The sequence below is a fragment of the Pongo abelii genome, chromosome 12, assembly GCF_028885655.2.
Source record: "Pongo abelii isolate AG06213 chromosome 12, NHGRI_mPonAbe1-v2.0_pri, whole genome shotgun sequence".
Lineage (NCBI taxonomy): Eukaryota > Metazoa > Chordata > Mammalia > Primates > Hominidae > Pongo > Pongo abelii.
The window spans coordinates 62022331-62160117 of NC_071997.2; the positions used below are offsets into that span (position 1 = coordinate 62022331).

At 42.4% G+C, this 137787-nt stretch overlaps 4 protein-coding genes, 1 non-coding gene and 1 pseudogene across 24 annotated transcripts; 5 read left to right on the plus strand and 1 right to left on the minus strand.

Moving 5' to 3' along the window:
• The first annotated feature begins 30430 nt into the window (after window positions 1-30430).
• FAM136A (family with sequence similarity 136 member A) lies at window positions 30431-37151 on the plus strand. The gene is made up of 3 exons (XM_054548078.2): window positions 30431-30609; window positions 31550-31690; window positions 35653-37151. The coding sequence occupies exons 1-3, from the start codon at window positions 30523-30525 to the stop codon at window positions 35839-35841; spliced, it is 417 nt and encodes a 138-aa protein (XP_054404053.1). The 5' UTR covers window positions 30431-30522; the 3' UTR covers window positions 35842-37151.
• A 2171-nt stretch (window positions 37152-39322) lies between these two features.
• SNRPG (small nuclear ribonucleoprotein polypeptide G) lies at window positions 39323-50788 on the plus strand. 3 transcript variants are annotated; one of them, XM_063713614.1, is made up of 4 exons: window positions 39323-39496; window positions 43722-43744; window positions 44901-45025; window positions 46862-47151. In XM_063713614.1, the coding sequence occupies exons 1-4, from the start codon at window positions 39465-39467 to the stop codon at window positions 46922-46924; spliced, it is 243 nt and encodes an 80-aa protein (XP_063569684.1). In that variant the 5' UTR covers window positions 39323-39464; the 3' UTR covers window positions 46925-47151. The 3 variants fall into 3 exon arrangements, with proteins under 3 accessions (XP_063569684.1, XP_002811973.1, XP_024097880.1); XM_002811927.5 differs by lacking the exon at window positions 46862-47151 and adding an exon at window positions 50469-50788 and having other exon boundaries at window positions 39334-39496; XM_024242112.3 differs by lacking the exons at window positions 43722-43744; window positions 46862-47151 and adding an exon at window positions 50469-50788 and having other exon boundaries at window positions 39349-39496.
• A 3102-nt stretch (window positions 50789-53890) lies between these two features.
• PCYOX1 (prenylcysteine oxidase 1) lies at window positions 53891-71758 on the minus strand. Its single transcript, NM_001132950.1, has 6 exons — window positions 71593-71758; window positions 70291-70497; window positions 68473-68647; window positions 56981-57192; window positions 56487-56639; window positions 53891-55467 (listed from the first exon to the last, which is right to left on the minus strand). The coding sequence occupies exons 1-6, from the start codon at window positions 71702-71704 to the stop codon at window positions 54809-54811; spliced, it is 1518 nt and encodes a 505-aa protein (NP_001126422.1). The 5' UTR covers window positions 71705-71758; the 3' UTR covers window positions 53891-54808.
• A 3700-nt stretch (window positions 71759-75458) lies between these two features.
• Window positions 75459-75741, plus strand: LOC112132114 (large ribosomal subunit protein eL39-like; annotated as a pseudogene).
• Window positions 75742-80435: 4694 nt separating this feature from the next.
• On the plus strand, window positions 80436-80506 carry TRNAG-CCC (transfer RNA glycine (anticodon CCC)). The gene has a single exon. It is a non-coding gene; the product is annotated as a tRNA-Gly (tRNA).
• Window positions 80507-80748: 242 nt separating this feature from the next.
• TIA1 (TIA1 cytotoxic granule associated RNA binding protein) lies at window positions 80749-119216 on the plus strand. 18 transcript variants are annotated; one of them, XM_009237204.4, is made up of 13 exons: window positions 80749-81093; window positions 93312-93408; window positions 98648-98746; window positions 100177-100231; window positions 100404-100436; window positions 101673-101760; window positions 104867-104942; window positions 112462-112570; window positions 112957-113052; window positions 113165-113249; window positions 113960-114083; window positions 114946-115091; window positions 116584-119216. In XM_009237204.4, exons 1-13 carry the CDS (start codon window positions 81068-81070, stop codon window positions 116708-116710), a joined length of 1161 nt encoding a protein of 386 aa, XP_009235479.2. In that variant the 5' UTR covers window positions 80749-81067; the 3' UTR covers window positions 116711-119216. The 18 variants fall into 18 exon arrangements, 14 of the variants coding, with proteins under 14 accessions (XP_009235479.2, XP_024097909.1, XP_024097912.1 ...); XM_024242141.3 differs by having other exon boundaries at window positions 80753-81093; window positions 114949-115091; XR_008522370.1 differs by lacking the exon at window positions 116584-119216 and adding an exon at window positions 114221-114329 and having other exon boundaries at window positions 80800-81093; window positions 93312-93414; window positions 114946-115069.
• Window positions 119217-137787: the final 18571 nt, after the last annotated feature.

Consider the following 137787-nt stretch of genomic DNA (forward strand, 5'->3'; position numbering starts at 1 on the left):
CTCACCTGTTTTCCCAAAGTTACAGACAGAGGACAGACAACATTGTTAAAACTCTAGAGTGATTCCCATGGGCAGGGCAGCAGGAGTGAGTAGGAGGGTGTTTTCTTCAAGTTGAAGGAGAGGAAAGAAAAAATATCCAGCTGTAGCAATCAGATTGTCGGCACCAAAGATAGGGTGACTCAGGGCAGGTCCTTGGCAAGCAGGCACTGAGCCAGGCTGGGCCCACACCCTGGAGAATAAGAATAGCATTCTGTGATGAAAGTGGGAAGGAATGCATCCATTCCGGAAACCAGGTGAGGCAGGGCTGTCATTAAGACAATCTGGGCAGAGCTATGATTACAGAGCAAGCAAGCTGACGGGATGAAAACGGAAATCCACAGCGCCTGCTCCCTGCTGAGCAGCCCAGCTTGCCCATGCTGCCCTTTGGTCCAGCTAATGTCTCTGGGCAGTGATAAGGCCTTAAGTATCTGTGGATAAAGCACCTGATAGTTACTAAAAATAATAATAATTTAAAAGTTTTGTTGAGTGAGCTTTAGTATTATATGAAATATCAGTCCTCGTTCTTTTTCTCATTAATTAGGATGGAGGTCCTAACAAGAGAAATTTTATGTAACTAAAGAAGACACTTTTTTTTTTTTTTGAGATGGAGCCTCTGTCGCCCAGGCTGGAGTGCAATGGCGCGATCTTGGCTCACTGCAACCTCTGCCTCCCAGGTTCAAGCGATTCTCCTGGCTCAGCCTCCCAAATAGCTGGGACTACAGGCATGCGCCACCACACCCAGCTAATTTATTTATTTTTTTTTTTTTTGAGACTGAGTCTCGCTCTGTCGCCCAGGCTAGAGTGCAGTGGCGCAATCTCGGCTCACTGCAAGCTCCGCCTCCTGGGTTCACGCCATTCTCCTGCCTCAGCCTCCTGAGTAGCTGGGACTACAGGTGCCTGCCACCACGCCCAGCTAATTTTTTTGTATTTTTAGTAGAGATAGGTTTCACCGTGTTAGCCAGGATGGTCTCGATCTCCTGACCTCGTGATCCGCCCGCCTCGGCCTCCCAATGTGCTGGGATTACAGGCATGAGCCACCGCGCCCGGACTAATTTTTGTATTTTTAATAGGGACCAGGTTTCACTATGTTGGCCAGGCTGGTCTCAAACTCCTGACCTCAAATGATCTGAGCACCTCGGCCTCCCAAAGTGCTGGGATTACAGCTGTGAGTGAGAAGACACATTTATTAAAGAAAACTTAGAAACCCCATGTAAACATTCAGAAGAAAATTATACTCATTTCTAATCCAATCACTCATATGTGATGACCCTTAACAGTTGTGCTGTGATTCTTCAGATTTTCTGCTAGGCATGTATATATAACATTCGTTTCTTATTTTTAAAAAATCATGATGCATAAACTATTTTGTTATTTGAGTTTTTTCACTTAATCAAATGTAACATACTTCTTTCATACCAAAAAAAATACTCCTACCAGTGTGATTCTTTATGTCTGCGGGGTACTTCACTGCACGGTCCTTTTGTTAGTTATTTAATCTGTTTCCTGTTCTTACACGTTTAGCTGCTTCCAAATGTGGAATATTATAAATGCTGTATTATACATCCTAGTTCACATATCTTTCCAAACATGTCTGCTTATCTCCCTCCTTCAAGATGAATTGTTGGGTCAAGGAGTTTTCACGTATTTGTGGCTTGTGATATTCACTGCTAAAAGACCTTGCTCTACAGGCTAGTCGTACCATTTACATCACCACCGTGTAAATGGTTCTTTTTCCTCTCATCCTTGCCTGCAAAAGGTTTTGCCCTGCTAGCCAATGAGTTGAACTGTGTGATAGGAAGAACCGTGATTTGTTTTCTTTTTGATTTCTTAAATACTGAATATGATTTCACACATGCATTAGTTTCCTCAGGCTGCTCTAACAAAGTATGACAAGCTGGGTGGCCTAAAACAACAGACATTGATGGTCTCACCTCTGAAGATGGTAGGGAAGGATCTGCTCCCGCCTCTCTCCTGGCTGCAGGTAGCCTCAGCTGTCCCTTGGCTTGCAGGGCTGTCTTCTCTCTGTGCCTCTTCATGTGTCTTCCCTCTGTGCATGTCTGCCTCTGTCCAAATGTCCCCACTCTATAAGGACACCCAGTCACAATGGATTAGAGACCACTCTATGACCTCAGTTTAACTAGAATATAAATTAATCCAAGTGTACAGGCCCTATTTCCAAATAAGGTCACAGTCTGAAGTACTGGGGGTTGGGACTTCAACATATCTTTTTAGGAGGACAAAGCCTTCTCCAACGATATGCTTATTAGCCATTCCTATTTCTTTTTCCTTTGGTGAATTGCCCACTTCTCTTTTTTTTTTTTTTTCTTTGAGACTGAGCCTTGCTCTGTCACCAGGCTGGAGTGCAGTGGCTTGATCTCTGTTCACTGCAACCCTGCAACCTCCACCTCCAGGTTCAAGTAATTCTCCTGCCTTGGCCTCTTGAGTAGCTGGGACTATAGGCCCATGCCACCAGGCCCAGCTAATTTTTTTTTTTTTTTTTTTTTTTTTTTTTTTTGTATTTTTAGTAGAGACGGGGTTTCACCATGTTAGCCAGGATGGTCTCAATCTCTTGACTTGGTGATCCGCCCGCCTCGGCCTTCCAAAGTGCTGGGATTACAGGCGTGAGCCACCTTGCCCGGCCAAATTGCCCACTTTTCTATTGAGTTTTTTGCCTTTTTCTTTAATTGGTAGAAACACTTTGTTATCATTCTTTTATCAGACACATATGTTATAAATGTTTTCCCAGTTTGTGAAGAACAAGGGTTTTTTAATTTTTGCATATCCATATTTTTCTGTTTTATTTCTCTCCTTTATGTCCTACTTAGAATCATCCTGCCTCAAGATTATAAGAACAGTTTTGCCTGTGTTTCCCCTAGCACTTTTTTGTTATGTTTCTAAATTTCAAATCTGGAGTTTATTTTGACATGAGACTTAGATCACTTTTTTCCCAAATGGCCAGCCAGTTGTTCTAATATGTTGATTGAGTGACTCCTCTTTTTCCTTGGTGATTTGAAACCATCTTTATCTTTTATTAAATCCCTATATATATTTGAATCCATTGTGAGCTCTTTATTCATTTTTAAATATTTTTCTCTATGTCTATTGCCATACTATATAATACATTTTAATATTCAAGGTAGATATTCTTTATCATATTCAAGGAAAACTTTCCATCCTTAATTTATTAGGTAATTTCACCAAAACACATTTGTATCAAATGCCTTCTTACTATATCTCTAGATAATGACATCATTTTTCTCATTTATTTATTCAACAAATATGTCTTGAACACCAACTATGTACCAGTACGCTGAGTACTAAATATGACAGTGAGCAAAACAGACATGGTCCCTGCCTTCATGATGCTTATTACAATCTAGTGGAGGACACAGATGTTAATCAAATAATCCCATAAAAAAGGTAAAAGTACGGCCAGGCATGGTGGCTCACGCCTGTAATCCCAGCACTTTGGGAGGCCAAGGCAGGTGGATCACCTGAGGTCAGGAGTTCAAGACCAGCCTGACAACATGGAGAAACCCCATCTTTACTAAAAATATAAAATCAGCCGGGCTTGGTGGCTCACACCTGTAATCCCAGCACTTTGGGCAGCGAGGCAGGCAGATCACTAAGTCAACAGATCAAGACCATCCTGGCCAACATGGTGAAACCCTGTCTCTACTAAAAATAGAAAAATTAGCTGGGCATGGTGGTATGCGCCTGTAGTCGCTACTCGGGAGGCTGAGGCAGGAAAATTGGTTGAACCCAGGAGGCAGAGGTTGCAGTGAGCCGAGATCATGCCACTGCAATCCAGCCTGGCGACAGAGTGAGACTCCATCAAAAAAAAAATATATATATATATATATATATATCAGGAGAATCGCTTGAACCCAGGAGGCGGAGGTTGCGGTAAGCCGAGATCGTGCCATTGCATTCCAGCCCAGGCAACAAAAGGGAAACTCCATCTCAAAAAAATAAATAAATAAAAAATAAAAGTACAACCACAACTGGTGCTGGGAAGAAAAGGATTACAATACTTAATTTGTGGTCCATGCACCAGCAGCCTGGGCTCCACCTGGGAGCTTGTTAGAAACACAGCATCTCCAGACCTTCTGAACCAGAATCTGCACCTTACCAGGATGCTTCATAGTTTGAGAAGCCCAGGAGTAGTGAGGATTTGACTGATTACAGAGGTAAGGAAAGGTTCCTGAAGGAAGCAATGAGTAAACTTAGATCTGAAAGGAGAGAAGGCACTAAGTCAAAAAGGGAGGGAAGAGTGGCAGGTGGAGGAAAGAGCGTATGCAAAGCCTTTGTGGTGCTGGTAGCCTGGTGCACATGAAGAAATAAAAAGGCCAGTGCGCATGTTTAACACAGAGCGCCAGGCAGAGCATGGGGGAGGTAAACCCAGAGACAGAGGAGGGCCCAACATACAGGGCTTTGTGTACTAAGGCGTTTTGCCTTTATATAGGAAACCATGTTGTGTTTTCAACATAGGCATCACTGAATTATACCTGAACAATGAAGTGATTGCTTTTGCTGCCTTTGACCTGTTGATGAAATGTATGGTTTATACTGATATATCACTTTATATTGAACTATATCAACATTCCTGGAATAAACCCTACCTGAGTGTGATGTTTATTCGTTGGATTTTATTTGGAAGTACATTATCATTTTGCATCCACATTCATTCATTAAATCAGTCTACATGTTTTGTATGCTTGTCAGGGGGATGTTTTTGGGTTTTTTGGTTTTCTTCAGACAGACTCTCATTCTGTCACCCAGGCTGGAGTACAGTGGTGCAACCTTGGCTTACTGCAACCTCCACCTCCCAGGTTCAAGCAATTCTCCTGCCTCAACCTCCTGAGTAGCTGAGATTACAGGTGTGCACTACCGCACTGGCTAATTTTGGTATATTTTGTAGAGACGGGGTTTCGTCACATTGCCCAGGCTGTTCTTGAACTCCTGAGCTCAAGCAATCCTCCTGCCTCAGCCTCCCAAAGTGCTGGGATTACAGGCATGAGCCACCATGCCCAGCCTGTTGAGGGGATGTTTTGTTCTCTTTTTGTTTCATGCTAGCTTTGTAAAATAAAATTCTCTACTATCCAATAATTTATGTATCACAGGAATTCTTTTCCTTTTTTTCTTTTTTTGAGACAGAGACTCACTCTTGTCACCCAGTCTGGAATGCAATGGCACAATATCGGCTCACTGCAACCTCCGCCTCCCAGGTTCAAGTGATTCTCCTGCCTCAGCCTCCTGAGTAGCTAGGATTACAGGTGCCTGCCACCACGTCCGGCTAATTTTTGTACTTTTAGTAGAGATGGGGTTTTGCCATGTTGGCCAGGCCGGTCTCGAACTCCTGACCTCAAGTGATCCGCCTGCCTTGGCCTCCCAAAGTGCTGAGATTACAGGCGTGAGCCACCACTCCCAGCCAGGAATTCTTTCCTTTGAAGACTTGAAAAAACTCAGTATGCAAGAAGCCTCTTGAACATATATTGATAATTTATATTATCTTTAAAAAGAATTCCATCAGGTCTAAAAACATATTAGCATAGCATTATGCATTACATTCTTCTAATAATTTTTGTTCACCATGGTATCTGTGTTCCTTTTCTGATTACTCATTCTGTCTTTATTAGATTAGATGTGGTATCCATTTTATAGTTGCTTTGTTTTTAATAACAATGTGTTGAATCTGCTTATATACTTATGGTAGTGGCTATATTTTGCAAAGCTATCTGTTAATCCTCTCCCCAACCCCTTCTCCATTAAGAGACCCTGCAGCCTTGACCTCAGGAGTACACACATGTGAGGTTGAGCCAATCAGGTACCAATCAGGTACCTCATAATTGCTGTTTCCAGGGTATATATGGGACCCAAGCCAGGCCAATCAGAGCTCTTTCCCAGGCTTTTTCTTGTAAAAGCTAGCAGTAAGAGCTGCCTTCTTTTCCTCTCTGGGTACAAGCTGAAAGGATGTGACCCTCAAGCTGCCAAGATCCATGTTCTTCTCCATGTGAAGGATAAAACAGAACCAACACACAGAGAAATGCAGAAATGAAAAATCAAAAACCACTCAAATTGCCCTGGAGTCCTTTGGTTTGGCCAAAGCCAGCTCTGTCTCTGCTCTTTCTTTGATTTGATGACTTAAACCAATAAATTCCTTTATTAATTTCAGTTAGTAGGTGCTGGATTTATTAAACCTGGGACTCATCTTTTTCCTTGAAGGCCTAAAAGAACTTCAGTGTGTTTTTATCTTGGATTCATTTATCCTGATACTGATGCTGCAATCCCTGATTTCTTTGGGTCTGCCTTTGCAAGGCTGCCCTCTTATTTGTAGCCTTTCTGGGTTGCTTTTGTTTTGAGTGTCTCTTAACAATGGCTGTACTTTGCTGCACACACACCAGCGGGATATGTTCCTGGTGAAAGGTGCATGTGTACTTCCAGAGCCTTAACTGGTTTGTGTCCTACCCTGAGTAGCCAATTAAACTCACCCTGCCCCACACCCATGACTCCGTAACACAAGGCTCTCTGGCCGTCTACCACCTCTGGTATTTTCATCATCATAGCACTCAGAGTTTCCATGCCCTGACTCAACTTCCTTCTGTTTCTTTCTCAAGCTTTTCCACCATGCCCACCAGAATTAGAGTATAATAAATGCCCCCATACTGCCAACCTTTCTGCTAAGGTTTCCTTCACCTCCTTGTCTTAACTGAAACCTAGATTTTCCCATAAGATCCCCACTTCTAAAACATGTTTAAGTTCTATGGAAACCACTAGCACATTTCATTTCAAAGTGTTCTTTCCTTTTTATTTCATCTTCCTTCCTCTTTATGTACTCCATTAGGCAGATCCATCTTCATTTCTATTATCTCATTATCTTTTTTTTCCATTTCCTAGAAACTATGTTTTCTTGACTTTTATCTAAAGAACAAGGCAAGCCTCCTCACACCTGTGATCCCACCACTTTGGGAGGCCAAGGTGGGTGGATCACCCAAAGTCAGGAGTTCAAGACCAGCCTGGCCAACATGGCAAAACCCCATCTCTACTGAAAATAACAAAAATTAGCCAGGCGTGGTGGCACACACCTATAATCCCAGCTACTTGGGAGGTTGAGGCCAGATAATCGCTTGAACCTGGAAGGTGGAGGTTGCAGTGAGCAGAGATGGTGCCACTGCTCTCCAGCCTGGGTGACAGAACAAGACTCTGTCTCAAAAAAAAAAAGAAAAAAAAAAGAACCATGCAATGCAAGCCTGGACAACATGGTGAGACCCTGTCTCTACAAAAAATTTAAAAACTAGCTAAGCATAGTGGCATGTGCCTGTAGTCCTAGCTACTAGGGAGGCTGTGCCTGGAGGATCACTTGAGCCCGGGAGTTCAAGGCTATCGTGAGCTTTTTTTTTTTTTAAGAGACAGGGTCTCACTCTGTTGCCCAGGCTTCAGTGCAGTGGCACAATCATAGCTCACTGCAGCCTCAAGCTCCTGGGCTCAAGTGATCCTTCTGCCTCAACCTCCCAAAGTGCTGGGGATTACAGGGATGAGCCACTGAACCCGGCCTACAGTGAGCTATGATCACCTGGTGGCTCTTTAGCCCTTCATAACATCCATAACAAATCTCGCAACCTCCACTGTGTCTGCTGCCACAGTCAAGATATTACACAAGCAGCCCTCAGCCACCCACCACCTCTTCCCTTCCTCTCTGTCTCCCCCATCCAGCCAGATTACATCAGCTAACACCTCTTGGATCTGTGAAGAACTTTGCTGACACTCTAAACTGCTCCTCAAAAACTACTAAGAGATGGGGCATGGTGGCTCACGCTTGTAATCCCAGCACTTGGCAGGCTGAGGCAGGCAGATCACTTGAGGACGGGAGTTCGAAACCAGCCTAGCCAACATGGTGAAACCCCGTCTCTACTAAAAATACAAAAATTGGCTGGGAGCGGTGGCTCACGCCTGTAATCCCAGCACTTTGGGAGGCCGAGGCGGGCGGATCACGAGGTCAGGAGATTGAGACCATCCTGGCTAACACAGTGAAACCCCGTCTCTACTAAAAATACAAAAAAGTAGCTGGGCGTGGTGGCGGGCGCCTGTAGTCCCAGCTACTCAGGAGGCTGAGGCAGGAGAATGGCGTGAACCCGGGAGGCAGAGCTTGCAGTGAGCCGAGATCGCGCCACTCTACTCCAGCCTGGGCGACAGAGTGAGACCCCATCTCAAAAAACAAAACAAAACAAAACAAAAAATTAGCCGGACATGGTGGCAGGTGCCTGTAATCCCTGCTACTAGGGAGGCTGAGGCATGAGAATCGCTTGAACCCGGGAGGTGGAGGTTGCAGTGAGCCTAGATCGTGCCACTGCACTCCAGCCTCAGTGACAGAGTGTGCCCTGTCTCAAAAAAAAAAACCAAAAAAACACTACTAAGAGCTTGCTGCTTTGTTACCGCCCCCTGAGTCCCCACTGCCCTTGAATCCCACTGGCCTACAAGGGACTCTTGTCAAGAAGTAGGAAGGCATGGTGGTTACGGGTATGGCCTCTGGAGCCAGACAGCCTGGGTGTGAATCCTGGCTTTACTACTTGCAAACACATGACCTTGTGTAAGGTGCTTAACTTCTCTGTTTCCCCATCTGTAAAATGCAGACAATAATAATAATACCATAGGATTAGAATGAGGATTTGAAGACATATTTCCAAAGCACCTAGAATAATGCCCGGCACATCGTAAGCCAGACGTTTGTAAATAAATAAATGAGACTCTCTGTACCAACGGAGCTATTTCCCCATGTCCAGCATTGATCATGACGTCCCCAGTCTTCTCCATTCATTTTCCTTTTCCTTTTAATTTTTTGATTTGAAATATTTTTGAGCACACAGGAAAGTAAACACAGAGACTAATACAGCCAATGCCTATGTGCTTATCAGGCAGACTAATTTTTAAAACATTTGTGTAGCAGAGAGAGAAATATGTGTATTTGTGTGTATGTGTGTATTATTCTAAGATATAGAGACACAGTTCTGCCTGAGGAGAAATGAGTTCTTTTACTTAACTTGAATATAAAAGTGAAGCTTCTAGGACTTGGGCTGGACAGGTGAAAGGAAAACACACAAAGAAGCCTGGGAGACTGGATCCAGCAAGGAAGATATGATAAGGGTGGAGGAAAGAAAGGCCAAACCTCACAGTGAGTAGAATGTTCTTCTCCACAGAAGCAGGAATGGCTGAGGCCTTTCTGAACCACACGATCCTATGTTCAAGTTAAAGCTGTTTGCTCTGCCGTGATGCTGTATGACTTCTCTTGTTGCCTCAAACTTTCCGTCAACAACCACCGCTCACACTCGCTCCATTGTGTGTGTGGTACTGAGAGGGCATGTAGCAATCAGGGAAGTACCTAGTGTAGGATGACAAGGTCCAAAAATGGAATAGCACATATGGGAGATGAGATGCCGCCCTGCAACCGGCAGCAGCCCACTGGGAAACCAACCCCTTCATCCACAATAAACAAGCTGGGAGACCAGACCACTACAAATCAGACTTGCAGCAAGCCTGCCTGCTGTCTCTAGTGACAATCCAGGATGCAGCTTCCCTCATTTTTGTCCCCACATCCAATTTATTTAATTTTTTTATTTATTATTTTTTAGATGGAGTCTCACTCTGTTGACCAGGCCGGAGTGCAGTGGCACGATCCCGGCTCACCGCAACCACCGCCTCCCAGGTTCAAGTGATTCTCCTGCCTCAGCCACCCTAACAGCTGAGATTACAGGTGCCTGCCACCACACCTGGCTAATTTTTGCATTTTTAGTAGAGACAGGTTTTCACAATGTTGTCCAGTCTGGTCTCAAACTCCTGGACTCAAGCAATCCACCGGCCTCAGCCTCCCAAAGTGCTGGGATTACAGGCATAAGCCACCATGCCCAGCCCCCACATCCAATTTAAAACAAACCAGAGAAAGCCAAATATGCCCCTCTAATGAATCACAGAGGATTAATCACATTCGCTTCACCTTCGTGGTCCCTACAGCTTCCCCATGCTAACTGCCTCGCACCAGAGCACACCTGATGCCTTCGCTTTCTTCCACTGTGAAGCTTTCCCACTCTGCTTGCCTTTGAGCCTTCACTAAATACAAGTGATGGTGGCTGACTCCTTTGCTATAGCAAGTTGACAATAAATAGCCTTTGCTTTTCTCATTCAGCTGGTCTTTGTTTATTTCCACTGTCCCAAGGGATGACCACTCCACATACTGTCCACCTTTCCAGGTTGCAGAGGCCCAGGGTGCCCTCAGGAGATGGCAGCTTCAGTGGAGTAGTGATGCGGACAACCAGGTATGAAGAATCTGGTGCTAAAATATACTTGAGGTTCATGTACATACAACCTGCCTGCACTCCAGGCAACTCTCTGGATACCAACTCGCTGGTTCCTTCCTTTTCCCACACCTCCCACCCACAGCTCACCCCTTTGCAGTTGTCCAGATACAGTATCTTGTTTCCTTCGTATCTGCCTGTTGAATACATTTAAGCATTATTATTCATGTGCACAAATGATGCAGAAACCCAACCTTGGCCATGCCCTGTGCCTCGCTCCTCTGAAGAACACACTTCTGTCCTGGGTGGCTTGAGGTCTTCCCATGTAGGGGTTCCACTAGCACACGTAGACCAAGGGCATTTACTCCTTCCCTCTGCCCTTCCATTAAGAATGTGCTCAGCTGGCCCTCTGCTAAGCTACTCTCCATGCTTCTAACAGGGAAGAGGGAAAATCCCACTAATGTTCTTTCTGGTCATGGCCAGCATAACTCAAGTCAGGAGAAGAAATGCATCCCACCTCTCTTGGTGTTTGGTGGAGCCACCCCGCGTGTCTGCTAAAAGTTCAGCTGGAACCTGATGGTCTTGCCTCTCTTGGGTTCCTGACCAGGAGCCACAAGCCATGGCTATAGGTCCCAAGCCCAGTGGTGCTGCTGGTACAATGATAGCCCCTCCCTCATTCCCTGAAGCATCTCTCACCCCCTCTCAGCACAGACCACCTAAATGGCAACTATCCCTTCTCAGCCCACCATCACCCTCCCCACACCCCACTAAGTTTCATTGACTTAATGACAATAGCAAGTGTACAGATCTTGTCTTTAAAGTTTGAAGGCAAGCTGGGGCTGGTAGCTCATGCCTGTAATCCCAGCACTTTGGTGGGGCCAAAGTGGAAGGATTGCTTGACCTTAGGAGTTCGAGATCAGCCTAGGCAACACAGTAAGACCCCATCTCTACAGAAAATAAAATATTAGCCGGGCATGGTGGAGCACACCTGTAGTCCCAGCTACTTAGGAGGCTGAGGTGAAAGGATCACTTGAGCTGTGATCGTGCCACTGCACTCCAGCCTAACTAAGACCCTGCAAAAAAAAAAAAAAAAAAAAAAAAAAAAAAAAAAAAAAGTTGATGGCAACCTTTTCATTTCTCCAGGATTAAATGACCCACAGTGGTCCTGGGCTAGATGCTTGTCCTGTCAGAACTGAGATGTCTGACTTTATGTGAAGTGCCACTGATGTTCTAATATCACCAAAATAACCTATGTCCAGCCATTAGTATCATTCTTCTTGTTGAGCTTGGATATATTTTGAATATTTGTGTGGCATGGTGTTTACATGGGTAAAGTATTCATTATTTACAGTAGATGAAATAAGTCCTTGGCAACTCTGGATCCCCTCTTAAAACTTCTGTCCTAATCCCTGGTCCTTTCAGGAGACCAGTGTCCACATTCAGCCCTCTAACTGTCCACAACTTTGACAATATCTCCTCAAGTCCCACCACCCCACCCAGTCTTGGCAACACCTCAGAATAGATCTCTCCTCTCTTCTTACTCTTCACAATTTGGAGCCAGGGATGTTGCCTGATTAAGAAGGGACTCTTGGCCTCTTTGGTAAGGAACCAGAGAGAAGTTTTAATCCAGTCAAGCTCATTTTACAGATAAAGAAATTGAATCCCAGAGAAAGGAATGCCTAGGACCCACTCAGATCCAAAGATTTCAACCAAAGTTCCCTGAATGGACCTTTACTGTAAGGAGAAGCAGAGCCCTTTGGGTTGAGTGTGTGTGACAGGCCTGAGGTCACCTCCTCTGGTGGAACAGAGCCCAGACCCACAAAAGACCTTCCTTAAGGGGCTCCTCAGCACTTCTGCTCCCAAGGCCTGGCCCACAACAGGTTCCACAAATTATTATTATTATCACCATTGTTGTTTTGCTATAACAATCACAGTAATAAGAGGGGGAGAAAGGGAAATACAGGATTCCCAGGAACAATAATAATTATTTACCTCATACCTCAGAGACACTAACTCACTGCCTGCCACCACACCCCTGAGAGTTAATAGTATTGTCCACAATTTATAAAAGGGAGAAGGAAGGAAGAGAAAAGGGAGTGGCTCTATCACTGAGTTAGCTGAAGGACAAATTGGCAGAAGTAGGCTAAGAACACAGAAGAGTTTGATGCTCAACCCAAGATTGAATCTGTAAACCGGTGTTTTCAACAGAAACTAGATCTGCAATCTACACAGTACTTCAGCTCAGGACTTTACAAACTCTTTTGATCATTATCCACAGTTGGAAATATGATTTCACATTTACACTCATGCATATAGCACTTTAAGAGGCAAAGGTGGGCAGATTGCTTGAGCCCAGGAGTTCCAAGACCAACCTGGGTAACATAGCAAGACCTTGTCTCTAAAAAAAATACGAAACTTAGCTGGGCATGATGGCGCGTGCCTGTGGTCCCAGTTACTTGGGAGGCTGAGGTGGGAGGTTGCAGTAAGCCATGATTGTGCCACTGCACTCTAGCCTTGGCAACAGAGCAAGACCCTATCTCAAAAAAAAAAAAAAAAAAAAAAAAAGATATAATAGCTATGAACCAACCCACACATTCTCACATTCTCACCCTACCCTCACCACCCTGGAAAAATGGGACAGTTCAACTCAATAAGTATTTACCAGGTACATCTGACCAGCACTCCACCAGATGCTGTGAGAAATGCTCTGATTGACAATACAATTTTAGACTTGTGAGGTCAGCAGGAGCAGGGGAGAGGATGTGAGTTTTGGAGTCCATCAGATCTCATTTGAGTCCCTTTTCCACTGTGTCTTAGCAGTGTGACCTTAAACAATGTACTTGACCTCTAAAAGCACTTCCTCCTCACAATGTTGAATTTTACCTGAGCCCAGTGATTCTGAAGAACAGTGATGGTTAAGAAATCCCCAACTCTTTGTGTTCTGGAAAACGCTTACTGCAAGCACCCACACTTGTCCATATGACTTAGAGAAAACTCACAGATGCCTCCCTTGTTTACTTATGACCAGGCCAGACACAGATTCCAAATTCCCATTCTTTACCTTATAAATAATTACCTGAATTGCTTGCTCCCATTGATCAATAGGAACAAGATGTCGGTTAACCAAATTTTGGGTTGAGAGCTTTCCTCCTCTCTCCAGACCTCTGAGGTTTGGCCACCCTCAGCGTGAGCCAGCACAACACTCCTGAGAGGTTCCTCCCAGAAAATATGCTAGCCTCACCGTAAAACATTCTCTGATCTACTATCCTGTTGGTCACATCATCCTCTTCTCCTGCTTCCCAACACCTGGTTCTTTTCTAGCTTTTTTACTCCTCTAAAAAACTCTTGACCAGGCACAGTGGCTCACATTTGTAATCCCAGTACTTTGGGAGGCTGAGGAGGGCAGATCACTCGAGGTCAGGAGGTCACCTGAGGTCTCAACCAACCTGGCCAACATGGCAAAACCCCATCTCTACTAAAAATAAAAAACGTAGATGGGCGTGGTGGCACATACCTGTAATCCCAGCTACTCAGGAGGCTGAGATATGAGAATCACTTGAACCTGGGAGGCAGAGGTTGCAGTGAGCAGAGATCACACTGCTGCACTCCAACCTGGGTAACAAAGTAAGACTCTGTCTCAAAAAAAAAAAAGAAAAAAGAAAAGAAAAAGAAAAATATTTTCTTCTCTTCTTTGTCTAACTCTCAAGATCTTTGCAGATGTTACAGTCACAAGGTGCTCCCTACTGACGTAGTCCCTTCCCACACTGCATTAGTCCCCTCCACTATTACAATATTCTCTCTCCCCCATTGCAATAGTCCCCTACCCCAGTGCGATACTCCCCTCCTCCTACTCAATTGTACCCTCCCCCAAATGCAACAGTCCTTCTCCTTCTATTGCAATAGTCCCCTCCCCTATTGCAGCAATCTTCTTTTTTTAAAGATGGGATCCGGCTGTGTTGTCCAAGCTGAACTAGAATTCCTGAGCTCAAGTAATCCTCCTGCTTCCCAAATAGCCCTCCAGAGTAGCTGACCCTGCAGTTGTACAGCACCATGTCTGGCTACAACAATCCTTTTGAATTAAAGTGTCTCCTTACTAAGTCTGAATGTGGTTTTGACACTTGTCTGTCAAATAAGGATAACAGTAACATCTGCAAAGCTGTGGAGAGGGTTAGAAGTCCTATCTTTAAGTGCCTGGTATATCTGGTGCACAGTGGGTGCTCAGTAAACAGAAGCTACTGTTATTATCATTGAAGGTAAAATCCCAGATGAGAAAAGTGAGGCCCCATTCAGCCCCCACTTGCACTCAGCTCCACGGCCTACCTTGCAATGAGGAGTGTTATCATGAAGTGGCTTCAAGAGAATGTGACCCAGAGGATGAGGAGGACAGAGGCCGGGGTATTCAAGCCATGTCATTTCAGAGGTGTATAGAAAGCACACTGGGATGATAGTCAGAGATATCCATGTGTATTCTAATTTCTGACACTCACTGTGTGATGACATGAAACCCATGTCTTTCTAGGGCCCAGTTTCATGAGAAGGTTGATTTGGATCAAGAATTTTCAAACTCGGGACTGGCACGGTGGCTCACGCCTATAATCTTGTTAACAGTGGAGGGTGTCCAGGTTCTTGGCGTCTTGAACAAAGAATTGGACAAAGCACGCAAACAAAACAAGGAAGGAATGAAGGGATTTATTGAAAATAAAATACCCTCCACAGTGTAGGAGCAGACCCGAGCATAGGGACTCAAGGGTCCTGTTACAGAGTTTTTGTGAGTTTAAATACCCTCTACTTGGGGTACTCCAGATGTGAATGAAGAGGATGAAGTAAAGTTACAAAGTCATTTACTCGGTGTACGCCCTACGTAGAGAATATTTCTTCTCATAGCTGAAGTCTGAATCAGCCTTATGTTCCCAGCCTCCAGACCCTATTTTCCTGCCTCAATCTCAGCACTTTGGGAGATCAAGGCAAGAGGATCTCTTGAGGCCAGGAGCCTAAGGCCAAGATGGGCAGCATAGGAAGACCTTGTTTCTACTAAAAATAAATATTTTCTTTTTTTTTTTTTTTTTTGAGGCAGAGCCTCACTCTGTCACCCAGGCTGGAGTGCAGTGGCACGATCTCAGCTCACCGCAACCTCCGCCGCCCAGGTTCAAGCGATTCTCCTGCCTCAGCCTCCCAAGTAACTGGGATTATAGGTACCCGCCACTACGCCCAGCTAATTTTTTGTAATTTTAGTAGAGATGGGTTTTCACCATGTTGGCTAGGCTGGTCTCGAACTCCTAACCTCATGATTTGCTAGCCTCAGCCTCCCAAAGTGCTAGGATGACAGGCATGAGCCACCGCACCCAGCCAAAATAAGTATTTTCTATTTTATTTATTTATTTATTTTGAGACAGAGTCTCACTCTGTCACCCAGGCTGGAGTGCAATGGCGCCATCATGGCTCACTGCAACCTCCACCTCCCAGGTTCAAGCAATTCTCCTGCCTCAGCCTCCCAAGTAGCTAGGATTACCATGTGCCACCATGCCTGTTAATTTTTTCCCCCCGAGATGGAGTCTTGCTCTGTCGCCCAGGCTGGAGTGCAGTGGGGAGATCTCGGCTCACTGAAACTTCTGCCTCTCAGGTTTTTTAAGCAATTATCTTGCCTCATCCACCAGAGTAGCTGGGATTACAAGCATGTGACACCACACCCAGCTAATTTTTGTATTTTTAGTAGAGATGGGGTTTTACCATGTTGTCCAGGCTGGTCTCGAACTCCTGACCTCCTGATCCGCCTGCCTTGTCCTCCCAAAGTGCTGGGATTACAGGCATGAGCCACTGCGCCCGGCCCTAATTTGTTTGTATTTTTAGTAAAGACGGAGTTTTATCATGTTGGTCAGGCTGGTCTCAAACTCTTGACCTCGTGATCTGCCCTCCATGGCCTCCCAAAGTGCTCGGATTACAGGCGTGAGCCACCACACCCAGCAAATTATTTTTTTAAAGAGTTTTCAAGCTGTGCCCCACATCACTCTGGGGCTCCATAGAGATGCATTCAGGGTTCCACAAGATATCTGAGAATTTTAATTTTTTAAATGTTTTAAAATTATTTTTTATCTGCCCTTCAAAAAACACCTGCTCAAGTATATTATATGCCATGTTTTAGCCTAGGAGACATCATTGGGGAATTTTCTTGTGCTACCAGGTTAACTTGCTTTATTCCAGGCTTAGACTGAAGCTTCTCCTGCCACTTCTGCTTCATAAAGAGTATCTCAAGACTGAAAAATGAAGTGGTGGGAAGAGGCCACCATATGTAACTACTCACCTGGTAAAATCAAGGTTGTCTTGATTCTGTGTAAATAAAGCAAAACTGAGATGTACAATGGAAGCTGAGACTGTCCTAGAACTGATATGTCATTCATAACCCAATTTCAATTTTTTTGTGTTGATTGAAACAACCTTGTTGTTCTAGAGCTATACTGGCGAATAGAACTTTCTGCAATGATGGAAATGCTGTGTATCTACATATAGTAGCCACATGCCACATATCCTAGTTAGCATTTAAAATGTAGCTAGTGTGACTAAGCTGAATTCTTTAATTTTATTATATTAAATATTTTATTTTATTTTATTTTATGAGATGGAATCTCACTCTGTCACCAAGGCTGGAGTGCAATAGCGCGATCTCAGCTCACTGCAACCTCCGCCTCCCGGATTCAAGCGATTCTTCTGCCCCAGCCTCCTGAGTAGCTGGGACCACAGGCATGCACCACCACGCCTGGCCAATTTTTGTATTTTTAGAGAGACGGGGTTTCGCCATATTGGCCAGGCTGGTCTCGAACTCCTGACTTCATGATCTGCCCACCTCGGCCTCCCAAAATGCTGGGATAACATCCGTGAGCCATTGTGCCCAGCCCCCCTTTTTTTTTTTTTTTTTTTTTTTGAGATGGAGTCTTGCTCTGTCACCCAGGCTGGAGTGCAGTGGTGCAATCTCAGTTCACTACAACCTCCACCTCCTGGTTTCCAGCAATTCTCCTGCCTCAGCCTCCTGAATAGCTGGGTTTACAGGCAAGCACCACCATGCCTGGCTAATTTTTGTATTTTTAGTAGAAACAGGGTTTCACCATGTTGGCCAGGCTGGTCTCGAACTCCTGACCTCAAGTGATCCACCCACCTCAGCCTCCCAAAGTGCTGGAATTACAGTCATAAGCCATTGCGCCCAGCCAAAAACTTTTTATATTTAAAATACAGATGGGGTCTCACTGTGTTGCCCAGGCTGGTCTCAAACTCCCAAGCTCAATGGATCCTCTCACTTCAGCTTGCCAAAGTGCTATGATTATAGGCATGAGCCGCCATGTCTACCTTTACTTTTTCATTTAAATTTAAGTAACAGCATGTAGCTAAGTGGCTGCCATCCTGGATGGCACAGTAGATAGTCTATCTACAATAAACAAATCTTTGAAATGTAAACTTACAAAATTAATCGAGATTGTTAAAATAGCATCATCCATTCTTTATATTGGAGTTGCCCCCGCCACCCCCCTGCACACCTAGTTGTTAAGTTTGAAAACTAACCAAAAAGGAGGGAAAGAATTTCTAATGTGAGCTCCCTTCTGCTGGGTGGCAAGGACATAATCTCAATCAATTTGGGAGTTCATCCTCAAGTTTCATCTGGTGGGAAGGTGGGTAGGATCATCTGTCCACACTGGCATCTGCGAGGGAAAAGATCTCCATTCTTGGCTCACACCAGCTGCCTCAGAGTCATTCCTCTTCCCAATGACAAGATTTCTCCAGATCCAGTTCTCTCAGATACTTCTGGGCTCTGGGCTCCTCTCAGCTGCCTGGAGATCATAGGCAGTTCCCATTCTGGGCCATGGGAAAGAGATACCGTCGGGCTGTCTGTGGCCCTATCTAGTTTCATGCTACTCTAGGGCAGCTCCTACTCACACTGAGCCTTGGAGAACCCTGTGGACTGCCTAAGGCCCCCTCTGCCTAGACCCACCATGCAGCCATCACCCCTCTGGAGCCTAGCCAACTCCCTGGGACTCTACAAAGGCAGACATGACCCCTTTGCTCCTGGATTGCTCAGCCTACCTGGGGGATTCTATCAACCGCCATCCCAGGACTTACTCAAATCTTTACACTTGAATTATAATTTCAGTCCTTTTCTGCTTAACATTGGTCACTGGCTGTATGCGATGTTTCCTCTTATTTGTATATGACATGGAAACATTTGTAATATAATTGTAAAAGCAAGATACCAGAGTATATATATTTTATTACTACAATTTTTATTTATTTACTTATTTATTGAGATGGAGTCTTGCCCTGTCACCAGGCTGGAGTGCAATGGTGCGATCTCGGCTCACTGCAACCTCCACCTCCCAGGTTCAAGCAATTCCTCTGCCTTAACCTCCCGAGTAGCTGGGACTACAAGCACGTGCCACCATGCCCGACTAATTTTCTGTATTTTAGTAGAGATGGGGTTTCACCATGTTGGCCAGGATGGTCTCGATCTCCTGACCTCATGATCCACCCACCTCAGCCTCCCAAAGTGCTGGGATTACAGGCGTGAGCCACCGTGCCTGGCAGGACAACAATGTTTTTAAAAACCCATATAGAAAAAAAAAAAGACAGGAAAGAAATAAATCAAGACCATATAGATGAAAGTGTGACCCTGGAGATGACAGAACACCTAGAAAAAAGAGACATGGAGCTGCCATATGAGCTCTAGAATGCTTACCTTCAGATGATATATGAGAAACAAACATTTATCATGTTTCAACAAAAGAAAGAAATCAAAAATTTAACAGTGGTATTTGAAGTAGTAGGATAGCTGGGTATGGTGGCGCATGCCTGTAATCCCAGCTACTAGGGAAGCTGAGGCAGGAGAATTGCTTGAACCCAGGAGATGGAGGATCAGTGAGCCAAGATCACGCCACTGCACTACAGCCAGGACAGCAGAGTGAGGCTCCGTATAAAAAAATCAATCAGTCAATCAATCAAAATACATAAATAAATAAAGTTGTAGGGTAGTATTATGGATTTTTGCATTTTTATCTATTCATTGTTGCTTTTCTCTGGTTTCCAAATATTTCTAGTAATCTGATTACCTGTATAATGAAATTAATAAGGGGTTAGTACGTGCCAGACACTAGGCAAAGAATTGGTGAAAAGCAATGAACAAAACAGACGTGGTCTCTCTCCTCATAGAGTTTTTAATCTAGCAAAGAAAATAAACGTGGGACAAGTAATGAACAATAGTGATGGGCACCATCACAGACAAGTACAGAGAGCCAAGAAAATGACAGAGGAGCATACAGAGTGGGAAGGGGGCAATCAGAGAAGTCTTTTTTAAAAAAACATTTTGCCGGCCGGGCATGGTGGCTCACACCTATAATCCCAGCACTTTGGGAGGCAGAGGCGGACAGATCACGAGGTTAGGAGTTAGAGACCAACCTGACCAACATAGTGAAACCCCATCTCTACTAAAAATACAAAAATTAGCTGAGCATGGTGGTGCACACCTGTAGTCCCAGCTACTCAGCAGGCTGAGGCAGGAGAAGTGCTTAAACCAGGGAGGCAGAGGTTGTGGTGAGATGAGATCGCTCCACTGCACTCCAGCCTGGGCAACAGAGTGAGACTCCATCTCAAAAAAAAAAAAAAAATTATGCCATAAGAAAAGTCTTTTTGATTCTATATAGCAAGTTCCCACTAATCAAAAGATTGAAATTATAGAGTGTGTTTACTGACCATAATGCAATCACGCCTGCAATTGATAAAAAGTTACCTAAAAATACCCATATGTTTAGAAATTAAGAAATATATTTTGGTCTGGCGCAATAGCTCGTGCCTGTAATTCCAGCACTTTGGGAGGCCAAGGTGGGAGGATCACGTGAGCCCAGGAAGAGACCAGCCAGGACAACATGGCAAGACCCCGTCTCTACCAAAAGAAATACAAAAATTAGCCAACCGTGGTGGCATGTGCCTGTAGTCCCAACTACTTGGGAGGCTGGGGTGGGAGGATCGCTTGAGCCCAGGAGGCAGAGGCTGCAGTGAGCTGAGATTGTGCCAGTACACCTCAGCCTGGGAGAAAAGCCAGACCCTACCTCAAAAAATATATGTGTGTATGTGTGTGTGTGTATGTGTGTGTGTGTATTTCTAAAAAATCCCATGGGTCAAATAATTCATATGGAAATTAGAAAACATTTGAACTAAAAAACTACATGTCAAAACTTGTGGCAGTGTAAAGCTAAAGCAGTACTAAAAGAAACACTTATAACCATAAAATGCAAATAACTAGAAGAAAGGCTGAATAAAAATAAATATAATTTTTGTTTGTTTGTTTGTGTTTTGTTTTTTTGAGATGGAGTCTTGCTCTGTTGCCCAGGCTGGAGTGCAGTGGCACAATCTCGGCTCACTGCAACCTCCACCTCCCAGGTTCAAGAGATTCGCCTGCCTCAGCCTCCCAAGTAGCTGGGATTACAGGCGCCAGCCACCATGCCTGGCTAATTTTTGTATTTTAGTAGAGATGGGGTTTCACCATATTAGCCAGGTTGGTCTCGAACTCTAAACATCAGGTGATCCACCCACCTCAGCCTCCCAAAGTGCTGGGATTACAGGCATGAGCCACCGCGCCCAGCCAGTTTTTTGTTGTTGTTGTTTTGTTTTGTTTTGTTTTGTTTTTGAGACAGAGTCTCACTCCATCACCCAGGCTGGAGTGCAATGCGCAATCTCAGCTCACTGCAACCTCCACCTCCCGGGTTCAAGCAATTCTCCTGCCTCAGCCTCTCAAGTAGCTGGGATTACAGACACCTGCCACCATGCCCAGCTAATTTTTGCATTTTTACTAGAGACGGGGTTTCGCCTTGTTGGTCAGGCTAGTCTCGAACTCCTAAACTCAGGTAATCTGCCCACCTCGGCCTCCCAGAGTGCTGAGATTACAGGCGTGAGCCACCACACCCAGCCAAATATAATTTTTTAACATCTCAAGAATACTTTCAAATCTTAGAGCTAAGAAACTTGTATTTTGTTTTTTGAGACAGGGTCTCACTTTGTCACCCAGGCTGGAGTGCTGGGGCACAATCATAGCTCACTGGAGCCTCCATGTCCTGGGCTCAAGCAATCGTCCCACCTCAGCCTCCTGAGTAGCTGAGACAACAGATATGCACCACCATGCCCGGCTAATTTTTTTATTTTTTGTTCAGGCAGGATCTCCCTATATTGCCCAGGTTGGTCTCAAACTCCTGGCCTCAAGTGATCCTCCCTCCTCGGCCTCCCAAAGTGCTAGGATTGCAGCTATGAGCCATCCTGCCCAGCCAGAACGATTTTTTTTAAAACAAAACACAAAAAGAATTAACCATAAAGGGAAAAAATATAAATAGGATTACGTTTAAATTAAGGACTTATTAATACTGTTTAAAAACTGAAAAGTCCATGAAGTAGGAGAAAATATTGTAACACATATAACTGACAAAGAGCCATTACAAGACTATATAAATATATTCGACAGGCCAGGCTTGGTGGTGCAGGCCTGTAATCCCAGCACTTTGGGAGGCCAAGGCAGGTGGAACACAAGGTCAGGAGTTCAAGACCAGCCTGGCCAAGATGGTGAAACCCAGTCTCTACTAAAAATACAAAAAATTAGCCAGGCAGGTGGTGCGCACCTGTGATCCCAGCTACTTCGGAGGCTGGGGCAGAGAATTGCTTGAACCTGGGAGGTGGAGGTTGCAGTGAGCCAAGATCACGCCACTGTGCTCCAGACTGGGCAAAAGAGCGAGACTCTATTTCAAAAAAATAAAATAAAACATATAGAATATATATATATAGAATATATATATAGAATATATATAGAATATATATATAGAATATATATAGAATATATATATAGAATATATATAGAATATATATATAGAATATATATATAGGATATATATAGAGAGAGAATATATATATATATATTCAACAAGCCAACAAGTAAATGACCACTCCATAGGAAGATTTATTTTTTATTTTTTGAGATGGAATTTTGCTCTGCCACCCAGGCTGGAGTGCAGTGGAGCAATCTCAGCTCACTGCAACCTCTGCCTCCCAGGTTTAAGCGATTCTCCTGCCTCAGCCTCCTGAGTAGTTGGGATTACAGTCCCGTGCCACCATGCCTGGCTAATTTTTGTATTTTTAGTAGAGACAGGGTTACACCATGTTGGTCAGGCCAGTCTCAAAATCCTGGCTTCAAGTGATCCGTCTGGCTTCAAGTGATCAATCTGCCTCGGCCTCCCAGAGTTCTGGGATTATAGGCTTGAGCCACCAACCTAGCCACAATAGGAAGATTTAAACAGGATCAACTGTAGTAGGCCAGGCAATAACAATAATAATAGTGGCTTTAGGGTGATAACAGTAAGCTAGAGAGATGTGAACAGATTCAAGAGATATTTACATAATTGGATATTTATAATCATAAAACATTTGCTTTACTTTATATTTAATAATGTACGTATATAAAATAATTATTCAACCAAAGTTTTGAATATATATGTTTTTTTTGGCAGAGAGCTCTGAAGCAATTGTGTGTGTGTGTGTGTGTATATATATATTTATATATTTTTATATATTTATATATATATTTATATATATTTTTATATTTTTATATATATTTATATATTTATATATATTTTATATATTTATATATATATTTATTTCTATTTATTTATATATATTTATATATATTTATATATATTTAAATATATTTATATATATATTTATATATATTTATATATATATTTATATATATTTTTATATATATTTATATATATTTATATATATATTTATATATATTTATATATATTTATATATTTATATATATTTATATATATTTATATATATTTATATATATTTATATATATTTATATATATTTTTATATATTTATATATTTATATACATATTTATATATATTTATATATATTTATATATATTTATATATTTATATATATTTATATATTTATATATTTATATATTTATTTATATATTTATATATTTATATATTTATATATTTATAAATATTTATATATATTTATATATTTTTTTATTTTTTTATATATTTATATATATTTATATATATTTATATTTTTTTATATATTTATATATGTTTATATATATTTATATATTTATATATTTATATATATTTATATATATTATATATTTATAAATATATTTATATATATTATATATTTATAAATATATTTATATATATTTATATATATTTATATTTATATATATTTATATATAAAAATATTTATAAATATTTATATATATAAATATTTATAAATATTTATATATTTTTTATATATTTATAAATATTTATATATTTATGTATATTTATATATAGTTATAAATATTTATATATTTATATATATTTATATATATTTATAAACATTTATTTATATATATATTTTTATATATTTATAAATATTTATATATATTTATGTATATATTTTTATATATTTATAAATATTTATATTTTTTTATATATTTATAGATTTATAAAGATTTATATATATTTTTATATATTATATATTATAAATATATTTTTATATATTTATATATTTATATATTATATATTTATATTTTTATATATTTATATATTTATATGTTATATATTTATATATTTATATATTATATATTTATATATATTATATATTTATAAACATATTTTTATATTTTTATATATTTATATATATTTATATATGTTTATATATTTATATATGTTTATATATATTTGTATATTTATATATGTTTATATATATTTATAGATATTTATATATTTATATATGTTTATATATAGTAATATATATTTATACATATATTTATATATTTATATATTTACATATATTTACATATATTTTTATATATTTACATATATTTATATATATTTTTATATATTTACATATATTTACATATATTTATATATTTATATATTATATTAATATATATTCACATATAGATGTATATATATATTTATATTTTTTATATATATTTATATATATTTATATATATTTATTTATTTGTATATTTATATATTTATATATTTATATATATTTTTATATATTTAAATATTTTTATATATTTATGTATATTTATATGTATGTATATTTATATATTTATATATTTATATATCTTTTTTTTATATTTTTATATATTTATATTGTTTATATATTTATATATGTTTATATATTTATATATGTTTATATATGTATAGATATTTATATATGTTTATATATATTATATATGTTTAGATATATAATATATAGATATATATTTATATATATTTATATATAATTTATATATATGTATATATATTTATATATAATTTATATATATGTATATATATTTATATATAATTAATATATATTTATATATATTTATATATAATTTATATATACATTTATATATATTTATATATACATTTATATATATTTATATATTTATATGTATTTATATATTTATATATTTATATATATTTCTATGTATTTATATATTTATGTATTTATATATTTATATATTTATATATTTATATATATTTATATATATTTATATATATTTATATATTTATATATATTTATATATATTTATATATATTTATATATTTATATATTTATATATTTTTATATATTGATATATATTTATATATTTTTATATATTTATATATTTATATATAGTCATATTTATATATTTATATATATTTATATGTATTTATATATTTATATATTTATATATTTATATGTATTTATATATGTATTTATATATTTATATATATTTATATATATTTATATGTATTTATATATTTATATATTTATATATTTATATATATTTATATGTATTCATATATTTATATATATTTATATGTATTCATATATTTATATATATTTATATGTATATATTTATATATTTATATGTATTTATATATTTATATATATTTATATGTATTTATATATTCATATGTATTTATATGTATTTATATATTTATATATATTTGTATGTATTTATATATTTATATATTTATATATTATATATTTATATTTATATTTATTTATATTTTTGTATTTATATATTCATATATTTTTATATATTTATATATATTTATATATTTATATTCATATATATTTATACATTTATATATTTATATATATTTATATGTTTATATATTTATATATTCATATATATTTATATATTTATATGTTTATATATTTATATATATTCATATATATTTATATATTTATATATTTATATATATTTTTATATTAATATATTTATATATATTTATATATTTATATATTTATATATTTATATATTTATATATTTATGTATATTTATATATTTATAGATTTATAGATTTATAGATTTATATATATTTTTATATATTTATTTTTATATATATTCATATATTTATATTTATATACATTTGTATATATTTATATATTTATATTTATATACATTTATATATATTTATATTTATATACATTTATATATTTATATATTTATATTTATATACATATATATTTATATTTATATACATTTATATATATTCATATATTTATATTTATATACATTTATATATTTATATTTATATATATTTATATATTTATATTTATATATATTTATATATTTTATATATTTATATATGTATTTATATATTTATATATTTATATACAATATACAATATACAATATATATTTATATATTTTATATAGAGAGAGAGATAGATTTTTTTTAACCTGAGACAAGGTCTCTGTCGCACAGGCTGGAGTGCAGTGGCGTGATCTCGGTTCACTGCAATCTCTGCCTCTCGGTTTCAAGTGATTCTCATGTCTCAGCCTCCCGAATATCTGGTATTACAGGCATTCGCCGCCATGCCCAGCTAATTTTTGTATTTTTAGTAGAGGCGGGGTTTCGCCGTGTTGGCCAGGCTGGTCTCGAACTCCTGGCCTCAAGTGATCCACCCGCCTTGGCCTCCCAAAGTGCTGGGAATACAGGCGTGAGCCATCATGCCCGGCCAGCAATTGAATATATTTTTAAAAAGTACTTGTGACTTCCAAAATGTTGACTGAATTCTTCATTCTGCAGAAGACAGTGTTCTTTGCTTGTAAGTTTTCTTTTCCCCAGCAAGGCATCATAATCGACCAGGGAGTATCATGACTAGAGAGTGATAACACTTCAAGCTCATTCTTGTTGGCATTAATTTAAAAAAAAGTGATAACATGAGAATTGCTTTCTAAATTATCCGTTTGATTGATAAAGGTTCATCTGGAAGTCTTTAACCAAGATTGTCCATAGCTGGGTTTCTGGCTATCACCCATAGCTAACCTGAGGGTTAGAAAAGGTAGCAGCATCTAGCAAAATTCACTTCCTCCCCTCATCCCGGGCCTCCTGGCCCCCATTTATCTCACCCACATCCTGAACATGAGCAAATAGGAAAGAGCCCTAGTGCTTCTTGTGCCATCATTTGTCTCTGGCAGAGAGGCTGAGAGTACTTCTACCACTGCGGGGCCTGCGTTCACAGGATGGCATGCAGGAGGGGTGGGAAAGGAATCAAGATGACAGAACTGACTACCCAGGATTCTGAAAGAGCTGTGACTTGTTTCCAGTGAGTCAGCCCAGGCTTGAGCCAGATAATCCTAAAACCTCATTTCCCACCCTTAAAGCACCAGGGTAATAGCACAGACAGGTATCTGAGCTTCCTAACATGAGATTAAACTCCGCTTCCACCATGATTCCCATGGGATTTCCACAGCCAACTAACTGGAAGTCGGGAATCATTTTTCTTTTTTTTTTTCTTTTTTTTTTTTTTTTTGAGGCAGAGTCTCGCTCTGTCACCCATGCTGGAGTGCAGTGGCACCATCTCAGCTCACTGCAACCTCCACCTCCTGAGTTCAAGTGATTCTCCCACCTCAGCCTCTGAGTAGCTGTGATTGCAGGTGTGTGCCACTATGCCCAGCTAATGTTTTTATATTTTTAGTAGAGATGGGGTTTCACCACATTGGCCAGGCTGGTCTCAAGCTCCCGGCCTCAAGTGACTGCCTGCCTCGGCCTCCCAATGTGCTGGAATTACAGATGTGAGCCACTGCCCCAGCCAAGAATCATTTTTCATAAATACTAAAATACCATTCAATTTGTGTATACAAACTAACAAGGCTGCATTACTCAAGGACTTTTAAACTCATTTTAGCGTGATTAACTTGGCTCCTACAAGTAGGAGCTGTTGGAGAGGTTCTGTCTGGCATTTTAGGAATGAAGGAAAAGTGAGTAGTTTCAGATTGTGCTATAAAGAAGAAAGAAAGAACTTTCTGTGGAATATGGGACATAAGTATAAACATTAAGTCAGTCACAAGAGAGATTTCCTACTTTTTCTAGTCTGGAGTTAGCCCATCAGGATTGGAATTCTAGCTCCACCAGTTTATAAATGTGCAATCTCTGGCAAGTGGTTTCATCTCCCTAGGCCTCAGTTTTCTGCCCTGAGTGAGAGAAAAGAGGAAAGTACCCCCCTCATAGGGTGCTTTGTCATGGAAATTAAATGAGATCATCCCATGGAAGGCACTTCCATGGCACATTATTTAATAGTTGGCGTCACCCTGATTCCAGCTGCTGCTGGGAGCCACCTGTAGTCGAGCTTGAAGTGAACAGGCTGTCTCAAGACCCTGGACTGTGATTTATGGGGAGATACTCACACTTGTACTCACTAGAGAGGGCCTGGCGCTGGAAGAACACAGCTTGCTTGCTTGCTTGCTTGCTTTTTTTTTTTTTTTTCAGACAAAGTCTCACTTTGTTGCCCAGGCTGGAGTGCAGTGACGTGATCTCAGCTCACTGCAACCTCTACCTCCCGGATTCAAGCGATTCTCCTGTCTCAGCCTCCCAAAGTAGCCAGGACTACAAGTGCCTGCCACCATGCCCGACTAATTTTTGTGTTTTTAGTAGAGACGGGGTTTCACCATGTTGGCCAGGCTGGTCTCAAACTCCTGACCTCAAGTGATCCACCTGCCTCAGCTCCCCAAAGTGCTGGGATTACAGGCGTGAGCCACCACGCCCAGTCAGAACACAGCTTTCTTCAAAGAAGCTTAAGTTGAGTCAAACTCCCCACTGCCCTCAAACTAGAGTTCTCCTGCCATCTAGCGCCCAATGGCAGAAAATGGTTAAATTCCAATGACGGCCCCATTCCTTTGTTCCACCCCCACCCCCACCTTGCACCCCCATGCCTAACATGGCTTTCTCTTCAGCCTCATATGCCAAGCAAACACCCACTCATTTCAATTCAATTCAAAGCCTCAATTCAAGCCTTATCTCCTCTAAGAAAACTTTCCTGAGGAACCCGGATGGCTCACTCCCTCCTTGCCAGCCTGGGCCACCTCCTCCAGCACACCTCTTCCAACGCTGCCCCTTCCCCTTCTCCACGGAGTGTGCGTTTCCCTTCTCCACTGCTCCCCTCTGGACCCGCAACCCTAGCTAATGTATTCGATAAATGAATGCACACGACAGTACTGTTATGGGTGGGACAGTGAGGCATTCCAAAAAAAACTGCTCCAGGAATTCAGAAACAGTTTCATGTTGCTGGCATATAAGTGCTTCATTGATGACTGCTTCATTGATGATCAGTAGCCCCTGCTTTGTCTCTGAAGTTCATTTTTTATTAGAAATAAATGCATAAACATACAGCTACCCCGTGATCCAACAATCCCATTTCTAGATATTTACCCAAAAGAAAAGAAAATCTGTGTCTACAAAAGACCTGGTCCAGGACTAGGTGGTGGTGCATGCCCATAATCTCTTTGATAGGCAGAGGCAGGAGGATAGCTTGAGGCCTGGAGTTTGAGACCAGCCTGGACAACATAGCAAGATCTCATCTCCAAAAGAAAAAAAAATGGTCAAGGATGTTCATAGTCACCACTTTATTCATAATAGCTACTAACTGGAAAAGACCCAAACACCCATCAGCAGGGGAATGGATCAACAAATGTGGGCCGGGCCCAGTGCCTCATGCCTGCAATCTCAGCACTTTGGGAGGCCGAGGTGTGTGGATCCCTTGAGCTCAGGAGTTGGAGACCAGCTTGGCTAACATGGTGAAACCCCGTGTCTACAAAAAAAAAAAAAAAAAATTAGCCAGGCATGGTGGCACATGCCTGTAATCCCAGCTACTCGGGAGGCTGAGGCATGAGAATCACTTGAACCAGGGAGGTGGAGGCTGCAATGAGCCGAGACCACATCACTGCACTCCAGCCTGGGTGACAGAATGAGACCCGGTCTCAAAAAACAACAACGACAAATGTGGTATATCCATTCAATAGAATACTACTCAGTAGCAAAAAAGAACGAACAACACAGCTCAATCTCGAAAGCATTAGGCTAAGCACTTTTTAGTAATATGCTAAAAAAGCCAGACAGAAAAGGCATACTTACTGGATAATAACATACATATGACATTCTAGAAAGAGAAAATGTAATCTACAGTGACAGAAGCAGACCAGTTAGGGCAGGGGTGGGGAGATGGGGTAGAAAGAACGGAGATTGGGACAAGACAGAGTTTGGGTTTTTGTTGTTGTTTAGAGACAGAGTCTCACTCTGTCGCCCAGGCTGGAATGCAATGGCGTGATTTCGGCTCACTGCAACCTCTCCCTCCCGGGTTCAAGCAATTCTCCTGCCTCAGCCTACCAAATAGCTGGGACTACAGGCATGTGCCACCACACCCGGCTAATTTTTGTATTTTTATTAGAGACGGGGTTTCGCCAGGTTGGCCAGGTTGGTCTCAAACTCCTGAGCTCAGGTGATCCACCTGCCTCAGCCTCCCAAAGTGCTGGGATTACAGGCGTAAGCCACCGCACCCGGTGGACAAGGTTTGTTAAAACTCATCAAGCAGCACGCCTAAGATCTGGGCATTTATCTGTATGTAAATTACATTAAATAATTTTAAAGAAAGTAAAGGGAGGGATCAAGGGAGGGGAGGAGGAAAGGCAGGTAGCAGCCGCTGGGCAGGTGTCCCGGTGACCGGTTCTCAAGAGGGAGGAGGGCGGTGGGCTCGCGGACACCAGCATGCAGTGGCTCCGTTCGGCCGCCAGGGGGGGGCGTGGGCCCTGGAAGGGCGGGCGGCGAAGGGCGGCGAAGGGCGGTGAGGGGGCGGGCCCGTACGCCGATTCCATATGGGCGCCGGCGCGGAGCGCCGCGGGGCAGCGCGGGGTCGCCATGGCGGAGCTGCAGCAGCTCCGGGTGCAGGAGGCGGTGGACTCCATGGTGAAGAGTCTGGAAAGAGAGAACATCCGGAAGATGCAGGTAGCGGGGCTGGGGCCGAACCGGGACCCCCTTCTCAGCGGGTGGGTTCCGGGCCCTTCCCTCAGCCACCACGCGACGCCTGGCACTGCAGCCCGCGTCCCCGCAGACCGGGTGTGGGCGGCCCTGGGGTCGCCGCGGCGGCCTCGTACAGGACTTTGGAAGCTTTGGCGGATCGGATGAAATCCGTGTGCCCTCGCCATGCCCGTGGCTGTTTTCCGCCCCTTCCAGCCCGGGGCAGGAGCGTCCCCGGCAGCAAGTGGGAAGCCCCTAGTGGCAGGCGCTCGCCCCACCACCTTCCCCTCTTACGCGGCCCCTTCCGCAGGTGAGCGGCCCGAGGCCCAGCAGAGGCGCTGCCAACGTGAAAGACCAAAGGCGAGGGCTTCCGGCCTCCCCGATGGCCAGGTCATGCCCGCTTCTCTTGCGCCCAACCTCGCTTCACATAGCGCGGGTTTTTACACTGTTCTCTGAGCCCCGCAATGCCTCTGTGTGTCGGTCCTGCTTCTCTCGCGGAGTATGCGTTTCCCAGATAGTGCCCCTTGAGTCATTGATTAGTGGGTCGGCTGCCCTCTGGTGGAATTTGTATTACTAGGTTGCTGACCTGTGAACCCCGTGCAAGAGGCACCTGGTTTTCAGAATTTGGCTTCGTCAGACCACCCTACCCTCACCCACTCGGGCGAACCTCTGTTCACCCAACCATCGGTGCAACAGGTGCCGATGAGCTAGCAGCAAGGAGACCATGAAACACTACACTAGACATTGAGAATAATTTTTCCCAGTGGTGGTTTTAAGGTCCTGGTGTCTATTCTCAGGGAAGGTGAAAGCAGAAGGTGGAGAGGGAGATGCAAATATCCACGTGGCCTTCTAACTCCTGTAGTGCTCCATAGTCATCTCTGTCCCCAGAGGCTTTCCTACCTAACCTCTCTCTGCCCTTTCTCCCCAGGGTCTCATGTTCCGGTGCAGCGCCAGCTGTTGTGAGGACAGCCAGGCCTCCATGAAGCAGGTGCACCAGTGCATCGAACGTTGCCATGTGCCTCTGGCTCAAGCCCAGGCTTTGGTCACCAGTGAGTTGGAGAAGTTCCAGGTGAGAAATATCCTAGACAGAGCACTCTAGTCCTTGATACAGACTTTTCCAGGAGATGACAAGCATTTGTTCAAAACTCTTGGCTTTAGTGTTTTGGTTCTGTTAACACTTGTGATAGTGATGGCTAACCAGTTTTCACAGGGTTTGAAATTTTGGAAAAAGCCTTGGCGGTCGAGTGTCTTAAGTTGAACATCATTTCCTATAGAAATGATGTAGGCCGAGCGCGGAGGCTCACGCCTGTAATCCCAGCACTTTGGGAGACTGAGGCAGGTGGATCATGAGAGCAGGAGATCAAGACCATCCTGGCCAACATGGTGAAACCCCATCTCTACTAAAATACAAAAAATTAGCCGGGTGTGGTGGCACGCACCTGTAGTCCCAGATACTAGGGAGGCTGAGGCAGGGGAATCTCTTGAACCCGGGAGGTGGAGTTGCAGTGAGCCAAGATGACGCCACTGCACTTCAGCCTGGCAACAGAGCGAGACTCTGTCTCAAAAAAAAAAAAAAAGAAATGATGTAATGGGGAGTTACCAGAGGAGTTCATGACCAAGAGCCCTTATGCAGTTTGTTGGGGAGGAGGCGTTTGTTTGTTCCTTTTGCCATAACCACCAAATACAGTATGTATACTGTGTAGTATAAAGTTTCCTGGCTGGACGCGTAGCTCACTCCTGTAATCCCAACATTTTGGGAGGCCAAAGCGGGTGGATCACGAGGTCAGGAGTTCGAGATCATCCTGGCCAACATGGTGAAACCCCATCTCTACTAAAAATACAGAAATGATCTGGGCATGGTGGCAGGTGCCTGTAATCCCAGCTACTCGGGAGGCTGAGGCGGGAGAATCGCTTGAAACCGGAAGGCACAGGTTGCAGTGAGCCAAGATCACATGCCATTGCACTCCAGCCTGGACAACAAGAGCAAAACTCCGTCTCAAAAAAGAAATAAATAATGTTCGGGCACGGTGGCTCACACCTGTAATCCCAGCACTTTGGGAAGCCGAGGCAGGCAGATGACAAGGTCAGGAGATCCAGACCATCCTGGCTAACACGGTGAAACCCCGTCTCTACCAAAAATACAAAAAATTGGCCGGGTGTGGTGGTGGGTGCCTGTAGTCCCAGCTACTCGGGAGGTTGAGGCAGGAGAATGGCATGAACCCAGGAGGCAGAGCTTACAGTGAGCCGAGATCGCACCACTGCACTCCAGCCTGGGCGACAGAGTGAGACTCCGTCTCAAAAAATAAATTAAATAAAAAAATAAAGTTTCCTAAAACATATATTATTTTTAAAACAGCAGAATCTCTAGAAAGGTAGGATAGCCTTGAAAAGGTACAGATTAGAGGAACACCCTTCCACCATTTTGTGGACTTACACACCCACCCAGGACTGCCCCTACTTGCTATACCTAGAGGGCAGCCCCTCTGTCACTAAGGAGTAGTCATTTATGTTAATCATTATTACTGTTGACTCACTGATTCCTGGCTCACAAGCCCCTCTGAGGTTACCAAAAGAGCTCCCTGTTTCCTTCTCTGGAGCAAAGAGTATCTACAACTTCATTTTACTCCCATCTTCTAAGTATATTTTTCTGGAACCTGGGGGAAGCAAGCCTACTTCCAAGCCAGCCTTTCATAGCCTGAGGTTCCATCCACATGGAAAACTTATACCTAATGTGATACATCTTTACATTCTTCCATTCAAAACACTTCAAAGTTACTGCCATTATGAAGGAATAACTTCTTCAAGAACATGGAACCCCAAAGGGTTTCTTTTTTTTTTTTTTGAGACGGAGTCTCACACTGTTGCCCAGGCTGGACTGCAGTGGCACGATCTCGGCTCACTGCAAGCTCCGCCTCCCAGGTTCACGCCATTCTCCTGCCTCAGCCTCCCGAGTAGCTGGGACTACACGCGCCTGCCACCACGCCCGGCTATTTTTTTGTATTTTTAGTAGAGACGGGGTTTCACCGTGTTAGCCAGGATGGTCTCGATCTCCTGACCTAGTGATCCGCCCGTCTCAGCCTCCCAAAGTGCTGGGATTACAGGCGTAAGCCACCGTGCCCGGCCCCCAAAGGGTTTCTTTGTGTTCTTTTTGACAGCTAATTTTATAGATGGGGTCTTTGAAAATGTGATTCTTGGATTGCTCTATAACTCCCCTTGCATTATCTTTTTAGTCCTTTCCAAGTGGATTTTCACTCTTCACTGGGCCAGAACCACTCCTGCCACTCACCTCCGTGGGGCCGAATCCAGGGGGTCATTTCTCAGTCTTCATCTTACTCTGTCTGCATCATTGACACAGTGGATCCCTCTCCTTCTTTTTTTTTTTTTTGAGACGGAGTCTTGCTCTGTCGCCCAGGCTGGAGAGCAGTGGCGCGATCTCAGCTCACTGCAACCTCCGCCTCCCAGGTTCATGCCATTCTCCTGCCTCAGCCTCCCGAGCAGCTGGGACTACAGGCGCCCACCACCACGCTCAGCTACTTTTTTGTATTTTTAGTAGAGACGGGGTTTCACCGTGTTAGCCAGGATGGCTTCGATCTCCTGACCTCGTGATCCACCCGCCTCGGCCTCCCAAAGTGCTGGGATTACAGGCGTGAGCCACCGCGCCCGGCCCCCTCTCCTTCTTAAAGCACTTTATTCAGTTGGTCACCAGGACATCTCACTCTCCTGGTTTTCTGCCTCCTTCCTTGGCCTCCTTTGCTATCTCTTCCCCACTCCAGCCTCTGAGCATCAGAGTGCCTGGGGCTGTCCTTGTTTCTTTTCTCCTTTCTGCCTACTTCTCTAGTCTCCTCTAGCCTCATAGCTGTAAATATAATCTCTATGCTGACAGCTCCTGCATTTATATCTGTAGGCCAGAGCTCACTCATAAACTCCACATTCACATATCCAACTAATTCCTCAACATCTCCATTTACTTTGTTTGTCTCTTTCCTCTCACTGGAATGTAAGTTCTGTAAGGGTGAGAACTTTGTTTTACTCATTGCTATATTCCCTAACATTAAAAGAGTGCCTGGCACATAGTAGATGCTCAATAAATATTTGTTGAATTGAATGTTTTCCTGTAGAAAGAACAGACTTTAAAGAATCAATGGCTCACACCTATAATCCCAGCACTTTGGGCGGCTGAGGCGGGTGGATCACCTGAGGTTGGGAGTTTGAGACCAGCCTGACCAACATGGAGAAACCCCATCTCTACTAAAAATACAAAGAAAGTTAGCCGGGCATGGTGGCGCATGCCTGTAATCCCAGCTACTCAGGAGGCTGAGGCAAGAGAATTGCTTGAACCCAGGAGGCGGAGGTTATGGTGAGCCGAGATTGTGTCATTGCACTCCAGCTCAGGCAACAAGAGCAAAACTCCATCTCAAAAAAAAAAGAATCAAGATGTTTGTACATCTTACAGTAACCTCTAGGGACCTCTCATTTCCTGGAAGAATGTTCTGCACAATTTATTCTGTCATTCACCCGCTTTCTAGTAATAGATTGAGCCCTCCTGGTGCCATCTTCTGCTTGAGTCAAGACAGTCTTGGAAAGCCAAACACAGTGGCTCACACCTATAATCCCAACACTTTGGGAGGCCAAGGAGGGAGGATCACTTGAGCCCAGGACTTCAAGACCAGCCTGGGCAACATAGGGAGACCCCATCTCTACAAAAATAAGAAAATGTTAGCCAAGAGTGGTGGCATGTGCCTGTGGTCCTAGCTACTTGAGAGCGGAGGTAGAAAGATAGCATGAGCCTGGGACATTGAGGCTGCAGTAAGCCATAATTGTGCCACCGCAGCGCAGCGCTCCAACCTGGGCAACAGAGTGAGACTCTGTCTCAAAAAAAAAAAAAAAATTGGCCAATCACACTACCATGTCCCTTTAATTGACCAAGATAATACACATTAAACCTGTAGCACAGGGCCTAACACATAATGAGCACGCAGTAAATGGAGGCCTTACTCTCAGCTTTTTCTACCTTCTTCCTTCTTGCCACAGGACCGCCTGGCCCGGTGCACCATGCATTGCAACGACAAAGCCAAAGATTCAATAGATGCTGGGAGTAAGGAGCTTCAGGTGAAGCAGCAGCTGGACAGTTGTGTGACCAAGTGTGTGGATGACCACATGCACCTCATCCCAACTATGACCAAGAAGATGAAGGAGGCTCTCTTATCCATTGGGAAATAAAAGTCTTTGCCAGTGGCCATCAGGGCTGAGGGCAAGAATATATTTTTTATAAGGAATTGGGAATTTTAGTCTTTTAAGCAAAGTTTACGAATGAAGAAATGAAGGATGGCCACAAGTGTAAGGCATATGTCACTTGCCTCTGGACACTGGTTATTTTATGTTTCAGTCCCTAAAAAATGAAATGGAAAAAAGTGGTGCTAAATCGGGTCAGAGATATTACAGGAGAGTTTTAGAGCTTATTATTTCCTGTGGTCAGTGCTTGTCCTGGCAGTAAGGCTCTCCCCTGTAACAAGCCAGAGCCCTCCAAGGTACTGGACCCTTCTTACTACACAGGTACTAACAGGCTGGCAGGTTAGAGTTGGTGGAGTCTGAGGAGAGATATTTTCTCTTTGTTGCCAACATCCTGTTTACCAGAAGTGTCACCACACCATCTTCCATAAGCTGTGAAACAAAATCAATGAGGTCACTAACTTAGAAGGGAAAGAAAGTTTTCTGGGTCTTTGTTTTCTTGATTTTGGGTAATTTATACAAGGGCATACAAGTTGATTTTAAGATGTGGAACTGGGAGGTAGACTAGTTTGGATAAGAACTTTGAAATGTTCCTTGTGGATCCCCATTTCTGGTCATCAAGATGTGGATGTACATTTCTTAAAATTATTACATGCTGCATCTTTCAGCCTGGAGACCGTGCAGAAGCATGAGGTGATGACACACTAATTATGGGAAGCAGAATTACTGGCTGATGGCCCCTGAGGCTGTGTGTAGCAAAATGACAGGACAATCTTGCAGTAACACTTTCCCCTTGAAGAGAAGGGGGTTTTGATTGTGATATATACTAGTATCTAGGAATGAACAGTAAAAAAGGAGCAGTTGGCTACTTGATTACAACAGAGTAATGAAGTACTGGATTTGGAAAAACCTGGTTTTATTACAACAGATGGAATGAAAGCCTACACCTAGCATTGCCTACTTAGCCCCCTGAATTAACAGAGCCCAATTGAGACAAACCCCTGGCAACAGGAAATTCAAGGGAGAAAAAGTAAGCAACTTGGGCTAGGATGAGCTGACTCCCTTAGAGCAAAGGAGAGGCAGCCCCCATTACCAAATACCATTTTTGCCTGGGGCTTGTGCAGCTGGCAGTGTACCTGCCCCAGCATGGCACCTTATTGTTTTGATAGCAACTTTGTTGTATTTTCACCAACTTATTACTTGAAATTATAATATAGCCTGTCCATTTGCTGTTTCCAGGCTGTGATATATTTTCCTAGTGGTTTGGTTTTAAAAATAAATAAGGTTTAATTTTCTCCCCACTATTGTGTTTTCTTTCCTTATATCTGGGTGGTGAATATATAACTTTCTCAGGATGCTTCTCCTTTTAACAGGTTAAATGAGTTTAAAATGTCCAGAAGAGTAGAAATTAGTATGGTTCAGATGCAGAACTGGTTCATTGTAAATGGGAAAAACTTTGAGAGGAGACTAGGACATTGTGACTTGAAGTTCATTAATGTAGAAAAGAAACTGTCTATGAGGCTAAAAAGAGAAATTCATTATCTATGTCAGGTCTCTAGCTTCAACTAAACACTAATAGCAAGTGGTAGTAAAGGTACAAAGCTATGACCCTGCTAGAAAAAATTCAGTGTCTAGGATTTTGAGTACTAAGAGAGTGCAAAATATGTGATGAGTTTAAGTCTTTACTATCATTGATATTTATATAGAGCCATTCCAGAATATCAGGAATTAACTGAATTTTTGAGAACTATCCCCTATTTAAAATCAACAAGGCATTCTATTTTGGTTTAGTCTTCTATAATTTTGGGGTAACAACTGGGAACAAGTCCGAGACCACTTTTTACACATCTTGACATGAAAAAAGAACACCTTATATTAGAAAATGTTTGTGTGCTGCACTTCACGTTTTATATACAGGGGCAATGGCACATCAGTGAGTTCTGGAGGTAGTGTTTGAAAAATTTCAGAACTGCCAGGCATGCTGGCTCACCCCTGTAATCTCAGCACTTTGGGAGCCGGAGGCAGGCAGATCTCTTGAGGCCAGGAATTTGAGAACAGCCTGGGCAACAAAGTGAGACCTCGTCTCTACAAAAAAAATTAGCTGGGTGCAGTGGCGTGTGCCTGTAGTCTCAACAACTCAGGAGGCTGAGGTGGGAGGATTGCTTGAGGCCAGGAGTTCGAGGTTGCAGTGAGCCATGATCACACCATGCTCCCCAGCCTAGGTGATAGAGCAAGACCTCATCTCAAAAAAAAATTTTTTTTGCAAGACCCCTCAGTCGGAAATAGATTGAAATTCTTGGAGACAGGCCCAGTCACCTTACTCTACAATGGTTCAGAGGCTGCTAATTTACATGTTACCGGAACCCTACTTGGTCTGACAGTATGCTGTAGGGATGCCTGCCAAAGAAATATAGAGGCCCGGCCGGGAGCGGGGGCTCACGCCTGTAATGCCAACACTTTGGGAGGCCGAGGCGGGCAGATCACGAGGTCAGGAGATCAAGACCATCCTGGCTAACAGTGAAATACGGTCTCTACTAAAAATACAAAAAATTAGCCCGGCGTGGTGGCGGGCACCTGTAGTCCCAGCTACTCGGGAGGCTGAGGCAGGAGAATGGCGTGAACCCGGGAGGCAGAGCTTGCAGTGAGCCGAGATCGCGCCACTGCACTCCAGCCTGGGCGACAGAACAAGATTCCGTCTCAAAAAAATATATATATATAGAGAGAGAGAGGCCCATTCCTCCTGGGATCATTATCATTTGGTATATTGGTATATATGAAGAAAATAAGCGATACGATCCACAGACATGCGGGATTGGCCGGGTTTGCCCAGAAGCTAGAGACGGGACTGTTATCTCAACATCTCAATTTTATTTTTTAAATAGAGAAGGGGTCTCGCTATGTTGCCCAGGCTGGTCTCGAACTCCTGGGCTCAAGAGATCCAAAGTTCTGGGATTTAAGGCGCCTGGCTTTCTTTTTTTTTTTTTTTTGGCTGTTCCATAGACAAGAGCAGGGATACCCGGCTGGGCGCGGTAGCTCACGCCTGTAATCCTAGCACTTTGGCAGGCCAAGGCGGGCGGATAACGAGGTCAGGAGATCGAGACCATCCTGGCTAACATGATGAAACCCCGTCTCTACTAAAAAATACAAAAAATTAGCCGGGCGTGGTGGCGGGCGCCTGTAGTCCCAGCTATTCGGGTGGCTGAGGCAGGAGAATGGCGTGAGCCCGGGAGGCGGAGCTTGCAGTGAGCCGAGATCGCGCCACTGCACTCCAGCCTGAGCGACAGAGCGAGACTCCGTCTCAAAAAAAAAAAAAAAAAGCAGGGAAACCCACCGGCGGAATACCCGTTATCTCAATTTTGCGCAAGGAAAACGGAATTCAGAAAGGTGCCCAGAGGACGCACCCCTCCGTCCTGGCCAATCGCTGAGGACGTAACCGGAAGCTCAACGATGACCGAGACGCTCAGATATCGCGAGGTGCAATGTAAAAACTGCCAACAATCCATTGGCTAACGAGGTCGACAACGCCAGACGCAAGACGCCGGGCCTACCGCGGGAGCGTGAGGGAAACCGTGCGTTCCGTTCCAAGGCATCTGTGAGCCCGCGGAGTATACACCATGAGCAAAGCTCACCCTCCCGAGTTGAAAAAGTAAGTATGTATGAGAGCCAAAGCGAAGTGGTCAGTTATTTGCGTCCCGCGAGTTCCTTGGTTCCCTCTCCATTAGCCGAATGTCTTGAGCCGCTTCACCTCATTTCTTCTTCCGGTCCGAGGTCGCCGGGATCCCGGCCAGGCTCCCGCGCATGAGACGTGAAGCCCGCGCAGAGCTCGCGCGTCGGTGTGGTTACAGCCGGCAGCCACCGCACCTCCTTCCGGCCGACTAGTCTCCAGGTCCCGCGGTCAGGCCCGTGGTCACCCGGCGCTCTCCCTCGTTCCTTGAAGATCTCCAATGCCACCTTTTGTTGAACATCCCGAATAGTACCATGTTCTAGATAGACGGCTAGAGGGGGAAATTCTCTAAAGGAACTAAGGAGGGGCTGGAAGGGAAGTGTTTTTAAAACTACGTGAGGCATCAGAATCCAAAAGCCACTTTAGTCTTAGCAAATGTGTTTGTAGGTGTTTGAGCTTTTACTTAGAAACCTCATTCCTTTTTCTTGCCTTCTTTTACGTTAAGCTTGAATGTCATGTGTTATCTTGCTCTGATGTTGAAACTATGTAAGAACATTCATTTTTCTTTTTTTTTAAGAACATTAATTTCTTCTAGTCAAAAGAAGGCTAATTTTTTGAAGTTTTTTCTACACACCCAGTAAAAAACAACTTTAAGTAGGAGAGCCTTACTTTAGGTAGGAGTCAACGTAAAGCTTTGAATTCCTCAAATACTTTTTGAGTGGACTTAACAGGTTATGTGTTTCCTGAGTACTTTTCTGTTTTGCTTATACTCTCTGATGCTGGAATTCTACATGTATTCGTTGGATTGCACAAAGGATGCAAAATTTTTACAGGGATCAGTTTTTTCTGGCGTAGCATGTGGTTGGCTTTGTGTATAGTTCATTTATTACCAGGCCCATGGAAGTCAGACATAAGGAAAAGTTCCTATTTAATAATTTTGCGGCCGGGCACAGTGGCTCATGCCTGTAATCCCAGCACTTTGGGAGGCGGAGGCGAGTGGATCACCTGAGGTCAGGAGTTCGAGACCAGCCTGGCCAACATGGTGAAACCCCGTCTCTACTAAAAATAAAAAAATTAGCCAGGCAGGTGGTGCGCGCCTGTAGTCTCAGCTACTCGGGAGGCTGAGGCAGGAGAATCGCTTGAACCCGGGAAGCGGAGGTTGCAGTGAGTCAAGATCGCGCCATTGCCCTCCAGCCTGGGCAATAAGAGCGAAACTCTGTTTCAAAAAATAATAATATTTTTGCATTTAAAGGTGCATTTGTATCAAAGCCATCTTTTGTATGAAAACTACTTCAGCGTATATTTTAGTTAGGTCTGTTAAGGAATTAATTATTAAAACATAAGCCCAACGGGGTGGCTCAAGCCTGTAATCCCAGCACTTTGGGAGGCCGAGGCGGGCGGATCACGAGGTCAGGAGATCGAGACCATCCTGGCTAACACGGTGAAACCCCGTCTCCACTAAAAATAAAAAAAATCAGGTGGGCGTGGTGGTGGGCGCCTGTAGTCCCAGCTACTCGGGAGGCTGAGGCAGGAGAATGGCGTGAACCCGGGAGGCGGAGCTTGCAGTGAGCCGAGATGGTGTCACTGCACTCCAGCCTGGGCGACAGAGCGAGACTCCGTCTCAAAAAAAAAAAAAAAATAGAAGTTACTCAGAAATTATTGTGAAAATTACCTTTTTATCTGAAAGTTATTTTATTGGTGAGTTGGTGATTTAAGTATCCTCGATTCATCAGGGACTGGTGAAATGGCGATTTTTTTTTTTTAACAAAAAGACCATTCTCTACTTGTAATCTAAGATTTTCTTTCTGATTCATAACATAGTTTTTGAAAATTTCAGAGAAGGAAGCTAGTTTTAATACCTTTCTCTTCTCATCCCTAGGTTTCATGAATTGTGAAATCTGGTCAGAATCTGCCGCCAAAATGACTTTCAAATTTTTTCCTGCTTTGCTTTCTCACAGATAGCATCTTCTTTTACACCATTATGCCCTCCTTCTGGCTTAGCGTAACTCAGGGGTTCTTAAATGGGGAGTAGGGAATCTGGTGCTACCGGCTTCTAGTGAATAGACACCAGGGATGCTGCTAAACATCCTACCGCTTATTCAACTGCCGCCAACAACACAAAATTATCTGGTCCCAAATGTCAGTAGTGCAGAAGTTGAGATACACTGGCTTAACTGAATTCTTCCTTCCACTTCTTAAAATTTGCTGCCACAGTAGTCTTGCCAGTGACTGCTTTAATAATTTATCACAGTATGCAAAATCGAGTCTATACTGAACCCAGCATTCAAACACCAAACCTAATAGCTGCTAATACTCACGTGTTCCGTTCTCCAGTCAGACTGAACTATTTGTGTTTGCTCTCACTTGCTGTGTGACTTTAAAAAATTGATTTAGCTTTTCCAAGCCTAGTTCTCCATCTGTAAAAACGGTGGAAATGATAGACCATAATTGCAAAGTCGTTGTAAAGATTGTATAAGATCTTGTGTGTTATGTTTGATATGTTTTATGTATCTTATTAAAATACAGGTTACTTCATATATATATGTATGTTTTTTTTTTTTTTTTTTTTTTTGAGATGGAGTTTCGCTCTTATTGCCCAGGCTGGAGTGGCGCGATCTCGGCTCACCGCAACCTGCGCCTCCCAGGTTCAAGCGATTCTCCTGCCTCAGCCTCCCGAGTAGCTGGGATTGCAAGCATGCACCATCACACCCGGCTAATTTTTTTTTTTTTTTTTTTTTTTTTTTTTTTTTTTTTTTAGTAGAGACGGGGTTTCTCCGTGTTGATCAGGCTGGTCTCAAACTCCCAGCCTCAGGTGATCCGCCCGCCTTGGCTTCCCAAAGTGCTGGGATTACAAGCATGAGCCACCACGCCCAGCCCATAAATATATTTTTACTTGTAAATGTATCTACTCCCTCCTTCAGTCATGCGCCTTGTTTTATATTTACATTTTCCCATGATAATCCTATACATTAAAATTGAGTAAGTGCCCCACTTCGTGGCCCATATACTAAACATATTTTTTCCATTTTTTTATATTTTAAAATCTGAATGAAATTTTTAAAATTGAATGAAATTTTATGTTTTCTGGCCTATAAATGGAAGAGATTAAAAACTGATTTGACTGCATGGCTTAATATTCTCGTATTCCACTAAAATGGAATTTTTTTTTAATTCATATCGTTTGAAGTTTCAAATGTGCATTTATTATACTAAAATATACTTAAATGTTGAGGACTACCCTGAACATTTATGCTTGATGCCTTAATAAATAAAAGAACACTACTTATCTCAAATATAAAATACCTATTGAATTGGATATGATTTGATTACTGTTTGCTGTCTTTACAACTTAGTTTTGGAAATAACCAAACGTAGGCAAGTCTTTATTTTTTTCTTATGACTATAAAATCCAATCATTGAAAATTAGGTCAGTGAGACCAGATGTGGTAGCTCATGCCTATGTAATCCCAGCAGCACTTTGGGAGGCTGAAGGAGAACATATTTTTCGAGGCCAGGAATTCAAGACCAGCCTGGGCAACATAGTGAGACTCCCATCTCTTAAAAAAAAAAAAGTAAGAAATTTAGGTCAATGAAACAACATAGTATTGAACAATAAGAATGTAATTCACATTAGTATACTGTACTTAATGTAAATTAATATAGTCTAAATATATTTCATTTTTATTGCCTTTCCTCTTCCCAAATCACTTTGATTCGTAGAATGTCTACTTTAGGTAACCCTTTACGCCCCCACTCTTTTTTTCCCTGAGACGGTTTCGCTCTGTTGCCCAAGCTGGAGTGGAGTGGCACAATCATGGCTCACTGCAGCCTCAACGTGGCAGGCTCCAGTGATTCTCCGACCTCAGCCCCCCAAGTAGCTGGAACCATAGGCATGTGCCACCACCCCCAGCTAATTTTTGTATTTTTGGTAGAGATGGGGTTTCACCATGTTGCCCAGGCTGGTCTCAACTCCTGAGCTCAAGCAGTCCACCCGCCTCAGCGTCCTCAAGTGCTGGGATTACAGGCGTGAGCTGCCTCGCCCGACTCCCTCACTCTTTACAGCAATACATTATTTTTACTATTTTAGATTTCATTATTCCCATTGTATAAATTTTGGCAAATTATCTTAACTATACCTATTTATGTACTTGTTTATGCTTAAATTTTTTTAATTGGTTATATAATCTTTACCCTTTTCCTTTTTCAGATTTATGGACAAGAAGTTATCATGTAAGTTTGTTGTTGTTTGGGGTTTTTTTTTAATTAGTCAATTGCTTTTTACATGTGTCTTAGCAATATATTTGGAGCAACTTTATAAAAATTTAAAGCGGCCAGGCGCGATGGCTCACACCTGTAATCCCAGCACTTTGGGAGGCCGAGGCGGGCGGATTGCGAGGTCAGGAGATCAAGACCATCCTGGCTAACACGGTGAAACCCTGTCTCTACTAAAAATACAAAAAAAAAATTAGCCGGACGCAGTGGCGGGCGCCTGTAGTCCCAGCTACTCGGGAGGCTGAGGCAGGAGAATGGCATGAACCCAGGAGGCAGAGTTTGCAGTGAGCCAAGATCGCGCTACTGCACTCCAGCCTGGGCAATAGAGCGAGACTCTGTCTCAAAAAAAAAAAAAATTTAAAGCATACAGAACCTCTAATTCACATCCATTAATTAAGCAGATTACTTAATCCTAACTAGACAATTTTATTTACTTAATTTCTGATATTTAATAAATTTAACAGCACTTCAGACTTTATCTTATGTAAGCCCTTCCTCACTTTGGCAAAATTAACACGATTTATCAACCTTTTTTCTTTAAACAAGCTACAGAGGACTTAGACAAGGAACAATTATTTTGTTTCTTAGGAATAACATTTGTTCAATTTATCTAAAAATCTGACCCACACAGTACTTGAAATATATGTAGGGGAAAAAACCATGAGCGTTAGAGGTAAGCAGCCTTCAGCTTGAATCTCACTTCTATCATAAAGTAGCTGTATAACCATGAACCCAGTTACTTAAAAGCTCAGGCACGGTGGCTTACACCTATAATCTCCCAGCACTTTGGGAGGCCAAAGCGGGAGGATCCCTTGAGCTCAGGAGTTTGAGACCAGCCTGGGCAACGTAGGGAGCCCCCATCTTTACAAAAATTTTTTAAAAGCTCTGAAGTTTAGTTCTGTCCTGTAAAGTAAGGATAATACTACTTTTTAGGATTCTTATAAATTAAAATGTGGAAGTAAATACAAAAATGTTTAACCCAGTTCTTGTCATACAGTAAGGATAGTGGGTTTCAGACATCTCAAATACTTGTGTTTTATCCCACCTGATTTTTAGTGAATGCTTGGTAGCTAATGGAAGGTTTTTCTAAAACTTCTTTTTCCCTTTTTAATAGTGAAATTAAATGGTGGCAGACATGTCCAAGGAATATTGCGGGGATTTGATCCCTTCATGAACCTTGTGATCGATGAATGTGTGGAGATGGCGACTAGTGGACAACAGAACAATATTGGAATGGTGGTAAGTAAAGATACAAGAGTTCTCTTGGAGATTTCATTTTTCTTTTGGAATGTGTATTAACTTTCCTAGTTAGTAACCCCCAGAAATGGCAAATAACAGGCAAGATTGACTTTCCATCTCCTTTTTAGTTGAACATACAGCAGTTACTCAGCTGAGGTAATATCCTGGTTACCTGTAGGTAAGATCTCAATTATACAGAACCTAAGGTCTTAGCGCTTGAAATAGCTGTTGGAAATCCTTTTTGAGCTTTCTTCTGCAATAGAGGCTCATAGTTGGTCCTTCATTAGAGCAGTAGTTCTGAAACCTTAACGTGTATATGAATCCCCAGGGAATCTTGTTAAAATGAAGATTCTACTTCAGTAGGTATGAGGCGGAACTTAATTAAGGTTTTGCATTTCTACTAATGCCTAATGCAGATCTGCCAGTTCACAGATAACACTTTCTGATTTTACTTGTATACATAGTTAACCTGGATTTTCTGGTTTACCACACCCAAAATTTTAAGGTAGCCAAGGTAAAAGTTACAAGGGATAATCACAATGACAGTTATTCACATGAGAGAAAAAGCAGGAAAAAATAAAAAAGCGCATACTGAGCCCTCATAGGATTAAACATTCCTACATTCATTGGGCCGTAGTTTTAGTGATTGCTGAAGAAGAGTTTTGATACCCAGACTTTGAGTCCCTCTTTGTCTAACACAGGACAACATACCTAATAAAGTGGTAAGCCCAAAGTTCTTGAAAAAGGTGAACCAAAAAGGACAACTTACTTTTAGCAAATTATTAAGCATAAAGACCTCCAAGGAGTGGTAAGAGTTGCTAATTATTAGCCTTGATTTATTAACCTTGATTTTTAAGTTTGAGCAGTAAAGTTGAAGATAGACCTATTTTGACATCTCTGCCTGTTTAATTTTTTTACATACCATTCTTTCCAAGGTTTGTGTTATTACTTATTTCAGATACTTTTTCATTACTGTATTTTGAAAAGCAAATCAATAGTTATGACTGAAAAAACAGTTTAGAGTCTCCAGATACCACACTGTACCCCCAAGTTTCATGTAAATTGACTTGTCTTTCAGGTATATTCCCTTGTGAGCTTCTGTTGAATAAGGCTGCCAGCATCATTAGTAGCCAAGTCCTTATAAAAACATTTTCTAGATACCCCAAGATTTTCCTCTAAGCCCTTATTTTTACAAATAAATTTTCATTCTAATAGAAGGTAGATTAGGTTTTTAGTTCCTTGCAACAAATTTGCTGAAAAGGATTCAGGAAGAACTTGGCACCTAAATTGTCAATTCTGCTTTGAGAAGATTAGAGAATTTCGTAACACATTGCTCATTGGAATTTTATCAGAGAAGGAATAGAGCATCCCTCTGTCAATTTTCCCCCTAAACTTTATGGGCGTAATTTTCTTTGTACAGAAATTGGTTGCAAGTACTGCCATCCCAAGTCATTTAAGTAATGATTACCTACTTAGTGTGTTGGGCAGCCTCCTGTTCCATCTCTGAGGTTTATGTGACACACACACATACCCCCAACCCCCTGCCAAAGAAAAAAAAAGTTTTTATCAGCAGACAATAATTCTTGCTGCTGAGGCTTCACTTTGAAAAAGAAAGAATAACACATCAGACTTCTTTAATAAAAGACATTTTAAAAGGCAAGAACATAGATGAACTTTTTGACTTTTCTAAAGTTGGAAGAAGGGAAACAAATAGGTTAAGGTTTTGTTCATTTTGTTAGAAGTTGTTTAACAAAGGACAGTTGGCTTCATTATTACCTTGTCCAAGTCAGTGATCCATTGAGGCCATTGAAATTACTTAATACTGTTTTATTGCAGTTATGTGTGTGTTGGCTGGGCACAGTAGCTCACATCTATAATCCCAGCACTTTGAGAGGCTGAAGCAGGAGGATCACTTGAGCTCAGAAGTTTGAGATCAGCCTGGGCAACATAGTGAGACCTCATCTCTACAAAAAAATTAGAAAATTAGCCAGACATGGTGGTGTGCACCTGTAGTCCCAGCTACTCAGGAGGCTGAGGCAGGAAGTCGAAGCTGAGGTGAGCTGAGATCACACCACTGCACTCCAGTCTGTGTGACAAAGCGAGATCCTGTCTCAAAAAGAAAAACGGTATGTTTGTTTTGAGGAGTGAGTTTGTTTTTAACCTGTCAACTGGATCGTTACCTAATGATAAATCTCAACTATCTTCTGAGACATCCCCAGAGTTGTCAGTGGCATCGCCTCTATCTTACTTTTTATTATGTTACATAGTTCAGGCACTCTTGCTAGGGTTGTCCTTCTGTAGCATCATTGAAGCACAACAAAGGGAGCAGTATGTAATTCTGGACCTGATGGTTCGTTTGATTTGGAGAATTAGGCCTCAAACACAGTGTTAAAAGAGGAAGAGCACTACAGTAGGCCTCCTTTATCCTCAGAGTAGGTACCAGAAACCACAGATGGTACTGAACCCTATGCACAAGTTGTGTGTGTGTGTGTGTGTGTGTGTGTGAGAGACAGGGTCTCACTCTGTCACCCAGGCTGGAGTGCAATGATGTGGTCTCAGCTCACTGCAACTTCTGCCTCCTGGGTTCAAGCAATTCTCCTGCTTCAGCTTCCGGAGTAGCTGGGACTACAGGTGCACACCACCACGCCAAGCTAATTTTTGTATTTTTAGTAGAGACAGGGTTTCAGTATGTTGGCCAGGCTGGTCTCAAACTCCTGACCACATGAGCCACCTGCCTTAGCCTCCCAAAGTGCTGGGATTACAGGCGTGAGCCACCGCGCCTGGCCAGCACGAATTTCTTTTTACTTCTTCACAATCTCACAGATAGAAGATTCGTCCTTACCATAAATCTTAGCAGTCTCAACATATGATTCTTTTTCTTATTAAGTCAAGAACTTGTACCTTTTCACTTAAAGGAAGCACTTTACAGCTTCTCTTTGGCATATCCATATTGCCAGCATCACTGCTCTTGTACTTTCAGGTTAATATTAAGTAAAAAAAGGGTTACTTATGTTCAAGTAACCCTTTGATACCACAACAGACAATCAGAAAATTGAGATAACTGATTAATGGGCAGCATGGAGATGCTAGACAAAGGATAATCCACATCCGGGGACAGTATGAGGTATCATCACACTGCTCAGAACAGCATACAGTGTAAAATTTACGGATGTCTGTTTCTAGGATTATACATTTAATGTTTTTGGACCACAGATAAGGTGGGACAAAGTTCACCATCTAGCCTTATTTTCTAAATATTATGTGACAAGACAAATATGTAAATTTAGCAGGGAGCTAGGCAGGAAGGCTAGCTTTTCTTGCTTTGGTCAATGAGATGTGATGTTCAATATCTGTTGCCAAAAAAAAAAAAATTGAGAATTTAAAATTCTGATAACTGGCCAGGTGCAGTGGCTCACACCTGTAATCCCAGCACTTTGGGAGGCCAAGGCAGGAGGATCACTTGAGACTAGGAGTTTGAGATCAGCCTGGGCAACATGGTGAGACCCTGTCTCTACAGAAAATTTTAAAATTAGCCCGGCTAATGCCTCTGGTCCCAGCTACTTGAGAGGCTGAAGTGGGAGGATCACTTGAGCCCAGGAGGTCAAGGCTGCAGTTAGCTGTGATTGAACCACTGCATTCCAGCTTGGGTGACAGAGCAAGACCCTGTTTCAAAAAAATAATAATTAAAATGAAAATAAAATTCTGATAACTGGGTAAGCATGTTTCTACTCCTGGCTTATGCTGGGCACGGTGATGTGCACCTATAGTCCCAGCTACTCAAGAGGCTGAGGCAGGAGAACCACTTGAGCCTAGGAGTTTGAGGATGCAGTGTGCAGTGATTGTGCCTGTGAATAGCCACTGCACTGCAGCCTGGTCAGCATAGCTAGTCCCAGTCTCAAAAAAAATGGAGGGGAGCTCTGTTAACTTACAAGAAGTGTGAATCTTTAGACTCTTTCAGTTGCCATTGTCATTTTCAGGGCACTGTGCTTACTGGTTTTTGTTGTTGGTTTGAGACAAGGTCTCACTCTGTCACTGAGGCCAGAGTGCAGTATCATGGAGCTTGTCTCACTGTGGTGTCAACCTCCCTGGGCTCAGTTGATCCTCCCACCTCGGCCTCCCAAGTAGCTGGAACCACAGGTGTGCACCACCACCCTCAGCTAATTTTTGTATTTTTTGTAGAGACAGGGTTTTACCATGTTGCCCAGGCTGGTCTCAAACTCTGGGCTCAAGCTATCACCTCAGGTGATCCACCTGCCTTGGCCTCCCAAAGTGCTGGGATTATAGGCATGAGCCACCACGCCCCCGATAAGTATTCTTATCTTCATTTATGGCTTATCTACTAGGTCAAGCACTGTTCTCCTAGGGCCCTTTTTTTAATAACTTCTCTTTCTGCCTCTAGGTTCTGTCCTATTCAAACTTTGGTGTATTTATATAATATCTTGTTGCAGGGACACTTATGATTGTCATTCCCCCAAATGTGAAACTCTCACTGGCTCATTGTTAGTTTCTGATGTCCTCCAAACACTAAGATTGGCATTTGAAGCTTTCCAAGATTGAATGCCAGCTATCTTTTGTTTCCTGATTCTCTTCATGAACTTTTTACTGCATTCAAATTAGATGACTTCTTATCCTCTCATACTTTGTCTTCATCTTAGTTCTGTCTAGAATTTCCTAAAATCTCCTTTTCAAAATTCTGCCCAATTTCCAACACCCAGGTAAAATGTCATTTTCATAAAGCATGCCTTTCACAATTTCCCATCCTGGTTTTTTCCCTAAATTATCTTGTACCTCCAAACTGTACCTAACATACTCTACTGTACATATTTTACTCATTAATTTTTGGATCCCATAGAGTCAGGGGTGGGCATTTAAATTTGAGTCCTGCATTTTAGAAGGTGAAATTAGGGCCAGGGGTAGTAGCTCACGCCTGTAATCCCAGCACTTTGTGAGGCTGAGGCAAGCAGATTACTTGAGGTCAGGAGTTTGAGACCAGCCTGGCCAACATGGTGAAACCCCATCTCTACCAAAAATATAAAAATTAGCTGGGCGTGGTAGGGGGGCTCCTGTAATCCTAGCTACTTGGGAGGCTGAAGCAGGAGAATTGCTTGAACCTGGGTGACAGAGGCTGCAGTGAGCCGAGATTGCGCCACTACACTCTAGCCTGGGCAACAGAGTGAGACTCTGTCTCAAAATAAGAGGTGAAATTAGTCATTGGAGACTTGGCATTAGAATCTCATAAAGCAAATTGTTAGCCTTAAATCTAAAAGATGTCCGTCTTATAAAGGGCTTAGAGTTGTTTGGTGTCCCTGTGGCTTGAACAAAGCTTTGCAAACCAACATGTAATATTAAAAAACCATTAATGATTTGGTGAAAATTATTAAATCATCATAGTTATGTCTGTTACCTGAGTTGTTCTTTTCAAATTTATTTTTCTCTTTCTTAGGTAATACGAGGAAATAGTATCATCATGTTAGAAGCCTTGGAACGAGTATAAATAATGGCTGTTCAGCAGAGAAACCCATGTCCTCTCTCCATAGGGCCTGTTTTACTATGATGTAAAAATTAGGTCATGTACATTTTCATATTAGACTTTTTGTTAAATAAACTTTTGTAATAGTCAAAAATGCTTTCTCAGATGTTCTGAATATAGAATATCAGCTCTCATTCCAATTTTTTCTAACATGAATTTTCCTGGTTGACACTGATTTCAAAGGGTTTTATGCATTAAAATGAAAGAATCTTATTAAATGTGAAACATGGCAAGGATTCCTTTTGTCCATCTTTCAACACTGAACAGATAAAGAAGTTGCAAACATGAGTTTCTTCTAAAACACTAATTTTCAAAACTTAAGAATAGTAACTTTGATCTAGTCTGACTTTCCCAAGTACATCTACATTCCAAATATAGTACAACAGAAGCAAAAGACAGGAAGTAATGATGTAGTTGTTTATTTTGAACATAATCATGAAGTGGGGAAAAAATACAAGAGTAGAAAGAGAATTCCAGAGAAAAACATTCCAGTGTATCATGGTTCTTTGTGAGTAGAGAAGGGTAGCGAGGATGCTGTCCACAATGTATTCATCTAGTGAACTGTATGGCCCACAAGCTCAAAGGAGAGATACATTACAGATGGTTTATTATAAACCTAATCTTAAGAAACCTTAACAAGCAAATGCTTAAGGCTGACTTTTTTGTGATCTGATAAAAAGCCTGCAAATCGTGAATCACTTTTAAACTGTACAGAATGGAATACACACAAGTATGGTAAAGTTCTTGTAAAACACCAAACACAATGGCTCATAGATATATACCTCTCTCACTCTTAAATGGCATTTCCTAATTATAGAAAATGTTTACAACAAAAGAACATGAGGGATCAAACTAACAATCACAATAAGGAGAACTGATGTGAAGTCCCATACACTGTTAATCCATTTTTCAGCAGCAGCTCTTTGTAAATCTTCATTGACTCCTTTTTTTTTTTTTTTGCAACAACATACAGCTGAATTGTAGAACTAGTTCTTCAAGTGTGGTTCCTATAGTAGAACAGCAGCATCACTGGGGAACTTAATAAAAAGCAACTTCTTATATCCCATAACAAACTTATTGAATAAACAGAGTGGAGCCTAGCGATGTTTTAACAAGCCCTTAAGGTAACTGATGCATGCTCAACTCAGAGAACCACTGGAGCAGAGCTGGCTTTCATTCAGCCCCTGCATCATTTTTACCAGTCTCTTCTATTAAAAAAAAAAAAAAAAAAAAAAAAAAACTAGCGTGGTCTGGAGTAGCAATCTCTGACAGTGTTTTTTCTTCCAATAAAACTCTTAATACTATGGTTGCATAAAACTACCTAATGTGCCCGGAGTAGCAGGTTTTGCTAGAATTTTTCTCCCAGTAAAAAAGTACTCAATACTGTAGTTGCATTAAAACTACTTAATGTCCTTGGTGTATTGATAACCTGTTTTGGTTTTGTCAAAGCAATTTCAGATGCCCTACTGGAAAATTTATCCAGAGTAAGTTTGATGTAATACCAGCAACATTTTTAATTTTTTTTTTTTTTTCCTTTTGAGACACAGTCTCACTCTTGCCCAGGCTGGAGTGCAGTGGTGCAATCTCTGCTCACTGCAACCTCCATCTCCAGGGTTCAAGCGATTCTCGCGCCTCAGCCTCCCAAGTAGCTGGGATTACTGGCACGCGCCAGCATGCCTGGCTAATTTTTGTATTTTTAGTAAAGACGGCGTTTCACCATGTTGGCCAGGCTGGTCTCGAACTCCCGACCTCAAGAGATCCACCTGCCTCAGCCTCCCAAAGTGCTGGGATTACAGGCGTGAGCCACCATGCCCAGCCTAAATTGGTTTTTTTGTTTTTTTCTGAGACAGAGTCTCCCTCTGTTGCCAGGCTGGAGTGCAGTGGTGCGATCTCGGCTCACTGCAACCTCCGCCTCCCAGTTGAGGCAATTCTCCTGCCTCAGCCTCCCAAGTAGCTGGGATTACAGGCGTGCGCCACCATGCCCAGCCAATTTTTGTATATTCAGTAGAGATGGGGTTTCACCACGTTGGCCAGGATGGTCTTGATCTGACCTCGTGATCCGTTTGCCTTGGCCTCCCAAAGTGCTGGGATTACAGGCGTGAGCCACTGCGCCCAGCCTAAATTGGTATTATAAGTAAAAATATATCCCATTGCAAAACAAGTCTACAAATGATAGAAATTAATTAGTATTTACCAATATCTAGCATATACATAACACTATTACATTCTTTACAAATTGTCTTCATTAAAACCACAAAAGGAAACAAATATGAATACCTCAACATATCTGTTAAGAATAAAACTAGAAAAAAACACCCTTTTGACAAACCATGAGTTTAATCCCCTACCTATCAAATATATCTTGGCAGTTTTATCAGCATATTAACATTCACAACTGTGGTAGGGAAGAAGTCATTTTTACTCAGAACCAAAGTTTACACTATGCTAAAGTAGCTAATGCCATGATCTGATGAAGGACTTTTTTTTTTTTTAAGTTTCTATTCAATGGAAAGATTTTTTTTTTTTTTTATGATGGTCTCTGTTGCCCAGGCTGGAGTACAGTAGCATGATCATGACTCACTGCAGCCTTGACCTCCAAGGCTCAAGTGATCCTCCCACCTCAGCCTCCTGAGCAGCTGGGACCACAGGCACACATTACCATGCCTGGCCAACTTTTTAAAAATTTTTTGTAGAGACGGGGTTTCACCATGTTGCCCAGGCTGGTCTAGGCCTTTTTTTTTTATTTATTTATTTTTTAATAACACTACATGTTAAATTGGTTGCATTTACTTTTGAATTCTTTATCTTTTGCTTGTTCTGTTCTACCAGTGTCTTGACAGTTAATCATGATCTTTGTACAGTAGATGCAGAACTAGTTCTCAAGTTTCGCTGCCTGTTACCATTCGGATGCTTTAAAACCCTACAGGTGATTCCAATGTGCAGCCAAGGTTGAGAGCCACTGTCTTAAGATTTCAGCAACCAATTTCTCACCCAGAATGCTACAGTAAATGAAACACTTAACTCTTTGGACATATGCTGGACTTGGTTAACTTTGGTGTCATTCCAAGTATTCTGTTCTAGTGCCAACTGCTCAGGAGTTATTTAAGTTGCCTCTGCTGTTAGGCTGTCTGTGCTTCTTCTTATCAAGATTACATCTAAAGTTCTTACTAAGAGAAAGAACTAAGAGAAAGTTCTTACTAAGAGAAAGATCCTTGCAAAATGGATCTGCTTTGATACAGACTGGGTTTCTTAGGACTTCTAAGGCACTAAAACCCTTTGTAGGCATTTTCACACCCACATTGGTGATTCTCAACCCTGGGTGCACATTAGAAACTTTAAATAGCTACAATGCTAAGGTCCTATCCTCAGTCTTTGAATCTGAATCTCTGGTTATGGGGGTCTCTCAGTATTTTTAAGAGCTCCTGAAGTGAGGATTTAATAATAGAATGCCAGTTTCTTAATTCAGTAGCCCATATTTGCTTTTCATTCTACTTGAGATTTTTGTTTAACATCTTCAAGTTACATTACTAAGACTTCTAAATTTCACCCCTAATCAAATCAAGACAGAAGAATCAAAAGACAACATTCTGAAAGTCAAGGCTTTAGGCATGGGCACACGTACTTCAAACCGGTATGAAATTACTAAGAGTCAGGCATAAGACACCAGCTCCCATAAATTTTATCTGACTGAAGATTATATCTAGCTGTAAAATTCAAAAGGACTACCCCCAACTAAGATGTCTTTAAGTTCTCCCTCAGGTACTCAGCTTAAAATGCTCTACAATTTTGATCAAAATCCAGGGCGCCACCCCCAGACCTACTGAATCAGAATCTTCAAGAGAGGAGCTTGAGAATCCGTATGATTTAACAAACTCCAGGTGATTATTTTTATTTACTTTTTTTTGAGACGGAGTTTTGCTCTTGTTGCTCAGGCTGGAGTACAATGGTGCGATTGGCTCACTGCAACCGCCACCTCCTAACTCCAGGTGATTATTATCATCAGACAAGTTTAAGAAAAACTCCTAATGGATAGTGAAAGAATACTTAAGAAATTTTGGAGATGGCATAAGTGCAATAGCTATACCTTCACACTTAATTAGAACTGTGTGTTTTCCTATGACCAGCAGGGATTACTTTTATTAAACAATGATAATGGCAAAATATCTGGTTCAAAATCATCTCTGCTCAGATTTTGTTCTTTTTTCCCACTGATAGTCATTTGGACCTAGGAGGGGAAAAAAGAGTGTGTCACTTCATAGCTCAGTTTTAAGTTTCTCATATAAGCCATCCTGGTCAATCATGTCTGTGTGCCTGTTCCAGCGGTGATAGGCAAGGAGTGCAGCGTTGTGGGCTGCAATGGCACTCATCTCCATGGCACTTGCTGCACACTCTATGCCATTGAGGTAATAAAGTCGATCATGGAGAATGATAGAGGGGCATTTCTCCGGGGGCTTATAGTGAGGATATGCAAGCCATGGCTTCTTCACAGCATAATCATAGGACAAAAAGAGCTTTAAAATTTGTGCTTTAGTAAGAGTTTCTTGGGAAAAGATCTTCCAAACATATGTTCCATCTGTTGATGGCTCAGGATCTTCCTTTTCTCTCACAGAGGACACAATCCCAATACTGTTAATGAACAAATCTGAATTATCAGTGGTTAAAACTGTATTAAGGCCAAATTTATCTATGGGTCTAGAGCTAAAGATAGATGTATTCAATTCCCCCTTAACTAAAGTTGTCACTATATGTTGATAATATTGATGGAATTCCTCAATTGGAGGATCAAAGTTGAGAAAAGTAATATTGGACATTTTTCGATTCAATGGAGTGGCCACCAAGACGATGTCATAGAAGTCTGAACGAGTCTCAGTTCCAATTTGGTAGACCACTTCATACATCTTTGTTGGATTTCCTAGAGGAAATAAGGAGGAATATATTTGTTTAGTGTTCCTAACATACCTTCTAAAAATAATTGTATACCTTCTTCATAATTTCTCTATAATTCTAAAGAATTGAAGAAGTTATATCCCTTAAGATAGCTGTCCCTTGCATTTTTATTACATTGAGGCCAATTTCTTATTCAGAATAAGTACAAAATATAGAATTTTTACTTTTGAAGATAAGATTATTTTTCGGCCGGGTGCAGCGGCTCACACCTGTAATCCCAGCACTTTGGGAGGCCGAGGTGGGTGGATCACGAGGTCAGGAGATCGAGACCATCCTGGGTAACATGGTGAAACCCTGTCTCTACTAAAAATACAAAAAATTAGCCGAGCACGGTGGCGGGCGCCTATAGTCCCAGCTACTCGGGAGGCTGAGGCAGGAGAATGGCGTGAACCCGGGAGGGGGAGCTTGCAGTGAGCTGAGATAGGCCACTACAGTCCGGCCTGGGCAAAAGAGCGAGACTCCATCTCAAAAAAAAAAAAAAGATTATTTTTCAAATCCAAGGAGTCATGCCACAGCACTGAACTACATTGGGGAATTTTTTTTTTTTTTAGACGGAGTCTCACTCCGTCACCCAGGCTAGAGTGCAGTGGTATGATCTTGGCTCACTGCAACCTCTGCCCCCTGGGTTCATGTGATTCTCCTGCCTCAGCCTCCCGAGTAGCTGGGATTACAGGCGCCCGCCACCACGCCCAGCTAATTTTTTGTATTTTTAGTAGAGACAGGTTTAACTATGTTGGCTAGGCTAGTCTTGATCTCCTGACCTCAGGTGATCCACCCTCCTTGGCCTCCCAAAGTACAGGGATTACAGGCGTGAGCCACCGTGCCCGGCCCATTGGGGAATATTTCTACATGGCACAATATATACAATTTCAAGTTTCATCATTTTAGAACTGAGTAAGAGATGACAGAAGAGAGGTGTTTCTCCCTGAGCAATCATTTTCTGCAGGGGAAATCAGGAACAGTAAGACAGAAATTCAAGCTTACCTGTGTGCTTGGTCTTTGTTTTCTCCTCTATGTACATTACTGAGCCAGATATAAGATTGCTTTTGGATGCCTGCAGAAGCCCTGAGCAAACAAGTTTATTGCCACCTTCTACTGCCCAAAGGCCAGAATCAGAACAGGACAGTGACACTGCCCCTGTCAACAGGAGGAAAAATGTGTTTTAATTCTGACTTTGTAAGAGGCTCTCTACCCACTCTCCCTTCCCAATTACATGTTCTACTCCAAATGTCTCCAGACATTGCTAAATGGCCCCTGGGAGCAAAATCTCCCCCAGTTAAGAATTACTGAACTAATGAAAGCTAAAGACCCTCTCCCCCTAAAAATGCACATCTACATACGCACAATTTTGCTAACAATGTCTGAGGTTCACAGAGAAAAGTAGCCTCCAATCCACAGCCTAAAGTCTGGAACCACCATAGCATCAGATAAGCCCCTTTGTGAACTAATGTCCACCACTGTTCCAATCCCTGGCTTACCCACAAAGGCATTGATGTCCGTGCTTTGGCCATAATTGACCCTCATAACAGGAGCAATCATTTCATTGAGGAATTTCTCAGAGAAGCCAGCCTTCTGCAAGGTTTCAAGAAGTGTTCGATTAAGCATTCCAAGGAAGTCATCTCCTCCTAGAGCATGAAGTAATTTTTCGACACTACTGAAGGCATAGTCATGAGACTGGTAGCGGTAGATCCTTTGGAAAAGAAGAGAAATCCATTAAATACCAAACAAGATGTGGGGAAGGGGATGTATAAAGAAGGGAAGTGGCATCATAAGAATCAAACTGACATCTGGGTGCAGTGGCTCACGCCTATAATCCCCACACTTTGGGAGGCAGAGGTGGGCGGGTCACCTGAGGTCAGGAGTTCAAGACCAGCCTGGCCAACATGGAGAAACCTCATCTTTACTAAAAATACAAAAATTAACCGGGCATAGTGGTGTATGCCTGTGGTCCCAGCTACCTGGGAGGCTGAGGCAGGAGGACTGCCTGAGCCCCGGAATTCAAGGCCGCAGTGAACTGTGATCACGCCGCTGCACTCCAGCCTGGGCCAGACAGTGAGACTGTCTCTTAAAAAAAAAAAAAGAAAAGAAACTAAGGAAGGAAGAAAGAAGAAAAAGGAAAAATAAAAAGTAGAAGTAAGGCCAGGCACAGTGGCTTCATGCCTGTAATCCTAGCTCTTTGGAAGGCCGAGGCAGGCAGATCACTAGGTCAGGAGTTTGAGACCAGCCTGACCAACACGGTGAAACCCTGTCTCTACTAAAAATACAAAAATTAGCTGGGCGTGGTGGCGCATGCCTGTAATCCCAGCTATTCAGGAGGCTGAGGCAGGAGAATCGCTTCAACCTGGGAAGCGGAGGTTGTAGTGAGCCAAGATCACACCACTGCACTCCAGCCTGGGCAACAGAGCGAGACTCCATCTCAAAAAAAAAAAAAAGTAGAAGTAAAATACTTTGTCTAAAGGCCACATGGCAAGTATAAGGCTCAATCACAACTTGCCCACTCTCCTCTCAATCACCCACACATGCACAGTCTCCACTGGAGCACACCTGACCCATTCACTGGTCTCTAAATATGCCCTACATGTTGTATCCCCACCAGTGCACAAGCTCTTCCCTCCAACCTGAATACACTTCCCATTCCTAACCATGGAACATCTATTCTTCCTTAACAGAACTTGAATCCCACCTTCTCTGAAAAGTCTTGCTCAACTTCCCAGTCCACAGTTATATCATCTCCAGAAGCCTCATAAAACTTAGCACCAATGCCACTCATTCAACAATTACATGCTTTCTATTATTTTTTAGAAAACATCACTTGACCAAAAAGAAAAATATCACCCGACATTTCTCTGCATTTTATGGATTTAAAACAACATTCACATAAATTAGTGCATTCAGTAACTCAAACACAATTTTTCACGTTGCAAATAGTACAAAGATGGAAAACAGGCTTAAGTTTGGGATAAGTAATAAGGGGTTTATCTCTTATTCCCTTAAGGGGCTTACAGTTAGGGATAAGTAATAAGGCACATGCAGAGATAAGTATATAAAAATAAGAAATTAAGAGCCAAGGAAAGATCCCTATCACTGATCATGGAAGGGAAACTTTCACATCAAGTTTTTTCTCTCAAAATGTACTATATTTTTTTACAGAACAAGGGACAGTATTATAACCATTTCAGTATTACCTACTAAAAGCATAGTAGTAGTATAAGTGTACAAAATGTTAAACACATTTTTATTGGAAAAACTGATTCGATATCTATGCCAAAACTGAGAAACTAAACGCCTTCTAACCATAGCATTTGGGTCCCAGTCTTTAGGAGACTAGAAAAAGTAGAATGGAAACACTGAATTCTTCAGAAAAATAATAGCCTGGATATCTCATATCCAAAGAAGAGTGATCTTTGGCTAATGGTCAACATGAGAAAATAGCAGTCAATTAAATAAGCTACTAATGATGCTATAAAAAACATATTCCCCAACTGCTCCTGCCAGAGCTGCAACCTCACTCAAGCAAGTCTCCTTGGGCGGGGGGGCGGGACCAGCGATGAGATGAAACTATATACACAATATAAACAGAGAGCACTCTAATTGTTTCATGATACAACTAACTGCATTAGAATAAATACACTGCTAGGTATGGTGGCTCATGCCTGTAATCCTAGCACTTTGGGAGGCAAAGTGGGGCAGCATCACTTGAGGTCAGTAGTTTGAGACCGCCTGGCCAACATGGTGAAACCCCATCTCTACTAAAAATGCAAAAATTATCCAGGTGTGGTGGTGCATGCTTGTAATCCCAGCTACTCAGGAGGCTGAAGCATGAGAATTGCTTGACCCAGGAGACAGAGGTTGCGGTAAGTCAAGATCACACCACTGCACTCCACCCTGGGTGACAGAGCAAGACTCCATCTCAAAAAAATAATAATAATAAATGAAAAAACTGAATAAATACTACTAAAAAACAGCACCCAGGTGAGGTAGCATGCACCTGTAGTCACAACTACTCAAGAGGCTGAGGTGGGAGGATCACTTAAGCCCGGGGCACAAGGCTGTAGTACATTATGGTTGCACCTGTGAACAGCCAGCCACTATACTCCAGCCTGGGTAACAGAGTAAGACAGGAGGATCCCTTGAGCCCAGGAGTTCAAGACTAGCCTGGGCAACATAGCAAGACTCTGTCTGTACACAAAATGTAAAAATTAGCCAGGCGCAGTGGTTCATGCCTGTAATCCCAGCACTTTGGGAGGTTGAGGCGGGCAGATCGCTTGAGGTCAGGAGTTTGAGACCAGCCTGGCCAACATAGCGAAACCCCATCTCTACTAAAAATACAAAAATTAACTGGGCATGGTGGCGCATGCCTGTAATACCAACTACTTGGGAGGCGGAGGCAGGAGAATCGCTTGAACCTGGGAGGTAGAGGTTGCAGTGAGCCAAGATCGTGCCACTGCACTCTAGCCTTGGTGACAGAGTGAAACTCCGTCTCAAAAAAAAAAAAAAATTAAAAATTAGCCAGGCATGGTGAGGCACGCCTGTAGTCCCAGCTATTCAGGAAGCTGAGGCACGAGGATCACTTCAGCCCCAGTGGTTGAGGCTGCAGTGAGCTGTGATCACGCCACTGCACTCCATCCAGCTTGGGCAACAGAGTGAGACCTTGTCTTAAAAAAAAAACAAACACAAAAAAAATTTTTTTTAAAAATATAACTGGGGCCAGGCACAGTGGCTCACGCCTGTAATCCCAGCACTTTGGGAGGCAAAGACAGGTGGATCACCTGAGGTCGGGAGTTCGAGACCAGCCTGACCAACATGGAGAAACCCTGTCTCTACTAAAAATACAAAATTAGCCGAGCATAGTGGTGCAGTGAGCCAAGGTGAGCCGAGAAGAGCCAAGATCGTGCCACTGCACTCCAGCCTGGGCAACAGAGACAGACTCCGTCTCAAAGGAAAAAAAAAAGGAGAAAATAGTTCTGAAAAGAAGACTAGAAATGCATGGGGTTAGGAGGGTTGAATTCTAAATAAGACAGTCCAAAAACAAGAGTGGTCAGGAAAAGCCTCACTGAGAAGATGATATAGACCAAAGACCCGAAGGAGATGAGGATGCAAACCAGGCAAACACCTGGGGGAAAATATTTCAGGTAGAGGTAAAAGCAATGCAAAGGTCACATGACAGAAGCTTGCCTGGCACATTCAAGAAACAATGAAGCCAGAGCAGCTGAAGCAGAGTGATATGGGAGAACAGGGAGTGGTACAGCCAGAAATGTTACTGGGGAGAGGAAACTTCCAGAATGGCAGAGGAAGGACCTCTGGAAATCTGCTCCTCCATAAAAGCTAAGAGAATACTGCCAAAAATGATCAACATTGACTCTTTCAGAGCTCTGCAGATAAACCAAAGCCTTTCCAAGTCCAAGGAATATTTATTTAAGAAAAATATCTGGCAAGCGTGGTGGCTCACGCCTGTAATCCCAGCACTCTGGGAAGCTGAGCCAGGCGGATCACTTGAGGTCAGGAGTTCGAGACCAGCCTGCCCAACATGGTGAAACACCATCTGTACCAAAAATATAAAAAATTAGCCAGGTGTGGTGGCACATGCCTATAATCCCAGCTATTCAGGAGGCTGAGGCAGGAGAATCGCTTGAACCCAGGAGATGGAGGTTGCAGTGAGCCAAGATCACACCATTGCACTCCAGCCTGGGCGACAAGAGAGAGACTCCGTTGAAAGAAAGAAAGAGAAAAAGAGAGAGAGAAAAAAAAATAAAAAATAAAACCAGCACCCTTCCAACTGCAATGTGAAACCAGCAAGCTAGAAGCCACTGGAGAGAACACAACGAGTTTGTAGCTCCCAAAAAGCACTATCCTCAGAGAACTGTCAATATTTGACCTATCTGGCAGCTCCCAAAAAGCTCTATCCTGAAGGCTTGTCTTTATTCGACCTGATTCAGAGTTCACTCTACGCAACAGCCCCATACTGAGGGCACGTGTCCACATGTCAAAAAAAAAATCTGTGGCAATTGTTTAACATCATAGATGCCGGAGGCTATGACATCAATAGAGACTACAAGAGGCTGACCAAAAAAACTTTTAAAAAAGGCCAGGTGCAGTGGCTCACACCTGTAATCCCAGCACATTGGGAGGCACAAGCTGGAGGATCACTTGAGGTTAGGAGTTTGAGACCAGCCTGGCCATCATGGCGAAAACCCATCTCTACTAAAAACACAAAAATTTAGCCAGGTGTGGTGGTGCATGCCTGTAGTCCCACCTACTCAGGAGGCTGAGGCACAAGAATTGCTTGAACCCGGGAGGCAGAGGTTACAGTGAGCCGAGATAGCGCCACTGCACTCCAGCCTGGACAACAGAGCGAGACTCTGTCTCAAAAAAAAAAAAAAAAAAAAAATTAGCTGGGCATGGTAGTGCACATCTGTAGTCCCAGCCACTCAAGGGGCCTGAGGCTGGAGAACTGCTTGAGCCCGGGAGGCAGAGGTTGCTGTGAACATACTACACTCTAGCCTGGGCAACAGAGTAAAACACCATCTGAAAAAAAAAAAAAAAAAAAAAAAAACAGACACACAGATCCTTGAAACAAATAAGAAAACTCAGAAATAAACCTTCATGAATATGATCAAATGATCTTGACAGAACTGAAATACATAATTCAACAATAATGGAGACTTCAATATCCCATTTTCAATAATGGACAGTTACTGAAAATGACAACAGTGTATTAGTTCACCAGGACTGCCATAACACAGTACCAGAGACTGGATGGCTTAAACAAAAAAAGTTTTATTTCTTATAGTTCTGTAGGCCAAAAGTCCAAGATCAAGGTGTGGTTGCATTCCATTTCTTCTGAGGCCTATTTCCTTGGCTTGCAGATGGCCACCTTCTTGCTGTGTCCTCACATGGTCTTTGTGTGTTTCTTCTGTGTTCCAATCTTTTTTTTTTTTTTTTTTGAGACAGAGTTTCACTCTTGTTGCCCAGGCTGGAGTGCAATGGCTCACTGCAACCTCTGCCTCCCAGATTCAAGTGATTCTCTTGCCTCAGCCTTCCTGAGTAGCTGGGATTACAAGCATGTGCCACCACACCCGGCTAATTTTTTGTATTTTTAGTAGAGAAGGGGTTTCACCATGTTGGTCAGGCTGGTCTCGAACTCTCAACCTCAGGTGATCTGCCCGCCTTGGCCTCCCTTCTGTGTCCTAATCTTAAGGACACCCATCAAATCGTTTTAGGGCCTACTCTAAAGACCTCATTTTAACTTAATCACATATTTAAAGGCCCTACCTACATATGCAGTCACATTCTGAGCACTGGGTGGGTGGCTAGTGTTTCAACCTATGAATTTTGGGGAAAACAAATTTAAAAATAAGGGATGGGAGCACAGAATCCTGTCATGTCTTCTCAGTCACAAAACAGATTTTAGCTATAAATCTCTATTAATGAAATAGCCACTGAAGGTTTCTGAGTAGTGGAGTGATATGAAGAGCCTTAGATTTTAAAGAACTACTTTGGCTGCCAACCTGAGAACAAATGGTAGCAATATAACAGTAATGGCAGATGATTTAGGAGGTGTATTGGTTTTCCACTGCTGCTATAACAAATTACCACAAACTTAGTGGCTTAAAACAACACAAATTTATGGCCAGGTGCGGTGGCTCACACCTGTAATCCCAGCACTTTGGGAGGCTGAGGCGGGTGGATCACGAGGTCAGGAGTTCAAGACCTGCCTGGCCAAGATGGTGAAACCCCATCTCTACTAAAAATACAAAAATTAGCTGGGCATGGTGGTGGGCGCCTGTAATCCCAACTACTCAGGAGGCTGAGGCAGAGAACTGCTTGAACCCAGGAGGTGGAGGCTGCAGTGAGCCAAGATCGTGCCACTGCACTCCAGCCTGGGTGACAGAGCGAGACTCTGTCTCAAAACAAAAAAAAATTTATAATCTTACGGTTCTGTAAGTTAGAAGACCAAAGTCAGTCTCTCTGTTCTAAAATCAAGGTGTGCACAAGGCTGGTTCCTTCTAGAGGCTCTGAGGGAAGACTCTGTCTTTTCCAGCCTCTACAGGCCACCTGCATTCCTTGGCTGGTGGACGCACTCCCCTTCCTGGCATCACTCCAATCTCTTCCTTCCATCATCACCTCTCCTCCTACCCACCCTGATCCTCCTGCCTCTCTAAGGACCCTTGCGATTATATGGAGCCCACCTAGATAATCCAGAATAATCTACCCATCCTTAACCATATCTGCAAAGTCTCTTTTACCTCAAAAGGTAACACATTCACAGGTTCCAGGGATTAAGACATGGACATCTTGTGGCAGACGGCAGGGGAGAGGATTATTCAGCCTATAATAGGAGGCTACTCTAGCAATCCAGAGAAGAGACAGTGGTGGTGACTTGGAACAAAGTGGTAGCAGTAATCCTGGAGAGAAGAAGTGGAATACTGGACGTATTTTAAAGGCTGATAAGATTCAAGACAGAGTGGGTTTGGGAAATGAAAGAACAAAAATTGACTCAAAATATTTGGGAGGAGTAACTAGAAGGAAGAAAGGGTGTTTATAAAGCCTTTCCCTGTGAGTCCTATCAGTCTCAGATCAAGAAGTGTTAAGGATCTTACAAGTCCCCAGAAATGCACTAACTTGAGAGAGAAGAATAAGCTTTAACCTAGTCTGCAAGCCAAGATATCTCAACAGGAAGCCATCAGCAGACCAGAGATTTAAATTCCACAAACATCTGAGTAAACATCTACTACATTCTAGTTACTGTGCATAGTATAGAACACAAGCACATGGTGTGCACCATATACTAAGGGATGTTTGAAAAGAAAGATGAATGTTGATTGAAGTATTAAGGAAATGCTTTGCTGAAAAAGTGAGATAAGAGGTTAGACTTGGGAGTAAAGAATGGCATCCAGCTGAGCGCGGTGGCTCACGCCTGTAATCCCAACACTTTGGGAGGCCAAGGTGGGAGGATCACTTGAGCCCAGGAGTTCAAGATCAGCTTGGGCAACATGGCAACACCCTGTCTCTACAAAAATTTAAAAAATTAGCCAAGCATGATGGCACATGCCTATAGTCCCAGCTGTGGCTGGAAGATGACTTGAGACCAGGAGGTCAAAGCTGCAGTGAGCTGTGATTGCACCACCGTACTCCAGCTGGGTGACAGAGCAAGACTCGGTCTCAAAAAAAAAAAAAACAAAATTAGTTAAGAATGGCATCCAACCAGAACAACTACATAAATGTATGTGCAGGACTGGAAATTAAGCTAGCTAGTGCTGATGTCAGGGGCTGCAGGATTTCCACCCAAGTACCTCCAACAGCAGAGAATGAATGAATGCATTATTTTCTAGTATTGCCTACCACAAGCTTGAGCCCTCTTTCGAGTGTCATGGTTTACTACTGTTACATAGGTCTTTTTCCACCTTGTGTATACTTTGATCTTGGCTCACCACAACCTCCGCTTCCTGGGTTCAAGCGATTCTCCTGCCTCAGCCTCCCAAGTAGCTGGCATTAGCTGCACCTCCACGCCCAGCTAATTTTTGTATTTTTAGTAGAGGCGGGGTTTCACCATGTTGGCCAGGCTGGTCTCGAACTCCTGACCTCATGATCTACCTCGGCCTCCCAAAGTGCTGGGATTACAGGCGTGTGCCACCACGCCCGGCCCGTAAATTATTTTTTAAAGTCAAAAACAGTATAACCTATGTATCCCCTCACTGGTTCTTTTTCCCAGTTCTGTAATACCTTGAATTCACTTCAAAAGTGATTTCTTAGGCCAGGTGCAGTGGCTCACGCCTGTAATCGCAGCACTTTAGGAGGCCAAGGCGGGCAGATCAATTGAGGCCAGGAGTTTGAGACCAGCCTAGCCGACATGGTAAAACCCCGTCTCTACTAAAAATACAAAAATTATCCGGGTATGGTGGTACATGCCTGTAATCCCAGCTACTCAGGAGGCTGAGGCAGGAGAATCGCTTGGACCCAGGAGGCAGAGGTTGCAGTGAGCCAAGATTGCACCACTGCACTCCAGCCTGGGTGACAGAGTGAAACTCGTTTCAAAAAAAAAAAAAGTAATTTCTTGATTTCTCAAAGAGCAATTCTCTACATGTCAAGCAAGCCACAGATTAAAAAAACAAGGCTGGGAGCAGGAGCTCACGCCCGTAATCCCAACACTTTGGGAGGCCCAGGTGAGTGGAACACTTGAGCCCAGGAATTCAACACCAGCCTGGGCAACGTGGCCAAACCTCATCTCTACAAAAAAAACACAAAAAATTAGCCAGATTTGGTGGCATGTGCCTGTAGTCCCAGCTACACAGAGGCTAAAGTAGGCGGATCCCCTGAGCCCAGGAGGTCCAGGCTGCAGTGAGCCATGATCACACCACTGCACTCCAGCCTGGGTGACAGAGTGAGACCAGTGTCAAAATAAATAAATAAATAAATAAAAGAGGGCCGGGCACAGTGGCTCATGCCTATAATCCCAACACTTTAGGAAGCTGAGACAGGCAGATCACGAGGTCAGGAGTTCGAGACCAGCCTGGCTAACACGGTGAAACCACATCTCTACTAAAAATACAAAAAATTAACCGGGCATGGTGGCATGCACCTGTAGTCCCAGCTACTCAGGAGGCTGAGGCAGGAGAATCACTTGAACCTGGGAGGCAGATGTTGCAGTGAGCTGAGATCCCGCCACTGCACTCCAGCCTGGGCGACAAAGCGAGACACTATCTCAAAAAAAAAAAAAGAAAAACAATACACACAAGCAGAGCTGATGCCATCGGAACTTGATCTGCCTGCTGAGTATGCAGCACCATGCCACCCACCTTCTATAAAGTGACTGGCTGTCTCTACACAAATTCTATATATTTCCTTGGTTGTGTATTACCTATCTCTCCATTAGAATACATATTCTTTGAGGACTAGGACATGTTGTAGGTCCTATACTCTCAACATAGAACAATGCCTAGCACCTAACAGGTACTCAATATTGGGTGAATGAATGAATGGCTATTTAAAAACATTATGCACTGTAGATGGACCCACGGGAAAGGCATTTAAGGAACTGACCTAAGAATGATGTTGAGAAAGAAAGAAACCCCAAACTACCATGAGTTATAGAAACCAGAGCATATCCTGCTTAACTCTTTTTTTTTTTTTTTTTTTTTAGACAGAGTCTGGCTCTGTCCTCCAGGCTAGAGTGCAATGGCACGATCTTGGCTCACTACAACCTGTGCCTCCCAGGTTCAAGTGATTCTCCTGCCTCAGGCTCACAAGTAGCTGGGATTACAGGCACGCACCACCACGCCGGCTAATTTTTTATATTTTTTGTAGAGACAGGGTTTTACCATGTTGGTCAGGCTGGTCTCAAACTCCTGACCTCAGGTGATCCACCAGCCTCAGCCTCCCCAAGTTCTGGGATTAGAGGCATGAGCCACTGTGCCCAGCCCTGCTTAACTCATATTTGTCCTATTCAATACCTGGTCATATGACATGTTTTTTTTGGGTTTTTTTTCCCCCTCAAGATGGAGTCTTGTTCTGTCACCCAGGCTGGAGTGTAATGATGCAATCCTGGCCTCCAGCACCTAAAACTGTAATCCAGCTTAAAATTAGCACGTGCTAGCCAGGCACAGTGGCTCACGCCTGTAATCCCAACACTCTGGGACGCTGAGGTGGGCGGATCACGAGGTCAGGAGATTGAGACCATCCTGGCTAACACCGTGAAACCCCGTCTCTACTAAAAATACAAAAAATTAGCCAGGCGCACTGGCAGGCACTTGTAATCCCAGCTATTCAGGAGTCTGAGGCAGGAGAATCGCTTGAACCGGGGAGGCAGAGGTTGCAGTGAGCCGAGGTGGTGCCACCGCACTCCAGCCCAGGCAACAAAGCAAAACTCCATCTCAAAAAAAAAAAAAAAATAGCACGTGCCGGCCGAGCACGGTGGCTCACACCTGTCATCCCAGCACTTTGGGAGGCCGAGGCAGGTGGATCACCTGAGGTCAGGAGTTCAAAACCAGCCTGGCCAAGAGGGTGAAACCCCATCTCTACTAAAAATACAAAAATTAGCTGGGCGTGATGGCAGGCATCTGTAATCCCAGCTACTCGGGAGCCTGAGGCAGGAGTATCGCTTGAACCCAAGAGGCGGAGGTTGCAGTGAGCCAATATCAAACCATTGCACTCCAGCCTAGGCAACAAGCGAAACTCCATCTCAAAAACAAAAAAACTAAAAAACTAGCACATGCCAACAGCTTTAAAAAAACAGATTGTACCTTTCAAAATTAGACTGGTTATTTTATGTTAGTCTTCCTGATTACCAAAGCGATACATATTCACACACATTAAAAAAAACTGTTTAAATATAGAAAAGCATAAGGACGAAAAAGAGGCACCTAAATTCTCACTACCCAAAACAGTGCTAGAATGTAAACTCTTGGAATATGGAACTTTTACTCTACTTCAGGCTGCTGGTTCACTGAAAACATGTCACTATTAAAGGCCATTTAAGTTTTCTGATCCTTTCTACAAGCTCTTGTACACATTATCTCATTCATATACACAACACCAGCACAGCATAGAGATTAAGAGTGAAGACTCAAAGGCCAGACTGCCTAGGTGGCAACTCCAGCTATACCACTTACTATGTGGGTGAACTTGCCTCTTAAAACCTCTCTACACCGCCACCTTCTGCATCTGTTTAAAGAAGCTAAAAACAGTACCTACCTGAGTAAGTTGTCATAAGAATTCAAGGCATCTAACAGTATCTGGCAACACTAAAGAAGCATTTGCAAAATACACTTCAGAAGCAAAAATAAACCAACCTTTCAATATCCAAGCAAATAGTCTGCATAGTTTCTACAAAACATTTTGCCTAACAGTGTTATAAACAGGCCTTGCAGTGAGGTAGAAAATGCTTACAAGAAATCATAATTCCTAAAGTTCATCAAGTTTAATTTAACCTAAATTAAAAGATCTTAGGTTAAATGGAAGGAAAAAAAATTACCTCATGAACTTGTCTAACACGTCCTCTACCCACATGTGCATACGGAGGGATTGAAATCCATAGCGCCAAACTAATTTAATCACGTTAATTATGAACCAGTTGCTCTCCTCAAATACCAGAGTCTCTCCATTATATATCCCCAGTAGGCCACCAGAGGCCTGAACAGTAGAGAGACCTGCAAAAACATAAAGCACAGCTAAGTCAGTGGTGTCTATGCTGATCAAACGAAAGAACATAATCTGAGTGAATTTGGGACTTCCCTCAGTTCTCAGGAGACACATGAAGGAGCTCTATCTTTGGAACAGTGTGAAACACTATACTTTCACTACACTGTCCAAAAGCAGATTTGCTAGGCAATAGGTCAGATGATCATGTAAATATTAATATATCAAAAGTAGATATATTTTTACCTGGCTATTTTTTAGTCTAAAAAAACTGGATAGTCCAAGGAAAAAAGCCAGAGTACCAACTGAATTCAATTTAAAAGCAAAGATGTCAGACATGTATCTTCGTGGCATAATTTTTCTGGGTATACCTTTGCCCTCGTGGAGGAAACGGAAGCAGAGGAAGCATCTACAGAGGATGTGGAAGGCAGCTGAGGTACTTCCATTCCTGTGAGAATCCTATTTTGCAAAACTGGATATTTCAGATAACTGGAAGGAGGCCAAAGTTACAAAATACTCCCTGCGAAAGGGCCTGCAGAGGCCTGTCAGACTTTCCCCATGGCCTATCCAGCTCCTCTGCTGTCAGGGCAGCAGTTGCACGTCCCAAGTTCTAGGCACATGTCTGCATCCATAGCTGTGTGACGGAGTTTGTTTTGTTGGTGGTGGTTCGTTTTGATAGGGTCTCACTTTGTTGCCCAGGCTGGAGTGCATTGGCACGATCAAGGCTCACTGCAGCTTCTATTTCCCAGGCTCACAGGATCCTTCTGCCTCTGCCTCCCGAGTAGCTGGGACTACAGGTTTGTGCCATCACACCAGACTAATTTTTTTTATTTTTAGTAAAGACAGGATCTCACTATGTTGCCCAGACTGGTTTCTAACTCCTGGGCTCAAGCGATCCTCTGCCTCGGCCTCCCAAAGTGCTGGGATTACAGGCATGAGCCACTGACCCTGTCCATGGTCATATGTGAGTGACTTTGAGCCAGACAATTCAAGTCTCTGGGTCTCATTTACTCAGCTGCAAAATGATCACAATGAGGTGACTATCTCCAAACCTTCTCTGATTCTTTAACACAAACCCAGAATTTTAAGAACAGACAACAGAGGCCGGGCACGGTGGCTCACCCCTGTAATCCCAGCACTTTGGAAGGCCAAGGCAGGCGGATCATCTGAGGTCAGGAGTTAAAGACCAGCCTGGCCAACATGACGAAGCCCTGTCACTACTGAAAATACAAAAATTAGCTGGGCGTGGTGGTGGGCGCCTGTAATCCCAGCTACTCAGGAGGCTGAGGCAGGAGAATCGCTTGAACCCGGGAGGCAGAGGTTGCAGTGAGCCGAGATCGCACCACTGCACTCCAGCCTGGGCAACAAGAGCGAAACTCCTTCTCAAAAGAAAAAAAAAGACAATGGCAGCCATTCCCACCCCGACCCCACGGCTGTAATTCCAGATAACTGAAGATACAGATAACTAGTGTCCCATTACAGCAGAACTGCTCCTAACTAAGGCAGTACCAACTAACAAGAAAGTGAGGAAAACAGTTTTACCAACGTCTCTGTAAGGCAATAAACAAGGCAGAAATTTCAGTTCTCCATCTGATAAAAATATCCGGGGATGTCACAAAGTAATCTGGTGAGCTCCAAGACCAAAATTACATACCCAGGTCTTTGACAAAACGCTTCATGTGCAGATTTAAAGGATGGATGACAGAACCTCCTGCCTCATATTCTTGCCCCTGCACCATCATGGTAGCCAGGCGGCCCCCGACCTCTTCTCTTTCAAACAGGTCTATCTTCACATCTTTCCCAAATTTCTGCCGCAGGTAATAGGCTGCTGAAGTGCCACCAATTCCGGCTCCAATAATCGCTATGAGGCAAAAAAAAAAAAAAAAAAAAAGAAGATTATATTTTCCCCTTTTACCAGCTCTGTAAGTTGTTTTGTTTTTGAAAGACCATTAATAGCAAAGGTTGTTACTCAAAGCTATTACCAACAATTTGGTGGGGGAAGAGTGACACCTGCAGCGAAGGTCTAACTCCCTGAATCTGGACAGACACTGTCCCCAAACAAAAGCAGTAGATTAATTAACATATTGACATTAATTCGATTTTTTTTCCAGATGCCCAAAGATTCTCACAGGTCTTTATGGAGGAACCAAGGGGCCTGCACACCCTTCTTGATGCCCAACTCACGGGCACATTAGAGGTGGACCTTTCCAGCACGCATTTTTAATACAGTGACGGCCATTTATGCCTAGCTTTGTTGTGTCTAGATGCAATGTAGATAGGTTAATAACACCGAAGAACACAACTTTAAAGGAGGGCGGGAGGGAAACAGGAAGCAAAGAGCCAAGGCTCCTGACACTGGAGCTCTTGACACTGGAAAGAGAACAGATTCTTTCCGCAGCTGTGTTAGTCCTAGGCGGAGAAACTGTGCAAGCCAGGGGCCTCTGAGAGCAGGCCGACCTCAGCAAAGGCGGAGCTGGGGGAAGGGGGTTCAGCCTCCCAAGGGAAGCAGGCAGGGTCAACTTGTTTGCACTCCTCCCTGTGCTGTGCCTGCGTGAGCCTGCTATCTGGCCGGGCGCCCCAGGTCAAGCCAGAATACTGGACTGTTCACGGTCAGTGTTTAACGGGAAGGTAGAGAAACCTAGGCCTCTCCGGAGCCCCAGACCTAAGAGACAGGGGCTACAGGTACGCTAGGCGCCTGCCTGCCCGCCCGCCCCTGTCCCCGTCCACGCCCATTCCTCAAGTGGGCACCTCTCCACGCCTGGGAATGCACAGTCCTATTCCAAGCAGAGCCGAAAGCCGCCCTGAAGTGTGAATGGGGGAAAGCGCGACCTGCGCAGCTGGCTCGGCCTGCACAGCTGGACTGCGTCGCGGCTGTGGGATCTGGGCGCACTGCGCAGCGGCCGCCCGGCGCGGGGCGCGCTCCAGCACCCTCCCGCGCCGCCCCCTTCTCGCCTACCGATTTTATCTGGCGGGGCACGCAGCTCGGCGCCCTCGGGGCATCCGCAGCTGCACAGCAACAGCCACAGCCCCAGCAGCGAGGAGACGAGCTCCGCGACGACGCGCCCCATGGCCTCCACAAGCTCTGCAGCTGGCCTCAAGAGCCCCGCAGTCCTCCCACCGCTGCGCGGCTGCGCGCTCCGCCCAGCCCCGCCCCCAGGCCGCCCAGCCCCTGCGAGCCCCGCCCAGGTCCTGCAAGCCCCGCCCCGACCCCGCCCCGCCGGTCCCCGCAACCCTGCAGGAGCTCCCCACTGTGGGCCACTCAGTGCCCTAAGCACATCCTGCCACCTCGAAGCCCACCCTCCTTCAGAAGACATCTAAGGCAGAAGCTGAGGTTCGCCTCAGCTCTCCTCCTCCCTCCCTATGTATTTGGGTGAAGCACCTTAGTTCTTCACTAGTACCCTCTTCTGTTCCCTCCGTCGCTCCTCTCAAAGAATGCACACAGCTAATCGCTGCCAGAAACAGACCAAAGGGACAACAGTACTTACTGAGTGATCACCCTGTTGCGAGAACTGTCAGGTTCTCCGTGAATGGGTAAATGTTGCTAATTGAAAAGAAAAATGAGGGAGACTGAGGATGGGGTGGCCCAAGGTGAAGGGGGTGTAATAATAAAAGTAGTGTACCTGTAAGGACACCAGAATGTGCCACCCCAAAATATGCCTCTTTAGCCTAAGGATTATTTCAAGCCGAAGACAATTGAGAAGATGTAGATACGTGGGGTGGAAAGTTCTCTGCCTTCCGCCATTTGCCTGAAAGCAGGACATAAATTTTATTTTTTTAACAATTTTTAAATATATTGCATTTTATTACATAAGAGTAAAATTAATAAAATAGTATAATAATTTGATATACTTTAACTATAATTTATAATTTCTTTCTCTCAGTATAATGTAGAAAAGTATTACTCTGAACACCTACTTTTTTTTTTTTTTTTTGAGACGGAGTCTCGCTCTGTCGCCCAGTCTGGAGTGCAGTGGCGCGATCTCAGCTCACTGCAAACTCTACCTCCCGGGTTCAAGCAATTCTGCCTCAGCCTCCCGAGTAGCTGGGACTACAGGCACCCGCCACTGCGCCCAGCTAATTTTTTGTATTTTTAGTAGAGACGAGGTTTCACCGTGTCAGCCAGGATGGTCTCAATCTCCTGACCTCGTGATCCACCCGCTTCAGCCTCCCAAAGTGCTGGGATTACAGGTGTGAGCCACCGCGCCCGGCCATGAACACCTACCTTAAACATTACTTAATATAGGCTAACAATAATGAGCCTCGCTACTTATATTTTCACCATGCATCTTACATTTTAATGAATTACTCTTTTATAGAAAAGGTCATAAAGAATGCCCAACTAATAAAGAATCTCTAATATCTCTGATACAGCAACAACTGATCACATACTTTCACATGTGAATACAATAGAAATAAAGTAACAGCATAAAGTAATTTGAAAGCTGTATTACATTATTATTCACTTTTCAAAAAATTGTTTTCAAGGAAACAAATATACTTTCAATGTAATTACAAAGCTTCAAAAAATCTCCTTTTAAAGTTATATACAAATAATTTATCTAACAACTTTGTGAATTCATTTTTATACTCAACACTCCTATTTAATGTAATGTCTGAAGTAAAGCAGGACATAAATTTTAAAAGGCAAAGGTATCCCTCTTCCCACACTGCCTGGAAGGACAAAGGTTAATCACTGAAGACAATTTTACACCTGTTAAATAAAATTTATAGGAAGCCATTGGTTTGGACTGAGCTCCTGCACTAGACTAGGCCCAACAGACTAAACCAAAATGGAGTCACTCAAGTCACTCATGTTCCACATCACAAGGTCAAAACTAAGTTGTCGATCTGACTTTCTAAGAAATCAGGAGAAAGAAAAATAATAGCCAAATTCCCAACAGACCAGTTTGAAGTGGCATGATAAGGAAATACCCTCTGCTTTAAACTTTACAAGGAAAGTAACCTCGAAACAACCAATTCACTTTTCTGTTTCTGCTTTCTTCAGCCCTTTCTGAAAGCCAACCTCCTCCACTCAACTCATAGGAACACTCATTCGATTTTATGAAATGAGGTGTTGCACAATTCTACAATCGCAACTAAAAGCCAATTATGCTCTTTAAACTAAATTAGTTGTAATTTTGTCTTTTGACAAACCTTTATCAGCCAGGAATCTACATGACAAACTTCATTAATGAGCCTTTTTCTATTGTTTATTTGCCTTCCCGTAATTTGCCACCCCTAGAGACTAAAAATCATTTTCCTTCTCTTAACACTTCTCTTTTTTTTTTTTTTTGAGACGAAGTTTCGCTCTTGTTGCCCAGGCTGGAGTGCAATGGTGCAGTCTCACGGCAACGTCTGCCTCTCGGGTTCAAGCAATCCTCCTGCCTCAGCCTCCTGAGTAGCTGGGATTACAGGCAAGCGCCACCACACCCAGCTAATTTTGTATTTTTAGTAGAGACGGGGTTTCTCTGTGTTGGTTAGGCTGGTCTCGAACTCCCGACCTCAGGTGATCCGCCCACCTCGGCCTCCCAAAGTGCTGGAATTACAGGCGTGAGTCACCGTGCCCGGCTCTCTTAACACTTCTCTAAACATATACTGTTCTTTTTTGAAGATGCTGTATAATCCTGAATTCAAAGCTACCTCTTGGAGATTTGCTCATTTCCCTGGTCTCTCTTTTGAATACGTGACGTACATGTTTTTAAATTTCTGTTTTTCTTTTTTTCTTTCTTTCTTTTATTTATTTATTTTGAGATGTCTTCGCTCTGTCACCCAGGCTGAAGTGCAATGGCACTATCACGGCTCACTGCAACCTCCCGCTCCTGGGCTCAAGCGATCCACCCACCTCAGCCACCAGAGTAGAGTACCTGGGACCACAGGCATCCACTACCATGCCCAGCTAATTTTTACATTTTTTGTAGAGATGGTTTTTTGCCATATTGCCCAGGCTGGTCTGGAACTCCTGGGCTCCCAAAGTGTTGGGATTACAGGCATGAGCCACCATGCCTGGTCCTGTTTGTTTTCTTCTTGTTAATTTATCTTTTGTTACAGGGGTCTATCACAACCAAAAACTCAGAAGGGTAGAGGAAAACTCCTTTTTTCTCCCCAACATACCATACAGTAGAACATTATGCATGCATTAAAAAGAAGCCAGGCACGGTGGCTCACGCCTGTAATCCCAGCACTCTGGGAGACCGAGGCAGGCGGAATATCTGAGGTCAGGAGTTCAAGACCAGCCTGGCCAACATGGCAAAACCCCGCCTCTACTAAGAATACAAAAATTAGCTGGGCGTGGTGATGCATGCCTGTAATCCCACCTACTTGGGAGGTTGAGGCAGGAGAATCACTTGAACTTGGGAGGCCGAGGTTGCAGTGAGCTGAGATTGTGCCACTGCACTCCAACCTGACAGGCTGGTCTCAAAAAATAAAAAATACAAAAAAAGAATGTTGGAGCTTGGCGCAGTGGCTCACACCTGCAATCCCAGCACTTTGGGAGGCCGAAGCAGGCAGATCACCTGAGGTCAGGAATTCGAGACCAGGCTTGTCAACATGGTGAAACCCTGTCTCTACTAAAAATATAAAAATTAGCCAGGCGTGGTAGTGCACACCTGTAATCCCAGCTACTCAGCAGGCTGAGACAGGAGAATTGCTTGAACCCAGGAGGCAGAGGTTGCAGTGAGCCAAGATTACGCCGCTGCACTCCAACCTGGGCAACAGAGTGAGAGTCCGTCTCAAAAAAAAAAAAAAATACGGGTCTATAATTAATGTCCTAGTATTATCAGTTGAGAAAAGCTTGTGGTTGCATGATGGGTATAAAATGATCTCATGCCTCTTTTCCTTTCTCCGCCATCGTGGTGTGTTCTTGACTCCACCCTCACCATGTCTTCTCACAAGACTTTCAGGATTAAGTGATTCCTGGCCAAGAAACAAAAGCAAAATCGTCCCATTCCCCAGTGGATTCGGATGAAAACTGGAAATAAAATCAGTACAACTCCAAAAGGAGACATTGGAGAAGAACCAAGCTGGGTCTATAAGGAATTGTACATGAGATGGCACACATATTTGTGCTGTCTGAAGGTCACGATCACATTACCATATCAAGCTGAAAATGTCAACCCTATCTGGAGAGTTCGACGTGTTTTCCTCTCCAAATCTGTTATGAACGAATTGGTTGGCTGGATTCAGTAATAAATATGTGAGGCCTTTCATTTAAAAAAAAATCTCATTTCTGTAATTACAATACTTCACCCAAACAAAAAAGAATAACTAGTACATGAACATGAAGAACAATATAGATGAGAGGAAAATAGGTTGGATACAAAATAAAGTTAAACTTGGAGAAAGAGGCTGGGCTCAGTGGTTCACACCTATAATCCCAGCACTTTGGGAGGCTAGGGCGGGTGGACGGTTTGAGCCCAGGGTTCGAGACCAGCCTGAGCAAAATGGCGAAACCCCATCTCTACGAAAAAATACAAAAAAATTAGCCTGGCATGGTGGTGTGCACCTGTAGTCCCAGCTACTCAGGAGGCTGAGGCAGGAGCATCACCTGAGCCCGGGAGGTAGAGGCTGAAGTGAGCAGTGATTGCGGTACTGCATTCCAGCCTGGGCACAGAGCGACACTCTGCCCCCCAGCCTCCAAAAAAAAAAAACAAAAAAAGATACATGTACCAGGATACAACTGCAACATTATTTGTAATACAATAGATTTTTGAAAAGTAGTAACCTGAATATCTATCAATGCCAGTTATGGTAATTTATTCAATTTACCATCCAATACATTGTGGAACTTTCATTTTAGGGACGATTTTGCAACTATTAAAAAACTATTAGGCCAGGACTGGGCGCAGTGGCTCACACCTGTAATTCCAGCACTTTGGGAGGCCGAGGCTGGTGCATCGCTTGAGCCTAGCAATTTGAGACCAATCTGGGCAACAAAGTGAGACCTCCATCTCTACAAAGAATACAAAAATTAGCTGGGCGTGGGCCGGGCATGGTGGCTCATGCCTGTAATCCCAGCACTTTGGGAGGCCGAGGCAGGCGGATGACCTGAAGTCAGGAATTCGAGACCAGCCTGGCCAATATGGTGAAACCCCATCTCTACTAAAAATACAAAAATTAGCCGGGCGTGGTGGCAGGCGCTTGTAATCCCAGCAACTCAGGAGGCTGAGGCAGGAAAATTGCTTGAACCCGGGAGGTGGAGGTTACAGTGAGCCTGAGATCGAGCCATTGCACCCCAGCCTGGGCAACAAGAGTGAAACTCTATCTCAAAAAAAAAAAAAAAAAATTAGCCAGGCATGGTGGCATGCGCCTGTGTGCCAGCTACTCAGGAGGCTAAGGTAGCAGAAACACCTGAGCCCAGAGGCAGAAGCTGCAGTGAGCTGACATCACTGCCACTGCACTCCAGCCTGGGCAACAGAGCGAGACCCTGTCTCAAAAAAAAAAAAAAAAAAAAAGCCCAGCGCAGTGTCTCACACCTGTAATCCCAGCATTTTGGGAGGCCAAGGTGGGCGGATCACTTGAGGTCAGGAGTTCGAGACCAGACAGTCCAACATGGTGACACCCTATCTCTACTAAAAAATGCAAAAATTAGCGGGGCATGCTGGCCCATGCCTGTAATCCCAGCTACTAGGGGGGCTGAGGCAGGAAAATCGCTTGAACCTGGGAGGCAGAGGTTGCAGTGAGCTGAGATCAGGTGGGTGGATCATTTGAGGTCAGGAGTTTGAGACCAGCCTGGCCATCATGGTGAAATCCCGTCTCTACTAAAAATAAAAAAAAAAATTAGGCCGGGCATGGTGGCTCACGCCTGTAATCCCAGCACTTTGGGAGGCCGAGGCAGGCAGATCAGCTGAGGTCGGGAATTCAAGACCAGCCTGACCAACACGGAGAAACCCCGTCTCTACTAAAAATACAAAATTAGCCAGGCATGGTGGCACATGCCTGTAATCCCACCTACTCGGGAGGCTGAGGCAGGAGAATCACTTGAACCCAGGAGGTGGAGGTGGCAGTGAGCCAAGATCGTGCCATTGCACTCCAGCCTGGGCAACAAGAGTGAAACTCCGTCTCAAAAAACAAACAAACAAACAAAACTAGCCAGGTGTGGTGGTTCACACCTGTAATCCCAACTACTCTGGAGGCTGAGGCACAAGAATCGCTTGAGCCCAGGAGACAGAGTTCACAGTGAGCCGAGACACTGTCACTCTGGGTGACACTCTGTAAAAAAAAAAAAAAAATACCTAAAAATCCCAAGTGTATACATGTGCATCTGTATAGAGTAAAATGTGGAATATTACAGATGAATCTATTAATATTACTTACCTTAAGAGGAGGAAGAAGATACATTTTTAATATTTTCCTTATGTATCCATTTCATTTCATTTGTAACACTAAGCACGTTGTACTTTTGTAACTTAAAAACTACTCTACCTAAAGTACTTGTGCAATATCCATATAATGGAGTTTTATTTGGGAATAAAAAGGAATGAAGTACTGATACACATTACAACATGGATGACCCTGAAAAGCATAATGTTAAGTGAAATAAGTCAGTTACAAGAAACCATATATTACATGCTTTCATTTATATGAAATGTCTAGAATAGGCAAATCTATAGGGGCAGAAAGACTAGTGGCTGGGACATGGAATGGGATGAGGGACAGGGAGTGTCTGCTAATTGCTAAGGGTTTCATTTTTGAGGTGAAGAAAATGTTATAAAATTGATTGTGGTGATTGTTGCACACACACCTCTGTGAATAAACTAAAAACCATTAAACTGAAAAACACTTTATATGGATGTCCCAAAAAGGTGTTTTAAAAACACCATCGCCATTAACATTTGTTTTATTCACTATCAAAAGACCAGTACTTGATATCTTTGAAAATAATCTGAAGAATGTGTCAGAGACTCTAAAGACAATTCCAAAAATGAAAATCCAGAATGTATACAGTCTGAAGAAACTACTTTAAAGAGGACATCACGTTTTTGTTTTTTTGGTGTTTTGTTTTGTTTCTGAGGAGTCTTGCTCTGTGGCCGAGGGGCTCACTGCAACCTCCGACTCCCAGGTTCAAGTGATTCTCCTCCTACCTCAGCCTCCGGAGTAGCTGGGATTACAGACATGCGCCGCCACATCTGGCTAATTTTTGTATTTTAAAGTAGAGACGGGGTTTCTCCATGTTGGCCAGGCTGGTCTTGAACTCCTGAGCTCAAGTGATCTGCCTGCCTCGGTCTCCCAAAGACTGGGATTACAGGCGTGAGCCGCCCCGCTAAGCCGACATCACGTTTTTCGATGTGTAAATTCTCCTATGTCTAAAAAATATTTCTACAACTTAAATAAACTTACATCATAGATATTTTCCAGTTCAACACTACAGATCTGATTAATAGCTTTTCAATAACTGCAAAATAGTCCATAAAATGAATGTTCCAGTGGGGGGCAGCGGCTCACGCCTGTTATCTCAGCACTTTGGGAGGCTGAGGCAGGCAGATCACCTGAGGTCAGGAGTTCAAGACCAGCCTGGCCAACATGGCAAAACCCTGTCTCTACTAAAATACAAAAATTAGTTAGGCTAATTTAGGTGGTGGCGCACATCTGTAATCCCAGCTACTAGGGAGGCTGAGGCAGGAGAATCGCTTGAACCTGGGAGGCAGAGGTTGCAGTAAGCCAAGATTGTGTCACTGCACTCCAGCCTGGGAGACAGAGCAAGACTGTCTCAAAAAAAAAAGAAAGAAAGAAAAAGAAAAAGTTCCACATGTATTTGATGTAAATTGAATAAATTACCATAAGTGGCATTGATGGATATTCAGGTTACTCCATTTTTTTCTACTATAAACAATGCTGCAGTTGTATCTTGGCACATAAATCTTTATAAATTAATTCTTTTATTTCTGTAGGATAGATTCCTAGACATAGGATTACTTTAGTGACATATATATATAATAAGCAATGTGAAATGCATACAGAGTATACTGAATCACATTTCAGAGTTCTAATTTCTCTGCCTCCTAAAGTTGGACTGAAGTTTATGTATCTTTTGACTTGTTTACTTTTAAGATTCTTGTGACCAATTTGCATTAAATAGCTGGGTTTGTTTGTTTGTTTGTTTTTTGAGACGGATCCTCGCTCTGTTGCCCAGGCTGGAGTGCAATGGCAAGATCTCGGCTCACTGCAATCTCCGCCTCCGAGATTCAAGGATTCTCCTGCCTCAGCCTCCTGAGTAGTTGGGATTACGGGCCCCCACCACCACGCCCGGCTAATTTTTGTATTTTTAGTAGAGACAGGGTTTCACCATGTTGGTCAGGCTGGTATCGAACTCCTGATTTCAGGTGATCCGCCCGCCTCGGCCTCCCAAAGTGCTGGGATAACAGGTGTGAGCCACTGCCCCCGGCCTAAACAGCTATTTCTTAAATGCTTTTCAATGTGCAATCAATACACGGAAGAAATGCAAATATAAATAAAAATCTGGCATCTGGAAATATCATCCCCGCGCTCAAAAATTTGGCTAGCACCAACGAGGCAAATTCTTAATAAAATCCTTACTTTTTTAAGTAAAACTTTTTTTCTTATTTCTTAAGTAAACATTTTAAATTGAAATATTTTTTCTGTACAGAGAAAGTTGAAACATCCATTCCCATGTTTGGGATGAGAGAAGATAAATTATTTATGTTATTGGAAAACAAGATTATAGACTGTCAATAAACTTTTACTTTTAAATGAATAAATAATACGTGACAATTCTTTTCACATGAAAGCGAATGTCGGCTTCCATTTCCTCCTAAAATATTCTGACGGCAACACACATCAACAGCGCCGCTGGTGTAGTGGTATCATGCAAGATTCCCATTCTTGCGACCCGGGTTCGATTCCCGGGCGGCGCACGAGCGTTTTGCTTCTCGCTCTCTAAAAACCAGATAGCTTGAAGAGTCTTTATATATCTTTCCAAAAGAGGAAAGATTTAGGCTTTTTACTGTCACTGAAGGTTTCCACTCCCTTATAATTCGCGGTCGAAACACTCGAATCCGCAGCCAGAAGACAAAAAAGTTCACGCAAGTCGTGAAGTAGTTAATCCTTGCGCCCGCGCAGTCCGAGACGTCCCTCGCGTCGGGTGGAAGAGCGGCTGCGCAACAAGTGAACCTATGGATTAAGGTGTAGCCGGGCGGCCCGGAGGTTGAGAGTGCAAGGTTATTCTGCGCCTGCGCGGCCCGGGTAACTTTGCTGGCTGCTCCTAGGCTCCCGGCTCGCCGCCATCTTGTATTGGGGCTTCATTGTTCCCGCTGGGCCGGGCGGTTTAGTGTAATTGCCGCCGGAGGAGGAGGCGGAGTAACCTCTGGTCAGCCGAGAAACCCCACTATCCCGTAGCCATAACCGCTTAAACGATTTGGGAGGTAGTGAAGGGCAGGGAGCTGGACCCGGAGGCGCCGGCCGCGACAGCAGCAGCCATGGAGGACGAGATGCCCAAGACTCTGTGAGTCTGGGGCAGCGATGAGGGAGGCGGGATGGTGGTCGTCCCGGAGGGAAGGCCTCGGCCCTGCGCCGCTCCCAGCCTATTGTTCTCCGTGGACACCGGGATATCGTGGTTTTTGTTTCCTTAGCATGCACCTGGATGCTTAGAACCAAGACCCAATCTGTGAGAGGACGAGGTGAAGGGAGACAGGGCTCAACCCTCTCAATTAATCCCTTCACTTTAGCAACACCATTGCATGACCTTTGCTCTCGCCACGGGCCCTCTGTGGTCTTAGACCTGGAGAAAAGACTTCAATTCAGACCTCTTTTTAGAACTCGTCGAACCTTCCTTTTGTCCTATGCTTTCTTTCCTTTTCCCGCTTCTCCCCCTTTTTGATTAACCTCTTCTTATCTTTACAGCCGTCTCCCTTTAATTTTACTTTTGATTTCCTACTGAAATTCTTCCTTTCGTTTTCTTCTCGGTGATAAGATTTTTTTTCCCCCCTCGAGGCTGCTTGTACTCATTTTCAGTGCAGTAAACTTTATTCTTGGAGTTGCCAATTGGAAAAAAGCCAAGCATTTTTCTTTAACCTTTGGCTTTCTTTCTGTAGCACCCACCGACCAAAAAGCCTAACCAGACACCCCAAGGATTTGGAAATCTCACGCAGAAGGAATATATCAATTGAGGGGAAATGGATTTAATATTATTTTTATAGTCGTTTGCTGCTGTTGTGATTGACATGGTGTTGAACGAGCGGGCTGTAAATGCTCTAACATATTTACAGAGAATTTTTAGAGATAGCGTTAAATTATCGGAGCGTGGATATTTTCTTTGTCGTGTGGCTTCCCCCACTGCGTTCTTTGTTTTTCGAAGTATTATCGAATGAGTTGATCCTGCCTTTGTTGGCATTTCTCGGAAGAAGAAAAGCTCAATGAGTTCTTGACATAGCTTTTTGTTTTTCTTGGATGACATAGCTTTTTGTTTATAGTCTTGGAATACTGGCAGTTTGAGAGCTCCATGCATTAAAAATGCAATTTTAGGTTTCTCTTTGCAGCTCTCTAATAAAGTTGCTCTGAAGTACGATGTAATTGTTTTTTTACCTCCAAAATTTTTCCACTTTTAAGTTGCTATTTCTTATCTATATTGGAAATGTGGTTACACTTGTTTTCTTAATAGATTGTCAGTTAATCTGTTAGTAACCTTGAAATTTCTTTTCTCTATTCCTGAGGCTCAGAAAGTATTTTTCAGTAGGACGTAGCAATTAATGCATGACCTTTGTTTTAGGAAAGATTGTATCTGTAGATGAATACTCCCTAAAAAACTACTAGCCTCACGGTGTTGGTGTAATCTCTTCCCTCTTGCCTCTTAGCTATGACAGTCATCAGCATTTGGGGTTAAGGCACTGCTCGTGTTTTATAATGTAAATTTAATATTCTCAGTATTAGTTTGAAAATGTTTAATTTTAAAAACTGCCAGAAGTATCTGACCACTTAACTTTTTAACTTTTTAATTTTGTTTTTACTTTTTAATTTTTTGAGATGGAGTCTCATTTTGTCACCAAGGCTGCAAGGCTAGAGTGCAGTGGTGCGATCTTGGCTCACTGCAACCTCCACCTCCTGGGTTCAAACGATTCTCCTGCCTCACCCTCCCAAGTAGCTGGCATTACATGCGGGCACCACCACGCCCGGCTAAGTTTTGTATTTTTAGTAGAGATGGGGTTTCACCATGTTGGCCAAGCTGGTCTCGTACTCCTGACCTCAGGTGATCCGCCCACCTCGGCCTCCCAGAGTGCTGGGATTACAGGTGTGAGCCACTGCGCCTGGCCTGTCCTCAACTTTTAACTATTACATTTATGACTTATTTTGCCTTGTATCCCTCACTAAAACACCCCATCCAAGAAACTCTTCCTCAAAGTAGTCATACTGTAAAAGTCTTTTCTTGTTTCTACTTCCCTCAACCCAAACTCCTATTTTTCTAGTCAGGCAAACCTTGACCAAACATGAGGGTACTAATCCCTAAGTTTTCCTAGTAGTGTTTTTAATTTTAATGTAAGATTTTTGCTTTAATGACCCTGAAAGTCAGAGGCTTTTAATATATGTTCTTAGCACAGTTCTTAGCACATTAAAAACACAGCCTCTTAATATATGTTCTTAGTGTGGTCCATGGTAAGTGATCAATAAATTTGTTTAAGAAACTGGTATAATTGGCTGGGCACGGTGGCTCACGCCTATAATCCTAACACTTTGGGAGACTGAGGAGGGTGGATCACTTGAGGGCAGGAGTTCAAGACCAGCCTGGCCAACATGGCGAAACCCTGTCTCTACTACAAATACAAAAATTAACTGAGCATGGTGGCGCATGCCTGTAATCCCAGCTACTCGGGAGGCTGAGGAAGGAGAATCGCTTGAACCCGGGAGGTGGAGGTTGCAGTGAGCCGAGGTTGCGCCATTGCACTCCAGCCTGTGCAACAGGAGGGAGGCTCCATCTCAAAAAAAAAAAATCTGGTAGAATTTCAAGCAGTGAATTAAAATTTTACTCTTTCTTGAGGATAAAATAGAGTCTGAATTTTTATCACCCACATACCTAAATGGCTCACTGGAAATGCCTTCATTTGCTACATCTGAGTGTTCGGCATCTCCATGTTAAGTTAGAGAATACCAGTATTTGATTTCTTGTCACCAATACTTTGGAATCATATTCTGAGACAAACTTCCCGAAAGTTTATACTGCAAGGTTATTTTGAGGAGTATTCAGGGTATAGTTAATAAGTTCAAACATTTGTAGTGAGCATATGGGTGATGTATACTACTATTCTCCATGTATAAATTTGAAATTTTCCACAGTAAAAAAATAAAAATACGTGTATAGTGAGTCTGAATTGGCCTTGGTCACTTTAAAAATATTCAACTTGTGAACTAAAAGCTACACACTAGACTAGAAAAACATTGCTGGTGTTAGTTGATGAATGTTAATTCCCTCAAATCCAGACACCTTAATATCCTTTGTGTGGTTTACTCTCAAATGCATGAGTGTTCTCTTTTGAGATAACTATACTGTTATTGTGTGGCTTTCACATTTGCTAAGAGTGCAGATCTGTAAATTATAGACCATCTTTAAAAGCCTGCAGCTGGCCAGGCATGGTGGCTCACACCTGTAATCCCAGCACTTTGGGAAGCCGAGGTGAGTGGATCACCTGAGGTCAGAAGTTCGAGACCAGCCTGGTCAACATGGTGAAACCCCATCTCTACTAAAAATACAAAAATTAGCTAGGTGTGGTGACACATGCCAGTAGCCTCAGCTACTCGGGACTCCGGAGGTTCAGGAAGGAGAATCGCCCAGGAGGTGGAGGTTGCAGTGAGCCAAGATCACGCCACTGCACTCCAGCCTGGATGACAGAGCAAGACGGAGCCCAGTTAGTTGCTGTATACTAATGTGGGCCTTGCCTTTCTTCTGCTCCATGCTCATCTTTCATTCTTGTTGTCTACTCCACTCTCCAAATAGTATTGGCCTTGTAATTTGTATGAAATAAAATCTCTTGTATTGAGAATCAGACCTATCTTTTTTTTTTTTTTTTTTGAGACGGAGCCTCACTCTGTCACCCAGGCTGGAATGCAGTGGCCCGATCTCGGCTCCCTGCAAGCTCCGCCTTCCGGGTTCACGCCATTCTCCTGCCTCAGCCTCCCAAGTAGCTGGGACTGCAGTCGCCCGTCACCACGCCCGGCTAATTTTTTGTATTTTTAGTAGAGACACGGTTTCACTGTGTTAGCCAGGATGGTCTCGATCTCCTGACCTCGCGATCCGCCTGCCTCGGCCTCCCAAAGTGCTGGGATTACAGGCGACAATCAGACCTATTTTAAAGATTAGATTGAAGGAAAGGTTGGCTAAAATGAGATATTTATTGGATAATACTTATGTTTCCAAATAACTGCTAGTAATTAAGAATATGCTAGAAACATTACATTCACTCAGTAATATTGAGAGCATACTACATGGCTGTCACTCTTCTGGGAACTGGGGATATGGTAGTACATATAATAGACCTTTTACAAATTTACATAAGTAATTACGTTAGATGGTAATAAGTGCTATGGAGAAACATAATGCAGGGTATGCATGGTAAGGAGGAAGGGGTGGATATTTATAGAGAATAATAAAGGAAGGTCATCCTTTGATAAGTGACATTTGAGGAAAAAAGTGAAGGAGATGAGGGAGAGTCATGCTTCTATCTGAAGGAGGAGCACCCTAGAAAGAGCTAGTGCAAGGGGCCCTTGGGGGCAGGGCATGCTGGTTGCTTAGCCTCAAGAGAGTAAATGTAGTAGAGGAGTAGGAAATGAGGTCAGAATGATAAATGGGAATGTTAGGGGAGATAGAAAATGCCAGATCATACGGGTCCTTATGAGGGCTATCTTATCTGAGTAGGAATGGAAGCTGTAAGTGGGTTTCAAGCAGAGTAGTGGTATAGCCTATCTTAACCTTAAAACTGGCAGAAGCAAGTAGCCTAGTCAGGAAGCCAATCCAGGTGTGAGAGAAAGCAGTGCCTGTAATTGTAGTTAGTGCCGGTGAAAGTGATGGGAAGTAATTGAATTATGGATATGTTTTGAAAATAGAGCAGCAGGAATTACCAGTGGCTTAGATGTGGCATGTGAGAATGATGTCAACAATAAATGGATTTATTTTAAAATGTGTAATATCAGTTATCTAAAATGTTACAGTTTGTTGCAAAATATAAGTAAAAATGAAAAGTCTTGAGGATCTATATCCCTTAAGGTGTCTGCAGGCATAGTATTGAATACATTTGTTCAAGCTGGTTTACCTAGTGAAGGAGGTCCCAACTAGTAAGGCAGTTTCAGCCATCTCTTGTAACAGATTATTCTTTGTGATGGGTATACATTTGTTAAATAATAATAAGGTTAGGATGCTGATGTATAGTATATACACAAGCACTTACTATTCTACACAATTTATTTTTATTTTTTTAATTGAGATAGGGTCTCATCCTGTTGTCCAGGCTCTGGCGCAGTGGTGTGATCACAGCTCACTGTAGCCTCGACCTCTCAGGCCCAGGGTATCTTCCCACCTCAGCCTCCTGAATAGCTGGGACTACAGGCATGTGCCACCATGTCTGGCTAATTTTTAAAAATATTTGTAGAGAAGCGATCTCACTGTGTTGCCCAGGCTGGTCTCCAACTCCTGGGCTCAAGCGATTTTCCCACCTTAGCCTCCCAAAGTGCTGGGATTATAGGTGTGAGCCAGCATGCCTGGTGTTTACACAGTTCTTCATTAGCAAAAGACATAACTAATCTTTTCCTCCTAGGGTAACTTAAGCAAAATGAGAGAATTTTCTAGCAAATTGCAAATGTTCAGAAGTCATTCTGAGACAGTACATTTAACTCTTTAACAGATATTTATAGAGCAATAAATATCACTGCAATGATATTGCAATGTTCCAGGCAGTGTTCTAGACTAGCAGTCCCCAGCCTTTTTGGCACCGCGACCAGTTTTGTGGAAGACAATTTTTCCATGGGCGGGATGGTTTCAGGATGAAACTGTTCCACCTCAGAACATCAGGCATTAGATAAATTCTCATAAGGACACACAACCTAGATCCCTTGCATGCCCAGTTCACAAATGCTGCTGATCTTACAGGAGGCAGAGCTCAAGCAGTAATGCTCCTTCCCCTGCTGCTCATCTCCTGCTGTGTGGCCCAGTTCCTAACAGGCCATGGACACATACTGGTCCATGGCCTGGGGGGAGTTGGGGACCCCTGTTCTAGACGGTAGATACCAACTAAGAATAAAAATGAAAACCTCTTATGGAATTTATTATTAGGTAAAAAACTATTCATAGTTTTTACTCAAATTTTCAGAGACCTTATCAAAAATTCTGCCTTTTTTTTTTTTTTTTTTTTTGAGACGGAGTCTCTGTCACCCAGGCTGGACTGCAGTGGCGAGGTATCGGCTCACCGCAACCTCCACTTCCCGGGTTCGGGTGATTCTTTTGCCCACCATCACACTTGGCTAATTTTTTGTGTTTTTAGTAGAGACGAGTTTCAACATGTTGGCCAGGATGGTCTGGATCTCCTGACCTCGTGATCGGCCCACCTCGGCCTCCCAAAGTGCTGGGATTACAGGCGTGAGCCACCACTCCCAGCTAATCCTGAAAATTTCTTATAGGCACAAGAGTCAGGTGAGAGTAGATACAGAAGAGATGCAGAGATAGTATACAGAGTTTTGTTTTCTGCAGGGGAAGGTTTTGCGGAAGAATGGCATGATAACCTTCATCTAGCATCCCTTAATGTTACCATCTTATATAACCATGGTATAATTATCAAAATTAAGAGATTAACACTATAGGCTTTATTCCAATTTTTCCACTGATATCCTTTTTATATTCTAGGATCCAATTCAGGAAAATACCACATTGCATTTCATCATCGTCTGTTTATTCTCCTTCATTCTGTAAGATGTCTTTCTGACCTTAACACTTTTTTTTCTTTTTTTAGAGGTAAGGTCTCACTCTGTTGCCCAGACTGGAGTGCAGTGGCACAATCATTGTTCACTTCAGCTTCCCAAGTAGCTGGAACTACAGGTGCACACCACCACACCCAGCTAATTTTTTCTTATTTTTTGTAGAGACGGCATATCACTATGTTGCCCTAGCTGGTCTCAAATACTGGCCTCAAGTGAATCTCTCACCACGGCCTCCCAAAGCACTGGGTTTACAGGTGTGAGCCACCACACCCCACCGACACTTTGGAAGGGTACTGTTTCTCCTGTTCTCCAAAATCACCACGACTTCTTTTTTCTTAACTTACTCTATTGGTTAGAAGTAAGTCACCGAGGCTAGCTCACACTCAGGAAGAGGAAGATTAAGTTATACTTCCTGGAGGGAGGTATATCCAAAGAATTCATAGTCATGTAAAACCACTAGTTCATTGGTCAAAACTTTTTTTTTTTTTTTTTTGAGACAGAGTCTCGCTCTGTTGCCAGGCTGGAGTGCAGTGGCATGATCTCGGCTCACTGCAACCTCTGCCTCCCGGGTTCAAGCGATTCTCCTGCCTCGGCCTCCCTAGTAGCTGAAACTACAGGCACGCGCCACCATGCCCAGCTAATTTTTTGTATTTTTTAGTAGAGACGGGGTTTCGCTATGTTGGCCAGGATGATCTTGATCTCCTGACCTGTGATCCGCCTTGGTCTCCCAAAGTGCTGGGATTACAGGCATGAGCCACCGCACCTGGCCCAAAACCAATTTTTAAGAAATATTTTAGGGGAGGTACTTTGAGGCTATGCAGATACCCTGTTTCCCCTTTTAAGGTTTCATCAACTAATGTGAGCTTCCATGGGTGGATCTTCCTATAGAAATTATTACTGTGGTGTTTTAATGGTGATTTTCTATTTCTCTCATTCTTTCTACATTTATTAATTCTGTAAGAAAAAACTATTTTCCCCTCATCCAGGATCCATTTAAACATTATTCATTGTATTTGGTTGTCAGTGTTTTTTATGTCCTTTTTTTTGGTGGGGGGGGCAGGGAGGGCAGTGTCTTGCTCTGTCACCCCGGCTGGAGTACTGTGGTGTAATATCAGCTTACTGCAATGTCCACCTCCCAAGTTCAAGTGATTCTTGTGCCTCCCCTTCCCAGGTAGCTGGGATTACAGGCATGCGCCACCACACCTGGCTGATTTTTGTATTTCTTGTAGTAGAGATGAGGTTTCACCATGTTGGCCAGGCTGGTCTCTAACTCCTGGTCTCAAGTGAACTGCCTGCCTCAGCCTCCTGAAGTGCTAGGATTTCAGGCTTGAGCCACTGTGCCCAGCTTTCTGTTTCTTTTATTTATTTATATCTTAGAAATGAGGTCTTGCTATGTTCCCAGGCTGGACTCAAACTCCTGGGTTCAAGGGATCCACCCACCTCAGCCTCTCAAGTAGCTGGGGCTGTGGGCTTGTGCCACCACTCCCTTTTATTCAAGAACAGTCATTTGTTGTTTTTGTTTTAGGACAATAATTTCTTGAAGAGACTGAGTTGTCTTATAAAATGTCCCACATCTGGATTCATGGAATTGTTTTATTTGCCTAATATCCTATAAACTTAAATCTAATTTTCAGCTTGGTTAGATTTAGGTTAGACTTTTTTATGTACATATTTCATAGGTGATACTGTGTAATTCATATTATGTATAGGCAGTGTCTCATTGGTCGTTGCCCATCTATAAAATAATTGAAAATTTTATCACTGGGTCATAGTGGTAACAGCCAAAGCTCTCATTTTTAAGGTAAGGTTTTCCCTTTGCAATTTATTAAGTAATCTATGTGATAACTTTGACACCTTGTGACTATTTCCACACCAGCTGTTCATGTAGTAGTTTAAGCATAAATTAAAGATCCTTGCCTGAATCAGTTATTTCATTAGGGTTTACACATTGTTAATTTAATAGTATCTTTCTACATTTATTAACTAGCATTCTTCTGTAAAGAAGAACTTTTCTAAACTAGAGCTATTAGATTACACTCTTTAGTAGGAGTTCCTACTTAGTAGGATAAATGCTTAATTCTGTCTCTTTTTCAGAATAAAGACTTGGTGTAGTAATAACTCCCAATACTGGTAAATTGCTGTTGGGTAAATGTTGCTGTTACTTTCTCTTTTGAGTACCATTATTTTAACTGATCGTTAAATGTCATTTGTTATTAAGACTCAGCATTTCTTCCTTTGCCATCTTAACCTTTTCCGAAGGCTTCGTGTTAAGCACTCAATATGTGTTTGTTGAATGGTAGATGGAAAGAAGAAATTGATTCCACACTTTGTGAGCATGTATGAATGTTTACTTTTCTGGGGAGAAAGTCCATACCTTGTATCAAATTTTCTGAAGGGTACCTGAGACACAAATGAGAAACTACCATTCTGGGGAGACTGCATTTCCTGATTCCAGAACTGATAAACCTCTAACTCTGTAAAATGACGAGAGGTAATCTCATCTCAAAATCTCATTTAAAAACTTATTTATAAACCCTTTATTGGCCGGGCGCAGTGGCTCACGCCTGTAATCCCAACACTTTGGGAGGCCGAGGCAAGTGGATCACGAGGTCAGGAGATCGAGACCATCCTGGCTAACATGGTGAAACCCCATCTCTACTAAAAATACAAAAAATCAGCCGGGCGTGGTGGCGGGTGCCTGTAGTCCCAGCTACTCGGGAGGCTGAGGCAGGAGAATGGCGTGAACCCGGGAGGTGGAGCTTGCAGTGAGCCGAGATCGCGCCACTGCACTCCAGCCTGGGCGACAGAGCAAGACTCCATCTCAAAATAAATAAATAAATAATAAACCCTTTATTTTTTTTAAGAGATAGAATTTTGCTCTGTCACCTGGGATGGAGTGCAGTGGCATAATCATAGCTTACTGCAGCCTCTTAACTCCTGGGTTCAAGTGATCTTCCCACCTCAGCATCCGAAGTAGCTGGGACCATGCCATGGACATAGAGCCACCATGTCCAGCTAATTTTTTATCTTTATTTTTATTTTTGGTAGAGACGGGGGTCTCACTGTATTGACTGGGCTGATCTTGAACTCCTTGGCTAAAGTGATCTTCCCACCTTGGCCTCCAAAAGTGCTGGGATTACAGATGTGAACCACTGCCCCTAGTCTAAACCCTTTAAATGAAGATCATCATAGTCTTATGGTCTTGTAATGCACGATTTATATTTTTATTGATTACCAACTCACAATCTGTGATCTTTCTACTCCCTTTCACCCCTCTTCTACCGATCAGTAATGTTAAATGGAAGGTTTCTCATCCCACTGTAAGCATTCAAAACAACTGATAATTTACCTATAACTTTTCAAAAATGTGTTCATTGCATAACCAAAGTCTACCTAAATTGAACAAATAAGGGAAATAATGTTAATTTAAAAATTGGGGGTACCAGCCTGGCCAATATGCTGAAACTCCGTCTCTACCAAAAATATAAAAAAATTAGCTGGGCGTGGTGACGGGCGCCTGTAGTCCCAGCTACGCGGGTGGCTGAGGCAGGAGAATCACTTGAACCTGGGAGGCGGAGGTTGCAATGAGCTGAGATCACAACACTGCATTCCAGCCTGGGTGACAGAGCGAGACTTTGTCCAAAAAAAATAAAAATAAAAATTGGGGGAACGTCAGTGTTCTTAGTAGTAGTAATACCATAGGAGTAGAAGTAATTGCAATGCCTCTTAGCTTTGATGGTATATTTTTATTTTTTATTTTTTATTGAGATCGACTCTCGCTCTGTTGCCCAAGCTGGAGTGCAGTGGCACCATCTCGGCTCACTGCAAGTTCCGTCTCCCAGGTTCATGCCGTTCTCCTGCCTCAGCCTCCCGAGTAGCCAGGACTACAGGCGCCCACCACCACGCCCAGCTAATTTTTTATATTTTTATTAGAGACGAGGTTTCATCGTGTTAGCCAGGATAGTCTTGATCTCCTGACCTCGTGATCCGCCCGCCTCGGCCTCCCAAAGTGCTGGGATTACAGGTGTGAGCCACCACGCCCAGCCTTTTTTTTTCTTTTTTAAGACAGTCTTGCTCCATCACCCAGGCTGGAGTGCAGTGGCATGATCGGGGCTCGTTGTAACCTCTGCCTCCTGGGTTCAAGCAATTCTCATGCCTCAGCCGCTCCCCAGTAGCTGGGATTACAGGCAGGCACCACCACGCCTGGCTAATTTTTGTGTTTTTAGTAGAGAAGGGGTTTCACTACGTTGGCCAGGCTGGTGTCAAACTCCTGGCCTCAAGTAATCCACCCTCCTCAGCCTCCCAAAGTGCTGGGATTACAGGTGTGAGCCACCACGCCCAGCCATTATTGTATAAGATATTTTATATAACTAATGATGATTCATTTGAGTGTTTTTAAAGCTTGTCTTCCTAAGGTAAGCCTGGAAACTTAGAAACAAGCAATCAATTTGCAGAACCATGACTAAAACAGACATGCACATACTAGCTTCCCCTTCACTAGCAAGGTGTAATATATTTTCTTTTTTCTTTTTTGAGACATAGTCTCACTCTGTTGCCCAGGCTGGAGTGCAGTGGTGCAACCTCAGCTAACCCAGCCTCTGCCTCCTGGGTTCAAGTGATTCTCCTGCCTCAGCCTCCCAAGTAGCTGGGTTTACAGATGTGTACCACCATGCCTGGCTAATTTTTGTGTTTTTAGTAGAGACAGGGTTTCACCATGTTTACCAGGCTGGTCTCAACTCCTGGCCTCAGGTGATCTTCCCATCTTGGCTTCCCAAAGTGCTGGGATTACAGGCGTGAGCCACCACACCTAGCTAATATATTTTCAAATAACATACTTGACATCTGTTTTCAAAGAGATTTTGAAGTGTTGGCAAACTTTTAAAAGTTACTCCCAAATATTATAGTTTAAGGCAAAGATCTGCCTATTTCTCAAGTTTAATTTTTAATGAACAACTTTAGAAACTGATAGAGAATAAGCAAATTAAAAATGGTAAATCAAGGGCTGGGCACAATGCCTCATGCCTGTAATCTTTAAGATTACACTTTGGGAGGCCAAGGCGGGCAGATCCCTTGAACCCAGGAGTTTGAGACCAGCTCAGCAACATGGTGAAACCCCTTCTCTACAGAAAATGTGAAAAAATTAGCCAGATATGATGGCACACGCATGTGGTCCCAGCTACTTGGGAGGCTGAGGTGGGAGAATCCCTTGTGCCCAGGAGGTGGAGGTTGTAGTGAGCCAAGATTGTGCCACTACACTCTAGTCTAGGCAACCCAGCAAGACCTTGTCTGAAAAACAAAAATAAATTGAGGTAAATTGAGCTGGGTGTGGTGGTTCCTCTAGTCCGTTACTCAGGAGGCCAAGGCAGTAGGTTTGCTTGAGGCCAGGAGTTTGAGAGCAGCCTGAGCAATATAGCCAGACTATTTCTCTTTAAAAAAAAAAAAAAAAGACCGGGTGCAGTGTCTCACACCTGTAATTTCAGCACTTTGGGAGGTTGAGGCGGGCGGATCACCTGAGGTCAGGAGTTGGAGACCAGCCTGACCAACATGGAGAAACCCCGTCTCTACTAAAAATACAAAATTAGCTGGGTGTGGTCACACATGCCTGTAATCCCAGCTACTTGGGGAGGCTGAGGCAGGGGAATCACTTGAACCCTGGAGGCGGAGGTTGTGGTGAGCCGAGATCGTGCCATTGCACTCTATCCTGGGCAACAAGAGGGAAACTCCGTCTCAAAAAAAAAAAAAGGTAAATTGTTTTTCTTTGTGTTTCAGATACGTCGGTAACCTTTCCAGAGATGTGACAGAAGCTCTAATTCTGCAACTCTTTAGCCAGATTGGACCTTGTAAAAACTGCAAAATGATTATGGATGTAAGGGTATTTTACTTAGTTAACTTTATTCTTTTTTTTTTTTACACATTACTTAAAGCGATTGCTTGGAAGGAATTCTTAGTTTACCATGGTCTAAATATAGTATAAATTATTAGTTTACTGTAGTCTAAATATAGTTTTAGTTTACCATATTCTAAATTAATAGGGATTTTAGTGAATTTGTAATGAACCTGTTTTGACAGCTGAATTTAATTTGTTTTATTACATGATGGAAGATGACAATAGAACTAGTTATTTCTAGATCAGATGGGAACTATGTATATGTGGGCTCTTTCAGGTGCATTGAGGCATCAGAAATGTTTATATGTGGTGTCAATTGGCTAATAAATTCAGCTCTTACAATTAAATTGGAAAACAGGTTTAAAAATAATAGGCATTTGGTATAGTGAAGGTATTTTTAACTTTATTTTTAAAGGTCATCATTCAAGTTTTTCTTGTATTTAGGCAATTCCTATTTATGAGACCTTAATGTATTAAAACACACACACACACAACACACACACAAACACAACTCATTCATCTAATTGGTGTTAACCCTGAATCATAATATGTATAAAAAGACATTTAGGGAACATTTACCCCATTTCCCTGGAGTCTTTGTCTCCTGGTTGGGGGGAAAAGACTTTGAATTTTTTTTTGAGACGGAGTTTCGGTCTTGTTGCCCAGGCTGGAATACAATGGTGCGATCTCGGCTCACTGCAACCTCCACCTCCTGGGTTCAAGCAATTCTTCTGGCTCAGCCTCCCAAGTAGCTGGGATTACAGGCATGTGCCACCACACCTGGCTTATTTTGTATTTTTAGTAGAGATGGGGTTTCTCCATGTTGGTCAGGCTGGTTTCAAACTCCCGACCTTAGGTGATCCACCTGTCTTGGCCTCCCAAAGTGCTGAGATTACAGGTATGAGCCACCGTACCCGACCTAAATTTTTTAATGGGAAAGGCAATGTTAAAGAGAAATCCTTTTGTCCCATGGTCTCTCCTTTCTGTAAACTTTTGGGTTGTTTGTTTGTTTGTTTGTTTGTCTTGAAAGACAGGGTATTGGTATAGCCACTGCACCCAGCCTACTATAAACTTTCAGTTTTCTTTTCTCCAGAAAAGACAATCATGTATGTGTGTATGTGTATCTGTTACCTTCTTTCCTGTTGTATTCCAGCTCATCTGTTTTTTACTTGATATTTTTAAAAGTAATTATTTAGCCGGGCACAGTGGCTCACACCTGTAATCCCAGCACTTTGGGAGGCCGAGGCGGGCGGATCATGAGGTCAAGAGTTCGAGACTAGCCTGACCAACATGGTGAAACCCTGTCTCTACTAAAAATACCAAAATTAGCCGGACATGGTGGCAAGCGCCTGTAATCCCAGCTACTCAGGAGGCTAAGGCAGTAGAATCATTTGAACCCAGGAGGCGAAGGTTGCAGTGAGCCAAGATTGCACCATTGCACTCCAGCCTGGGTGACAGAGGGAGACTGTCTCAAAAATATATATTTATCCAATTGGCTTTGATTTGTTGTCTTAGATCTTAAAATGTTGTCAGACCTTTGTTCTGATGCTGCAAAATCATCTGCATATTATATAGATGAAATCAACAAAGAGTTATGTTCTTTTATTCTATCACATTTAATACTGGTATGCCTTTGGATAAAGGAGAAAAAATCCCTGTACCCATAGAGAAAGACAGGAGGGAAAGATGGGGAAAAATGAAGAGGAATTTAAAACCAGTCTTTCCTTAATCTAGATCTCCTTACTTATTCCAATGGTAGCATTTATGGAAAATTTGCTGCCTGTCAATTACTTTAATACATTGTCACAAATGCTCAATAGAAACATAAAGAAGGTGTTATTCTCATTTCATGTATGAGGAAATGAGGCAAAGCAAGGCTGTAAACCCCAGTTGATTTATCCGAATATAAATCTTCTCCATTGGTTTGCCTGCTGCTACCCTCTCTCTGGCTGGTCATATATTTCCCTGGGGAAAGATCATTAGACAAAATGTTAATGATTGCCTTGGCTACAGAAAAAAACAGGTTAGCCTTTGCCACTTTTTATCATTTGTGGATTCTTATCGCTCACAAGCTTAGATTTTTATAATTGAAATCTAAATTCCAGTCTGTTCACATTCTGAGACTAATGTTCACATTTATAAATTTTATGCTTCCTGGACTGATAATATGCTGATAATATGTTTATATGCTTCGATTCTTATTTAAAAAGTTAAAGTTTTTTCTGCATATAAATTAAGTAAACCATATTCTTTTTTATTTATTTACTCTTAAATGCAAGTGACTTTTTCTTTTTTTTTTTTTAGACAGAGTCTCACTCTGTTGCCCAGGCTGGAGTGCAATGGCATGATCTCAGCTCACTGCAAACTCTGCCTCCCAGGTTCAAGCTATTCTCCTGCCTCAGCCTCCTAAGTAGCTGGGATTACAGGCATGCGCCACCACACCTGGCTAGTTTTTGTATTTTCAGTAGAGACAGGGTTTCACCATGTTGGCCAGGTGGTCTCGATCTCCTGATGTCATGATCCACCCACCCCAGGTTCCCAAAGTGCTGGGATTACAGGCGTGAGCCACCACACCCAGCCGCAAGTGACTTTTTCTAACTTCATTTCAGTGTTGCCTGTCAGCATTGATCTTGGTAATAGAATTCCCATTGTGTTTTATTAGTTTGAGTTATATAACATTTTTATTCTCTAATTTTTTTAGACAAAATATGGTCCCAATATATTAAACTTTGTCTTGGCCTTGTTGCTTTAAAATTTCTACAAGTCATTGCCAGTGACTCTCAAACTGTTAATTGTGGATGTACACAGTGACTGATGCCTGTAATCCCAACACTTTGGGAGGCAGAGGCTGGAGAATCACTTGGGCCTAGGAATTTGAGACCAGCCTGGGCAACATAACAAGACCACATCTCTTAAAAAAAATTAAGTAAAAAGTATTAATTGTACTTGAAATAAAATTGTATATTCCTCTATTTTAGTAGCTTTCTAGTCTTTTGAATTAGTTTTTTATTTTAACAAATCTGTTTAGGAGGCTATGGAAAGAATTTTAAAATGGCCTATAATGTCATTTGATATTTTACACTATAGGTGTAAAAATTGGAATTTTTTTCTGCTACTTTAATTTATAATTAAACATCCAGGTTCTATTTATCACATAGCCTCACCTACCTGGAACACCAGCAGAAAAGGGAAGATTTTTTTTTTTTTTTTTTGAGACAGAGTCTCACTGTGCGCCCAGACTGGAATCCAGTGGCACAATCTCGGCTCACTGCAACGTCCGCCTCCCGGGTTCAAGTGAATCTCCTGCCTCAGCCTCCCGAGTAGCTGGGATTACAGGTGAACGCCACCACACCCAGCTAATTTTTGTATTTTTAGTAGAGATGAGGTTTCACCATTTTGGCCAGACTAGGCTCGAACTCCTGACCTCAGGTGATCCACCTGCCTCATCCTCCCAAAGTGCTGAGATTACAGGCATGAGCTACTGTGCCCGGCCAAGGGAAGATAATTTTTTTTTTTTGAGACAGAGTTTCACTCTTGTTGCCCAGGCTGGAGTGCAATGGCATGATCTCAGCTCACCGCAACCTTTGCCTCCAGGGTTCAAGCGATTCTCCTGCCTTAGCCTCCTGAGTAGCTGGGATTACAGGCATGCACCACCACACCCAGCTAATTTTGTATTTTTAGTAGAGACAGGGTTTCACCATGTTGGTCAGGCTGGTCTCGAACTCCTGACCTCAGGTGATCAGCCCACCTTGGTCTCCCAAAGTGCTGGGATTACAGGTGTGAGCCATCACACCTGGCCGGGAAGATAATTTTTTTTCTTTTTTTTTTTTTTTTTTTTTGAGACGGAGTCTGGCTGTGTCGCCCAGGCTGTAGTGCAGTGGCACAATCTCGGCTCACTGCACACTGCAGGTTCCGTCTCCTGGGTTCACGCCATTCTCCTGCCTCAGCCTCCCGAGTTAGCTGGAACTACAGGTGCCCGCCACCACGCCCGGCTAATTTTTTGTATTTTTAGTAGAGACAGGGTTTCACCGTGCTAGCCAGGATGGTGTCGATCTCCTGACCTCGTGATCTGCCCTCCTCGGCCTCCCAAAGTGCTGGGATTACAGGTGTGAGCCACCACGCCCGGTGGGAAGATAATTTTTTAAAGGCTTCTGAGCAAGCAAAAAATTGATGTCAGAAAGTTCACATTCTAAAACCTATTCTAAAATTTTACTTACCAGAGAATCTCTTCAGTTTTCAGAGCCTATTTACCTGTATTTTAAAACAGATTTAAGAAGGTTGGCTAAGATTTTCTGCTACTCAGCAAACTAGTAGCAGCAAGGAGCAATGTACATTTGTAGCAGTAAAAAGTAACTTATAACAGGGAGGGGATAGAAAAATCATAAAAAGCCGAAGTGAGACTTCAGAACCTAGGAGTTCAGTCAAATTTAATCTGTGTAGCTTGAACAAATGGTTATATGATGATGGGGTATGTGTAGCTATATATCCAGTTAGGATACCTAGTCATTAATATTAAATTATAGTACTATAGTATAACCTGTTGAAGAAAATAGCTATGTATAAAAGCAGTGTGATTTTAAGTGTTGGCTTTTTTTTTTACTTTTTAATTATTTTAGAGAGGATCTTGCTGTGTTGCCCAGGCTGGATTCAAACTCCTAGGCTCAAGCATTCCTCCCTCCTCAGCCTCCTAAAGTAGCTGGGACTACAGGAGCTCTCCACCAGGCCTGGCTGTTTACTTTTTTTTTTCTTTTCTTTTTTTTTTTTTTTTTGAGACGGAGTCTTGCTCTGTCGCCCAGGCTGGAGTGCAATGGCGCAGGCTCGGCTCACTGCAACCTCCACCTCCTGGGTTCAAGCAGTTCTCCTGCCTCAGCCTCCCGAGTAGGTGGGATTACAGGAGCCTGCCACCATGCCTGGCTAATTTTTGTATTTTTTTTTAATAGAGACAGGGTTTCACCACGTTGGCCAAGCTGGTCTCAAACTGCTGACCTCATGGTCCACCTGCCTTGGCCTCCCAAAGTGCTGGGATTACAGGCGTGAGCCACCTCACCCAGCCTACTTTTTTAAATCTAAAATTTACTTGCGGAATAGACCATTCATTCTCCATGGCCTGATAACTTAGATGTTTACAACTTGGTTTAAGATTTTTTTTTTTTTACATAATTTTAAGGTAATGGGTGAATAAAGCTTAAAATTGGCTTTTGTGTTTCTTCTCCCACAGACAGCTGGAAATGATCCCTATTGTTTTGTGGAGTTTCATGAGCATCGTCATGCAGCTGCAGCATTAGCTGCTATGAATGGACGGAAGATAATGGGTAAGGTAAGCTGTCGTAATTAAAGAAGGTGACTTGCACTGAAAAAATTTAAGTTATATATGATTTTGTTTCCTTTTTAGAAACATTAAACACTTTTTTTTTTTTTTTTTTTTTGAGACGGAATTTTGCCCTTGTTGCCCAATCTGGAGTGCAGTGGCGCAGTCTTGGCTCACTGCAACCTCTGCCTCCCGGGTTCAAGTAATTCTCCTGCCTCAGCCTCCCTAGTAGCTGGGATTACAGGCACGCACCACCACATCCGGCTAATTTTTCATATTTTTAGTAGAAATGAGGTTTCACCATGTTAGTTGAGACTGGTCTCAAACTCCTGACCTCAGGTGATCCGCCTGCCTCGGCCTCCCAAAGTGTTGGGATTATAGGTGTGAGCCACCGCGCCTGGCTGAAACATTAAACACTTTATAGCAAAAGGTCAGTTATTGACATATAATATTAAAAAGGTAGGATAAAGCTTTTAGAGGGCAGAGGCTTGTATTTATGTTAGTATTTTCTTTTTTTTTTTTTTGAGTTGGGTCTCGCTTTGTCGCCCAGGCTGGAGTGCAGCGGCGTGATCTCAGCTCACTGCAAGCTCCGCCTCCCGGGTTCATGCCATTCTCCAGCCTCAGCATCTGGAGTAGCTGGGACTACAGGCGCCCACCACCACGCCTGGCTAATTTTTTGTATTTTTAGTAGAGACAGGGTTTCACCATGTTGGGCAGGATGGTCTCAGTCACCTGACCTCATGATCCAGTCTGCCCGTCTCGGCCTCCCAAAGTGCTGGGATTACAGGTGTAAGCCACCGCCCCCAGGTTTTTTTTTTTTTTCTGAGATGGAATCTTGCTCTGTCACCCAGGCTGGAGTGCAGTGGCACCATCTTGGCTCACTGCAACCTCCGCCTCATGGGTTCAAGCAATTCTTCTGCTTCAGCCTCCTGGGTAGCTGGGATGACAGGCACCCACCATCATGCCCAGCTAATTTTTGTATTTTTGTAGAGACAAGGTTTCACTCTGATGGCCAGGCTGGTCTTGAACTCCTGACCTCAGGTGATCCGCCTGTCTTGGCCTTTGAAAGTGCTGAGATTACAGGCGTCAGCCAGCAGCCTATATTAGTATTTTCCATGGTGGATTGTACATGGTAAATACCAGAATATTTGCTGAATTACTCAAGCTTGGATGCTAATGGAAAAGAATGAAAGGAAAAAAATAATATGGGTACTGTAGGTAGGAAAGGTTAATTGAATGATAACAGACACATAAAGATTAGGATTTGTCAACATTATTTGCCTAAACGTAGGTCAGAAGATTAAGTATTGAAACTTGACCAGAGCTGGTATCTCCTTCAGTGTTTCATCTTAAACAGATATCTTCCTGTGTGTTTATAGATGCAAATGTGATTTTGGGGTTTATTTTTGTGAAGTATAAATGTAAAAATTTTTTTTTAGGAAGTCAAAGTGAATTGGGCAACAACCCCCAGCAGTCAAAAGAAAGATACAAGCAGTAAGTATATTTTATGCTCTTTGAATATTTGTTTTTATTATACCCAGTAGTTTTATTGTAAAGCCTATAAACATCATACATGTTTGCAGTAATGTTTTGATCGTTATCCTAAGATATGATTGAATGTGTTTGTGTTAATAAATTTAAGAACAAATCTAATCTTTGTCATCAGGTAGTACCGTTGTCAGCACACAGCGTTCACAAGGTAATTGTATCTTCTTAAACATAAAATGAAATCTCTTGAAAGGGTATTCACTAACCACCTGAAGTTTTTTTGTTTGATATTTGGGGGAGGGGGGCGGGAGGAGATATTATTTCTATTTGTCTCTCTAGCAATACTTTTCTCCCTTCTCAGTGTTGACCAAGTATAGCTTGTCCGCTACTTTGGTGCTAGTTCAAGCTTTCTGACCCATTTGGTAGCAGCTGATGCCTTAGAACTACTTTCACCAACTAAGGGGCAAAATACCCTCCTTTCCTGAGGTCACCATCTGGGCTTCATACCCAGATCTTCCAAATGCTTGAGTTGCTCCTCAAATTTTGTTTCCCAAAGAACAATCCAAAATGTTGTTTAAGGCCTGTCAAATATGGGTAACTTTTCTTTCCAAATATGCTTTGTCAAATTGATGTATGTGTCCATTTTAAAGTGTTGGTCCGACAATTTTGCATTTTTAAAGTGTTTCTTTTTTTGATAATTGTCTTTTTTAAAAACTTCAGATATGGGATGGTTATTTCTCTCCAATGCTTTTTTAATGGTTCTGATATAAAGTGAAGGGATTACTGTTTTCATTCTGTTGCCTTCAGTCTTAGTTCACTTGCACATGGATTCACATAAACTGAATGGTGTAATGTCTGGGCAACCAAAACTGTTGGCTTTTGAGAAAACTGTCAAATACTTTAACATCAAACTGTTGCAATGCAAGGTATTTCTTTGATTGTTCTTCACAAAATATGGTTAAACCAAGTATATATCATGTAGCTAGCTTCAGTAAATTGTGTTAACTGAGGCAAATCTAGTCTACATAATTCACAGTACCACTATTTTATTTTAATTTGTAAAGCCTTAATATAGTGGTAAACTGAATAAAAGTAAATAATTATTGTTAGAATGGTAACTAAGTCATTAAATTTTTTTGCAGAACTGAAACTTGTATGTTATTAGTTTATTTTCTTAGACCAGTGTAATAATTGACTGTAAATAGAAATATAAATGTCACTTTACAGTTAGATGTATCACAGTCGTTTCAGGAGAATTTTTCCTATATTGTTACCTTGATTCATTGTTTAAAATTGATAGGATTTGTATAGATATAGGATAGTGTTTTATTTATACTTTATCATAAGCCATAATCATTTTAAGAATACTTTATTGAATAGATTTTAGTACTTTTTAAATTCTAAAGTTCTATTTTTCTTTTCACTTCCCCTTCCTTCCCCTTATAAGATCATTTCCATGTCTTTGTTGGTGATCTCAGCCCAGAAATTACAACTGAAGATATAAAAGCTGCTTTTGCACCATTTGGAAGAATATCGTAAGTAACAGAAGATAAATAAAATCCTTTTAATTAGAAACAATTATATGTAGACATAACTTGAAAATAATTCTAATGTGAATTTTGTACATTAATTTTATAACTTGAATATAATGTATTACATTGTTTAGAGATCATTCAAGAAGTTAACAGCAAAAGATTGTTTTCCCATTGATGAATAAACCTTTGGTTTTCAATTATCTTAAAATCCTTTTTCAATTAGCATAGCTCTTTAGAGACAAATTTGCCATTGTACATGTTATACTTTCTTATATAGGTATCAAGCTAGCTTGGTGACAATCTTTAGTAAAATTGTGCTATAACGAAGGAATTTAGATCTGTTGGGTACTTCTATGATACCATGCATTTTGTGTTAATATATTTTAACAAAAAGAAACCTTAATGATTCAACTTAAAAAGCAGCTATTGAATATTATTTTCTAGATATTTACACCCTTTTAAAAAAACTGCTAACAGTAATAGTGCCTTAATAATATTTTATGAAGCACTGCCTTGCTTGCACTTGTTATTAATCATACATTTTAGGCCCTTATGAATAAATACCTTACTTGAGATAGCATTCATCATAGAAGAACTTTAAAATTTTGAAAAGCATGCCATATTAGAGTAAGAATAACAAGTTGTTTATAGTACTTTCTGTAGAGTAATTAGCTTAGAAAACTTCTTCAGGGTTTCCGCTTGCTCTGTTATTTTTCCACCTAGAAGAGTAGTAAAAAGGCAGTGCTAGCTGTGGTTTGGTTTGAACAGAGCAACAGCAGAGATGAGATGAGGAGACTGGAAAGTAAATGCCAGTAGTATTGGTGAATTTTAGGAGCTTTCGTTTGAAGAGTTATCATTCGTTGATTAGGGGGTGACAGTGCATGTGACCAAGGAATTACCAACTTGAAAGGTGGTCACAGAATTAGGGCTTATAAATGGACTTCTTTAAGATGACATTTTTCTTTGTGAGACCTGATCAGGAAAATAAGTATAGCTTTCATTTCTTGATTGTCCCTCTTAATAATATCTTAGAGTTTCAATAATAATTAGCTTGCTTTCAAATATCTGGACTTAGTCTTAGCCTTTGGCCTCTCAGGGGCTCTAAATCTCTATGCACAATTTTGTGTTTTCATTTTGGTGTGGAAAATCTTTGTAAATTTTATCCTGTTGTCAGAGTAGTCATAGAACCATAAAAGGATAAAGAAGCCTGATCTAGATCTTTGCTGCTGCTTCTCCAGAGAATTTGTTCAGAGAGAAATAAATATGAGTTGAATACTTTTCAAGGCTAACGTTTTCTGAAACTTTAAGAAGAAAAAATTTTCTAACATTGTGAACAGATTAAGTAGCTATTTTATTAAATGCTTTGATTTTAATTGAGGTAGTTTTTTTGAAAACACGGGAATTTTATTTTGGAATTAGGCAAAGATTGTTTAACAGTTGGTGAGTTTAAGTTAAGTGACCTTCAGATTTTAGCAATTTCATGATTTACAAATCATGGGTTATAATTTTTTCTCTTAAATATATTTCTGTGTCATATTTTTAGTCTGTAGATTTTCTTATGGTCCCATGATTATTGGTGTATACTTTTTTTTTCTTGGTAAGACCTTTAAGTTTTATGATTTTTGATTGAGATAATTTATAATGTTTGAGTTTTAATATATAAGGAATTAGCTTTCCTACATTTAAAGGAATCATTTGTCAGTCAGTAGCATATTTTCCTGATTTTTTGTTGTTGTTAAAGGAGATAAGTTGATAACTGTATGTTGAAGGGTTCTCATGATATTCTCTAAAAAGTGCAAATATCAGTGCTTGATTTATAGATGGGTAATAAACAGTGGTCTGTAAAAGCATTTAGTATAAAAAATATGGTACTTTCCCTTATATACAGCCTATAAACTCTTCCTGTTCCTTGAGTTGAGGGTAGACTAACAAATTACAGCGTAGAAGAGAGTCAGCTACCAGATTAAATGCATGCGTACCATACAGATAATTTATTAAGTATTTTTGCATATTGAACATTGACTTACATTAATTTTCCCGTTTCACCACCACGTTTTTGTCATTTTGACCCTGAACACTTAATAAATCACTCAGATTGATCTAAAATATGCTTATGTATACTTCAATAGAAAATTACATTGCATGGCTTTCTGACTTGGGTTTTTGTTATAAAAGTGCCTGTTTTATTCATGTGTCCTGAGAGAGCAAGCATTGTGACATACCTGACTAACTTAAAAGCAGATTGCCTGTGAAGCACAATTTGAGTCCAATTTTTTGAGGTATGGAGTTTTAGCTATCATGGCTGGGTTTTTACTCAATCTCAAATAATAGGGCTCTGGTTATTTTGCAGAGTGTCTCTGAAGAATGGACAGAATTGCCCTGGCTAACTACAAGCTACGGTTCACAGTGGATAAATGTTGGCGTGCTTTTTTACTTTCTGACTTTTTAAAATTTTGCTTTTATATCTTGTAGTTCCAATCAATTTTATATGAATGCTATTATAAAATTCAGTGTAAAATCTTTTCTTGTGTAGCTTAAAACTTGTGTGTGTCTAGTATTTTTCTTCAATGATTTCACATTTCTGAAAATGTCAAGTTCTCAAAATTTAGACAAAAAGGGGGGTATAAATTGATCTGAAAAAATTAAATAGTTTAGTTTAGGGAATATACAACTTTTTCATTCTTTTGGTTTCCAGTTTTCTATTTTTTTTTAATGATTAGGTAGAATATAGTGTCAAATAAGTTATAAATTGCATGGTTAAAGAAAGCCATTCATCTAATGTCCTGTGAACTTTATAAGTGGTTAAGTAGTTCATGTGAGTAGCTGCTTTCACCATGCTTAATATTTAAAAGTTTAAAAAGTTTTTTGAAGAGAGAGGCAATTTCTGTACAATATATACATATATACTTAAGTTATTGATTTGCATGTCTATAAAATTAAGCCTCATTTCCTGATACATGATAAATTTTGTAGAATAAAAGGTGAATTTGCATTAAAGGTTCACTTTAATGAAGGTGAAACATGAGAATGAGTTGTGTGTGAAATTCTCATTTGATATCCAGAGGACAGTTTGCAAACCTAAACTTCTGATTGTTTCTGATTTCAGAGATGCCCGAGTGGTAAAAGACATGGCAACAGGAAAGTCTAAGGGATATGGCTTTGTCTCCTTTTTCAACAAATGGGTGAGCTCAATGAGAAGTGCATGGACAATGCTTAAAGAGTAAAGAATGGAAACACTCCGTTTTAATTACTGATCTTTTTTTCGTCTGCTGTTTATTTTACTGATGATTAAAATAAACCCTCACTAGAAGATATCTTCTTCTGTTTTGTCTGTTTAACATTTATTGGCACCTGAGGCATGCAGAGTGATAAGATGTTTTCAGAATGTAGAAAGTAAAGTTGTTTAAATTATCAGCCAAAGGTAGATGTTGAAAATCTCATTTATGGATTTAATTCATTATCTCCCTAGTTTATATTCCCATGGTAGTTTAAAAGTAGCTAATAAAATACTGTGAGGAAGCCAGACGCGGTGGCTCACACCTGTAATCCCAACACTTTGGGAGGCCGAGGCGGGTGGATCACCTGAGGTCAGGACTTTGAGAAGAGCCAGGTCAACCTGGTGAAACCCTGTCTCTACTAAAAATAGAAAAATTATCCAGGCGTGGTGGCAGGCGCCTGTAGTCCCAGCTACTCGGGAAGCTGAGGCAGGAGGATCACTTGAACCCAGGAGGCACAGGTTGCAGTGAGCTGAGATCATGCCACAGCACAGCCTGGGCGACAGAGTGAGACCCTGTCTCAAAAAATAAATAAATAAAATAAAATACTGTGATGGATAGGAACTTTTTAAAAAATTATATATTACCCGGGCACAGTGGTTTATGCCTATAACCTCAGCACTTTGGGAGCCTGAGGAGTTTGAGATAAACGCTGGCAATCTAGTGGGACCCTATCTCTACACAATAATTTTTTATTTCACTTTTTTTTTTTTTTTTTTGGAAATCCCAAAAATTCAGCCGAGCCCAGTGGCTCACGCCTGTAATCCCAGCACTTTGGGAGGCCAAGGTGGGTGGATCACTTGAGGTCAGGAGTTCAAGACCAACCTGGACAACATGGCAAAACCCCATCTCTACAAAAAATTAGCCAGGCATGGCGACGCATGCCTGTAGTCCCAGCTACTTGCGGGGCTGAGGCAGGAGGATCACTTAAACCCAGGAGGCCAAAGCTGCAGTGAGTCGTGATCAAGCCACTGTACTCCAGCCTGGGTGACAAAGTGAGACCCTGTCTCAAGAAAAAAAAGAAAAGTTGAAAATTGTAAAGTATATTGAGAGGTGAAAACAATACAAGCTCAATCATGTGCATGTCCCATCTACCAAAGATTTTTTTTTTCCTGTAAGATGAGAAAATAAAAATTAAGAGAATTTATTTGGTTCTGAAAACTTTACTATTAAGCATAGCATAATATTTTAGAAAGGTAGAAAAATACCTTCTATAATGGATTGATAGCTGTGATTAATTTGAGTTCCTTAGAGGATTGATTCATAGGTTTTAGGATGTTTTAGTGCAACTTAGGGAAATAAATTGGGGGTTTAATGGGCTAGGAACTCATTTTTCACATTTTTGAGATCGTGGACTATAGGGTTCTGCTATATAAAAATCACTGTTGAATGTGTATTTAGTATGAACTAGAGTCAAATAGCAAAGGATGTCTGTTGATAACCTGTGTATGGCCTCTGGAGTTAGCCAGAGATGTATACAAATTCTGACAACCATTATAAAACAGATGTAACTTTCAGTAAATAATACAATCTTTTTTTTTTTTTTTTGAGACAGAGTTTCGCTCTGTCGCCCGGGCTGGAGTGCAATGGCGCGATTTTGGCTCACTGCAACCTCCACCTCCTGGGTTCAAGCAATTCTTCTGCCTCAGCCTCCCTAGTAGCTGGGATTACAGGTGCCGCCACCATGCACGGCTAATTTTTTGTATTTTTAGTAGAGACAGGATTTCACTATGTTGGCCAGGCTGGTCTCAAACTCCTGACCTTGTGATCCGCCCGCCTCGGCCTCCCAAAGTGCTGGGATTACAGGCGTGAGCCACAGCGCCCGGCAGTAAATAATATAATCTTCTATAAAATCTTCTATAAATTTAAATCTATAAATTTCAACTTATGTAAAATTTGTGATACGTGCTTGGCTCTGTTATGCAGTGCTACAGCCCTGATTGCAATTACCCCCAGCCTCTCTTCCTATGTTCTACATGCTAGGAAGACCACAATACTGATTGAGCTTAGCTTCTCTTCCTACCCCAAAATAACTGAATGTTGCTGGAAAAAAACTGAGTTCAGGTGGTTTTGCTTCTAATTTAATGGTCACACACTTTAGGTGAGTACAGAGTACTGTCTCGGCAAACATGTGTTTCTCATTTTTCAACCACCAAACTTACATAAAATTCATCCACCTTCCCATTCTTCCTCCTATTATAGTACAGGAAAGGTCCTTCCTGTCAAAGGCAAAATCACTTATGATTGTGTCCCCACCTCTCTTGCCTTTTCAAGGACTTTGAGCCTATGCTGCCACTGCTTCATTGTGTTTTTTTGTTTTTTTGTTTTTTGTTTTAACAGCAGCTTTATTGAGATATAATTCAAGTATACAGTGTGGCCGGGCACAATGGCTCACACCTGTAATCCCAGCACTTTGGGAGACTAAGGCAGGCAGATTACTTGATCCTAGGAGTTTGAGAGCAACCTGGGCAAAATGGCAAAACCCCTTCTCTACAAAAAATGAGCCAGGCATGGTGGCACACACCTGCAGTCCCAGTTACTTGAGAGGCAGAGGTGGGGGAATCACCTGAGCCCAGGAAGTTGAGGATCCAGTGAGCTGAGATTGCACCACTGCACTCCACCCTGGACGACAGAGACCCTGTCTCAAAAAAAATTTTTTTTTTTTTAATTACACAATTCAGTGGTTTCTAGGTAATTCACAGAATTGTGCAACTATTACCAAAATAAATTTTAGAATATTTTTACCACCCCAAAAAGAAGCTACATGACTCATTAGCAGTCACTATCCTCCTTTCATGCCCCTCCTGCCAGCCCTGAACAATTGTCAATATACTTCCTGTCTCTGTAGATTTCCCTGTTCTCAACATTTCCTATAAATGGAATCATAATGTGCTGTTCTTGTTGCTACTGCTATTTTGTGTCATCACTCTATTCCTTCTCTACTGGATCATTCTCATCAACCTAGGATCTCTCTCTTTTTTTTTTTTTTTTTGAGACAGGGTCTCACTCTGTCACTCAGGCTGGAGTGCAGTGGTGTGATCATAGCTCACTGCAGCCTCGAACTCCTGGGCTCAAGCCATCCTCCTGCCTCAGCCTCTGGAGTAGCTGGGACCACTGGTGTACACCACCATGCCCAGCTAATTTTTTTTTAAAAAAAAGGCCAGGCACGGTGGCTCACACTTGTAATCCCAGCACTTTGGGAGGCGGAGGCAAGCAGATCATGAGGTCAGGAGTTCGAGACCAGCCTGACCAACATAATGAAACCCCATCTCTACTAAAAATAGAAAAATTAGCCAGGCATGGTGGCACCCGCCTGTAATCCTGGCTACTCAGGAGGCTGAGGCAGGATAATCACTTGAACCCAGGAGGCAGAGGTTGCAGTGAGCTGAGATTACGCCATTGCACTCCAGCCTGGGCGACAGAGCGAGACTCCGTCTCAAAAAAAAAAAAAAAAATTTTTTTTGTAGGAACAATCTCACTTTGTTGCCTAGGCTGGCCTCGAACTCCTGGCTTCCACCAGTCTGCCCGCCTTGGCCTCCCAAAGTGGTGGGGTTATAGGCATGAGGCACCGTTCCTGGCCATCTAGTATCTCTTAATCAAAACCACTGTTTATCCTCACATCCCTTCCCTAACTATATCCCCATTTCTTGGCTATAATTCTGGAGTTGTTTGCATATGCTTCTACTTTATCTCCCATTCACAACCACCAACATAGATACATCTCTCTTTTTTTTCCACTTTTTTGAGTGAGTAGTTTTATTTTTTTCCTGAGGAGCTGTATCAAAGTATCATAAACTGGATGGCTTAGAGCAACAAAAATTTATTTTCTCAATGTTTTGGAGGCGTGAAATTCACAATCAAGGTGTCAGCATGTCCATGCTCTTTTGAAGGCTCTGTAGAAGAATCCTTTGTTGCTTCTTCCAAGCTTCTGGTGGTTGCTGGTAATTCTTGGCATTCATTGGCTTGTAGCTGTATAACTCCAATCTCTGCCTTCATCTTCACATGACCATCTTCTCTCTTTGTGTATCCATATAATCATCTTTTTTTTTTTTGAGACAGGGCCTCACTCTGCCACCCAGGCTGGAGTGTGGTGGCACAATCACAACTCACTGCAGCCTTGACCTCCCAGGCTTAGGTGATCTTCCTATCACAAACTCCTAAGTAGCTGGGACTACAGGTGTTGCACCACCATGCTCAGCTAATTTTTCTATTTTTTGTAGAGGCAGGATTTTGTCATGTTGTCCAGGCTGGTCTCGAACTCCTGGGCTCAAGTGATCCACCTGTCTCAGCCTCCCAAGTGCTGGGATTATAGGTGTGTGCCACCGTGCCCAGTCTAATCTTTACTTCTTATAAGGACTTGAGTCATTGGATTTGGGGCCCACCTTAATCCAATATAACCTCATCTTAATTACTTCTGCAAAGACCCTGTTTCCAAATAAGGCCATATTTCATAGATACCAGGGTGTAGGACTTCATATCGTTTTGAGGGACACAGTTCAACACATAACATTAGTTAAGCGTCTCATGGAGTTCGGACTGGTTAGGGTGATAATATTTGTTTCTTTTTAAGAATGTGCATTTCCTGCCAGGCACAGTGGCTCATTCCTGTAATAACGGAACTTTGGGAGGCCAAGGAAGGAGGAGGACTGCTTGAGCCCAGGAGTTAGAGACCAGCCTGGGCAACATATAGCAAGACCCTGTCTCCATTAAAAAAAAAAAAAAAAAAAAAAAAAAAAGCCTGGCGACCTAGTCTGTGGACCCCGAATCCCTCCCATTGCCTGTTGCAACCAGTAAAGGCCGTTCCTACTATAGTAAAAAAAAAAAAAAAAAAAATAGCCAACCCTGTTGGTGCATGCTTATAGTCCTAGCTACTAGGAGGCTGAGGTGGGAGTATCACTTGAGCCCAAGGAGTTCAAGGCTACAGTAAACTATGATCATGCCTGGATGACAGAATAAGACCCTGTTTACTTTTTTTTTTTTAAAGCATTTCGTTTTCGTATTTCAAGAAAGGTCTTGAATTTGCCTGTTCCTTCAGTAGTAGGTTAAGCTTACCTTTGATGTGTGCACACAAAAGTTACACTCCATTTACTTTTTAGTCTACTCTAAGCTGGTTTTACTCTCACTTTGTACCAATGCTACTCTATTTTCAAGGTCACCTCTTAACCTCTGTTTTCTTGGCTCCCTGGACCATACACTTTTGTGGCTTTCTTCCTTCATCACTGGCTACTCCTCCCTAGTCACCTTAGCTAGTGATTATTCCTTTATCCGTTTTTCAAGTTTTGCTGTTTTTCAGGGCTCTGTCATAGGCTCTTTCTCTAGTCTGCATGAATTTTGTATCTTCAGTCTACTTCTCTGTTTTCCACATTTATTAACAAATGGTCTTCATTTATATGTCTCACAGGCATCTCAAAGTTTTTTCTTAATGGAGCTTTTTGTTTCTTCCTCAGACCTGTTCCCCTTTTCTTTCCTAGTCTTTCTCCGCATTTCAGTAAATGCTATCTTTCCAATTTCTCTAGAGGAACCTAAGAGTTAACGTTTTCTCTCCTTTTGCTTGTGGTATCCCCTCCAGCCCCCATTATTTTGGCCTTGAGTTTAAGTTACATTCACTGCTACTGCAATGCTCCTGGCCACCAACACTTTTTAAAAATGTAGAATATTGCACAAGTTTCATAAAGTATCTTTATCCCCTTACTACCCATTATCCTAAGCCATTCTCCTCTTAGCACTAAGAATGGCCTTCTTGCCGGGTGCGGTGGCTCATGCCTGTAATCCCAGCACTTTGGGAAGCCGAGGCAGGCGGATCACGAGGTCAGGAGATCGAGACCATCCTGTCTAACACGGTGAAACCCTGTCTCTACTAAAAAATACAAAAAAAATTAGCCGGGCTCCGTGGCTGGCGCCTGTACAGGAGAATGGCTGGAACCCGGGAGGCGGAGCTTGCAGTGAGCCAAGATCGCGCCACTGCACTCCAGCCTGGGAGACAGAGCAAGACTCCATCTCAAAAAAAAAAAAAAAAAGAATGGTGATTCCTTGCTTAAAATCTTGATGATTCCTTGCTTAAAATCTTTCAGTTTCATTCTCCGACATTCTTTTTTGCTCGCTAGATTCCACTGAAACTAGTCTTTCACATGCTGCTTTCAGATGCATACCAAACTTTTGTGCCTTAACACACTTTGCAATACTTTTCTCTCCACTGGGGCTTTCTTCCTCTCAGGCTCAGTTTAAATGTCATTTCAGAGAGACCTTTCTTATTCATCCTGTCTGTAGTAGATCCTTGTGCCCATATTCTCTATCTCAGCCTCATAGGTCTTACCACAATTTGTAATTGCTTTATTTGTTCCCCACAAAAGAATGTAAGAGACCACGTATACTTGTTTACCAGTGTGTCCCTAGCTCTTAACCGCATGCCTGGAACATAACTGTTCAATATTTATTTGTTGGATGAATGAGAAACCAAATATTGTTAACAAGCTTGTTAGATTGTTTAAAGTAAGATTTTCTTCTATAGTAGTCTGAGTTGCATGAACTTTATAATATCTACCTCATTAGGGCTGTTGGGCTCAGGACCTTTTCAGATTATTAATGTTCCCAAAGTTTAATATTCAAATAAGAGAAAAACAATATAAAAGCACCATTGGGTTGGGTGTGGTGGCTCATGCCTGTAATCCTAGCACTTTGGGAAGCTAAGGTGGACAGATCACTTGAGGTCAGAAGTTTGAGACCAGGGCCAGGCACAGTGGCTCACGCCTGTAATCCCAGCACTTTGGGAGGCCGAGTTGGGAGGATCACGAGGTCAGGAGATCGAGACCATCCTGGCTAACATGGCGAAACCCCATCTCTACTAAAAATACAAAAAATGAGCCAGGCGTGGTGGCGGGTGCCTGTAGTCCCAGCTACTTGGGAGGCTGAGGCAGGAGAATGGCGTGAACCCGGGAGGCGGAGCTTGCAGTGAGCTGAGATCACGCCACTGCACTCCAGCCTGGGCCACAGAGCGAGACTTAAAAAAAAAAAAAAGAAGAAGAAGTTCGAGACCAGCCTGGCCAATATGGCGAAACCCCATCTCTACTACAAATACAAAAATTAGCCAGGCATGGTGGTGGATGCCTGTAATGCCAGCTACTCAGGAGGCTGAGGTAGGAGAATCGTTTGAATCCAGTTGGCAGAGGTTGCAGTGACCCAAGATCACACCACTGCACTCCATCCTGGGTGACAGAGCGAGACTCTATCTCAAAAAATAAATAAAATAAAAAATTTAAAAATATAAAAAGCACCATTGCATTTTAGGAAAGCTATCATATGTTGTGTATTTCATAAAGCATTTTCACTTAAACATTTGTGAAAAGCACCAAGTTTTCTCTACTGCTAAAAGTTGTTTAACATCAACTAATAGTGACTTCTTTATTGTTTCTAATGTTGTACGGAACAGGATGCTGAAAACGCCATTCAACAGATGGGTGGCCAGTGGCTTGGTGGAAGACAAATCAGAACTAACTGGGCAACCCGAAAGCCTCCCGCTCCAAAGAGTACATATGAGTGTAGGTGTATTGGAGAAGAAAAGGAAATGTGGAATTTTGGAGAAAAATACACTAGATTTTAAATGTTAGAGCTGTTCCCGGAGACTTATTGCAGAAATAGATGAGAAGCAAATCAAGACTACTATTCAAAAATGTACTTAGTTTTCATTTTTGTAATTATAAATAATATTATTTCTAATGTCAAGTCTCCTATTAAATAGAAAATACTGGGTAATTTTTTAGACATTCGTGGGGGAGGTTTAATCCTGAACTGAAGTATAATATGTGTAATATAAGCATTTTGATCAAGGTTAATGTTACCTTTACAGTAGTGTAGTGAATGCTGCTTTTCTCTTTCTGCACATTTTATTTAATGAATTAAAGACATAAACCTTTTCTCTCACCAGCAAATACCAAACAGCTATCATATGATGAGGTTGTAAATCAGTCTAGTCCAAGCAACTGTACTGTATACTGTGGAGGTGTTACTTCTGGGCTAACAGGTATGGGAGGCCTTCCCTGTGTGGCATTAATTTTTAAAGTGCAAAGCTTAATATTTGTAGGATTTTTATAGAACTTAGTGTGATTTGTTTGTTTTGGTTTTTTGTCTAACAGAACAACTAATGCGTCAGACTTTTTCACCCTTTGGACAAATAATGGAAATTCGAGTCTTTCCAGATAAAGGATATTCATTTGTTCGGTAGGGATGGTTTTTTTTAAAAACTTTTTTCTTGGTAATGTAACTGGAAAACCAGAAAATAAATGAAAAATAAACTTTTTCCTCCAAAATATTTTTTGAACATGCACCTCGTTTTCTTAAAAATTTACCTTGGTTATAAAGAAGTTGAAATTTTGGCCGGGTGTGGTGACTCACGCCTGTATTCCCAGCACTTTGGGAGGCCGAGACGGGTGGATCACTGTCATGAGTTTGAGACCAGTCTGGCCAACATAGTGAAACCCCGTCTCTACTAAGAATACAAAAATACAAAAATTAGCCGGGCGTGGCGGCGCATGCCTGTAATCACAGCTACTCGGGAGGCTGAGGCAGGAGAATCACTTGAACCCAGGAGGTGGAGGTTGCAGTGAGCCAAGATCACAATCACTGCACTCCCGCATGGGCAACAGAGCCAGACTCCGTCTCAAAAAAAAAATTGAAATTTCTCTAGCATCTAGCGTATTTGCCTCTGTGATTTTATAGCTCCCTCCCTAAGGGAAGGAGCCAGTGAAACACATTCTCTGTTAACACAAGTTTCCCCAGAACTACAAGATCTTTGAAAAAAATAGCAAAGAAAATATGCCATGTTACGCAAACTGTTTTACCTCAGACTCACCTTGATTTTTAAAAATAGGTTTTATTCATAAATATTTAAAAGAATTTGTATTGGTGATTCTTAATATTGTTTTCAATAGGTTCAATTCCCATGAAAGTGCAGCACATGCAATTGTTTCTGTTAATGGTACTACCATTGAAGGTCATGTTGTGAAATGCTATTGGGGCAAAGAAACTCTTGATATGATAAATCCCGTGCAACAGGTGAGAGGGTTCTTAACTTTGAGAAGTAATTGTTGGGCTAATAATGTTATTTTAAGGTGAAGATTGTTGATAATCCTTGTTAATAAGTTTCAAGCTAAAATGATAGTATATAAGGGCTCTTCCTACATGTATTATAGTTCCAGAATGGTGTTTCATGGATTGCAGTGGTGACATGATGAATGTGACTGCCTCAATTGACTCATGCTCACACAGTGGATTTTAAAATGCTCCAAGAAACCTAAAAGGGTATTACATCTTTTTTTAATACTTGGTAGATTTATTCACATACTATTTGGAGAACTCACAAGCATGCTTGACTCAACTGAAACAAAAATAAAGCTGTAAATATAGTTATGGCCTTGGCATTTTTCTTCCAGATTTTGCTGCCTTTTTTTTTTTCCAGGCAGCTTTAGTGGTTCAAACTTGATTCCACAAAGATTTCTATGAGGAAACTGTAAATGGAGCACAGAGATGGGAGTAAGCAAATCCTAAACTATATAAGTGTCTTAAGTAAGCTGAATATAGAAATAACTAATCTCATCTTCCCTATCTAAAGGAAACAATCATGTGGATAGTATACAAAACACTTAAACATTCTACTAAGTTTAACATTTATTACTAGGGTATCAACTGATGCCTTCCAAAAACTATGCCATTCAGAGTATCACGTAGAGTTACAGCAGTATAACCTCACTTTTTTTTTTTTTTTTTTTTTTTTTCTCCCAGCAGTCAACTCTTGTTTATCCTGTCATTTTAATTGTAATGATGGCCCTGTGTGTTTTGGCTAAGAATTTGTGGTATCAACATATTAGGATTGTATATATACAGTTAACTTCAAGTAATACTAAATTTTATTTAATAGCAGAATCAGATTGGATATCCCCAACCTTATGGCCAGTGGGGCCAGTGGTATGGAAATGCACAACAAATTGGCCAGTATATGCCTAATGGTTGGCAAGTTCCTGCATATGGAATGTATGGCCAGGCATGGAACCAGCAAGGATTTAAGTAAGCATATCTGATCTCTTCCTTTACTAACCTTTGAAAATGTCTAAAGAAATTTTAAGTAGGAAGAAATTTTAAGAATTAGTGGGTAATAGGGCCTCTTATGTAAAGCATAACTATAGCCTTGAAAGAACTTAAAATTGTTTTTTAGTAAGAAAATAAGAGCTTAATAGTTGTTAAGCTTTTCACATGACTAATGGTCATTTAGCCATTCTTATATACACTGAGTTTGATGCTAGTTGTTGTATTAATTATGCTTTTTTCTGTACAAAGGGTTTTTTCAATATGCATTGTTATATTGCAAGCTTCCTTATACACCCTAAATTACACTATTTTACTTACATTTCTGAAAAACACACTGGAAATAAAAATACTTGGGAGGTTAAAAAGGAATTTAGTGGGACAGGCGTGGTGGTTCCTGCCTGTAATCCCGGCATTTTGGGAGGCTGAAGTCAGTGGATCACTTGAGGCCAGGAGTTTGCGACCAGCCTGGCCAACATGGCAAAACCCCACCTCTGCCAAAAATACAAAAATTAGCCAGGTGTAGTGGTGCACACCAGTAGTTCCAGCTATTTGGGAGGCTGAGGCAGGAGAATCACTTGAACCTGGGAGGCGGAGGTTGCAGTGAGCTGAGACCACACCACTGCACTCCAGTCTGGGCAACAGAGCAAGACTCTGTCTCAAAAAAAAAAAAAAGGATTTTGTGGTCGGGCACGGTGGCTTATGCCTATAATCCTAGCACTTTGGAAGGCCAAGGCAGGCAGATCACTTGAGTCCAGGAGTTTAAGATCAGCCTGGGCAACATGGCGAAATCTGATCTCTACGAAAGGTACAAAAAAAATTAGCCAGGCATGGTGGTTGCATGCCTGTAATCCCAGCTGTTCGGGAGACTGAGGTAGGAGAATCGCTTGAGCGGGGAGATGTAGGTTGCAGTGAGCTGAGATCACACCACTGTACTCCAGCCTGGGTGACAGAATGAAAACCTGTCTCAAAAAAAAAAAAAAAAAAAATCTTGTAATGTTATGAATTTTTATGAGCTTTCATATGCTAATAATGGTTTTGATTTCTTCTTTGAGTAGTATAATGTTCTTTTTTCGTTGTAGGGAACCTACCTGACTCTTCCAGGTAGTGGTTTCCTCAACAAATATGTTCAACCAAGATATAGAGATGAGATGGATAGTTTTCTTTTCCAAGAATGGGGTTAGGTTTTTCTATATTCAAAGGAGATGAATATTGATAAGTTCAGGGTATTTTCTTAGCTTTAATTTCTAACAAAATTAAACTGTCCAAATTAAACATACAGGGATGCTTGTTTTTAAGAGAAAAAAACCTTAGTAAGAGCTTTCATTTTCCCTAGCATAAATTATTCTATTTGGGATTAAGAAAAAGTATGTTTCCCATTTCCCATATTTGTTCTTGTTGTTTGTTCTTGCCAATACTTTATTTTAATCAGTGGATTTCCTCTCCCCTCTGCTTCTTTCACATTCTCCACCAGTCAGACACAGTCTTCTGCACCATGGATGGGACCAAATTATGGAGTGCAACCACCTCAAGGGCAAAATGGCAGCATGTTGCCCAATCAGCCTTCTGGGTATCGAGTGGCAGGGTATGAAACCCAGTGAAAAAGGACTCCAGAATCTAAAGCCAGTGGCTTGAGGCTACAGGGAGTGTAGTAAAGCCGTTGTTTACTTAAAGATTTATCAAATCAGTCAGTGCAAATGTCAGATACAATGTATTTATTTAAAAGATTCATTTTTAATCATGAAATTATCATCCACATTGTTTTAAAAAGAAACAAGATGCTGGATGTCTGCCAATTTTTGCCTTCATTACCTTTTTTGATAAAGTTTCTCAGATCCTTGTTTCAAACACAAATGCAGGGATTGCTGCCACTTTTTAACTATTAAGAGGCAGAAAATTGCACAATATTGAACTTTTTTCCACTGAAGTAGTGTGCAGTTCTAGTTTGCATTCCTGATATGATTTAAAACATGTAATATAAAGATGTTAAAAAAAAACCAAAACTGTGCAGAGTCTAGAAGTTCTTTGTCATCTTCAGCTTGTGCACAATTCTGTTTTAGGTTAAAATAAAAGCATTGTTTGAGCTGTCCCATCTCCACTGTTATCCCTTTGGGGTTTTTTAATATAAATTATTAGTTTACGTCATTTTTGTATCTACATCTTTTTTCACAAATTTGTCTTGCCTTATTAAAGTTCTGTAAAATATACTTAAATGGAAAAAATGATGTTCATTTAGATTGAAAACTTTTCTCAGATGGATTGATAATTGCATTCATCTTGTGTTTTATATGAGAAGGTGCCTCAAGAATTTCCTGTTGGATTTGTTTAAAAGGATTTTTATCTTTCGTGATAAACTTTGCTGTGTACCAGGAACTATAAAAAAAAAACTTGTTACTAAAGAAAATATCTGAAATGTGATAAGTTCTTATGCCATGTTAATTTCATGTGTCAACTTCAACATTTACATGTATTATTTCATTATGTAAAATGTTTTAGCAATTTAATATTTTGCACAGTTAGCAAACTTTGTATGTCATTTCCTTCAAGGCATCATGCAGAGTTGACATGAGATTTATAAGGTTTTAAGTTGTTTGCATGTGAAAATCAAATACATACTTTGGTAGTCTTTGAATACAAAGTCATCTGCTCTTGTTTTTCAAGAATTTTGAGACACAAAGTTGTATGTAAAGGAATATATTAATTTGCCGTTTTCTAGGTAGATTTGCTCAAAAAGAGTGAATCAACTTAATATGTACAAATGATAGCTGTGAAACTGTAGAATATCTTTGTGTCAGGCTTGGAGTTCATTGTTACCTCCAAATTTTGCCTGAAGGACCAGCTGGGCAAAGCATTTTTTAAATGTTCAGAGGCCAAAAGATAAACAAAAAAAAAACCTTAAAATCCTACCTCTTTAAACAGCCTTCAAATAAGAGAATCCTCAGTGCAATCATTATTTTGATTCTTTTGGTACCTGTTTTCCTGGAGTTCCCGATTTTATTATTTTGGGGTGGCTCCAAGCATTAAGAGGTTTAATCTTTGATGGCATTGTTCTAGTTTTGAAATTTCTAGTATATTTCAGAGTCTTTTAGAAGACTTGTGTGCGAAGTTTCACTTTGTTTTCAGTGAAGATCACAAACCTCCTTCTTCCTTGACTCAGAGAGGAAAGGTCCCAGTATACATATTTGAGTGGTTGATGGTTTTCAAGACCTTCAGGGAGCTCCCTGCATTTTACCTAGAAACAGAAAAGGCCTGCAAAATCTTAAGTTTCCTGGCCTGCATTTCCCGGGTAGGGGCAAATGACTCCAAGCTGGTCTCTAAGCCAATACCCTTGTAAACCAGAGCCCAGGAAAGACAGCTCAAGTGTATAATTCTCTGGAGCTCAATTCTATGCAGTTGTGCTGATACTTCATTAAGTCACTGTGTATTTTTAAGTGTTGATACATTAAAAGTCGCTTTATGGAAGATGAGTAAATTTTTTAAATACTTGGAAATTTTATTTCCTTGTTAACTTCTACAGATCAGGGCATGCAACCAAAAGCAGCTTAAATGAAATATTTAAAAAATATATCAGGAAGCTATTTTTAGATTTCTTCTGGCTTATGTTTCCACTTTAGGACCCTCATTTTTCTCTTATTAAAAAAAATTATTTCCTGTACTTCTCATGGACTGCAGGGTAAATTATTTGGGCGTAAATAATTTAAATAGTTTTCTTTCATTTTGACTATCCCCAGTAATAACAGTTTTTATTATCCAGAATATTGGCTTATTGCACAAATCTTAAAATGTACATTGACTGCTTTTTGAGAAGAAAGTGGTATCAGTACTCGATGAAAAGGTTACTACTGAACAAATTCACATTTCAGGAACACCTCTATCTTTGGTTTAAATCTTACTCTTAGTTTTTCAGTCTAAAAATTATACTGGTATTAGTATCAGGTAAGGAAATTAAAGTTTTTAAAATGGTTTCATTCTCTGCAATATGCAAAATTTAGATTTTACTTTCTGGTACTGTAAAGAACCTGAAGTGATTCACACTTAATGGGTGACTAATCCAGTATTCTTTACCCTGAATGTTTGGATATTAAAGTTCCTTTATGTTTTCTATAACCTGTGGGATCTTCTTGCAGTGATTATTGTGTGTGAGATTTTTTTCTTTTTGGTCTATCCATATTGTTATATTCACTCAGGTATTTTTTTTTTTTAATCTTATTCCAGAATCAGTGGTTTATATTGGGTTACTGTTTAACACCAAATGGAATTGGCATTCTGCAGATTTAATTAATTATGAAACCAGAGTCTCATTTTCCTTGCTGATACTTGTTGAAAATGAGATTCACATTCTAGTCTTTATTTTCCTCCTGTTTTGTCCCTGTGCTTGTACATCTTCCTTTTATTTGTGTGTTATAGTTCTATTCCATTTGAGAAGGCAGTTGGTAAGAACTAGATCACATGTACAAAGACAGGTTTACTAAGTGCTGTACAGTGGTCCTGAGGTTACGGTTGAATTAGAAAAACGAAATGTACTTATAGGAAATAAGAAAGCAAACCTTTCAAATGAGAGTGATGATTTCTTTAAAAAAAATCAGTTTCTTTCTCTCTTAAATAATGTTCTTTATTTCACGAAATCATCAATCTTAAGCATGAGCAGGGATAAACAACTCCTAGAAGGAACTCAATTCATTCTTCCTGGATTTTCTCTGTGTTATTAAATCACAAAAATGATAGTCCCCAATCGTTTCTTTATAGGAGGTTATTACATTTTATTACAGTCACTGCATTTTGACTGTTGTGTTTAGAATTTGATTGTACATCCAAAATGATGAGTTTCAATTTAAGAGCCTTAATAAAATGTGTGAGTGTGTCTCAAATAGGTTTTTCTACCTTCATTTGAAGACCTTAATTCATATTCATGTGAATTAACCAAACAGGAAATTCATATGTATTATATGTACTCATATGTATTAACCAAACAGGAAAACAACAGGTGTCAATGGTAGCAGGTTTTTGTAAACCTTTTTTTTTTTTTGAGATGATGTCTCACTATTGTCCCCCAGGCTGGAGTGCAATGGCGTGATTTTGGCTCACTGCAACCTCTGCCTCCTGGGTTCAAGCCAGTCTCTTGCCTCAGCCTCCTAAGTAGCTGGGATTACAGGCTCCTGCCACCAAGCCTGGCTAACTTTTGTGTTTTCAGTACAGACAGGGTTTCACAATATTGGCCAGGTTGGTCTTGAACTCCTGATCTCAGGTGATCCACTTGGCTTGATCTCCCAAAGTGCTGGGATTACAGGTGTGAGCCACCACGCCCAGCCTTTTTTTAAAAAAAAAAAAAAAGGCTTAATTCACTTCATTGTTCGTGTATAAAAATCTGTTTTTTTGGGTTTTTTGTTTGTTTGTTTGTTTGAGACGAAGTCTCTCTCTGTCACCCAGGCTGGAGTGCGGTGGCACACTCTCAGCTCACTGCAGCCTCTGCCTCCTGGCTTCAAGTGATTCTCCTGCCTCAGCCTCCTGAGTAGCTAGGACTACAGGCATGTGCCACCTTACCCAGCTGAATTTTTGTATTTTTAGTAGAAATAGGGTTTTGCCATGTTGGACAGGCTGGTCTCAAACTCCTGACCTCAGGTGATCCACCTGCCTCAGCCTCCTAAAGTGCTGGGATTACAGGAGTGAGCCACTGCGCCCAGCCAATGGTAGCATTTGTTGAGTGTCTTACAGTTATTTGAAATTTCTGCTCACTCAAATGGCTGTTTGCAGCACTAGCTTCAGAGATAAGATATTCCCAAGATTGCCAGTAATTAATTACACTATGGCTCCTAAAGTTGGAGGGTGAAGTTAATGAGATAGTAAATTCAACTTTAAAAAGGAAAAAGCAAACTTACTTTACTAGGTGATGCTGTTCAGAAAATAGAGATTAAGCACAATTTTGTATACTGGATAAATGAGATCCTTAGCTATTTATCCTTATTCAGCTCTAGAATGCCAACAGCCAGACATGCCCACCAGGCAGGATGTTGGAGGATCCTTCTGTGGTAAAACTAAGTGACTCTTGAGAGACAACAGTTACGGACATTTAAGAGCACCCACCAAAAATGCCAACTGGCCACCATTCCCTCTACAGCCTGTCAATAAGGCCTGCCCATGTGCACAAATCTTCCAGACAGGTTTTTAGTGCTTCACTTTTACATAGGGATGGGAAAATACCACTAGAAATTTGAGGAAAACTTTGATTGTGAAAGGTAGCTCTAAACAAAAAGCAACTCTCAATCAGAAAATTTCCAGGAACTGGAATGTCCCCAGATAAAAGATGTTCTATTCAAGAAATTACGGCCGGGCTCGGTGGCTCACGCCTATAATCCCAGCACTTTGGGAGGCCGAGGCAAGTGGATCACCTGAGGTCGGGAGTTCGAGACCAACCTGGCCAACATGGTGAAACCCTGTCTCTACTAAAAATACAAAACTAGGCAGGGCACAGTGGCTCACGCCTGCAATCCTAGCACTTTGGGAGGCCGAGGCAGGCGGGTCACCTGAGGTCAGGAGTTCAAGACCAGCCTGGCCAACATGGTGAAACCCCATCTCTACTAAAAATACAAAATTGAGGTGGACGGATCACGAGGTCAGGAGATTGAGACCATCCTGGCTAACACAGTGAAACCCCGTTTCTACTAAAAATGTAAAAAATTAGCTGGGCATGGTGGTGGGCGCATGTAGTCCCAGCTACTCGGGAGGCTGAGGCAGGAGAATGGCATGAACCCGGGAGGCGGAGATTGCAGTGAGCCAAGATTGCGCCACTGCACTCCAGCCTGGGCAACAGCGAGACTCCGTCTCAAAAAAAAAAAATACAAAATTTGCCAAGCAGGCCGGGCGTGGTGGCTCACGCATGTAATCCCAGCACTTTGGGAGGCCGAAGTGGGTGGATCATCTGAGGTCAGGAGTTCAAGACCAGCCTGCCCAACATGGTGAGACCCCCATCTCTACTAAAAATACAAAAAATCCCAGCTACTCAGGCGGCTGAGGTGGGAGAATTGCTTGAACCTGGGAGACACAGGTTGCAATGAGCCAAGATAGCGCCACTGCACTCCAGCCTGGGCAACAGAGCGAGACTCCATCTCAAAAAAAAAAAAAAAAAATTAGCCAAGCATGGTGGTGCATGTCTGTAATCCCAACTACTCAGGAGGCTGAGGCAGGAGAATCACTTGAACCTGGGAGGCGGAGGTTGCAGGGAGCCAGGATCGCACCACTGCACTCCAGCCCGGGTAACGAGCGAACTCCGTCTCCAACAAACAAAACACAAAATTCACTGGGCGTGGTGGCACAAGCCTGTAATCCCAGCTACTCAAGAGGCTGAGGCAGGAGAATCGCTTGAACCTAGGAGGCAGTGGTTGCAGTGAGCCAAGATGGCACCACTGCACTCCAGCCTGGGCAAAGCGAGACTGTCTCAAAAAACAAATCAACAAACAAAAAGAAATTAGGAGGCCAGACATGGTGACTCAGGCCTGTAATCCCAGCAATTTTGGAGGCCAAGGTGGGAGGATTGCTTGAGCCCAGGAGTTTGAGACCAGCCTGGGCAACATAGCAAGACCTCATGCCTACAAAAAATAAAATTAGGGCCTGGGTGCGGTGGCTCACACCTGTAATCCCAGCATTTGGGGAGAGCGAGGCAGGTAGATCAGCTAAGGTCAGAAGTTCGAGACCAACTTGGTCAACATGGTGAAACTCCGTCTCTACTAAAAATACAAAAATTATCTGGGCATGGTGGCACATTCCTGTAATCCCAGCTACCACAAGAATCACTTTGACTCAGGAGGCTGAGGGTGCCGAGAGCAGAGATCATCCCATTGCATTCTAGCCTGGGCAACAGAGTGAGACTCTGTCTCAAATAAATAAATAAATAAATAAAATATGGCAGGGCACTGTGGCTCACTCCTGTAATCTCAGCACTTTGGAAGGCTGAGGCGAGGGGATCACCCATTGAGGCCAGGAGTCCAAGACCAGCCTGACCAACATGGGGAAATCCTGTCTCTACTAAAAATACAAAAATTACCCAGGTGTGGTGGCACGTGCCTGTAATCCCAACTATTCAGGAGGCTGAGGCATGAGAATCGCTTGAACCCAGGAGGCGGAGGTTGCAGTGAACTAAGATCGTGCTACTGTGCTCCAGCCTGGGTGATAGAGCAAGACCCTGTCTCAAAAAACAAACGAACAAAAAACAATTAGAGCAGGATAGTAGTAAAATACCAGAAAAAAAAAATTAAAATATGAATGAATTCAGTGAGAATATTAAAAGACAAGGAACAGTTTTAGAACAGAAATCAAAAGTGAAGGGAAAAAATTAAGTTGGCTCAATACAGGAGGTTTAATAACCAACTAACAGGAATCCCAGGAAAAGAACTGAGAAAATAGAGCTGGTAGAATGTACTGTATATTTTTGAGACAGAGTCTTGCTCTTGCTCTGTTGCCCAGGCTGAAGTGCAGTGGCCCGATCTTGGTTCACTGCAACCTCCACCTCCTCGGTTCAAGCGATTCTCCTGCCTCAGCCTCCTGAGTAGTTGGGACTACAGCTGTAGTATTGGTATTGGGAGGCATTCATGCCCCATTTGGCTCAAATGACAAAACCGTTGTACTGGTTGACAAAAAAGGAGGCTACCTGGGATTGGGATGATAAAGCTAAGGCAGCCTTTCTGGCAGCCATGTGGGCTATTCAATAAGCACAGGCCCTACAAGTGATTGACTAGGGGCGCCATTTAAACTCTTCCTGCCTTGGCCTCCTAAAGTGTGGGAGTTATAGGCCTGCCACCACGCCAAGCTAATTTTTGTATTTTTCATAGAGACCGGTTTTCACCATACTGGCCAGGCTGGTCTCGAACTCTTGACCTCAGGTGATTCGCCTGCCTCGGCCTCCCCAAGGGCCTGGATTACAGTCATGAGTCACCATTTCCGGCCTGGAATTTATTTTATTTATTTTATTTTATTTTATTTTATTTTATTTTATTTATTTATTTTTGAGCAGTCTTGCTCTCTCTCCCAGAGTCTTGCTCTCTCTCCCAGGCTGGAGTGCAGTGGCACGATCTCAGCTCACTGCAAGCTCCCCACCCCGGGTTCACGCCATTCTCCTCCTCAGCCTCCCCAGTAGCTGGGACTACAGGCGCCCGCCACCACACCTGGCTAATTTTTTGTATTTTTCATAGAGACGGGATTTCACCGTGTTAGCCAGGATGGTCTGGATCTCCTGACCTCGTGATCGGCCTGCCTCGGCCTCCCAAAGTGCTGGGATTACAGGCGTGAGCCACTGCGCCTGGCCGACACCAGACAATATTCTAAAAGTTACCAAATGGAGGCTGGGAGCGGTGGCTCACACCTGTAATCCCAGCACTTTGAGAGGCCAAGGCGGGTGGATCACGAGGTCAGGAGATCGAGACCATCCTGGCCAACATGGTGAAACCCTGTCTCTACTAAAAATACAAAAAATTAGCCGGGCGTGGTGGCTGACACCTGTAGTCCCAGCTACTCGGGAGGCTGAGGCAGGAGAATGGCGTGAACCCGGGAGGCGGAGCTTGCAGTGAGCAGAGATCTCGCCACTGCACTCCAGCATGGGAGACAGAGTGAGACTCCGTCTCAAAAAAAATAAATAAGTAAAAATAAAGTTACCAAATGGAAAAGGATTGAAATTAATATTAGCCTTAGATTCTCAAGCCAGGCCCAGTGGCTCAGGCCTATAAATCCCACACTTTAGGAGGCCAAGGCAGAAAGAGTTTAAATGGTGCCCCTAGTCAATCACTTGTAGGGCCTGTGTTTATTGAATAGCCCACATGGCTGCCAGAAAGCCTGTCTTAGCTTTATCATCCCAATCCCAGGTAGCCCCCTTTTTTGTCAACTAGTAGAACGGTTTTGTCATTTGAGCCAAATGGGGCATGAACGCCCGCCAATACCCCAGCAGGCCCACAAAGGTCTGCAGCTGCCTCACCGTGGTGGGCTGGAATATGCCTGAATTTTGCCTACCATGGCCTCTGGTATGACTTTTGTCTTACCCGACCAGATAACTCCCAAGAATTTGGCAGACAACCCAGGCCCTTGGACCTTGGATTCATTGACAGCCCAACCTCATGCTGCCAAATGTTGTTGCAAGAGGGGCACCACAGCTTTTAAATCTGCAGCAGAATCAGAGGTTAACATAATATCATTAATGTAATGGAATAGGCGGATCCCCTTTGGACATTTCCAGGCGGCTAAATCCATAGCAACGAGACCATGACATATGGTGGGACTATGCACGTAGCCCTGTGGCAACACTGTGAAAGTCCATTGTCGCCCTTCCCATGTGAAGCCAAACTGTTCCTGGCTCTCTGGAGCGATATCATCTGAAAAGAATGCATTAGCCAAGTCCACTGCATAGTCCCAATTCCATCGTCAGGTGGTCCATCAAATCCGTGATAGACAGGACAGCTGCATGTAAAGGGGCTGTTATTTTATTTAGTTCTTGATAGTCCACTGTCATCCACAAAGTCCTGACAGGCCTTTTGACTGGCCATACCAGAGAATTGTAGGGGCTGTGGGTGCCATGCACTATCTGCACCTCCTCTAGCTTTTTTTTTTTTTTTTTTTTTTTTGAGACAGAGTCTCGCTCTGTCGCCCAGGCTGGAGTGCAGTGGCGCGATCTCGGCTCACTGCACGCTCTGCCTCCTGGGTTCACGCCATTCACCTGCCTCAGCCTCCCGAGTAGCTGGGACTGCAGGCGCGTGCCACCACACCCGGCTAATTTTTTGTATTTTTATTAGAGATGGGGTTTCACTGTGTTAGCCGGATGGTCTTAATCTCCTGACCTCGTGATCCGCCCGCCTTGGCCTCCCAAAGTGCTGGGATTACAGGCATGAGCCACCGAGCCCGCCCATCCTCTAGCTTCTTAATAGTCTCAGTTATCTCCGTATGCCCTCCTGGCAAGCAGTGTTGACAAGCAGAGGTAACCCGTCGGGGTTGTGGCAGAACCTGGGCAGGTGATGCATATGTCCCCATAGTACCAGCTTTCCTACATGTATGCAGAGTCTGAATTCTCTGGCTGTGGTGTGTAAGTTAAGACTATGCAAAATATCCATCCCCAGAATGTATTCCAGTATGGGAGAGATATACACAGTGTATAAATGGGAAGCCAAGCAGCCAATGCCGAGGTGCAAAGATACAGGTTTTACTTTCACTGACTGGCCTCCATAACCATCTATGTATACAGCCTTGCTTAAAAACTTATCCCGTTTCCCATAGTCGGGGTATAATCTGCGTCAGTACCTGCCAGCACCAACACCTGCTGTACATTGGTGGGGTACCAGTGGATTGCCAATTCCACATGTGGCCTCTGATCTCTGGTGTCCTGCCAAGCTGGGTACCTTGGCCAGTTCCCTAATCAAACACAAAAGGCTTTATTCTCCTACCCAGCTGCAAGTAATCCTTGAGCTGGAGTGTCCGGCAGGACTGGGTCGAGCAGCATCATCCTGCCCCGTCTTGGGCATTTTCCGGAATTGCTACTCCGGGGACAATTGCTTCCACAAAGTTAACAGCACTTCATTGGGTTGCCTGTCAATTTTCTCTCAAGCAACCCCAGCCAATATCAGATCAATTCACATCTGCATGGGGGTCACCTGCTAGGGCCACTTTTTGTCCTGTGGGGTGGCTCCCTATGGGAGAGATACCTTCCCCTTCTTTATAGCACAGACTCCCTGCTCCCACTGCTGGCTTTCTGCTTCCCCAAGGGCTGCCATGGCAGTATCACCTTATGTATGGTAGTCACCTTATGCCCCATGTATGGAGAAGGACAACGACCAGAGAGACAAAACACTCGGGGATGCAGAGCCCAACACAAGGTACCTCATGTGGGAGGTAAAGCGTTCATCATCTGGCCCTTGGGTATTCAAATCAAACATAGCCTGCCACATACCCATCTTCCAAATTATCTCCACCAGCTCTGCATATGATTGCCATTTACTCACAGTTTTTGATAATTCTCTGGCATCGTTCCACTCTGTCCACATGGCTGCCATCAGCCATTCAATCAGGATATGGTCACCTTTCCCTTGTGCCAACTGTCTGCTCACCTGCAACCGCTGACGGAGGGAGGGGTGAGCTGTGACAGAAGCCAACTTTTCCATCTCAGCCGTGGAATCGGAAATACTGTCAGCTCCTTTGTCCCAGAAGCGGAGCATCCAGGCAGGTAGGGGCTTCTGCTACTTACCTAACTCCCGCAACTCAGTGGGGGTGTAGACACAAATATGAAGTGTGCTCCACCACGGTAGGGGGTCCCTGGGCCCACCTTTGGGGCCCAAGTGGCTGTTCATGCTCTATTTTCTGGCAGACCACAGGGTGAGCCTGCAGCAGGGGTTCTTCCTCCTCAGTATCAGATGGAATGGGAGTCTCTGGCCAGGAAGGCAGGCTCAAACCTGCACTTATGGCAGTTCCCAATTCTCATTCCAAGCTGTGTATTTGGGCCTCCAGGCACTCAGCTAGCACCTGAAGGTTCCTTATTGTGCTGTATCCCGCAGGGACTGGGCATGCACTTTCCATAGCATAGTCAAAAATGCCCATCCAACTCTGCCGGCAAAGGCACCCTCCTTCTCAGTGCTGTGTGCTTCCAGGTGCTTCAGGGCCTTCTCCATGCTCACAGGGAACCTGTCTACCTCTGCCTATGTTTCCACCAGGGCCCATCCGAGCAGCACAGCTGCCACCAGGTACCACAACCCATGTTGGGGCCACATGGCCAACCAGGGATCATCAGGTGCTGAGGACTCACTCACTTCAGAATCCTGCCAACTACGCCAATTGTCAGGTTCCAACCCAAGCTGGAGTCCGAGGGGAGTTGGTGGACGGGTGGCAGGTAGTTGAAAGAACACTTGGGGGTCCAGAGGCAGGTGGGACATGGCTTTATTATGTGCCCCTCTCACAGTGTCAGTGATACATTTTTGCACCTCAGAGTCAGGTGATGAGCTCACTTATAACATGGTTACATAACTGTGATTATATAATGCACAGGATTGTGCACCCGCACTCCAATCCTGCTGTGTCATGCTGCACCGGATGTTTACCTTGGCCTACTCTTGACTGCCATGCAGCCCTTTTCCTTACGTATATATACCATGGAATACTATGCAGCCATAAAAAAGAATGAAATCATGTCCTTTGCAGCAACATGGATGAAGCTGGAGGTCACTATCTGAAGTGAATTAATGTGGGAACAGAAAACCAAACACTACATGTTCTCACTTATAAGTGGGAGTGAAACATTGGGTACTCATGGAAATAATGATGGCAACAATAGAAACTGGGAACTACTGGGGGGAAGGTTGAGAGACTAACCATTAGGTACTATGCTCAGTACCTGGGTGATGGAATCATTCATACCCCAAACCTCAGCATCGTGCAATATACCCAGGTAACAAAGCTGCACATGTACCGCCAATCTAAAATAAAAGTTGAGAAAAAAAGAAAATTTGATTTTGTGCATTATATCTTATGCTCAGTTTTAGTCTGAGTTTTGTTGTTGTGGTTGTTTTTAATTTTTTTTTTTTTTTTTTCGAGACAGGGTCTCTAAAAAAGGCCCAAGCTGGTTTCAAACTCCTGGGTTCAAGCAATCCTGCCTCACCCTCCCAACATGCTGGGATTACAGGTGTGAGCCACTGCCCCCAGCCAAGTTGTTTTTTATATGAGACAATTTGGTAAGGGATCAAAAGATGAAAATACAGAAATAAAAGGCATATAAATTTTGCATAACAGATGAAGCTTCTAGTACTGATGATGGCAGCTCAAGAAATGGACTTTGCTTTGGAAGGAACAGAGTAGTCCACAACTTTCCTTCCTATACTTGCAGGAAACTGCTACTTGAAAAAGATGAAACATCTTTAGATAGGTTTCTCAAAAAGTAGTCAAGTGCCCTCAAGTAAGTACTTCCATTAATCTCAAGATGCCTTTGAAAATTACCCAAAGAAGTTCTGATTTCTATGGCTTCAGTACTTTTTCACCTGATTTGTTGCAATACGAATAATACAAGGGTTAAAAAGTAGGGATTTTGCACCTTTCTGAATTCCAGAGTAAATAAGTGGTCTTTGAAGAGGTTTTCAAATACAGGTAGGTTAACTATCATTTAAGGCAAAGACTTTAGTTACATTGCAAACATAAATTAAATACTTAGGAGGTCATATTTTGGACTCTTCCTGGCTATCACTCATCAGTTAATTAGGGTTTTTTAGAATTTGGTTTGGCTGGGTGTAGTGGCTCACACCTATAATCTCAGCACTCTGGGAGGCCAAGGTGGTAGGATCACTTGAACCTAGGAGTTCGAGAGACCAACCTGGGCAACATAGTGAGACTCCATCTCTACAACATAAAATATCAAAATAAATAAATTAGCCAGGCATGGTGGCATGCACCTGTAGTCCCAGCTACTTGGGAGGCTGAGGTAGAAGGATGATTTGACCCCAGGGAGTTGAGGCTGCAGTGAGCCATGATCATAACACTGCACTCCAGCCTGGGCAACAGAGCGAGACCCTGTCTCAAAAAAAAAAATACAATGCCAAATGTTGCATGGGACACACTTATACTAAAAAAAAATAAAAAAATAAAAAAATTGTGGTTTAGCTGAAATTCAAATTTAATGGAGTGTCCTGTATATTATTTCTGTTGATTCTAGAGACAGTTGCAGGGTGGTGCAGCCAAAGCTGCCTTGGAGGCAGCTGCAGGTGGGACACATGAGGGGCAGCTGGGGCAGGTCCTGAGGACCACTGAGGTGAGTGCTGCTAGGGCTTCTGTACACTGATCCATTGGCTCCCACACTGAGTATGAGAAGAGAACCAGAACCCATGAAGGAAGTGCCTTCCTTCCACTATCACTGCATTGTTCCCCAAGTGCCCTCTATTGACAAAGCATAACATTGAGCCAACAAAGGAAAAATGTTTCAAAAAAAAAGTGAATTGGGGTCTGAGAGACTCCCTTCTCGGGGCCTTGCACATGAACAGCTTTTCCCTATTTTGTGCTTTCAAGTCTCCACTTAAGTCACTTCCTCTAAGAGGCCTTCCTTTCTTCACTCCACAATCTAAATCACTAGCGTCTCAATCCATCTTATACTTTTCCTTTATAGCATTTGTCATAATTTTTAATTCTATTTAATTATTCATGTAGTTATTTATTTAAAACCTGTCCTCCTCACTAAACTAAAGTACTGATGACTATTTCCTTTTTTTTTTTTTTCTTTGAGACAGAATCTTACTCTGTCTCCCAGGCTGGAGTGCAGTGGCACAATCTCGGCTCACTGAAACCTCTACCTCCAGGGTTCAAGTGATTCTCCTGCCTCAGCCTCCCAAGTAGCTGGGATTACAGGTGCGTGCCACCACGCCTGGCTAATTTTTGTATTTTTAGTAGAAACAGGGTTTCACCATGTTGGCCACGCTGGTCTTGAACTCCTGCCCTCAAGTGGTCTGCCGGCCTCAGCCTCCCAAAGTGCTGGGATTACAGGCATGAGCCACTGCTCCTGGCCTGGTGACTATTTCTTCAATGCCATAATATCCAGTACATGGTAAATAATAAAGTTTAATAAATGTTGAATTAATTGATTAATGAATGAGTTAGTTAAATTGTTATTTCAAACAATCTAGTTTTGACCAAATGGCTTTCCACCTCGTGTGGACAGTACTACCAAAAAAGCTGGCATTGAAGGACCAAATCAGGGCCAAGTTCTTTAAGCCATGTGATGCAATTTAAACTTTTTTTATCCTGAAGACCCCAGGGAGCCACTGATCCAATTTGTATTTAGTCAAGACATGTTCCAGGTTGCAGACTTGATGAGCAGTTAGATACGTGGTGGATCCTTAGTCACTGGGATGTGAGAAGGGAGAGAAGCATGTTTGTGAGGGTAAGGACAGGAGCTATCATAGTGAGAGCAGGAGATGAGAGCAAATTAGTCTTACCTTTTTTTTTTTTGAGACAGAGTCTCACTCTGTTGCCCAGGCTGGAGTGCAGTGTGTGATCTCAGCTCACTGCAGCCTCCGTCCACCTCCTGGGTTCAAGCAATTCTCGTGCCTCAGCCTCCTGAGTGGCTGGGATTACAGGTATGTGCCACCACACCCAGTTAATTTTTGTATTTTGGGTAGAGACGGGGTTTCACCATGTTGGCCAGGCTAGTCTTGAACTCCTGACCTCAGATGATCCGCCTGCCTTGGCCTCCCAAAGTGCTGGGATTACAAGCGTGAGCCACCTCGCCTGGCCTTATCTTTCAATATGTGAGATTGGATGTGGGTGACACAGGTAGAAATATCCAGTAGGTAATGACATGGAATTTCGGAGAGTGATCTGGGCTGGATATAGAAATGGAAATCGTCTGTGTTTGTGTGTTAGTTCAACCCTTGGAGTAGAGATCACCAAGTGAGATGAGGACTGAGGATGAAACTCAGGATCATTAGTGTTCAAGGAGGCAGAGGCAGGCCGGGTGCGGTGGCTCATGCCTGTAATCCCAGCAATTTGGAAGGCTGAGGTGGGCAGATCACTTGAGCCCAGGAGTTCAAGACAAGCCTGGGCAACATAGCAAGACCTCATCCCTACAAAAAATAAAAAAAATTAGCCAGGCATGGTGGCATGTGCCTGTGGTTCCAGCTACTCAGGAGGCTGATGTAGGAGGATCACCTGAGTCCAGGAGGTTGAGACTGCAGTGAGCTGTGATCATGCCTCTGCACTGCAGCCTGGGCAACAAAACAAGACCCTGTCTCAAGAAAAAAAAAAAGAATTCATGTGTTTTTGTGCATGTCTATACTGTTCTTCTAGGATACTTAGAAATTGAATGGGTTAAGGAAATGTGATTTGTAAAAATTGTATTGTATAGTGCCAAATTACCCTCTTAAAAGGCTGTATACCAAAAAAAAAAAAAAAAAAAAAAAAGAAGCTGTATACCAGCTGGGAGCGGTGGCTCACATCTATAATCCCAGCACTTTGGGTGGCCAAGGCGGGTGGATCACCCCAGGTCAGGAGTTCGAGACCAGCCTGGCCAACATGGTGAAACCCCGTCTCTACTACAAAAATCAGCCAGGCTTGGTGGTGCACACCTGTAGTCCCAACTACTCTGGAGGCTGAGGCAGGAGAATTGCTTGAACCTGGGAGGCGGAGGTTGCAGTGAGGCAAGATTAGGTCATTGCACTCCAGCCTGGCTGACAGAGCGAGACTTCGTCTCAGAAAACAAAAAAAAGGTTGTATACCGTTTTACGCTCCAACCACTTACGTCAGAAAGCTCTTATTTCCCTTACGTTCCTTCACCAATGCTGGTTGTTATCAAGCTTTTATCTTTTGCCAATCCAATGAATGTAAAATAATCTCTTTAGTTGTATTTCCCTGATTACAAGTAAAGTTAGTCATTTTTCATGATAATTGGCCATTTGTATTTATTTCTGTGACATATCTGTTCATACCCTTTGTCTATTTCTTCATTAGATTGTTTCACTGTTTTTTTAATCAATTAGTAGGAATCCCTTATATAGTTTGATATGCAAAAATCCTCTGAAAAAATGTGTCCTCCGCCGAGGTCACTCAGGATTACCTCAGATTAAAATAATCATTTGAAGCCAGGTGCAGTGGCTCACACCTGTAATCCCAGCACTTTGGGAGGCCGAGGTGGGTGAATCACAAGGTCAAGAGATCAAGACCATCTGGCCAACATGGTGAAACCCTGTCTCTACTAAAAATACAAAAATTAGCTGTGCGTGGTGGTACGTGCCTGTAATCCCAGCTACTTGGGAGCCTGAGGCAGGAGAATCACTTGAACCCAGGAGGTGGAGGTTGCGGTGAGCCGAGATCGCACCACTACACTCCAGCCTGGTGACAGAGCAAGACTCTGTCTCAAAAAAAATAATAATAAAATAAAACAAAATAATCAGGTGTGAGTTCACAATAAAAAACTATCAAACATGGCCAAGCGTGGTAGCTCACGCCAGTAATTCCAGCACTCTGGGAGGTGGGCAGGTCACTTGAGGTCAGGAGATCGAGACCAGCCTGGCCAACACGGTGAAACTCCATCTCTACTAAAAATACAAAAATTAGCCAGATGTGGTGGTGCATGCCTGTAATCCCAGCTACTCGGGAGGCTGAGTCAGGAGAATTGCTTGAACCTGGGAGGCAGAGGTTGCAGTGAGACGAGATTGCACCACTGCACTCCAGCCTGGGTGAGAGTAAAACTCCGTCTCAAAAAACAAACAAAAAACCTATCAAACACATGAGGAAACAAGACTCTATAAGAGATTCAACAGAAACAAAGAACAGCAGAATTGGACCTACAAGAACTTTAGAAAATCACATATCGAATTTGTAATAATTACATTTCACGTCTTTAAAAATAAAAGATGTAATACAAATATGAACAAGGAAGAAATGACTGTCAAATGATTAGAAAGATTTCTGAAAAACAATAGAACCTCTAGAAATTAAAAATACAATAGCTTAAATTACAAATTCAATAGGCTGACTAAACAAATTAGATACAGCTGAAGAAGAGAATCTGTAATTCGGAACAGTACAAGAACAGGGTACAAAATATGAAGGATACAGCCAGACACAGTGGCTCACGCCTGTAATCCCAGCACTTTGGGAGGCCAAGGTGGGTGGATCACAAGGTCAGGAGTTCGAGACCAGCCTGGCCAATATGGTGAAACCTGTCTCTACTAAAAATACAAAAATTGGCCGGGCATGGTGGCAGGCAACTAGAGTCCCAGCTACTCGGGAGTCTGAGACAGGAAAATCAGTTGAACCTGGCAGGCGGCGGTTGTAGTGAGCCCAGATCGCGCCACTGCACTCCAGCTTGGGTGACAGAGCAAGACTCCCTCTCAAAAAAAAAAAAAAAAATTAGCCAGGTGTGGTGGTGGGCGCCTATAATCCCAGCTATTTGGGAGGCTGAGACAGGAGAATCACTTGAACCTGGGGGGCGGAGGTTGCAGTGAGCCGAGATTGCACCACTTCACTCCAGCCTGGGCAAAAGAGCGAAACTCCACCTAAAAAAAAAAAAAAATAGTGATTTAAGGGGGTCAGGAAGGGATGAAGAAAGGTTGATTAGTGGGTACAAGTATACAGTTTTGTAAAAGAAATAAGATATCATGTTTGATAGATCATAGGGTGACTATAGCTTACAATAATAATCTGTTGTAATTTCAAAATAGTTAGAAGAGAATAATTGAATGTTTCTAACATAAAGACAAATATTTAGGGTGATGGATAGCCCAGTTACACTGATTTGATCTTTACAGATTATATGAATTTATTAAATTATTACATGTACTCCCAAAATATGTACATCTATTATGTATCAATACTTTATTTTTAAGAGAAGGGGTCTTGCTATGTTGCCTAGGCTGGCCTCAAACTCTTAAAGTTCTGAGCTCAAGCAATACTCCTGCATCAGCTTCCCAAATAACAGGGATTACAAGCAGGTACAAATACTCCAAAAAAATTTTTAAAAGAAAAAATATTGGATTAAAATGACAACAGGGCACTAGGCACGGTGGCTCACGCCTGTAATCCCAGCTCTTTGGGAGGTCGATTTGGGTGGATCCCAGAGGTCGGGAGTTTGAGGACAGCCTGACCAACGTGGAGAAACCCCATCTCTACTAAAAATACAAAATTAGCCGGGCGTGGTGGCGCATGCCTGTAATCCCAGCTATTTGGGAGGCTGAGGTAGGAGAATCACTTGAACCTGGGAGGCAGAGTTTAAGGTGAGCTGAGATCACGCCATTGCACACCAGCCTGGGCAACAATGAGCAAAATTCCATCTCAAAAAAAAAAAAAGAAAGAAAGAAAAAGAAATGATAGCAGGGGCTAGGATGAGAGAAGTTAAAAAATAATTATTGTCAGTTGGCAAAAATCAAAGAACTATGAATATCTGCTCTAATGTGCAAATAGCATATAAATTTTTTTTTCTTTTTTTTTTTTGAGACGAAGTCTCACTCTGTCACCCAGGCTGGAGTGCAGTGGCGTGATCTTGGCTCACTGCAACCTCTGCCTCCCGGTTTCAGGCGATTCTTCTGCCTCAGCCTCCCCAGTAGCAGCTGGGACTACAGGCGCCCGCCACCACATCCGGCTAATTTTTTTGTATTTTTAGTAGAGACGGGGTTTCACCGTGCTAGCCAGGATGGTCTAGATCTCCTGACCTCGTGATCCACCTGCCTCAGCCTCCAAAAGTGCTGGGATTACAGGCGTGAGCCACCGTGCTCGCCCCTTTTTTTTTTTTTTTTGAGATGGAGTCTTACTCTGTTGTCCAGGCAGGAGTGCAGTGGTGCCATCTCAGCTCACTGCAACCTCTGCCTCCCAGGTTCAAGCGATCCTCCCGCCTCAGCTTCCCAGGTAGCTGGGATCACAGGCGCCCACCACCACACCCTGCTAATTTTTGTATTTTTAGTAGAGAGGGAGTTTTGCCACGTTGACCGGGCTGGTCTCAAACTCCTGACCTAGGTGATCCGCCCACCTCGGCCTCCCAAAGTGCTGGGATTACAGGTGTGAGCCACTGTATACCTGGCCAAATTCTTTTTATTGAAAATGGCTTTAGCCGAGCATGGTGGCTCACGCCTGTAATCCCAGCACTTTGGGAGGCTGAGGTGGGAGGATCGCCCGGGGCCAGTTCAAGACCACTGCCTGAGCAACATAGAGAGACCCGCCACCACCCCCAATCTCTACAAAAAATACAAAAATTAGCTGGGCATGGTGGCGAGCTCCTGTAGTCTCAGCTACACGGGAGGCTTAGAAGGGAGGATCAATTGGGCTTGAGAGATTGAGACTGCAGATCACGCCACTGCACTCCAGCCTCGGCAGCAGAGTAAGACCCTGTCTCAAAAATTAAAAAAAAAAAAAAAAGGGGGGGGCCCGGTGCGGTGGCTCACACTTGTAATCCCAGCACTTTGGGAGGCCAGGGTGAGTGGATCATGAGGTCAGGAGCTCGAGACCAGCCTGGACAAAATGGTGAAACCCTGTCTCTACTAAAAATACAAAAATTAGCCGGGCGCAGTGGCGGGTGCCTGTAATCCCAGCTACTCGGGAGGCTGACGCAGGAGAATGGCGTGAACCAGGAGGCGGAACTTGCAGTGAGCCAAGATTGCGCCACTGCACTCCAGCCTGGGCAACAGAGCGAGACTGTCTCAAAAAAAAAAAAAAAAAGGAAAAAGGAAAAAGGCCAGATGCGGTAAGCCACCGCGTCCCGCCTAGGGATTTTTTAGTTGGCAATTGGTTGAAAGAGTTCAGCTTTGGTAGGGCACGATGGCTCACTGCCGTAATCCCAGCACTTTGGGAGGCCGAGGCGGGCGGATCATTTGAGGTCAGGAGTTCGAGACCAGCCTGACCAAAATGGTGAAACCCCATCTCTATGAAACATACAAAAATTAGCCGGGTGTGGTGGCGTGCACCTGTAATCTCAGCTACGCAGGAGGCTCAGGTGGGAGAATCACTTGAATCCCAGAAGCGGAGGTTGTAGTGAGCTGAGATCATGCCACTGCACTCCAGCCTGGGCAACAGAGAGAGACTCTTTCAGAGTTAAGCTTTGTCTAAGGACTCGAAGTCAGTACAAAGGAATGCTTACATTATAAGGATGGGGCATCTGCTGTTTATCATGTGATGCTAAAACCGAGTCAGGCTGGAAAGTAAGCCACATGATACGGGGTTAATTTAAAAACTCATTTAAAGAGATGTTATGGTTTGTAGGGTGTGGCTTAACTCTTGCCTTGCATGGCCTTTGGTCTTGTTTATTATTTGGTATTCTATTGCTACAGAGAGTCTGTTCTGCCATTCTTATAATCTCTCTTTTAACATTAATGGTGGTCAGTTGTGCCTAAACTCCAAAAGAGGGAGTATAAGGAGGCATGTCCGACCTCCCTTTCCACCCAGGAGAATTCAGTTTAACATCCCCTTGGCCAAGGGGTGAGGGTTCATTCAGTTGGCTGTGGGGCATGGGATTTTATTTTTAGTTTACATAATAATGGAAAGAAAACTAAAAAGTCTTCTGGAAAAATTGTGCCCCCTCCCTCTCTTTCCAGTTTAAGAACTAATCCTATAAACATTAGTCCTGGAATGTTCCATTTCTCTTTTTTTATTTTATTTTATTTATTTATTTATTTATTAGACGGAGTCGCTCTGTCGCCAGGCTGGAGTGCAGTGGCGCGATCTCAGCTCACTGCAACCTCAGCCTCCCAGGTTCAAGCGATTCTCCTGCCTCAGTGCCCCGAGTAGCTGGAACTACAGGCACGCGCTACCACGCCCAGCTAACTTTTTTTTTTGGTATTAGTAGAGACGAGGTTTCACCACGTTGGCCAGGATGGTCTTAATCTCTTGACCTTGTGAGCCGCCCGCCTCGGCCTCCCAAAGTGCTGGGATTACAGCCTTGAGCCATCCCGCCCGGCCGGAACGTTCCACTTCTCTTATAAATAGTTGACTAAGGTTTCCCAATAGTAAATTAACCTGCTACCACTAGTAAGTAGCCAGACTAGGGTCAGGAGAGCAGAAAACCTCATTCCAGGGTTTTCCAACACACAGGCCTCACCATGAACACATTGCACTCGGGAGCTATCTTCAGTCGTGAACGATGAGCATTTAGATTTATTCTGTGATTCCAAGGACCAGAACTAAGATATACAGGAAACTTTTTTCTAATCTCATTTTAAGAGAAAACGTTCAAGTGTAGTTCAAAGTGTACTTAAGG

Coding starts and splice junctions, on each gene's coding strand:
- PCYOX1 (NM_001132950.1), bottom strand. CDS start 71,704: ATGGGGCGCGTCGTCGCGGAGCTCGTCTCCTCGCTGCTGGGGCTGTGG. Junction 68,648..70,290: donor GCGTTTTGTCAAAGACCTGG/GTATGTAATTTT, acceptor ATGTTTTTGCAG/GTCTCTCTACTGTTCAGGCC. Junction 55,468..56,486: donor AACAAAGACCAAGCACACAG/GTAAGCTTGAAT, acceptor TATTTCCTCTAG/GAAATCCAACAAAGATGTAT.
- TIA1 (XM_024242139.3), top strand. CDS start 81,068: ATGGAGGACGAGATGCCCAAGACTCT. Junction 81,094..93,311: donor GACGAGATGCCCAAGACTCT/GTGAGTCTGGGG, acceptor TTTGTGTTTCAG/ATACGTCGGTAACCTTTCCA. Junction 104,943..112,461: donor TCTCCTTTTTCAACAAATGG/GTGAGCTCAATG, acceptor TGTACGGAACAG/GATGCTGAAAACGCCATTCA.
- SNRPG (XM_063713614.1), top strand. CDS start 39,465: ATGAGCAAAGCTCACCCTCCCGAGTTGAAAAA. Junction 43,745..44,900: donor TATGGACAAGAAGTTATCAT/GTAAGTTTGTTG, acceptor CCTTTTTAATAG/TGAAATTAAATGGTGGCAGA. Junction 45,026..46,861: donor AGAACAATATTGGAATGGTG/GTAAGTAAAGAT, acceptor GTTTTATTGCAG/TTATGTGTGTGTTGGCTGGG.
- FAM136A (XM_054548078.2), top strand. CDS start 30,523: ATGGCGGAGCTGCAGCAGCTCCGGGTGCAGGAGGCGGTGGACTCCATG. Junction 30,610..31,549: donor AGAACATCCGGAAGATGCAG/GTAGCGGGGCTG, acceptor CTTTCTCCCCAG/GGTCTCATGTTCCGGTGCAG. Junction 31,691..35,652: donor GTGAGTTGGAGAAGTTCCAG/GTGAGAAATATC, acceptor TTCTTGCCACAG/GACCGCCTGGCCCGGTGCAC.